The sequence below is a fragment of the Leuciscus leuciscus genome (genome assembly GCF_965113295.1).
Source record: "Leuciscus leuciscus genome assembly, chromosome: 25".
NCBI classification, from domain to species: Eukaryota; Metazoa; Chordata; class Actinopteri; order Cypriniformes; family Leuciscidae; genus Leuciscus; species Leuciscus leuciscus.
The window spans coordinates 1,979,606-2,121,094 of NC_138724.1; the positions used below are offsets into that span (position 1 = coordinate 1,979,606).

The 141,489-nt window shown below is 41.2% G+C and overlaps 2 protein-coding genes and 1 long non-coding RNA gene across 4 annotated transcripts; 2 read left to right on the forward strand and 1 right to left on the reverse strand.

Annotated features, from left to right (window-relative positions):
• The first annotated feature begins 41,949 nt into the window (after window positions 1-41,949).
• cd44b (CD44 molecule (IN blood group) b) lies at window positions 41,950-57,308 on the forward strand. Its single transcript, XM_082159712.1, has 8 exons — window positions 41,950-42,137; window positions 45,936-46,104; window positions 46,193-46,329; window positions 46,411-46,494; window positions 47,092-47,367; window positions 47,518-47,571; window positions 54,521-54,599; window positions 55,184-57,308. The coding sequence occupies exons 1-8, from the start codon at window positions 42,071-42,073 to the stop codon at window positions 55,290-55,292; spliced, it is 975 nt and encodes a 324-aa protein (XP_082015838.1). The 5' UTR covers window positions 41,950-42,070; the 3' UTR covers window positions 55,293-57,308.
• Window positions 57,309-57,867: 559 nt separating this feature from the next.
• LOC309490627 lies at window positions 57,868-66,158 on the forward strand. The gene is made up of 2 exons (XR_014202783.1): window positions 57,868-58,349; window positions 58,426-66,158. It is a non-coding gene; the product is annotated as an uncharacterized lncRNA (long non-coding RNA).
• Window positions 64,513-116,698, reverse strand: slc1a2b (solute carrier family 1 member 2b). Of its 2 annotated transcripts, none has more exons than XM_082159670.1 (11): window positions 116,493-116,698; window positions 84,537-84,676; window positions 83,596-83,748; window positions 80,566-80,816; window positions 80,053-80,203; window positions 79,834-79,960; window positions 79,503-79,736; window positions 79,165-79,359; window positions 74,503-74,637; window positions 73,778-74,012; window positions 64,513-68,011 (listed from the first exon to the last, which is right to left on the reverse strand). In XM_082159670.1, the coding sequence occupies exons 2-11, from the start codon at window positions 84,664-84,666 to the stop codon at window positions 67,937-67,939; spliced, it is 1,686 nt and encodes a 561-aa protein (XP_082015796.1). In that variant the 5' UTR covers window positions 84,667-84,676; window positions 116,493-116,698; the 3' UTR covers window positions 64,513-67,936. The 2 variants fall into 2 exon arrangements, with proteins under 2 accessions (XP_082015796.1, XP_082015797.1); XM_082159671.1 differs by having other exon boundaries at window positions 73,824-74,012; window positions 116,493-116,690.
• Window positions 116,699-141,489: the final 24,791 nt, after the last annotated feature.

The following is a 141,489-nucleotide window of genomic DNA, read 5'->3' on the forward strand; positions in this document are numbered from 1 at the left end:
GATGTTTGATAACTGACCTTACTTTACTTTGATAGAATTTGAAATGCTGGATTATGTAGATATAAATACTTTCAAGATCAATTGGATCAAACAGTGTGTTGGTGATCTTGATTCGATTTGGGTTTTTATTCCTCATAATATCTTTATGAATGTGTGTGGTCTTGATTTTCTGAATGTCATGAGCAAGCTCTCTTGGCCTAGAAACTGCTTTGACAAACTTTTTCTCCTCACAGAATGAAAATTTGGAATAACAAATGAATTACAATAAAAGGCAGGAGTTTTTTTGGGGAGAAATGTTTGGATTATGGTTTAAATTGAGTGATCCGTTTGATTCAACACCAAAAAATTATTCTAAAGATTTGTTTTTATGTCTAAGCTCAATCTTCCTATAATATATATATACAGTATACACTGAATGTGAAAGCAATTATTTGTTGCTAAGATAAAAGTATTGACAGTTTTGTAAATATTTTGTTTTTCTAATCTTCGGAGCTTCTGAATTTAGTGCCCGTTCTTTGTAATGTTGTTTTCAAGAGCGAAAGAGTGAAAGTGAGTGAGAGTAAGAGTGTGAGTGAGTGTAAGTGAGTGAGAGAGAGTGAGTGAGTGAGTGAGTGTGAGAGAGAGAGAGTGAGTTTGAGTGTGAGTGAGAGAGTGAAAGTGAGTGTGAGAGTGAGAGTGTGAGTGAGTGTGAGAGAGTGTGAGTGAGTGAGTGAGTGAGTGTGAGAGAGTGAAAGTGATTGAGTGAGAGAGTGTGAGTGAGAGAGAGAGAGAGTGAGTGTGAGAGAGAATGAGTGTGAGTGAGTGAGTGTGAGAGAGTGAAAGTGAGTGTGTGAGAGAGTGAGTTTGAGTGTGAGTGAGAGAGTGAAAGTGAGTGAGAGTGTGTGTGTGTGAGTGAGTGAGTGAGTGAGTGTGAGAGAGTGAAAGTGATTGAGTAAGAGAGAGAGTGAGTGTGAGAGAGAATGAGTGTGAGTGAGTGTGAGAGTGAGTGTGAGAGTGAGTGAGTGTGAGAGAGTGTGAGTATGAGAGTGAGTGTGTGTGAGAGTGAGTGAGTGAGAGAGTGAGTGTGAGTATGAGAGTGAGAGTGAGTGTGTTTGAGAGTGAGTGTGAGAGAGAGTGAGTGTGTGTGAGAGAGTGAGAGTGAGTGTGTGTGAGAGAGTGAGAGTGGTTTAAGAACAGGGCCTGTATGTATAAAACTTCTCAGAAAGGCTCTTAAGAATAGTCCTAAGCTTTGTCTTAAGTGTAAAAAAATTCTTAGAAAAAGTAGGACTTTTCTAAGAGTAGGAGACTTTTATAAAGAAGATAAAAGCAACTTTCAGTAAAGTATAAGACTGATTCTTAAGTGCTGTAAACAAAGGACTACAATGATGTCAACTCAAAATGGCCGCCCTCAACCTCTGAATCAGCCAATAGTGAGCCTGCAAGGGTGAGGTCACTGCATTTATTTAAAAAAGTAAAATAAAAAATAAAAAGTGCTACAGAATAATTTTCTGTTGATATAGTTGTAACAATCAGCCTTATCGGTAGAGTTACATGAGCTAAAAATGGGGTCAGATTAAACTGTGTGAGTTTTTTCAAGTGTTTTAAAAGATGAGACGACAACAGAAATAAAGTGAATAAATGAAGTGTATTTACAATTTCTACCAGGACTTAAAACAACACAATACAACAAAGAAGCCTTAGGCTGTTAAAAGCATAGTCTATTGGTTCCATACCCTAAAACAGTCCTTAAGAGTCCTTGCGTGCTGTAAGTCCCAATGTGTAAGTGTCCACCGGTGTATATACAATCCAACTGTAGTGATAATCCAATGAAAGTGATGTGGTTTGCTGGAATGGTAAGTCCTTAAATCAACTCCTCAATCCAGAATTGGTCCTCTTGACAGAGACCCTGTTTGTTTGCCATGCTCCTTCTTTTATGCTGGCTATTTCCTGTTTCCTGTCATGTGATTGCTCACATGACAGGCAGATCCATAATCATTTAAAGACATACACACATAAAACAGATAAGAGGAATAAAATGGACTAAAATGACTAAGACAACATGTAAACCTATTAAAACTCTAATATACATAAAATCATTATAATATACAGAGTGGTTAAAACATGTGTCATGTGTGACAGTGTCACATAGTCCCCCCCCCCCCCAGCCTACGGCTCCCCGGGGAAGGTACTAGTCCCTTGAAGGTACTGTCAGCCATTGTCCATGTAGTGGGTATCCTCTTGAATGTGTGTCCTAAAATGTCTTTGTAATAAATTAGATAAAACTAGGCCCTCCCACATAGGCACTAGTCTGCCGGAGGAATCTATGGGAACACCAGAGAGAGGTGGAATCCGATACCAGCCTGGGTGTCCTTGGGTCGGTGACGCCATTCCTCCCAGGGTCCTGAAATACCCAGCTTTCCTGGCATGCCTCTCACCCCGGCAATTCCTTCTATCCGGCTTAAGGGTCTCTTTCGGTGATGATGAACGGTGATGTTGATGGTGAAGTGGTTTCTTGTTAGGATTGATGACTGCACACTCCTTGGTCTCCACACCACACAACTTGCAATCGGCGACAAATCTCCAGACGTCGCTGCGGATCGTGGGCCACCAGGCAACTTCCAAGATCTGCAGGAGGCTCTTTAGCCGTCCATGATGTTTCTCCTCTGTCTTTAGATGGAAGTGCTGTATCGTCTGCTGGATCAGGGGCTTGGGAACGACGAGCTGGATTTTCATGTTGTCGTCCCCCTTCTGGATCCGCCGATACATCAAGCCCTGGTGTTCCCGCAGTTCGACCCGGTTGGTTGGTTGAGTGGTGGGAGAGATGGTAAGTCCCTGGAGAGTGTCATCAGCACCCTGTGCGCTGGCGAGTTGCTCTCTGGAGAAGGGAAGGATGGAGATTATGGGGTCGAAGTCTGGCCCAGCTGGTATTGTGGCACAGAATTCTCCATCAGTTGCTCTGTTGAGGGGTCGTGAAGTGGTTGAGGTGGTGGGATTGTTGGCCGAAGGAAAGCCAGGGGTTGACGTGGGAGAAACCGGGCTGGTCGTCGCAGTGGGAGAGAAGATAATGGCTTCTGGATCCTTCCTTTGCTCCAGTTGTTTCGCCCATTTCTTGTCTCTCCTCTTGAAACACTCGATGACCTCTCTCTCCAGTGTTCCCACGGCATCCTTTATAGATTCCTCCATTTTACACAATTTTAAATCCACAGCCTCTCTAAAATACACTTCACGATTAAGATTACTTTCAACAGAGTCTTTAAAATTCTTCTCCAATTTTAAAACAATGTTTTTAAGAGCAATCACCTCAGCCCGAAGCTGTACACACTCACAATGATGTAAAAACTGTTCATCATTAAAACCAGCTGATGTATTAAAAGAAGCAGCACTATCTTGACTAGTCATCATCTTAAAACACTCTTCTCAACACAGCGTTAAAAATCTTTAAACGTCCCCGTACGGGCCACCATATGTAACAATCAGCCTTATCGGTAGAGTTACATGAGCTAAAAATGGGGTCAGATTAAACTGTGTGAGTTTTTTCAAGTGTTTTAAAAGATGAGACGACAACAGAAATAAAGTGAATAAATGAAGTGTATTTACAATTTCTACCAGGACTTAAAACAACACAATACAACAAAGAAGCCTTAGGCTGTTAAAAGCATAGTCTATTGGTTCCATACCCTAAAACAGTCCTTAAGAGTCCTTGCGTGCTGTAAGTCCCAATGTGTAAGTGTCCACCGGTGTATATACAATCCAACTGTAGTGATAATCCAATGAAAGTGATGTGGTTTGCTGGAATGGTAAGTCCTTAAATCAACTCCTCAATCCAGAATTGGTCCTCTTGACAGAGACCCTGTTTGTTTGCCATGCTCCTTCTTTTATGCTGGCTATTTCCTGTTTCCTGTCATGTGATTGCTCACATGACAGGCAGATCCATAATCATTTAAAGACATACACACATAAAACAGATAAGAGGAATAAAATGGACTAAAATGACTAAGACAACATGTAAACCTATTAAAACTCTAATATACATAAAATCATTATAATATACAGAGTGGTTAAAACATGTGTCATGTGTGACAGTGTCACAAGTATGTCTCCTCATTTACAGTGTGAGTGATGATGCAATCATGAGTTCCTTCAGCGGCTCCAACAACTCCAGGGAAATGTGCAATCCTCATAAAAGTGACTTGCTTTTGCCGGTTTGAAGATCAGTTGGAAAGTCAATGAACTGCCATTATATTATTGTCAAATAAAAACCTTCACTAAGTTAAGTTTTTGTTCTTCCTTCATATTTTGAAATGTGAAAAAAAAAAAATATATATATATATATATATTTTATTTTTTTCACATTTTGGTGAACTTAGGTCATTTGATGAACTTAGGATAACCACTAAGGTCATTAAAAGCAAAAAACAAAACAAAAGCCTTTGCACTTTCATGACTTTGGGCCTCTACTATGTTTGGTGTGGTCAGGTCCACAATAGGGCTGTGTCAGACCCTGCGTACTGTGGACTGAAGGGCCGAGTCTTCACCGGTGCACTGCTGCTGGTTTCCAGTCACCAAACATGTCATTATTACTTTTCATCACTGCAGTCAGAGCACTAATGTGTTGAGTGAGATGAGTTATTACATTGTATTCGATCAAGCCTGTATCGTTTATTTAACTGCCTGCAATATACCATAAAATACATAACATCATAAACATGTAGGCTACATAACTCCAATACATTATATGTTCGTTGGAAAGTTTGTGTCTCCTCCTCTATGATGCCATCTTGTTACTCCTAACTAGGTTAGGATATCTCTCCAGCACTCTTCAATAATTCAGCTGAGACCTAGTCTTAATGCTTAGGAACCTTTATGAATCACACTTATTCTTAAGTTTAGGAATACGAGTAAAATTACGTCATTCTTAGTATTTTGACACACTTGAGACAAAGATTTTACTCTGAGCAGCTTTATACATACGGCCCCATTTCTCGATTGGTGACAGCAGATGTACTGTAGGTGGTTAGTATTCCGGGGAATGGGAACGAGTGGGAGGAGCTGAGGAGTCTGGAGTGAAGGGATTGAATGGAAGCGTGAAAATATGAAAAAGTTAATAATTGTGTTTTATAAACAAAAGATTTTAGTTTGTCTAATATATATTTTCTGATTAACCCAGATAACATGTTAAGCTGTCACATGGTTACAGTGTTCCCCACCTATGGGGCATGTTGTCACATGTCACTTCCTTTCTTTCGCAGTAAAAAAAGAAAAAGTGAACACTGCATTTATGAAACAAGAACACATAATTACACTAGACATTTGTGAAATGAATGTGGAAATAAATAAATACTCCGAACCCCAAGTGCATTTAAATCGGTATACAGAAATTAATAAAGGCAAAACGTGTTCGGCTCTTCATGTAATGTGCAAGAACACTGCAAAATAAAGTGTCACCAAGTTTTGTGGAGAAATTCATATATAGCCAGTTTATATTTGTCTGTGTTCATTAACTGTATTCATTCTGAAGTGTGACACATGGCAGAAATCTGCAGGTTATTGAAACTTTGATGAACTGTGATGAATCTAAATAATACTGGAGACACAGTGTTACTCTCTGAGATGCATTTTATCAGCACCTTCTTCTGAATTAGCACTTATTTTTGTGTTACCATGGTGCAAATTGCAAAACTGAAACCACTGCAGCCACTTCTTGTTTTTTTTTCCAGTTCAGTGCGACTTTGTAAAAATACAGTTCTTCAGAATCCTTAGTAAGATGTTTGAGTTAGGGATAATCCTTTAAAGGGGTCGTGAACTGCATCAGCAACTTTTTAAGTGAAAAATGTCACTACAAAAAAAAGTGTAAAATCTGAAACACTTCAGATTGTGTCAGAAATATTGCACTCAGGAAAAAAATAGCAAGTAAACGAGTGATACCACTGTCAACAAAGTCTACAATTTAGAGACTAAAAGGTAAAATAGCCTTTATAATTTAAAGTAGCCTTTGTAATATAAGAGTCACTAGAGCAGAGGAAACATGCTTTAGACGGCTTGAACATGTTCTGCCATCAACTGGGTTCCTCTGGATCTACATGCGTCTCATGTTGTTGGTGAACACCAGCCTGTCCACAGCATCCGGCTCAAGTCATGCTAATATTCCCTGCGGTGCTGAAGCCCTCTCAGAGCCAGGGATGCACTGCTACCCTTTTGGAAATGTATTTCTGGTGTTTTCCACCAGTCAAGTGGATTTACATCACTGTCCACCTGAGATTCCTGCTCAGTGGTGTCCTCCTCGCCGGCTCCTGCTCAGTGGTGTCCTCCTCGCCGGCTCCTGCTCAGTGGTGTCCTCCTCGCCGGCTCCTGCTCAGTGGTGTCCTCCTCGCCGGCTCCTGCTCAGTGGTGTCCTCCTCCTCGCCGGCTCCTGCTCAGTGGTGTCCTCCTCACCAGCTCCTGCTCAGTGGTGTCCTCCTCGCCGGCTCCTGCTCAGTGGTGTCCTCCTCGCCGGCTCCTGCTCAGTGGTGTCCTCCTCGCCGGCTCCTGCTCAGTGGTGTCCTCCTCCTCGCCGGCTCCTGCTCAGTGGTGTCCTCCTCACCAGCTCCTGCTCAGTGGTGTCCTCTCAGTGTGTCCTCCTCGCCGGCTCCTGCTCAGTGTGTCCTCCTCACCGGCTCCTGCTCAGTGGCGTCCTCCTCACCGGCTCCTGCTCAGTGTGTCCTCCTCGCCGGCTCCTGCTCAGTGGTGTCCTCCTCACTGGCTCCTGCTCAGTGGTGTCCTCCTCCTCGCCGGCTCCTGCTCAGTGTGTCCTCCTCGCCGGCTCCTGCTCAGTGGTGTCCTCCTCCTCGCCGGCTCCTGCTCAGTGGTGTCCTCCTCCTCGCCGGCTCCTGCTCAGTGGTGTCCTCCTCGCCGGCTCCTGCTCAGTGGTGTCCTCCTCACCGGCTCCTGCTCAGTGGTGTCCTCCTCGCCGGCTCCTGCTCAGTGGTGTCCTCCTCGCCGGCTCCTGCTCAGTGGTGTCCTCCTCGCCGGCTCCTGCTCAGTGGTGTCCTCCTCGCCGGCTTGCTGTCTCAATAAACTGTCTTTCACTTGCACTTGGATCTTGGGACTCGTTATTGCGACCTTTTTCAATATCTTTTTTGTGATTTTGGTTTCTTTTGCTAACAGTGGGTTTTATTTTGTTGTTAATTCTGTTGTGGTTATTTTTCTGTTGATGTGGTTTTGATTTATTTTGCATAATGTATTTTTCTTACCCGCTGATTATCTGCCTTTGCTGCAGAGAGTGCCGTCAGGGGGCCTGAGTATTATAGCCACCATAACATTGTGTCTGTAAACTTTACTTTGGTCTTTTCCTTTTCATTATTTAGTGTAAGTTTCTTTTTTTGTGTGTGTGTTAATGTGCGTTTCTCTTTCTTTTCTTCTCCAGGAGCCAGTGAGGACTCAATGTGGAACAGGGGAGGCTAGCTGCTTCATTCGGTAGTGTGTGCTCCACCGTGTGCTGTGTGTGCTGACACAACTTCCTTATGGTCTGGGCACGTGGTGTTTGATTTGTTGTGACTTGAGGTGGGTTTGGACGACCTCCTGAGTTACAGCCGGCCTGCCTTGTTCCCACTAAGCCTGGCCCTGGAGAATTATTTGTCATGCTGGGAGATTTCTGAGAGCGTGAGAATTTTACTGGTGCTGGTGGTTTTATAATAAAGTGTATTTTTGTATAAGGCTTTGTTTTTTTTTAAGCACAATTCACACCCAGCGGTAATTCAGGACACCTCATGTTGTTTGAAGACGGTGAGTGCACGCTCTGCGGTTTCTCCTCCCCGGGATGAGGCACTCATGCTGCGATTTCCAGTTCCGAGGAATTGGTATCGTTAGTGTTTTTGTTTAAAAAATAAATAAATAAAAGAAAAAATATCAAAATAAGGCAGATGTTTATGAGTTTTCAATAAATAAATGAATAAGTCAGCTCATAACTCTGTTGAATAAAGAGGAGCTTATAAAAGGAGGTTTTATATAATGCTGTTGCTAAGTTAAATATTACTGGCCAGCCGAACATATATGAGAGTGAAAATATAAGGAAAACTCTATATCTCAGCCTCCTCGTCGGGGAGTGCCGTTTTTTCCCTATCTCCACACTGAGGTGTCGAGATCGTGGAATAAACCGGTTTCTGTTTATGTGTTTTATCCCTAAACTTCTACTATAGTAATGTTATGGGTATTAAGTATCATGGTATGACAGTGCCTCGGGTTAAAGAGACGCTTGCGAGCTATCTCTCTCCTGGGTCGGCGTCATCATAACCCCGACGTTACCCACCAGCCACCATAAATAATAGATAAATATTATTAGGCAGCACTGGTAGGTAAAGTATATAAGCATGGATGAATGTGAGGATGTAACAGCACTGACGCTATTCGAGAATTGCGTCGCGCAACAGATAAACTATACCGGGGAGGGACGGTTTCGAGAAATCGTTTCTCCTCGGTGTCCTCTGGGTGGCGACTCTCTGAGGAGGGTCGCAGCGCTGCCAGTTCGGTTGTTTCCTGCTGGTGGCCACGGAGTGTTATATTTATATATATATATATATTATAGGTGGGCATAGATTAATTTTTTTAATCTAGATTAATCTAGATTAATTTTGAAATTAATCTAGATTAATCTAGATTAAAATGGCTCATTTGAATTCTGCCGAAAGCATTCAGAATATGTGTGCTACCCAAATAATGACTATAAAAGTAAGTCTTTGAGAACGGGTTTCTCAAGCCAGGTGGCGCATTAGACCAGGGGCTCATCTCCTGTTTCCAAAATGCATCACAAACTGCTTGAGAAAGCTGTTCTACTCATAGACTGTAAAAGGTTACTACTGTACTGTTACCGTCCGTAGGCAACATTAGGTAGGCCTATGTTATTATCAACTACTATAGGCTATCAATTAGGGATGGGCGATATGGCCTAAAATCTATATTGTGATATACATTGCAGCCTCTTGCGATAACGATATACAGTATATTATAATAAAACCATTTCAGAACAGATTACACAGACCCATGCTAAACAACTGCTAAATGTATTTTTTTTAAAGGGTGTATGTAGTTTTGAGAACATATATTGAGCAAAACTGTATACAACATAATTTTGCAGATAAATAAAATGTAAGTACACTAGCTGCAGAGACTTAAGTAGGTCTAATGTTTATTATGGCTTGGAGCTTATGAAACCCCAAATTTAAAATTAGAATATTGTCTAACTGATGTCTTTTCAGTTAAAAAGAAACACAACAACGATTCTTAAAATCGAGATTATGGGCTACACCACTAAGATATATTGGAATGGGAATAATACGCGCGCGCTGGTATTCAGTGATATCATGTTTCGTTTTGAATTTGAGGTGGTAGAACGGATTAGTCGTGTGTTAACTTACCGAACTGTTACCCCACACACTCTGTATATAGTTTGCTGCTGCTCGTCTGACGGCTTAAACCCGAACCAAGTCCAAATAATGGATGTTGCACCGATCTTTTTCACCGTCTTTCACTTTCAGCCGTGTTTACTTAAGATGACGACGAATATGCGTTGCAGCCGGGTTTACCTCGCGGCCGCGGGTAGATTGCGTCATCATAGCTTGTGTAGTATAGAGCCATCTCCCAACCCAACTTGGAGAATAGATTAACGGCGATATTTTTTTTATCGCGCGATAAGAGTCTCGCGTTAACGCAGCACGTTAACGCCGATAACGGCCCACCACTAATATATATATATCGTTTTTCTGATGTAAAGAAAAATTAAGATAAAATGTCTTTTCTTCTGGACGCTCCGCTTTCAAAAAAACGAAGAAATAAACTCTTCAGCGGCGTTCCAAAGGTTCTTCCTCACCGATCTAACGTTCCTGAGACTGCTGGGCGGGAGCAGTCTCAGCATACTTAAGCTCCTCGCAGCATAGAGTGCGGCAAAACAAAGATTCGCCATTCAGGCTCATCCACAAACGATGGGGACCTGGGTGGCGGTCACAGTCTAGCCAGTTAGAGATATGCAAGATCTGAGGACTGTTTTATCTCTAAAATAGCTAAAACTGGAAGAAGCCCTGACTCCGAGGCTGCAGGCTTCTGAGGGTGGTCCCCTCCGGGTAGGGACGGTTTTGAGAAATCGTTTCTCCTCGGCACCCTCTGGGGTGCGACTCTCTGAGGAGGGTCGCAACGCTGGCTGTTCGGTTTTCCTGCCGGTTCGCCGTTTCAGGACACCGAGGTGTCAGCGTCCCCAAACGATCCTCCGAGGAGGGACGTAGAGCAGTCAGTTCGGTTTCCCTGCCGGTTCGCCGTTTCAGGGCGCTGAGGTGCCTGCTTTTTCCAACGATCCTCCGAGGAGGGTCGTAGGAACAAAGCTAGTTAGAGGTAGGCAAGATCTGAGGACTGTCGTTATCTCTAATAAAACTTAGACAAGAAGTCCTGACGCTGAGGCTATCAGGCTTCTGAAGGTTCCTCCGGGGCAGGGACGGTTTTGAGAAATCGTTTCTCCTCGGCACCCTCTGGGGTGCGACTCTCTGAGGAGGGTCGCAGCGCTGCCAGTTCGGTTGTTCCCTGCCGGTTCTCCGTTCAGGGCACCGAGGTGTCAGCGTCCCCATACGATCCTCCGAGGAGGGGCGTAGAATGGTCAGTTCGGTTGTTCTCTGCCGGTTCGCCGCTTTAGGGCACCAAAGTGACTGTTCAACCAAATCCAGAGGCCAGTCTCGAGAGACTGGTTCCCCTAGTAGAATTTCTGGCAGCGTGGAAACTACTGCCACATATTTCTCAGTGGGTCCTGCACACTTTAGAAAAGGGTTTCAGAATTCAGTTCGGTTCTCGTCCGCCCAGATTTCTAGAGGTCCTCCCCACAGTGGTGGACCCCGAGCAGGCTCTGGTTATGGAGCAGGAAGTACTGACACTTCTGCAAAAGGAGCTATAGAAGGGGTTTCTCCTCCCAGCAGACAGTCAGGGTTTTACAGCCGTTACTTCATTGTTCTGAAAGAGGATGAGGGGTTGCGTCCTATTCTAGACCTGCGTCAATTAAACGGCAGGTTTCAGAATCTCAAGTTCAAAGAATGCTTACGTTAAAATGATTGTGTCACAGATTCAGTCCGAGGACTGATTTGTCACAATAGACTTGAAGGACGCTTACTTATCTATCCATCCTCATCACAGGAGGTTCCTGAGGTTTGCTTTCGGGGGCGAAGCATACCAGTATTGGGTTCTTCCCTTCGGCCTAGGTTTATCACCCCGCATCTTTACAAAATGCGTGGATGCAGCTCTGGCTCCTCTGAGACTCCAGGGCATTCGCGTATTATACTTTATCGACGATTGGTTGATTTTAGCTCAGTCCGAGCAGTTGGCAGTTCGGCATCGAGATGTCGTTCTGTCTCACATAAAGAGGTTGGGGTTGTGGCTCAACGCCAAGAAGAGTGTGCTCCTCCCAGCTCAGAGGACCACTTTTCTGGGTGTTTTATGGGATTCGACAATAATGCGAGCACATCTGTCTCCTGCACGTATTTCTGCGATTCTCACAGCCGTAAAGGGGGTAAAACTAGGCCAGTCACTCACTGTGAAACAGTTTCAGAGACTGTTGGGGCTCATGGCAGCTGCGTCCAACGTAATCACTTTTGGCCTTTTGTACATGAGACCTTTGCAGTGGTGGCTCAGGATCAAGGGGTTTTCTCCGAGGGGAAATCCATTTCGCACGATCAAGGTCACGCGGCGATGCCTTCGTGCCTTGGTCATGTGGAAAAAACCTTGGTTCCTCGCCCAGGGCCCAGTGCTGGGGGCTTCTTGTCGACGCGTAACGCTTTCGACGGATGCTTCCCTCACGGGATGGGGGGCGGTCATGAGTGGCCGCTCGGCGAAAGGTCTTTTGCAGGACCATCAACGTTCTTGCCACATAAATCGGCTAGAAATGATGGCGGTATTTCGAGCTCTCAAATACTTCCTGCCAGACCTGAGAGGTCACCATGTGCTTGTCCTTCCGGACAACACACTGATGGTCTCGTATATCAGAGCAGATATCCTGTTGAGGCAGGGGCTGAGGCCCGGGGAATGGGGACTTCACCCCAAGGTGGTGGAGCTCCTTTAGGAGAACTTCGGTCAAAACTCAAGTCTACCTTTCGCATCGTTTATACAACGCATTGCCCATTTGGTTCTCCCTGATGCATCCAGCTCTGCTTGAACTGGATGCAACGTATTAGGTGTGGTTGAGGCTACACCTGTACGCATTTCCCGATATCTTTGCTCCCGGGAGTTACTCTCATCCGGAGTTATGGATACTATGGGCTCGGCCTCTGAGGGGGCCCAACTCATAGATTCAGGTCTCTCGACTGAGGTCGTGGAGACCATACTAGTCTAGAGCTCCCTCCACGAGAAGACTGAATATGCATTGAAATGGAAACTGTTCTCTGCCTGGTGCGGAGAATGCCTTCTGAATCTTGCTATCTGCCCTATGGTACAGTACTTGATTTCTGCAATGAATGTTTCTTTGCTGGGTTATCTCTGAGGAGAGATCCTTATTTCATCTTCTCCGTGGTACTTGAGGCTGAGGCCTGCACGTACTTGGATTTGCACCTGGTATGGTGATAGTCTTTCCTCACCCCTTGCCGGGTTGTATTCCTACCAGGGTTTCCGTTGTCCGGTAATTGCCGGACATTGGCCCGAAAAAAAATTAAATGTCCGACAAAATTAAATCTCTCCGGTCAAATTGTCCGATTAAAATTTGCCTAATAATCCCGCCCCCCTAACACAATCTGAATTTGAGAATACGCCTATAAATGTAGGCTATAAAGCAAAAATACACCGACCTTTGGCTATTTTATAAAGGAACAGGCTCTACCGTTTGAAAGTTATTAAACAACATCGCATGCTGCATTTCAAATAAAGCGCACGCCTAAAACGGCTGTAATATAGACCTAAACAACGAACGAATGAGTGAGACGTTTCAAATATGGCCAGGCCCAGGCAGACTAGCCTTAAAAGCTTTTTCCAGAGGCCAGACGCGACGGACGATGGTGAATCAGGAACGCCTGAAGCCTCAGATGTCCAGACAGCTCCACCACCACCGGAGAAAAAGCAGAATCGGATCAAAACGAAGCAGCGAAGTCGCCTTGCTGAGAACAAGGTTACGCGGCTTACGCGCATTGCAAGTTGGGCCGCGTTTCCATTACCCTTCAAATTGCGCTAATTGAAATTGCGAATTAAAAATATGCACAATGGAAACACGTAAATTTCGCAAAAACTCCCGTTTATCGCAAAAAAGTTTTTACGCTCGCATGAGGTGGTTTTTCGGGCAATTCGAAAAAGGAATATTTCGCAAAACTGCAATGGAAACAGTTTTTGCGCATTTACAGTCACCTGACGCGGTGTGTGTGAGGTCCATGTATAGCTACGCAAATAATAATAATTCTATATTATTTTATTATATTATAACATTTAATAGGCTATATTTAGAAGACGCTTTTATGCAAAAAAGGAACAAAGCTGAGTGTGGAGCGCGCACTGCATGGCACGGAGGCGCGGGCGCGAACACTTGCATTTTCCTATCAACAGTGGAAACAACTTAAAATACTCTATCATTTCTGGTCATACAGAAAATAATACATTATTCTCAACTACTTTTATTTGTGTAAACTCACAATAACAAGAAAACGTTGTGCTTTTGTAAAATAAAAAGAAAACAATCAGACGCACTTTCATGATCTCCATAAACTGGAGCGCGAGAACTGAAACAAAATATAGCCTATGTAGGCTAAAGCTTGAAATGTCCACTTTAAAACGAACAAATTCGAATCGAAAGCTAATACCTTCTGATTATGTAATCCGAAAAATGCATTTTTCCATATTAATTTGTGAATATTTTAAATGTTTAATAAAGGGGCAAAAAGTCATAAACAAAAATCAGAAAATTCGTCGATATTTACTTTTTTGCGCAGCAGTTGGTGTAGCCAGTTCAAATAAAAAATTTTGGTGTTCAACTTTGCGTTTTAAAAAGACAACCGTTCATTTTTCGTTTTTCAATTACGGGTTAAAAAAGGAAAAACGAATGGACACAAAAGTAGCCTACATGGATCGTTTGGACAGAATACGAGACAGTTCTTTATTAAATTCTTAAAAGGAACAATAATTAGCCTATACTGGATTCTAAATCTCAAAGAAATGCCACAATCAAAACCTCGGAGCAGAAATAAGAGCGAAACACCCAGAAGCTCCTTATATGTGTCGTTCGCAGTATATATGGGTCTTTCCCTGCCATTAATGCTTGGATAACACGCCACGTCTCCTTCCTTTAATAATAATAATAATGTCTAATGCGGTGGCTGTGATATTATATAAACCAACGTCCGTTGCCGTGATTTTTTAATGACTTATCTTGAGAGAAAAAAGGACGTTTTAGTCGCATAACATCGGTTAATGGAAACGCCGTCATTTCGCAATAGTTTTTTATAGATATTTAGATAATAGCGCAAAACATTTGCGCACATCTGTAGGCTAATGGAAACGCGGCTACAGGGAAGTTTTGATTTTAAGTCGGCAGCTGCACAATTCAGCACTGCAAAACAGCGTAAAAAGTAGCCTAAAATGACGCGATGTTATAGGCCTAGTCATTTGTTTGTTCCAGTTCATCTGACAAGGAGTCATTTCACGGTGGCCAATTTAAATGTTACCAGCTAAATGAGTGTATAATTAAGTTCGCTTGAATAAAAACAATAGGCTACTATTCAGATATTTTATGTGGGGAAGGGGGATTGGGTCGTTAAACTATGAATGTGAAACCATAGTAAAAACAATTGGCGTTGATTGACGCCAATCGGACGTTCATGTTTTTTTTCCGTCTATTTGAAAGTTATAAACATGTTGCATTCAATACGGCCTGATTATGTCATTTTTTAAGTTAAATAGCCTGCCCCCAGTTTTCCTCAACTTGACAAATTAAGAGGCGACATTTGACCGGCATATCATCAAAATGTCCGGAAAACGAAACCTCTGCCGGTCACTTTGACCGGCACCATTTTTTTCTAGCGGAAACTCTGATTCCTACTAAATTTGTGGGTCATTTGTGCTGCAGGCCTTCTGTCCTCCACCTTAATACAAGCCAGATCAGGAAGAACTTAATCTGTTTTGCCCTGTCCGGGCTCTTGGATGCTTATGTCCACAGAGCTGCCCTGTGGCATATATATAAGAGCAGTTATCTGTCTGCTTCAGGTTACCTAAGATAGGTTGCCCTGCATCTAAACAGATAATGAGCAAGTGAGTAGTTGAGGCTATCTCACTTGCTTATGAAGCGGCCGGACAGCCTTCACCTTTGGCTGTCCCGGCCCATTCTACCAGGAGTATGGCTGCCTCTAAGGCTTTATTATCAGGAGTTTCACTCTATGACATCTGTAATGCGGCAGGCTGGTCCTCACCGCTTACATTTGTTAGATTTATGACTTGGACCTAGGCTCCACTCCAGGGCCTAGGGTGCTTGTTTCCTAGTGTGCGCATGGTCTTCATACAGAACAGGCATTTGTCATATGGCGTCGTGGGTATAGGGTTCCCACCGCGTCTCGACGCAGCTCGAGTTCCCTTGAAAGGGAACGTCTCAGGTTACGTATGTAACCCTGGTTCCCTGAGAGGGAACGAGACGCTGCGTCGCCTTGCCATACTCCCTGCATGCCTGTGATCGACTTGCTTCGGCTTTCAGAAGCTGCTGCGGTCTGTCGCAGGGGTGCTTTATAGCTTCCTGGTCGATGACGTCACCCGCCTATGACGTCTCGTCTTTCCATTGGACTGATTATACACGTGCTTCACGACGCAATCACGCAGGGCGTTCCCACCGCGTCTCGACGCAGCGTCTCGTTCCCTCTCAGGGAACCAGGGTTACATACGTAACCTGAGACGTTTCCCCCATGAACAAGTTAAGTCGCCATGAAGGTACTTGAAGAAGGGGAGAGATCTCCTCTAACTTTGAGCGCTTGCTCTTTCTCCTGTGGCCAGTCTAGCTGTATTCTGGCAATTGCATGAGTGACCACCTCGAGTAACTCATGCGCCTTATCGCGGGAGGAGTGCTCAGAGGTGGTGTTCACCATTTAATTCCTCAGAATTAAATGCAGCCAAATATCAACCAGAAAAGTAAAAATGGTCTGGGTGAAAGGCTGAATATATTTATTTTCATATTAGAGCAGTTTCAACAAAGAATCATAAAATCATATTTATTTGAATTCTGTGACATGAGACTGTTAGCAGAAGGTCGGTTTAACTAGTCTGTCTGCTTCCTGACCTGGGCTAAGAATTTACGATTAGCATTAGCCAGCACTTTTAAATTTGCTTTGATGTCAGGTGCTCTGGCTCCCGGCAAACAAGTGACTATGGTGGTTGGTGTCTCTATTTTCACTTTCCGTGTAATAGAATCACCAATACCTAGGGCACTTTCAATAGGATTCTCAGTGGGTGCGTCACTGAGAGGGGAGAATCTGTTTAATGTAATCGGAATTGAACAGCTGTGTTTTGTCCTGCGACTATGCTGCCAAACAGTCGCTCAGTTGCCCTGCTGCAGGGGCTCCACAACTGGAACTGATCAATGTACGTGGCTCGCTAAGCTAGTCGCATCCAAAGCAGTATCTAAAGCCCTTGCACTCTTAGGGCGCTTTCACACTGGCAGTTTAGTGCGGACCGGGGCACGGTTCGCATGAAAAATCGCTAATGTGAACGCTGTCATCGGACCCGGGTGCGCACTAGAGTACCGAACCCGAGACTACCTGGAGGAGGTGGTCTGAGCTCGGTTGCTCCCGAACCGTGGTGCGGTTCGCGTTAATGTGCAAGCAACACGGACTCGGGTGCGCGCTTGTTCAGGAAGTATAGTATCCCGCGCATGCGTATCACTGTCGATATCATTGTTTCCTCACACACGACAACCATGAGTGGCAGGGGAACGTTGTGGGACACTGAAGAGGTGATGTCTCTCACTATGTTGTGCATAATAGCACCAAAAAACAGACAAATTACAGCTATGCTCAGTCGAGTTGTATTATCCATGCATTTTCCGTGTGCGTTTGCGATGACGTAAGATCACTGCAAACGCACCTGGGTACGATACAACTAATTGAGTGTGAAACCAGACCAACGCTGCGGGGGGCGCCGGGAACTAGCGCACTCGGGTTCGGACCGCAGCAAACGAACCCAGTGGAAAAACGCCCTTACTATCCTCGGTTAAAGTTTGGATGCGTGTCTCTAATTCTGAAATCTTCTCCATCAGCCTGACTATCTCCCTGCATTTATCACATGTGAAATCCTCACAGCTGACAGAGAAGGCTATACTATACATGTGGCACGCAGTGACCATGACCTATGGCTATGTGTGCCTGGACTACCTTGCTGACCAGCTTAACACTAGTGACTTAAAGGTATAGCAGAGGATGTTTTACTTCCTGGTGGGTAGTCTAAACTAGTGGTCCTCTTAATTGTCAATCATTCTGGTGAATCAATCAAACTTTTCAAAAAGTGGAGAGGGCGGGTCTTATCTAAAATTTGGAAAGATCCTCCGCTATACCTTTAAGGCTATGAATGCCTTGGCTTCCTTGCTGACCGGCTTAACACTAGTGACTTACTAGTCTATGTGTGCCTGGACTACCTTGCCGACCGGCTTAACACTAGTGACTTAAGGCCAGAGGTGGATAGTAACAAAGTACATTTACTTGAGTATTATACTTAAGTACACTTTGAATCAATGAAGTCATTCAATAAGGATCACAAAACCCTTATACTTTTGATTTATTTATTTTTTATAAATGTAAACCCATTAGGAGTGATAATGAATGAAAGGAGCGTGCTCTGACGCTGCAGCAACATGTTAGGCATAGTTAATGAAATCATTACCCTTGAAATAAAAGAACGTGCCATTATTTTTTTTAGCAGCTAAACATGTAATTCCTTTATATGTGAACGCTTATTTTACTTTAACCTTCTCATCCATATCTTAGACAGCATATACTAACAGAAATACAAACAATAGACCATTTTATGCTGCATAGACACAACTGCATAAAGCTCCAGCTTATGATTAGTAAATCACTCCACAAGACTATAAACATGATGCTTAGTTTAACTGTATTGATTGTTCTTTTAGTGTGACTCAGACACAACGAGCATCTGAATCAAACACACATTTAGCATCGCTAATGTATTGCTCTTGGAAATAAATGAATGCATCATTATACCGCTAAATATGGTTAATGCTGTTTAAAGCTCTGTTTTCATATCCGTACTATCCGCAACTGTTGACATGACACTAGTTTAAAACATTTTTAACATGAAGCCAGTTTAAAACTTAAGATTGCTCGACTTAGGAATTAATAACCGGAATAATCACACAATATGCACAGAGATATGGAATAAAAGATCATTCACTTATGTTAGATGTTGATTCCAGATGTGTTCTGAAAGTGCGCTGCAGACTGTTAAAAGCAACACTCATCACTCATTGGCCGCTGATGCAATAGCAACCAATCAGCTGTGCTATGTAGATAATTATACCAAATTGAGTTAAAGACCTATCAGCCTGCACCATCCCAGACTGCAACGCAACTTCTCCTTTTCCGAATTCGTTATTGCCTTTGGCATTTACAGAGAGGTTATTTGCCAAGCTTTTCCCGATCGCCGGTAAGAACTTGATTTATACATAGCAATGATGGCAGACTTTAACCAACGATATGGGGGCACATTATGTTATGAATATCACAGATCTTCCTCTGCAAAATCGGCCTCTTTCATCAAGCTAACTTAACACTAAAATGGACTTATCCACTACGGACACTGAACTGCTGATTTGTCATTTTGGCGGCCAAAGAACTCTGACCTGTGCAGTAGTAGCTCTCACAGACACTCTGCATCTTTCTGCTAAAGCGCTTGTCAGCAGATTTCCGGTCGATGTCCACTGTGCTGAACCTGTAAGCGCCACTTTTGATGCTAAAGGCCACCCTATTGCTGTTTTCAATGGCATTCCTCTCTGCAATAACAATAACAATCTGTCTGCTAGAGAAAGAAGTCAATAAAGGTAAAATAATCAGCTCTTTCATATCTCCTCCTTTTTCTCCCTTCCGCGTTAATTCCCTTGGTGTAGCTACTCACAAATATTCAGGGAAAAAGCAAAGTCCTCACCGCATTCTAACACGATATTGAGCGTTAACAAATGCATCCCATCAGAACCTTTCTCTCTCTACTACGCTTCAGTCGATAACGCCATTCAATTAATTACATTGGCAGGCCAAGGTGCTTGGCTCGCTAAGGCCGATATTACCGACGCGTTCAAAATTGTACCTATTAACCCATCGGATTGGCCCCGTTTCGGTGTGAAATGGGAATCCAAGTTCTATTTCGCCGTCAGGCTCACCTTTGGGTCTGAGAGTCGTCTGCATTTAATTGTATTTCCGAAGCTCTGTGTTGGATCCTGTTGAACGTCTGCAAGCTCCCATTCGTTTTGCATTTGCTTGATGATTTTTTTTTTTTATTGATCGCCTTTACGTCTCCTCAAACCTCTATTTTAGATGCGCTTAGACTTTTGGTGACGTAGGCGTTCCTCTTTCAAAAGAGAAAACATTAGGCCCTTCAAAATTCTTAAATCAGATCTTTCTGATCTTTTCTGGAATAATTTATCTCTTCACGTTCCGTCTCTAAACGAGACATGCTCTCTCTTCTCGGCCACCTTAATTTCGCTATGAGTATTATCCCCCAAGGTAGAGCATTTATTTCTTCATTTCAGCATTTATTAAGCCATACTGCTGTCCTAGATAAGGGGTGCCTGTCTGATCTCAGTTTCTGGAACAACCTGCTTCACAGCTGGAACAGCATATCTTTTTTCTATAATGACGTTCCCAAATCGTGCGTAGCTTTGGAGCACTTCGACTCGGCGCAGTAATATCATCACTCCTGAAAAATCCTCTCCCCCTCTCCCTCTCACTTCTGTCATTAGAACCAACGTGACTTTTTACTGCGCCGAGTCGAAGTGCTCCCAAGTGCTATTCCGCCATACATTATAGTTATCCTTTTTAGCTGCTTAGAAAAGCGCCACGTTTTATTTTGTGTCACCATACTTGGTCGTGTAACTACTCGTGTAACTGTGTTTAAATAGGGAAAACGTGTTTGGTCGCTTCTAACTTCATCTCTGTTTGGATCCTAATGAATGAACTGGGCTAAGCGCTATCAAAGTGTCGCCACGCGCTAGAGCGATTGAGTGCTCGCACTGAGACGAGAGAGGTATGGATCAACTCGTCTTAGTTAAGGGAATAACTTAGTTTAATTTGAAAAAATGGTGGAGTATCCCTTTAAGGCTTACAATTCTGCTTGGTCTTCAGTTATCATATTTCTTTTTTCCCCATTCTAGTCACAACAGTTTGTGTTGGATACACTTAGTCCACAACTTCCAATCTCGTAATTTGAAAATCTCAACTTTACGCAAACTGCTTGCAGGAATTCAATTTCATGCCAGATTTCACGATCCCTATTTTCCCATTTTTTTCTCCTCTCCCATCTATTCGTCTATTTAAAGGCTTAATTAAAGCCACGCATAAAGTTCCCGATCAATGCCTCCCCATAACAATGCCTATATTAGGAAGGCTGGTAAACTCCCTGCGTCATGCTCTATTCTCAGATTATATTAACGTTCTCCTGGAAGCCGTGTTTCTAGCAGCTTTCTTCGGCTTCATGCATCCAGGGGAAGCATTCTAAGACCGATTCCTTAGGCTCAGGCATAACTATCACAATATCTAGAATTAACAATAACTACTGCTAGTGATGCACCGAAATGAAAATTCTCGGCCGAAACCGAAAATTTAGGATGCACTTGGCCGAAAACCAAAACTGAAGCCGAAAATGGCTTAAAATATAAATTGCCTGAATTTAATGGATATGAAATGAAAAATCACAATATAATAATCAAACTTTTATTAACAGTTACATAAAACAAAATATTTTTAACAATAAATATAAATAATAATACCAAATAATATATTATTCTTCAAGTTTTATGTTCCATCAAATAAAATAGTTTTTTAAAAGTTGTGCAAAAAAAATCCACAATTTTGGAGATTTTTGCAGAACAAATGTTACATATTGCAACTTTGGTGTCCTCTCGTATAGGGCTGTCACTTTTGTGAAAAAATCCTGTTCGATTTTTGAGACATAAGTGTTCATTGAATCGTTAGTAAATTGCCTATATTTGGCGTTGATCCGTTTTCAACACCAAATATATGCAAATCCACGGACAACTAAACAGGCATTAAGACGAACGTAAAGAGGGCGCTTGAGACGCGCACAAGTCAGCAATGTGGACTGCCATAACATCAATGAAAAACATTACTGAAGGCTACATATTATGCATTATATTATGCAGAAATAGGCTGTGTGTGTGTTTGTTTTTTTTAAAGTTTTTTTTATATATATATTTTTTATTGCAGAACTTACACATAATTACAAGCTCAGGGAAGTGAAGCAAGGTTGTATCTCTTACAATGAACAAACAATGATACAAAGAGAAAATAAAAATAATAAATAATAATAAAAATACATAAATATCCTGGATTTGCATGAAGCACATTTTGTAATTATACATACAAAAAAAGAAAAAGAAAAGAAAAGCATAACAACAAGGTTAAGTCATATCTTTGAATAAATCATCATAATGCATCAAATTTTGCACTTTTTTGTTATTTATAAGTCTAAGGGATGAAATAAAAGAATTAAGGTCAGCAAGAAAAAGAGGGAAGCTCAAAGGAGACTTAAGCCATTTTTGCTTGTGGATGAAGAATTTTGCTTATAAGATAAGGAAATTAACCACATGTTCAAGGGACATCAGCTTTGGGTTTTCATAATAAAAGATAATCTCTTTAAGACTGAAGCTGTGGGTCACATTTGTAGGGCCAAAAACAAAAGCACTTAAATTAGCCCAAAATCTATTGGTTACATTACACTCACAAAATAAATGGGGGACCGTTTCCTCAACAAAACCACAAAAAGAGCAAGTCTCATCAATATCAGAATATTTAGAAATGGAAGAAATACACAAAATTTACAAGGCAAAAGCCAGGTCTTTCTCCAAATTACATTTGTTACAAGGGATCCCCAATAGAATTTACCCCTTGGAGTAACCTTTCTCTTCATTTGAAAAGTTGAGCGAATATGTCTGTTGTTGCATTTTCGATCTAAAAAATCTCTCGCCCAAGCGAAAAGCCGGATAAACACTATTACCTTTACTGAAGTTAAGGTGATTTTTAATTAGCTGAATTAAGCCTGCTGGGATAGCTTTTATCAAGGTATTATATTCCTTTGGTGGAACTGGAAAGTTATGGTTATTCAAAAATTGCTTGTAAGTTAGAATATGACCAGAATCATCAAAGACAGATATAATGCAATTAAAATTATTGTTAAACCATCTAGGGAAAAAGAGAGATTTATTTCTAACGGTTATATCCGCGTTATTCCAAAGGAGAACTTTGTGGGGGGAAAAGCTATGGACAAAACACAATTTCCACGAGAGAAGGCATTGCTGATGAAAGTTAGATAAGGAGATGGGTAACTTGCTAGGTAAAAAGTTACACTTTAATAGGAAAGACAGGCCACCGAGTTTGTTGAAGATATTATTAGGAATGAAAAACCATAACGACACTGGATTCACAAGGCATCTTTTCAGCCAGTTTACTTTAAAGGTGTTTATAGTATCAGCAAAATCTAAAAAGTCAAGGCCACCTTCACCTCTGGAATTAGAGAGTACTTCTTTTTTCAATTTGTGAGGCCTATTTTTCCAAATAAAATCCAAAAATATTTAGTTAATTTCCCTTATAGCTTTATCATTGATAAACAAAGAAAGAGCAGGGTATACAAAGCGAGAGAGCCCTTCCACCTTAGATAAAAGGACTCTACCGTATAATGAAAGATCTCTCTGAAGCCAGATGTTAAAGACGTTTTTAGTTTTTGTCATTTTATCAGAAAAGTTTAAAAGATGTCTGGTAACTGGATTTTTAGTGATATGGATACCTAGATATTTTACACAGTTTTTAACTGGGATCCCCTCCAATGATGTCTCATCTATATCATGAATTGAGATAATTTCACATTTCGAAATGTTAAGTTTTAGACCCGAAGCACAAGAAAATTGTTCCACCAATTCCAGAGCATTAGGAAACTGTTTTTTATCCTCCAAGAATAGTGTGGTGTCGTCAGCTAACTGTGCAATTTTAAACTCTCGATCAAATATAGAGATTCCTGTCAAACTTTCATTTTGGTTAATCCTTAGACAAAGTAGTTCAGTGGCTAAAAGAAATAAAAAAGCCCTGTCGGACTCCACAATGAATGTCAAACCTTCGACGTATCAAAGTTAACGATCACTGAGCTGTTAATATCTCTATAAAACATGGTTACAGTATCAATAAATGATTTACCGAATCCAAATAACTCTAGAGTGCGAAAAAGAAATTTGTGTTCTAAGGAATCAAAAGCTTTTTGAAAGTCAAGGAAAAGTATGAGACCGTCTGAGTGAATTAAATTAGAGTAATCTAGCACATCTAATGATAACCTTATATTATTAGATATGTGACGGCCTTTCATGAAGCCCGACTGAGATTCTGAAATAATGTTATTTAGACCAGTACGTAATCTTTTAGCATAAACAGAGGCTAACATTTTATAATCTAATGTTAAAAGAGTAATAGGCCGCCAATTGTCAATTAATAAAGGGTCCTTGCTTGACTTGGGTATAAGGGATATAACTCCCTGTTTCATTGTAGAGGTCATCTCTCCCTGACTGATGCATTCCTTATACATATGAAATAAAGGCAATTTAATAAACTCCCAAAAGTGAAGATAGAATTCTACTGAAAGCCCATCAATACCAGGGGATTTACCTATTTTCATTGAGTGCAGAGCTTGATTAATTTCCTCTATTGACAAATCAGCGTCACAAATTCGACTAAACTCACGATCAATAATTGGTATACGGTGTTTAATTGTATTAATACATTTTTCACAGCTGTCATAGTTAAATTCAGATGTATAAAGATTGCTGTAAAATTTGCTAAAACATTCTGATATTTCTTTAGGGTCTTTAGAGGTAACTCCATCGATGTTAAGCGCTGAAAGAGCTTTCCTCTGACCGTTTCTTTTTTCCAGGGCAAAAAAATTGTTAGAATTCTTTCTGCTCGAGATCTAATATATGCACCTTTGGCCATCTCTAAATAAGCTCTGTCGAATTCCAGATTTAATTTTTTTATTTCCATATCTTCTTCTTCTGTAATATTATCTTTAGCTAGTAAAACATTAAGTCTATTAACCAACTCTGAATCGGTTTTATGTTTAATATTTTTAAGTTCCTTACTTCTTTTAACTGCAATATATCTAGCTTTATATTTAAAGAACTCCCAGTTTTTTTTTATAATCTCTGGTTGATCCGGTAAATAATTCTTTGGTAAGATTGATGATACTATTGTTAAATTGTTTGTCTTGTAACAAGGTATTATTAAGTTTCCAATAGCCCCTCATTCTCGGGTTATCATTGATGTCACTCAATTTTATTGCAACTAATTTATGATCTGATAAGGGGGCAGTGATGTGAGAAACATCTTTTACATATTTAAGGATAGAAGATGAAATTAGAAAAAAGTAAATCCTAGATCTAAGAGATAAACTTCTATTGGACCAGGTAAAATCTTTTGTAGAAGGATTAAAGAACCGCCATGCATCGGTAAGAGAGAGATCGGAGCACAGGGAAAAAATTAGATCATTATTCATCCTGCTATCAAATCTAGGGGGGGGGGGGGGGGGGGGGGGGGGGTATCTATCCAGGTGATCGTCCATACATTCATTAAAATCTCCCCCCAAATTAAAATAAACATTATTATATTTTTTGTGTAACTTTTTAAGCTTGTCCACTAGATGAGAGAACATTACTCTATTGGATGCACGAGAGTTGTGTCCATATACACAACAAGCTATAAAGGTGGCGTTATCTTGTTTAATTACAGCACAAACCCATCTGCCTTCATCAGAACATACAGTTTCTAATACAGTCCCTTTAAATCTATGTAACATTATAGAAGTCCCAGCCGAGTGGCTGCTGCCATGGCTAAAGAAAATTGAGTTTCCCCATTTCGTTCTCCAAAATGTAACATCTGCTTCCCCTGAATGAATTTCTTGAAGAAAGATAAGATCAGCTGCACTTCTTTTACAAAACAAAAAAATTGCTTTTCTTTTCAGATTGTCCCGCAAACCTCTAACATTTAAAGTTACAACCGACAAGGAGTTAAACGAATACTCCATAACAAGAACCCCTAAACAAAATGAGAAAACACAACAAAAAAATTACTTTCTTTAGACTTGGCTACCAGAATGTAAAGGGAGAGGTGGATAATAACCAAAGCACATGTTATCGAGGTGATAAACAAATAAGGAGATTAATAGTAAAGGTAACAATAATTAAAGAAGAACAAAAATAGTTCCTATTTGTGCACAATTTAAAAGTTTTTGCAGAGTTTATATTGTTAGTCGTCAAGTTTCATCTTTTAGATTTTTGCATGAGAAAAGTAACAAGTGCAAGCAACAGCTTGGCTTACACGACATCAGCATAGAAGATTTGTTTCCCATCAATCAAAGCAAATGAGTTGCGAAAGGTTGCCTTCTTGCCCTCCTCCCTTGCCTTCTTCACAAGAGGCCACAGCTTATCCCGCGCTGCTCTATCTTCAGGAGACAGCGGCTCCGAGAGATGCAGTTTATTGTCAGTTAGAAACTTGCAACCTTTAGCAGCACTCCAAATGATGTCACGAATGCGGCGCTGTGAGAAGAGAATTATGATCGATCTGGTCTTTCCATCCGTCTGCTTCGGACCCAGACGATGAACGACATCGACACTGTCCTGTAGCCCGTCTCAGACTCCAGGAGCAATCTTCCCTAAGATGTTGAGGACCACACTTCGGACATCCTCATCCTCAACTTTAGAAACCATCGCCAACTGTAACTCCTGTACACTTGCTTTCAGTGATTTGTTTTCCTTTCTCAGAGCGTGGACCTCAGATTCCATATGATCAAGAGCCTCTTTATGCACACCAACATCCAAAATAAGCTGTTGTACCGTCGCTGTTAGACTTTTGACTTGTTTGGAAGTTGCCTCAGTGGTAGTTTCAATCGCCGAAATCTTCTGGAACGTTTTGTCTAATTTAGAATCAAGCTCACGAATAGCCGTCAAGACATTCTCATTCCCGTTTCCACTAACGTTAGATTCTACGCGTTTAGTTTTTTTAGCAGCTGGCCTCTGAGGAGTATCCGAGAGGGATGTGACAACTACCTCATTGTCGAAATTTGGACATGTGTCAAACCACTGTGATTCGGTATCTTAAGTTTAAATCCAGCACTACTCGAGGCTGATGCTGAATTCTCAAATTGATCAGTTGAGCCAGATGCGTCGGAAGACATGGTGTCAAGCCAAACTTGTTTAACTTTCTTCTTGCCTCTTTTTCCCATGCATAAAGATGTCAAATCAGAATCATATAACTTTTTCACGTATTGTTTTCACGTTATCACCAGTCCGATTAATAGGTTATATCACCACTTCACCTTTATTTCCCTGAAGAGCAAAGAAACACTACCACCTACACCACCGCCATCTTGGCCCTCCCGTGTGTGTGTGTGTGTGTGTGTCAGAGCCTGCAGTTGCTGTGTGACGCGCGTTCGCTGCGGGCGTATAGTGACGAGCTGGACGCGCTCTGAGAGAAGGCCGTTAAAATCGATTCCCTATTTTCGTTTTCGAAACTTGTGTTGGTTGATCTGATCGATTGTGCAATAAGTGACAGCCCTCTGACATGCTTAATCTTTGATAGGCAGACGCGTGATAACAGCTCGACCGTGAGTGAAACCTAAGCGCTTGCGCACGGATGGGCGGGTGACATTCATTTTCGGTTTACGTTTTCGGCTGTTTTTTTTTTATTTCGGCCCGAAACCGATAATGCCATTTTCGGCTGAACATTTTCGGCGGCAGCAATTTCGGTGCACCCCTAACTACTGCCCCTTTATTTCTATGGTACGCTTTCTCAAAGCACGTCCTTGCACCCCTAATCACTCTGCCCTATTCATACTCCCCTTTGGTTCTCCCAAAATTCTCCCGATTCTTCTCATTCAGAATCGGTGCTGCTACAACAGCATCGTCGTCAATCAAGCTCCTGTGCAGATGGTCTTCATCAGAAGACTATATAAGATGCAATGCTCAAACCGTCAGGAATGCTCAGCAAGCTCATGCAAGTAATTTCAAAGGTACATTCTTAATTCAAACTACTGGTGGGGTTTCATACGCTTTAATTCCCAATTCTACCGAACTCAGGGCCTAAGCAACCCTTCTAACTCCACGGGTTAAGGGTCCTCACGCGCGGTCTTCATGCACCCCAGTCTAACGTGACTCTCTATACTGAACCTCAGAACTAAACCACATTATACATTACTCACATCCTCTTTTGCTAACACTAAAGATAACTTTGTTACTTAACAAGCGTCAGGTAAGTTTACAGCATATCATAAACCCCTTATACTAAATCTCCTGCGGTAAGTATACTATCTATACAAACTTCTGGTTGTGGCGGCACTTTCCCATACTTATTTTATTTCGGAGCCTAGGCAGCTTATCAAGGCTAACTCGCGCACCCACACCATCTTCTCCACACCAAGGGCTTACGTGGCTCCCTTTTCATGACCTATGTGGCTTCTCGCACACTAGCCTATCAGGGGCTCTTTCACAGCCAACTTGGCCTTTCTCTTACCTCGGCAGTATACACGGCCTACGCGGCTTTTTGTGCTCCCACCTAACGTTGGCAGTCTTTCATGGCCTACGCGTCTTTCTGTCTTTTACAGCCTACGTGGCATTACTCGCAACTCTTTAGGCCAGTAGTTCCCAAAGTGGGTGCCGTGACAACTGGCTAGGGGTGCCACAGAATCTCAGTATTTTTCCAATTTAAACAACCTAAAATAACTATTGTACCATATAATAAAACTAACATATGAGCATGTCCAAATGAAAATAAATAAGCAAAAAAACACTGATATATTTCACACAGATTTAAAGTTTCAATATTTATTTGCCGCCAATTGGACTGTTCTCAGGAGAGAATCGCCCTGCCCGCTCCGCTCAATTCCGCCCCTTTGTATTGGTGCCCGCTCAATTTTATATTTTATGCAGAGATTGACAGGATAGGGCAAAGATGGATACATTTATTTGTTTAAACAAAAGTTTAAACAAAAGAAAAGCAGAAATGTCACAGCCCAGAAGACCGACGGACCGACGGACATCAACTTGGAACCACCACCATCCCAAAAAAAATCAGGCAGTTCTAGGGTTCGGTGTCGTTTTTTTTTTTTTCGATACCGGTGCCAAATTGATACTTTTAAAATGGTACCGGTGAAAAAAAGAGAGCTTCAAAACGATGGTGAATGATATTAAAAAACAGTTTTTTTTTGTTGAAAAAATTAAATACAAATTTTTTTAATTGAATATATTAAAATTAAGTATATATATATATATATATTATATATATGTGTGTGTGTGTGTGTGTGTGTGTGTGTGTGTGTGTGTGTGTGTGTGTGTGTGTGTGTGTGTGTGTGTGTGTGAGAGTGTGTGTGTGTGTGTGTGTGTGTGAGAGAGTGTGAGAGTGTGTGAGAGAGAGTGTGTGTGAGAGTGTACATGTACACACAGTGGGGAGAACAAGTATTTGATACACTGCCGATTTTGCCGGTTTTCCCACTTACAAAGCATGTAGAAGTCTGTAATGTTTATCATAGGTACTCTTCAACTGTGAGAGACGGAATCTAAAACAAAAATCCAGAAAATCACATTGCATGATTTTTAAATAATTTATTTGCATTTTATTGCATGACATAAGTATTTGACACATCAGAAAAGCAGAACTTAATATTTGGTACAATTTGGTTTTATTAACCTTTTCTTTAGCAGGGGGTGCTGATTCCAGCACAACAGTCGTTGACCGCAAGAAGAGTGCGGATGAGCGTTTGGAAGCGTGTGTTGGAGTAACACGCTTATAGGACTTAACATTTTGTGTTTTGTTTATTTATTTTTCAACAATAAATATGGCTGAGCATCTCATTCTTACAAGTCAAGACGGATCAGCATCACCACAAAGGTACAAGAGCATCCTCAACAAAAACAACGAAGGATGTTTTACCAGCACACAACTGTTAAATAAATCGTATTCATACATTCTCTTGCCTCCTGAGTCTTTCTGGTATAGAAATAGGTAATTATCCTCATTTCAGCAGTTCTAACATATAACAAACTATAAACAGCACTATGTAAGTAGTGTAAGTCCTCATTCTGAATTCATACAGTGTGATAGCGTTGTGTTATAAATCTACATTTGTTAATCACTGATAATAATCACTGATGCTCATATCTCATGTTCATGTGTAGACATGGGGAAAGAAACGACTCTCGTTCCTCAGAACTACAGAAATAGAAATAGCTTGTCATCATGACGTGCATTTATTAATGGTCATTTTAACATTTACTGTTGTACATTTACTGCTACTGCTAACAGGGAGCTGTCAGCTGTGTTCTCTGGTACTAGTTCTGCATACATTAGTTCCAGTGAGTCAGTCCCTGTGTTAGTTCCTGTGTGTCAGTTACGGTGTGTTAGTTACAGTGTGTTAGTTACAGTGTGTTACTTACGGTGTGTTAGTTACGGTGTGTTAGTTACGGTGTGTCAGTTACGGTGTGTTAGTTACAGTGTGTTAGTTACAGTGTGTTAGTTACGGTGTGTTAGTTCCTGTGTGTTAGTTACGGTGTGTTAGTTCCTGTGTGTTACTTACGGTGTGTTAGTTACGGTGTGTTAGTTCCTGTGTGTTAGTTACGGTGTGTTAGTTCCTGTGTGTTACTTACGGTGTGTTATTACGGTGTGTTAGTTCCTGTGTGTTAGTTACAGTGTGTTAGTTACAGTGTGTTACTTACGGTGTGTTAGTTACGGTGTGTTAGTTACGGTGTGTCAGTTACGGTGTGTTAGTTACAGTGTGTTAGTTACGGTGTGTTAGTTACAGTGTGTTAGTTACGGTGTGTTAGTTACGGTGTGTTAGTTACGGTGTGTTAGTTCCTGTGTGTTACTTACGGTGTGTTAGTTACGGTGTGTTAGTTCCTGTGTGTTAGTTACAGTGTGTTAGTTACGGTGTGTTAGTTCCTGTGTGTTAGTTACGGTGTGTCAGTTACGGTGTGTTAGTTACAGTGTGCTAGTTACGGTGTGTTAGTTCCTGTGTGTTACTTACGGTGTGTTAGTTACGGTGTGTTAGTTCCTGTGTGTTAGTTACGGTGTGTTAGTTCCTGTGTGTTACTTACGGTGTGTTATTACGGTGTGTTAGTTCCTGTGTGTTAGTTACAGTGTGTTAGTTACGGTGTGTTAGTTCCTGTGTGTTAGTTACAGTGTGTTAGTTACGGTGTGTTAGTTCCTGTGTGTTAGTTCCTGTGTGTTACTTACGGTGTGTTAGTTCCTGTGTGTTAGTTACAGTGTGTTAGTTACGGTGTGTTAGTTACAGTGTGTTAGTTCCTGTGTGTTAGTTCCTGTGTGTTACTTACGGTGTGTTAGTTACGGTGTGTTAGTTCCTGTGTGTTAGTTACAGTGTGTTAGTTACGGTGTGTTAGTTCCTGTGTGTTAGTTCCTGTGTGTTACTTACGGTGTGTTAGTTCCTGTGTGTTACTTACGGTGTGTTATTACGGTGTGTTAGTTCCTGTGTGTTAGTTCCTGTGTGTTAGTTACAGTGTGTTAGTTACGGTGTGTTAGTTACGGTGTGTTAGTTCCTGTGTGTTAGTTCCTGTGTGTTACTTACGGTGTGTTAGTTACGGTGTGTTAGTTCCTGTGTGTTAGTTACAGTGTGTTAGTTACGGTGTGTTAGTTCCTGTGTGTTAGTTACGGTGTGTTAGTTCCTGTGTGTTACTTACGGTGTGTTAGTTACGGTGTGTTAGTTCCTGTGTGTTAGTTACAGTGTGTTAGTTACGGTGTGTTAGTTCCTGTGTGTTAGTTACGGTGTGTTAGTTCCTGTGTGTTAGTTCCTGTGTGTTACTTACGGTGTGTTAGTTACGGTGTGTTAGTTCCTGTGTGTTACTTACGGTGTGTTAGTTCCTGTGTGTTAGTTACAGTGTGTTAGTTACGGTGTGTTAGTTACGGTGTGTTAGTTCCTGTGTGTTAGTTACGGTGTGTTAGTTACGGTGTGTTAGTTACAGTGTGTTAGTTACGGTGTGTTAGTTCCTGTGTGTTAGTTACAGTGTGTTAGTTACAGTGTGTTAGTTACGGTGTGTTAGTTCCTGTGTGTTAGTTACGGTGTGTTAGTTACAGTGTGTTAGTTACGGTGTGTTAGTTCCTGTGTGTTAGTTACAGTGTGTTAGTTACAGTGTGTTAGTTACGGTGTGTTAGTTCCTGTGTGTTACTTACGGTGTGTTAGTTATGGTGTGTTAGTTCCTGTGTGTCAGTTACGGTGTGTTAGTTACAGTGTGTTATTTACGGTGTGTTAGTTCCTGTGTGTTACTTACGGTGTGTTAGTTACGGTGTGTTAGTTCCTGTGTGTTCCTAGCTCTATCGTTTGGTCTGTTTCAACCCTCTGTTCAGTTCAGTTCTCTGTCTGGTGTCTTTAGTGTTTAAAGGCCCCCTGAAATCAAAATTTTAGTGTTTTAGCTTTTAGTATGAATATGTTAGGCTTAAGGTTATGAATAAGCTGGTGTGTTCAAAAACAATGACAAAATTCGCATTTAGGAGATAAGCATTCAAACCTTATATCACAGATTTTTATGACTTCAGCTTCTCATCACATCTTCTGTCCAATCAAATACTCTCTAGAACACATGTGTCAAACACAAGGCCGTATCCGGCCCGCCCTGTCATTTCATGTGGCCCGCGCGAGCTCAAAAGGCATATGATTGTCTTAAAATAAAGTGTTTTACAGCGTACATTGACCAAAAACTACATCCCCACAATGCATGTCAATTCTGTGACCCGCGAAATGACGTCATCTTGCCGCTAGATAGCAGTGTTTTCATATCGGCGACGCGTTTAACTAGTGGTGGAGTTGAGAAAGAGCTAAATAACCCCAAAATGTCCAAAAAGAGAAAAATTGATGCAGAGGGAAGGCAATTTAAAGAACGATGGGAAAGTGAACACATGTTTGTACTTCAAGGAGAAAAACCGGTATGTCTTCTGTGTGGCGAGGCAGTGTCGGTAATGAAGGAATACAATTTACGTTGGCATTTTGACACCAAACACGGAGCGAAGTATGCTAACTCTAGTCTCCAAGAAAAACATCAAATTGTCCAAGAATTGAAAGGCAGACTGCAGTCGCAGCAAAATATGTTCACAAAAGCCACAGCAAAAAATTATGCAGCCGTGAAAGCTAGCTTTATTGTGGCTGAAGAAATCGCCCGCGCTTCCAAGTGTTTTTCAGAGGGAGCATTTTTAAAGAGGAGCATGCTAAAGGTATGTGAGCAGGTGTGCCCCGACCAGATACAGACTTTTAAAAATGTCAGTTTGTCAAGAAACACCATCGCAGACCGAGTTAAGGAACTGGCAGGCAATCTGACAACACAGCTGGCCGAAGAGACACGCAGTTACCAGACTTTTTCATTAGCTGTTGATGAAAGTACAGACAACACGGATACAGCGCAACTATCCATTTTTATAAGAGGCGTGAAAGCAGACTTCACTATCAGTGAGGAGCTCTTGGATGTAGCTGCAATGCATGGGACGACGAAGTGGAAGGACATTTTTGATGCGATGGAGAGGTCCGTAAGTAAAACTAAATTACCTTGGGAAAAGTTGGTGGGGCTAACTACCAATCGCGCACCTGCAATGTGTGGAGAAAAAGCAGGCTTGGTTGGACTAGTGAAGGAGAAAATGCAAAAAAGTAACTGCCACACACCTCTGATAACTTATCATTGCATTATCCACCAAGAAGCTCTGTGTGGAAAGGTTCTGGAACTGGATGATATAATGATGATGATGATGATGCATATTATTTGTAATGCGCTTTTCTCCAACCCAAAGCGCTACACAGTATAGTAAACATAATATAAGATACAATAATAAAAACAGAAAAATCTGACAAAGAAAAACACTTCAAAGAAAATAAGCATTTTTAAAAAGAAGGGTCTTTAGAGACCTCTTAAAGCAGTCCAGAGTTGGGGAATTTTTAATCGCAAAAGGAAGTTTATTCCACAACCGTGGGGTGGTAACCGTAAAGGAGCGTCCACCCATCGACTTTAATTTGAATGTGGGCTGCTGAAGAGTAGAAGAGTCAGACGAGCGGAGAGAACGATTTGGAATGTAAGGAGCAACTAGATCACAAAGGTATTCCGGTGCTATCCCATGAATGGCTTTATATGTTAAAATCAAGATTTTAAAATCGATACGTGCCGTTACTGGAAGCCAATGGAGTTCATAAAGAACAGGGGAAATATGCTGCTGTACAGTTGTATGTGTTAATACACATGAGACGGAGTTTTGGATATACTGTAATTTCTTAATATGTTTATCAGGGAGACCAGAGTAGGCTATAGTGCATTACAGTAATCCAGTCTCGACGTGATAAATGCATGGATAAGCTTTTCCGCATCTGGCAGGGATATAAAAGGCCGAATTCTGGCAATATTTTTTAGATGAAAAAAAGCTGATTTGGAAACCAATTTGATATGGGCATCAAAAGACAAATGTGAATCAAAAATAACACCTAAATTTCGCACCTGTGATGCTGGGGCCAGTAAATCAGAATCAGTGATCAGATTTTGATAGTTAAACTTGTGCAAGGCTGTCGGCATACCAACAATTAGAAATTCTGTTTTTGATTCATTTCGTTTAAGATAATTGGCATGCATCCATAACTTTATTTCTTCCATACATGCACTCAGAGCTGTGATTGCAAGATTAGGATCCGGGAGTGTATTAACATAGATCTGTGTGTCATCAGCGTAACAATGAAACCCCAGACCGTATTTTCTAATAATGTCACCAAGTGGGAGCATATAAATGCAGAACAAAGTCGGCCCTAGCACTGACCCCTGCGGGACACCCTGTTGAACTAATGTGGCCTCAGATTTATTTTTCCCCATGCAAACATACTGAGAACGATCTGCTAAATAGGACTCAAACCATTTGAACACAACACCAGAGATGCCTAACAACACACGCAACCTGTTAAGAAGGAGGATGTGACATATAGTGTCAAAAGCTGCGCTAATGTCTAGCAGGACTAGAATGCTGCAAGCACCAGTGTCAGCGGAAACAAGTAGGTCGTTGGTGACCCTTACAAGTGCAGTCTCAGTGCTGTGTCCAGATCTGAAACCAGACTGAAACGGTTCCAATAAGTTGTTATTGGACAGATATTGCTGTAACTGACCAACAACAACTCGTTCGAGAACCTTTGCCACAAAGGGCAGGTTCGCAATAGGCCTGTAGTTAGCTAAATTTTGAGCATCACAGCCAGTTTTTTTTAGAACAGGTGTGATAGCAGCCACCTTAAGGGCCGGAGGAACCTGGCCAGTGGCTAGGGAGTTGTTAATAATTACAGTGATGAAAGGGCAGACATGTGGTAAACACTTTTTTAGAACCTCAGTAGGCAAGGGGTCAAGAAAGCACGTGGATGAACTCATAGTCATGATCAATTTAAAAACATTGTCTACATTGACAGTAGCAAAGTTCAAAAGGGCAGTAGAAGGTGAGTTTTTTAAGTAAGACTCACTAGTCAGCAAAGGAGAGTCAAAGGAGATGGAGCAATAAATACTCTGAACTTTCTCTGTAAAATATTTGTTAAAATTATTACACATCTCATCAGAAGGACAGACAGTTTTCTTTTGAGATTTGAGAAGGCTATCAATTGTCTTAAATAACGTCCTAGGATTAGCAGCACCTTTATTGATAACATGAGAGTAATATGCCTCTCTGCTAGACTTCAAAGCAAGATGATACTGCAGCTGGTGTTGTTCAAACATTAATTTGTGTACGGTGAGGCCTGATTTTTTATACAACCCCTATATTTATAATGACCACAGTCGTGAAAACAGTGAACTTCATTCGAGCGCGTGGCCTGAATCACCGCCAGTTCCAGCTGTTTTTAAAGGAGGTGGGCTCGGAGCATGGAGATGTGCCGTACCATACAGAAGTAAGGTGGCTGAGTAGGAGCGCGGTCCTCAAACGATTTTTTGAGCTGAGGGAAGAAATTGCGCTTTTCATGCAAAGTAAAGGAAAACCCTTGCATGAACTGTCTGATCCAAACTGGCTGTGTGACTTTGCTATGTTGTGTGACCTAGCGGAGCATCTCGCCCAACTGAATCAGAGGCTGCAGGGACGCAAATAAGTCATCACGCAGATGTCCGACATGATCACAGCTTTCCAGCGTAAACTGCACATGTGGAAGTCCCAGCTGGAACAGGATAATCTTGCCCACTTTCCTGTCTGTCAGAGCATCTCCGCCTCAGTCTCTGGTGCTTTTTCATGCGCTCGGTTGGCTACCAAAGTGAACCGGTTAATTAATGAATTTGATCGGCGCTTCTCTGACTTTAAAACACAGCACCCAGGCTTTGCCATCTTTGCCAATCCTTTCGCCGCTGACGTTGACAGTGCACCCCATCTCCTTCAGATGGAGTTAATAGAACTTCAAAGCAATAGTGGCCTGAGAGCAAAGTTCCAGGATGTTGCAATCGAGGACTTTTACCACCTACTGCCCCCTGCTTTGATGCCACAGCTCCGGCTTCATGCTGCCCGTGTTCTGTCCATGTTTGGGAGCACCTACCTGTGCGAACAGATGTTTTCAATAATGAATCTAAACAAGACCAAGCACAGATCACGCATCAACGATGACAACCTCCATGCTGTTTTACGGATTGCTACAGCACAAGACCTAAAGCCAGACATTGACGGACTGACCAGAGGAAAACGGTGTCAGACATCCAGCCAGAAAACAAATAGGTAAGCATTTTTATAAACCTGAATTGCAAATATATAAACAAATATGTCAACCGAATAAGTACAGTGTAATATGTGTGAAATGTAATGGTTGAGCTTGAATTTTGTTTGTGTTTGTTATTTTCAGAACATGAAATGGATGAGGATGGTGTGGAATATGGTGTAGGTAGGCTATAGGGTGATAAATGATCTTTGGTGTGTTGAGGTCAAGAAGCATCCCCTCATCAACTTCACTCAGAACTTGACCAATATAGTTGTGAACATACTATTTTGTGTATGAAGCAATGTATTCAGTGTGTTTACAGGTGTATGTGTCCATGCAGCAAAATGTTTACTGTAAACAAAACCACATCGCATTAGTTGGATTGGACATGCCATCTGCAAGGCTGTTTGTAGCCTTTTGTTTTTGTAAAATGCCACATCTGTCACACATGTTCTTAGCATCTCACACTTACTGTATGTGTTAGACCATAGTTCTGCCCCTCTCAACTGTGACAAAGTTTTGAACAAAGTTGATTTAATAACTTTTGTGTTTAATGATATTTGTCATTGTTATTCACTTGAAAAGTATAATATTTGAATGATGGAGTAATGCAGGTTTCTTAACCTGATAAATTAAAGGGATTTATGTTATAATAACACAGAGAAATGTGCTTGCATATATTTTACATTTATGGGAATGCATTTGCTGTATTTGTACACTTGAATAAATAATTATCAAATAATTTTATAATAATAGTTTGTTACATTTATATAGCACTTTTCTAGGTACTTAAAGCGCTTTACATTGAAGGGGGAATCACCTCAACCACCACTAATGTGCAGCATCCATTTGGATGACAAACGCAGAGAGAGTTATTTAAAGGGATAGTTCACCCAAAAATGAAAATTCTGTGATCATTTACTCTCCCTCAAGTTGTTCCAAACCTGTATGACTTTCTTTCTTCTGCTATACACAAAAGAAGATATTTTAAAGAAGGTTGGTAATTAAACAGTTGCTGGTCCCCATTGACTTCCATAGTATATATTTTTTCCTACTATGGAAGTCAGTGGGGTCCATCAGACATTTGGTTACCGACTTTCTTCAAAATATCTTCTTTTGTGTTCAGCAGAAGAAAGAAAGTCATACAGGTTTGGAACAACTTGAGGGAGAGTAAATGATCACATAATTTTCATTTTTGGGTGAACTATCCCCACCATTGCTACATTTACACAGTTTTATAGTTACAACTGGCCCTTTGAGGCCAACCATAATGCTGATGTGGCCCAGGGTGAAAATGAGTTTGACACCCCTGCTCTAGAATGTAAAGTGCCCCGCCCCCAATGCTATAAATCCACCTAGCCAAAGCGACCGATGACACGTCACGGAGCAATATGGGTTTTTGCCAGGGTCGATATTGTCCATGCCAACTCGAGGCACGGATGTACCTAACACACATACACTCACCTAAAGGATTGTTAGGAACACCTGTTCAATTTCTCATTAATGCAATTATCTAATCAACCAATCACATGGCAGTTGCTTCAATGCATTTAGGGGTGTGGTCCTGGTCAAGACAATCTCCTGAACTCCAAACTGAATGTCAGAATGGGAAAGAAAGGTGATTTAAGCAATTTTGAGCGTGGCATGGTTGTTGGTGCCAGACGGGCCGGTCTGAGTATTTCACAATCTGCTCAGTTACTGGGATTTTCACGCACAACCATTTCTAGGGTTTACAAAGAATGGTGTGAAAAGGGAAAAACATCCAGTATGCGGCAGTCCTGTGGGCGAAAATGCCTTGTTGATGCTAGAGGTCAGAGGAGAATGGGCCGACTGATTCAAGCTGATAGAAGAGCAACTTTGACTGAAATAACCACTCATTACAACCGAGGTATGCAGCAAAGCATTTGTGAAGCCACAACACGCACAACCTTGAGGCGGATACCACTCCGGGTACCACTCATCTCCACTACAAATAGGAAAAAGAGGCTAAAATTGGTATCACGTATCACCAAAATTGGACAGTTGAAGACTGGAAAAATGTTGCCTGGTCTGATGAGTCTCGATTTCTGTTGAGACATTCAGATGGTAGAGTCAGAATTTGGCGTAAATAGAATGAGAACATGGATCCATCATGCCTTGTTACCACTGTGCAGGCTGGTGGTGGTGGTGTAATGGTGTGGGGGATGTTTTCTTGGCACACTTTAGGCCCCTTAGTGCCAATTGGGCATCGTTTAAATGCCACGGCCTACCTGAGCATTGTTTCTGACCATGTCCATCCCCTTATGACCACCATGTACCCATCCTCTGATGGCTACTTCCAGCAAGGCAAGGCAAGGCAAGGCAAGGCAAGGCAAGGCAAGTTTATTTATATAGCACATTTCATACACAATGGCAATTCAAAGTGCTTTACATAGAAGAAATTAAAATAATGAAAAGAAATAAGAATAATTAAAACAGTTTAGAAAAATAAAATAAAATACAGTACTTAAAAATAAAGAATATTATTATAAATCTTTCCTTCAAAGGAATCCCTTAAGACTTAAATCTTTCAACTTTCTTTTAACCTTCAATCTTCTTACGACTTCCATCTATCAACTTTCCTTTAACTTTCTTTTCTCCCTCATTTACTCACACGTTCTTTTTACTTTCTTTAGCACTGCGTTCACATTCTTTCTCAGACGAAAACTTTAAGCAGGATAATGCACCATGTCACAAAGCTCGAATCATTTCAAATTGGTTTCTTGAACATGACAATGAGTTCACTGTACTAAAATGGCCCCCACAGTCACCAGATCTCAACCCAATAGAGCATCTTTGGGATGTGGTGGAACGGGAGCTTCGTGCCCTGGATGTGCATCCCACAAATCTCCATCAACTGCAAGATGCTATCCTATCAATATGGGCCAACATTTCTAAAGAATGCTTTCAGCACCTTGTTGAATCAATGCCACGTAGAATTAAGGCAGTTCTGAAGGCGAAAGGGGGTCAAACACAGTATTAGTATGGTGTTCCTGATAATCCTTTAGGTGAGTGTAAATAAAACATCTCCAGTTAACTAGAAGGGCATTCGTTCGTTTGGCAAATCGAGCGTTCTAGCGCTGAAATGTGTTGTTTTTTAACTCAAGCTGAGCGCTCGTAGCCGCTGCGATCGGTGGTGCGGATACAGTGTTCACTCGTGGCTCACACAGTCTTCACACGGACGCCCACTTTAATCTATCGCCGTCGCAGACTTTCTATTCGTTCCGGTGAAATCACAAAACAAAATGCAAACAAATGTGTCCCTGATTGATATACAACCACTGATTAACATATTCGGTTTTGATGAGGAAAAAAAAACTATACGAGTGTGCGGATTAGAACCTGATCAGAACCCTATTGGCTATTTGAAAAGGGGGAGGGGCCATTCAATATGTCCCACCTTAGCTTCCTGTTTTAGAGGAAATTACGTCAACGAATCATACACAGCTGCGCGTTCCAAGGCACTTCAGCGGGCCTTTAAAGGAACCGTATGTAAGATTGTGGCCAAAACTGGTACTGCAATCACTTTCAAATGACTGTAGAGCGGTGTATCCCCTCCCCCTGACTCCAGGATGCCAGATAGGCTGCAGGATCCAGCAGGAATGTCGGCTGCTACAAGGAGCTTCCAATGGCAAGTGACGAGTCCTACACAGTAAGGTTTTTTTTCGGACTTTGTCATGACGTATTTCGGATTCATAACGAGGTCTTTTAGGTTTCATAACGTTAGACATGTTTTATCCGACACGTTTGTAGTTGCAGCTGTGGTAACTCAGACCTGGCAACCCGGATGCCGAAACACTACTGACTTCGTGATTGGTAGATAGGTGGAAGGTGGAGCTTCAGGCCAAAACACAAGATGACAACATCAACATCAGTTGAGCGCTGCAACTTCACTTTTAAATGACAATATCCTGGCCGGACTACTGTTGTCAGTGATATAAGTATTTGAAATGAACATGATTTATTAATGTCTAGTGACATATCAGGGCCATTTTATGATTAATTGAAATATATTTCTTACATACGGTTCCTTTAAGGTTGGTTCTGTTAGTTCTACAGTGTCCATCTCTTTTGTTTTTCATTTGTTTAATAAAGTCTGATTGCTGCACACAGATCCTCCACTTTACAGGAACCCGTGACAAGAACATTCTCAGATCTTCAGTTAACAGGGAACGTTCTGTCAAGGTTCTCTCAAAGTTATGAACAAACGTTCCTCCAGTAACTTTAACAGAACGTTTGTTCAAAGTTATCTGGTCTTTAATAATGTTTTCAAAACGTTATACATTATACGTCATTCATGGAATGTTTTTGTCTATTTTATTTGAGATGTTGCTACTTGTTTCAGAACACTCAGAAGTAACATTTCAATAATGTTTGACGAATGATCAAATGAAATGTTCCCATAACGTGCATAAACCCCAAAAAAGTTTGAAAAATGTTTAAAAAATAATAATATTTTAATGGGACATTTTGAACGTTCAGAAAACATTCAGAAATAACGTTTTCATAACTTAATGGGAATGTTAGCAAACATTTCTAGAAAATATTTTGGTTAGCTTTTTTTAAAATCAAAACTTCAATTCACATTAGTCAATGCAATTTGAACAAACATGAACAAGTGTAATTTTATTAATTAACTGAGAAAAACAAACTAAAAGTCCATGAAAATGAAATTGTGACAGTCACATGTTCTCCTTTTGTCTTTCCCGCCACTCGTTTCTTATCCTCAGTTACCGTCATTATGAGTTCTGTGTTTCAGCTGCGTTTAATTATCATATCTTTTGTGTATCATATTTGTTGTGTTTGCTTCATAAGTTGTACCCTCACAGTCACTCTTGGCTCATCGTCTATATGTCAGAGGTTGTGTTTTGTTTTCCTGCCAGTTTGGAATATTAAAGCCTTTTGACTCTTATCTTCATCTCAGTTGTGTTTCCTGAAACCTTGTGTGACATGAACTTTTAAACTTTTTTTTTTAAGTCTTCATAAATGCTGTAATAATATACTGCTCATTGTTAGTTAGCTAATGCATGAACATATAGGGGACATTTTAACAAATTCGAATTAAATTAAAGTGCTTCATACAATAATTATAAGTAGAAATATCTTTAGTGAATCTGATTTTGTATGAACATTTGTTTTTGTTTATAGCTCTCGTCACCATAGCAACGGTAGTAATCATAGCAGTATGAACAGCAGCAGCTCTGCACAGGAAGTGAGAGGAGAGAAGTTGTGAAGATGCAACAGGTTATGATGAGGCCTTGTTTACTCAGTGTCATAACAACCCGACTGACAACACAACAGTAGTAACGTCAATGAAGCGTTTGTCCAGTACTCTAAACTCTACATGTACTGTTTTTCATGAGATATGAGATTGTGAGAAGCCTGGAAACATATATCAGTTGTATGATGTATCTGATAATTATTTAATGTACTTGACGTGGGTAATGACTGCTAGGATTTGATGTGCTGTAATATAAATAAAAGAAAATTCACTGTAATACATTGAAGAGTTAATGTTTTACTGCAATGAGAATTTGGGAGCAATGCATTGGATGAAAATAACGTCACAATGCAGCAAATCTTAGTCATCACTACACAGGCGTCATTTTGTAGACTGAACAGACCTGGATATGTTCTTTTTTGTGAGATTGATGGTATAATTTTGTAAGCAGCTGACACATGTAGTTCTCGGAAACTTTGACATTCAACTTTCCAAAATTAGTTTTTCCAACTCCAGTCTGACTGTTCCTCTCTAGAGTTAGATTTTGGTGCACTGCTTATTTCACGTGACGGTCCACATACAGTACATGTGATCTGTGACGAGAGAAAGCCGTAGCATATAGTGGATGAAGGATGAATCAGGAATCATGGCCGTCAGTGATGTATAGATAAACAGGTGATTTAGAGGAGAAGGATGAATCAGGAATCATGATTCATAAACAGGTTCCCTCTTCTTCTAAACACACTGAAAGTGAGAAAGAGACAGAGAGCGGTAGAGGAAGGCGTAGAAGGGAGTGTTCAAATGTGCACCACCCTTTCCTCTCTCTCTATTAGTTCTGCCACTGAAATCTCACCTCACAATACCCCAAACGTACAGCAAGCTCTATACCAGCTCTATTATACAGCAACCAGCCTTCCCTTACAGATTCCCTCGCCGGCGATCAGGATGTGGATGGTGCTGCTCGGACTCTTGTCAGGATTACTGGCCTCATCCAGATCACAGTCTACCACAGGTGAGAAAACTCGTCAGACGGATCATGTCTCTGTATATTGACTATGAATGGAGCAGTGCTGTCTGAATGCAGAGCAACACTGAAGAGAACAGGATATGCTGGGAGCTGCAAACTTCAAGAGCAAACCAGCGGCGAGCCAGAAGAGTTTAGGTCAAATAGAAAGATAGGCTAAATAAATGAGAGAGAAATATAATGGTCTAGAATGTTGGTTCCAGATTATTCCTCACATGAAGCCTTTGAGCATCACTTTTTGTGTTGTACCGCATATGCAGGAAGCGAAACCTCACACCCCTCCCTGAAAAAAAACTGTTTTCGCAAGACTCGGCGGTTACTGTGGTAACAGTTTGTTCAAAAGTATGTCACAACTTTGACAGTTGTTGGATGGATAAATCTGTGCTTTGCTGCTGCGCTGTATTGTTTTATATCATTTATGTCTTTTTCACACCTTAAAGCACCTCTTTTTTGTGGCTGAACTGTTGAAATACCAATAAATACCTAAATGGAGAACCAAATAAAGCTAGTCAATCCCACAGTCACTCCGTTTTACTTTGATCTCTCTCACTTTGTGTGGGTGTTTTGAGGTGTTTTGTGTAAAAGCTCAGCATGATAGATGTCAAAGTAAGACGTGTGTGTGTGTGTTTGTGTTGAGGGAAGGCTGAGAAACTCTTTGTTGGTTGGAGAGACATGCTACTGGGCAGCTGTAAATTTCAGCATTTCAAAAGAAAACCAGTGAGAGTCAGAGGAGTTTCAACAGTATCAAAAGTGAATGAAAACGACTGTCCAGATTTTTCCCGATGTAAATATCCTCTTGTTAACACAATGTAGAATCCTGTTGTAGTCCTTACGTCACCCCTCACGTCACTTAACTTGCTTTAGAGTCTTATACTTTCCTGAAATCCTACTCCTACAAAAGTCTTACTTTTTACAAAGAATTTTTGACACTCCAGTCAAAGTTTAAGACTATTCATAAGAGTATTTCTGAGAAGTTTTATACAAATGGACCGTGTTATTTTTTGTCTTTGAAACCTATACTTTTGCAATATAATCCCTGTTTTTTTTGTTTTTTTTGGCAAATCAACAAAAGTTGTGCAGGAAGATTCTTTGGAGGTCATGGGTTAATCAAAATATTTAAAAAGCCCAGCAGCTGATTATTATGCTGAAAATAATTCTGAATGACTGAACCGTATAAAATTTGGTACATTTATTTGCTAAAGTCATTCTTCCACAATTAACCATATTTTGAATTATGCCTAAAAGGTACTTTCGAAGAATTATATAAAATACATTTTCTATCCAAAGTGACTTTCAGTGCATTTAAGGTATACATTTAGCATTTTCTGACCCTCTCGACCAAGTCAGTGTCAATTCAGAGTTGTGGGAGGAGGGAACAATGGTTACAATAGTTACCGAGACGTTCCCTTTCTGTTGGTCAGTGTCAACGTTGTGTTGAAAACCACCACTAGGGGTCCCTATACTAAAGCCACAACTACTGAGCTGCATTATGGGCTCTAGTACTGCGTTCCAGTCCAAAATTGTCATGCCCTTCACTCACTAACTTCCCTCCATCTCGTTCACTCGGATGTACGTCATTGCTTACGTTGCACGAGTGCCCAATACTGGCGGAAACTGCAATGGGCTGAATTGGAACGTCCAAGCCCTTGATCACTTGGAATCAGCTATGGAGTTGATTTATTTATTTATTTTATTTTTTTTTCCTTTAAGAATTTGTTTAATGCAGCATCCAAAGGTTTATAGGTGTGTTTGGGTTGTTTTAAATAAAAAAAAATAGAATCAATATATCATAGAGTTGTTTGTTGTGGAGTTGATTAGATGAGATATGTGGTGACGTCACAATCGTACTGCATTGTGGGACATATAGGTGCCTGAAGTGTACATATGAAGTAGACTCGCTCCCTCGGTCAAAATCGAGGGAACGAGGGTCTGTCCATATAAACTTCTCTCATCCATTTCACGAAGTGGAACGCACTTCAAAATGGCGGCAGGGATTCCCCCAAGGGGAAGTGCTTAGGGGAGTTTGCAAGTGCGTGTCTAAAAGTGGACTGGAACGCAGCCTAAGAGTGCAGCTGCTGGCAAGTACAAGTGCAACCTTCCAGCACACAGGAAGCGTAACCTCCAGTCTATTAATTTTAGGAAACTTACCATTGCAATGGAAAAAAGGTCACTTCAGCTTTCTTGTTAATTCATTTAGAGTCTAATTACAGCTGAGCTCACCTTTTTGTTAACGCTGGAAAGTGTTCACCTTCTCTACAGAGAATGGAACACTACGGAGACCACATCCTACCTAAAGGGGAGGTTATTATGTGGAAAATACATCCTATGGACTTACCAATGGAAAGTAATACTTAGGGAATAGTCTCTGTGGAGTGCCCCACAGGCGTTGTGGAACAAGGCTTTCCACGCCGGGAGACCTTGTGTCCATTGATGTTCATGGTGCAAAAAGTGCTGAAGCACTTACATTGTTCTGGGGGTCCACTGTGGAAGAGGTCGTTGACGGTCGAGGAAGCTGGGGCTCGTCGTGGCTCGTCACGCCTACCTGATCCTGAGAGCGGATCTGGTGCAACAGAACATGAGGAGGCTAAGCGTCTGTGTCCATACAGGCTCTGTTGCCAGTGTTCGATGCCTGGCCGTTGTGACAACAAGGGCCATGAGTACAGTCAAGTCAAGTCAAGTCAAGTTTATTTGTATAGCGCTTTTCACAATACAGATTGTATCAAAGCAGCTTCACAGTATTAAATTAAAATAATACAACAAAGTTTGTTTCAAGAGGAATTTATACAGTGTGTGTGTGTGACCCAGGGAAAGAAGAAATTGCTCTTTTTCTGACATTGTGGTAGCCATCTGCCTGTGGGCGTCTGGCCATAGTAAATAAATGCTCTTTTTCAGTCCCTCCAGCGGGAGAAAGGCTTGTCCCCAATCCTGGGGCGATCAGATCAGGTCAGGTCTTTATACGTATGGGTGCTCCATGTGACGTCATAGGACCAGCGTCAGCCAGTTGGATTGGTGTGATTTCACACGTGCTTCAGACACCGGGTTCTCCACATCGCGTCAACATCTGACGGGGGAGGAGAGTTGATGTCAGGTTTCTCAACAAGAAGTCCTTCCCCCTGATACACCTGTGCATCTTTGCTCATCGCTCCTCTGGAAGCTTCCTCACTCCTCGTTCCTCGCAGTGCAATTAGAGAATAGAGATGTCCTTTAAGATGGCTTTGTGTGATTGGTTTCTGGGCCACAGGCTGGATCCCCCCCTACATCTTTGCATTTCGTATGTTTATTTCCTGGTTTGATCTGTTCCCATGGTTATACACTATGGTCAACTCAGTGTCTTGTTTAGTTCCTCATTATTCTGTGCAATTATCACCCTGTGTTTAATGTGTGTCATGTGTTGGTTTTTGTTTTAACATTTAAACTGTTGTGCCTTATTTGTTTTTCTGGAATGTCTTCATCTTGTATTGTTGGAATAAATCAGCCTGTGATTAGATCCATGACTCGATTACTCCATGCACCGTAACATCTAGACTTGAACAGATAAATGTGAAGTGTTATTAATTGGTCCCAAAGCTCTTGACCATTCACTAGGTCTCAGTGTTGTCAGCTCCATTCCCTCTTTAGATTGATTCAAGCTCAAATCTGCTCTAAACCTCTGGCCTCTCTTAGCGTTTCCTTTCTCTACCGTTGTCTGTTATTCTTTTCAGAAATTCTTGTAGAATCTAGATTCTCTAGAATGGCACTATGTAAATATAATTCGTTTATTTCTGTAATTTCTACTCTGTCTTTCAGCAGTGCGTGCACGGAGCTGCAGCTATGTTGGAGTGTTTCACGTAGAGGGGAGAGAACGCTATAGTCTGACGTTCGAGATGGCCAAGAGCTTGTGTGAGGAATTATCGTCTTCATTAGCCAGTATGAAGCAGGTGGAGGAAGCCTATAAAGCAGGACTCCAGACATGCAGGTCAGACATCACCTGAGTTCTTCCATTCAACTGAACATCACCTAATGACTTCCATCAAACTAAATACAGACATGCATTTTCTCTGCAGGTATGGCTGGGTAAACAGCACAGAGCTGGTGATTCTCCGTCACAAGGCAAATGATCTCTGCGCTGGCAACCAAACAGGAATCATAAAGATTAATGATGACGGAAATAAATATGACGCTTTCTGTTACGATGCTAAAGGTTAGATTTGTGCAACATGGTGTATGTTTTGGTCAATGCATGATCAACTATCTTTTTAACAAAACATTATATTTTAAACAGATTTGTCAGTGAAGAACTGTACAGCTAAGATTACCCCTGAGAGTTCAAAGACAGCAGATGCCAACCCCGTCACAGCATTTACAGGTATCAGCACAGCTTATGAAAGCCTTCAAATTTATCCATTTAGAACGAAGACCCTTTTATCTGAAAGATCTCACAGTGTAATATCCTGTTAACTGTTTTTAGCTTTTCCCCCCATCACATGTTTTGTAAATCATCATAAGTTAGGTATTATTAGTCAGCTTTAACACTATTTTGTTAGTTGACATGTAGTTACAAAGTTACTTATAGTTAGTAGAATCCATTGAAATAAAAGTGTTACAGTTGTTTTGTTCGGCATCATTTTAATAAAGTGATATTCACTCAGCATATTCAAAAAAATCTTAACATTGATAAAAGCACAATATCAAAGTAAATATTTGATTTGTTTGTGAGGTTGTGTATTGTTTATTGTGCACTGGAGGGTGCTGTTCCGCTTCTTAAAATGTGCTGAATGATCAGTCGAGCAACAAGATCACAGCACATCTCATATCTCTGCAGTTAATTACACTAGTTGTCTTATTTAATGTTTATAAATATCTGTAAGATTACTTACTGACAGCAGGTTGAAAATTTGTCAAAAAAGGACCAATCAATGTTTGGTGTGCATATACAAAGTTCTGCATAATTGTCATTTCACAGAAGCCACAACACGCCAACACAATACTGGAGCGGAAGAGAATGAAACTTCAACATCTGAGGCTTTGGGAGATACATCAGTGTCTACTCCAGTTCACTGGACACAGACCAATGACACGCCGAGCCCAGCGGAACACGACGAGACCGACCAGACTCATGATACAGACCACACAGAGAACACAGAGGAGTCCACAACCGTACAACCTAATGCAGACGCCACAGGGACGGCAATGGGTGAGAGAACGTCCACTCGTGAAACAACAACAGCTCATAAAAAAGGTAATATTTCATTATTAAAATGGTTCTTCTATGGCATCACTGTGAAACCTCTCTTTTTGAACCTTTTTATAAGAATAGTTACAGTATATGATTTCTGACTGATCTCATTTGAACTGTGCTGTATGTGCGCTCCTGTCTTCGTTACTCCAGGACACGACAGCCCAAATGACAGTTCCTCAGGATCAGATGCGACCAGATCATCAGGTTAGAAAGCCTCTTTATAATATTAATCATGCCCAAATCATTTGTATTTGTTTTGAGACTGCTATTACCATTTACATTGCCCTGCAGAATTTAGCACCAATGCCAATTTGCAAGCAGTTCTGAAGGCCCGGGTCAGCTTGTCTCAGTGTGCTCAGTTAGAGAGTTAGAGCTGAGCTCAGCAGGACTGGAGCTGAAGCTGATCTACGGTGGAGAGAGCTCAACACGCTACAACTGAGGAAAACACATGCAAATACAAAAACACCCGCAAATTAAGAAAACATCTTCATCAGATTCACAACAACATGTGTGCTCCAAATACTCACAACACAACCAGATACAGAAACACGATCCAAAAGTTCACAACACAACCAGATACAGAAACACGTTGCAAATAGCACAGACCACAACGGAAATGTTTCCAGGGGAACCAAATAAGTGACAAACCCGGCTGGGATACACTTATAGCTCAAAGTCTACTTTTTTAAAAACTTTTTTAAACTTTTACCAAACAAACAGAGATGACATGTTTATGACACATAACTCAGCCGTCTGCCCTGCTCACTCCACAGTGCCCACTACAGGGCTCAGCCGTCTGCCCTGCTCACTCCACAGTGCCCACTACAGGGCTCAGCCGTCTGCCCTGCTCACTCCACAGTGCCCACTACAGGGCTCAGTCGTCTGCCCTGCTCACTCCACAGTGCCCACTACAGGGCTCAGCCGTCTGCCCTGCTCACTCCACAGTGCCCACTACAGGGCTCAGCCGTCTGCCCTGCTCACTTCACAGTGCCCACTACAGGGCTCAGCCGTCTGCCCTGCTCACTCCACAGTGCCCACTACAGGGCTCAGGCATCTGCCCTGCTCACTCCACAGTGCCCACTACAGGGCTCAGCCGTCTGCCCTGCTCACTCCACAGTGCCCACTACAGGGCTCAGGCGTCTGCCCTGCTCACTCCACAGTGCCCACTACAGGGCTCAGCCGTCTGCCCTGCTCACTCCACAGTGCCCACTACAGGGCTCAGCCGTCTGCCCTGCTCACTCCACAGTGCCCACTACTGCCCTGCTCACTCCACAGTGCCCACTACAGGGCTCAGGCGTCTGCCCTGCTCACTCCACAGTGCCCACTACAGGGCTCAGGCGTCTGCCCTGCTCACTCCACAGTGCCCACTACAGGGCTCAGCCGTCTGACCTGCTCACTCCACAGTGCCCACTACAGGGCTCAGGCGTCTGCCCTGCTCACTCCACAGTGCCCACTACAGGGCTCAGGTGACTCCACAGTGCCCACTACAGGGCTCAGGATCTGCCCTGCTCACTCCACAGTGCCCACTACAGGGCTCAGGCATCTGCCCTGCTCACTCCACAGTGCCCACTACAGGGCTCAGCCATCTGCCCTGCTCACTCCACAGTGCCCACTACAGGGCTCAGCCGTCTGCCCTGCTCACTCCACAGTGCCCACTACAGGGCTCAGGCGTCTGCCCTGCTCACACCACAGTGCCCACTACAGGGCTCAGCCGTCTGCCCTGCTCACTCCACAGTGCCCACTACAGGGCTCAGGCGTCTGCCCTGCTCACTCCACAGTGCCCACTACAGGGCTCAGCCGTCTGCCCTGCTCACTCCACAGTGCCCACTACAGGGCTCAGCCGTCTGCCCTGCTCACTCCACAGTGCCCACTACAGGGCTCAGGCGTCTGCCCTGCTCACTCCACAGTGCCCACTACAGGGCTCAGCCGTCTGCCCTGCTCACTCCACAGTGCCCACTACAGGGCTCAGGCGTCTGCCCTGCTCACTCCACAGTGCCCACTACAGGGTTCAGCCGTCTGCCCTGCTCACTCCACAGTGCCCACTACAGGGCTCAGCCGTCTGCCCTGCTCACTCCACAGTGCCCACTACAGGGCTCAGGCGTCTGCCCTGCTCACTCCACAGTGCCCACTACAGGGCTCAGGCGTCTGCCCTGCTCACTCCACAGTGCCCACTACAGGGCTCAGGCGTCTGCCCTGCTCACTCCACAGTGCCCACTACAGGGCTCAGGATCTGCCCTGCTCACTCCACAGTGCCCACTACAGGGCTCAGGCATCTGCCCTGCTCACTCCACAGTGCCCACTACAGGGCTCAGCCGTCTGCCCTGCTCACTCCACAGTGCCCACTACAGGGCTCAGCCGTCTGCCCTGCTCACTCCACAGTGCCCACTACAGGGCTCAGCCGTCTGCCCTGCTCACACCACAGTGCCCACTACAGGGCTCAGCCGTCTGCCCTGCTCACTCCACAGTGCCCACTACAGGGCTCAGGCGTCTGCCCTGCTCACTCCACAGTGCCCACTACAGGGCTCAGGATCTGCCCTGCTCACTCCACAGTGCCCACTACAGGGCTCAGGCATCTGCCCTGCTCACTCCACAGTGCCCACTACAGGGCTCAGCCGTCTGCCCTGCTCACTCCACAGTGCCCACTACAGGGCTCAGCCGTCTGCCCTGCTCACTCCACAGTGCCCACTACAGGGCTCAGCCGTCTGCCCTGCTCACTCCACAGTGCCCACTACAGGGCTCAGCCGTCTGCCCTGCTCACTCCACAGTGCCCACTACAGGGCTCAGCCGTCTGCCCTGCTCACTCCACAGTGCCCACTACAGGGCTCAGCCGTCTGCCCTGCTCACTCCACAGTGCCCACTACAGGGCTCAGCCGTCTGCCCTGCTCACTTCACAGTGCCCACTACAGGGCTCAGCCGTCTGCCCTGCTCACTCCACAGTGCCCACTACAGGGCTCAGGCATCTGCCCTGCTCACTCCACAGTGCCCACTACAGGGCTCAGCCGTCTGCCCTGCTCACTCCACAGTGCCCACTACAGGGCTCAGGCGTCTGCCCTGCTCACTCCACAGTGCCCACTACAGGGCTCAGCCGTCTGCCCTGCTCACTCCACAGTGCCCACTACAGGGCTCAGCCGTCTGCCCTGCTCACTCCACAGTGCCCACTACTGCCCTGCTCACTCCACAGTGCCCACTACAGGGCTCAGGCGTCTGCCCTGCTCACTCCACAGTGCCCACTACAGGGCTCAGGCGTCTGCCCTGCTCACTCCACAGTGCCCACTACAGGGCTCAGCCGTCTGACCTGCTCACTCCACAGTGCCCACTACAGGGCTCAGGCGTCTGCCCTGCTCACTCCACAGTGCCCACTACAGGGCTCAGGTGACTCCACAGTGCCCACTACAGGGCTCAGGATCTGCCCTGCTCACTCCACAGTGCCCACTACAGGGCTCAGCCATCTGCCCTGCTCACTCCACAGTGCCCACTACAGGGCTCAGCCGTCTGCCCTGCTCACTCCACAGTGCCCACTACAGGGCTCAGGCGTCTGCCCTGCTCACACCACAGTGCCCACTACAGGGCTCAGCCGTCTGCCCTGCTCACTCCACAGTGCCCACTACAGGGCTCAGGCGTCTGCCCTGCTCACTCCACAGTGCCCACTACAGGGCTCAGCCGTCTGCCCTGCTCACTCCACAGTGCCCACTACAGGGCTCAGCCGTCTGCCCTGCTCACTCCACAGTGCCCACTACAGGGCTCAGGCGTCTGCCCTGCTCACTCCACAGTGCCCACTACAGGGCTCAGCCGTCTGCCCTGCTCACTCCACAGTGCCCACTACAGGGTTCAGCCGTCTGCCCTGCTCACTCCACAGTGCCCACTACAGGGCTCAGCCGTCTGCCCTGCTCACTCCACAGTGCCCACTACAGGGCTCAGGCATCTGCCCTGCTCACTCCACAGTGCCCACTACAGGGCTCAGGCGTCTGCCCTGCTCACTCCACAGTGCCCACTACAGGGCTCAGGCGTCTGCCCTGCTCACTCCACAGTGCCCACTACAGGGCTCAGGATCTGCCCTGCTCACTCCACAGTGCCCACTACAGGGCTCAGGCATCTGCCCTGCTCACTCCACAGTGCCCACTACAGGGCTCAGCCGTCTGCCCTGCTCACTCCACAGTGCCCACTACAGGGCTCAGCCGTCTGCCCTGCTCACTCCACAGTGCCCACTACAGGGCTCAGCCGTCTGCCCTGCTCACACCACAGTGCCCACTACAGGGCTCAGCCGTCTGCCCTGCTCACTCCACAGTGCCCACTACAGGGCTCAGGCGTCTGCCCTGCTCACTCCACAGTGCCCACTACAGGGCTCAGGATCTGCCCTGCTCACTCCACAGTGCCCACTACAGGGCTCAGGCATCTGCCCTGCTCACTCCACAGTGCCCACTACAGGGCTCAGCCGTCTGCCCTGCTCACTCCACAGTGCCCACTACAGGGCTCAGCCGTCTGCCCTGCTCACTCCACAGTGCCCACTACAGGGCTCAGCCGTCTGCCCTGCTCACTCCACAGTGCCCACTACAGGGCTCAGGCGTCTGCCCTGCTCACTCCACAGTGCCCACTACAGGGCTCAGGCGTCTGCCCTGCTCACTCCACAGTGCCCACTACAGGGCTCAGGCGTCTGCCCTGCTCACTCCACAGTGCCCTCTACAGGGCTCAGGCGTCTGCCCTGCTCACGCCACAGTGCCCACTACAGGGCTCAGCCGTCTCCCCTGCTCACTCCACAGTGCCCACTACAGGGCTCAGCCGTCTGCCCTGCTCACTCCACAGTGCCCACTACAGGGCTCAGGCGTCTGCCCTGCTCACTCCACAGTGCCCACTACAGGGCTCAGCCGTCTGCCCTGCTCACTCCACAGTGCCCACAACAGGGCTCAGGCGTCTGCCCTGCTCACTCCACAGTGCCCACTACAGGGCTCAGCCGTCTGCCCTGCTCACTCCACAGTGCCCACTACAGGGCTCAGCCGTCTGCCCTGCTCACTCCACAGTGCCCACTACAGGGCTCAGGCGTCTGCCCTGCTCACTCCACAGTGCCCACTACAGGGCTCAGCCGTCTGCCCTGCTCACTCCACAGTGCCCACTACAGGGCTCAGCCGTCTGCCCTGCTCACTCCACAGTGCCCACTACAGGGCTCAGGCGTCTGCCCTGCTCACTCCACAGTGCCCACTACAGGGCTCAGCCGTCTGCCCTGCTCACTCCACAGTGCCCACTACAGGGCTCAGGTGTCTGCCCTGCTCACTCCACAGTGCCCTCTACAGGGCTCAGCCGTCTGCCCTGCTCACTCCACAGTGCCCACTACAGGGCTCAGCCGTCTGCCCTGCTCACTCCACAGTGCCCACTACAGGGTTCAGCCGTCTGCCCTGCTCACTCCACAGTGCCCACTACAGGGCTCAGGCGTCTGCCCTGCTCACTCCACAGTGCCCACTACAGGGCTCAGCCGTCTGCCCTGCTCACTCCACAGTGCCCACTACAGGGCTCAGCCGTCTGCCCTGCTCACTCCACAGTGCCCACTACAGGGCTCAGCCGTCTGCCCTGCTCACTCCACAGTGCCCACTACAGGGCTCAGGCGTCTGCCCTGCTCACTCCACAGTGCCCACTACAGGGCTCAGGCGTCTGCCCTGCTCACTCCACAGTGCCCACTACAGGGCTCAGGCGTCTGCCCTGCTCACTCCACAGTGAAGGGAGCAGAGCATAGGAACGCTCACGAGCAATAAACACGTCCCAGCCGGGTTCGTCACTTATTGGGTTGCCTGGAAACATTTCCATTGTGGTCAGTGCTATTTGCAGCGAGTTTCTGTATTAGGTTGTGTAGTGAACTTTTGGATCGAGTTTCTGCATCTGGTTGAGTTATGAGTATTTGGAGCTCACATGTTGTTGTGAATCTGATGAAGAGGTTTTCTTAATTTACGGGTGTTTTTGTATTTGTATGTGTTATCTTCAGTTGCAGCGTGTTGAGCTCTCTCAGCCACCGTAGATCTCCATCCCTACAGGATGGGGAAAGTGAATGGTTGTGGTATTTTCTTTTCTTTTGTCTTAATACTACACATTTTTAACAGTTTTGTCTGAATTACATAAAATATAATTTCAACCACCACTGAAACACTCTATATTATCGTCATGAGCAGGTTTAGTAATGCATGCAAAACCAAAGGCCTTGACAGAAATCGGAACACATTCCTAGTCAAGGAGAGTCTCATAATTGTGGGATTTTATCCCTATGAATACATTTGCAATACGGTGCCTTGAATTTCCCCCCATCATTTTTATGACTGAGAACCAACCAAAGATCACCTTCTGGAATATATGATTTCCTTCCAGCAAACAATGTTCCAACACATCTCACTCTGACTTTGATTCATTGCTGACAGCAGACAAACAAGTTATTTCCAAGTTGTTTTCCTCACATATCTGAGGAGCCTCAAAAGGGAAAAGCATATATATATACAGTACTGTGCAAAAGTCTTAGACATGTTAATACCCCCCCCCCCCCAAAAAAATGGTTTTAAGTCAGTTATTTATATCTTTTGCTGTAGTGTGTCAGTAGGAAATATCAGTTTACATTTCCAAACATTCTTTTTGCCGTTAATTGTAATAATCCAGTGAGATTTGTGTATGCACAAGGAGTCTGACAACAGCCGGTATGATCTGATCTCACCATCATCGAGTCCGTCTGTGATTACATGAAGAAACAGAAGAAACTGAGACAGACTAAATCCAGAAGAACTGTGGGAACGTCTCCGAGACGCTTGAAGAACCCTTCCTGCAAAGCTCCCTGAAGAACTATGTGCAAGTGTACCTGGACAAAAGCCGCTTTAAACGCAAAGGGTCGTTACACCATATATTGATTTGAATTAGTTAATAGAAGTTAAATCATAAATAAATTCAATTTGTGATTTTATTTTTGAAAGCATTCTCACTTTACAGCATTTTAACACGAGTGCCAGTACTCTTCCCAGTCCTGTAGCTTTACAGGAAGGTTTCCTCAAGCGTCTCGGAGACGTTCCCGCAGTTCTTCTGGATTTAGTCTGGATCGCTCAAAGCTCCTGCCAGAGTCAATATGTCATGACCAAAATTATTTAAACAGTTTTTTTGAAATAACATGTAATTTGTTATAATCCTTTTACAGACTTGCTGATCATTTTACTCACGATTTTGGCAGTTCTCCTCATTCTGCTTATCTGTATCATTGTAGCAACCAGAAAAAGGTATGTCTTTTTTAATGGAGATATTACAAATGCATATATATTAAAATACATATCTGCCACACCTGTGGTTTTTGAACTATTTGTGTCACGTGTTTCTGGGAGTTTTGGCCACCGTGTGTAAGTGTGTACTTTGAGTGTGTGTTGAACATTTACGCGGTCATAAAACCTTAATAGCAACTGATTTGTCAACTTTGTCTTTAAGTCATACTGGTTAAGAAGCCATACTCGTGTACAGTGTGCACATTAACACTGAAATAATATCATTGTTGTCATCTTGGTGAAGATATGCTTTTTCCCTCTGGAACATCATGAACTGTGGAATACACTAAACCGCACGCTGATGTTGTATTAGGGTTAGTGTGGATATTTTCAGTCCTGGGACGTGTGCTCTCAAGTATAAATATATAAATAAGTGTCAAGAACTTGATTTGAAAGAAAGAAATAGAAAAATAAACCAGAAAATGTTTGGCTTTATAACTTTCAAACTATTGTATTTCTTAAAAACATAAATGACTGGCAGCTATTTTCATAAGTTAGCAGTGTTATTGTGTTTAACTGAATGTGCATATTGTATTTACCCACAGATGTTGTGGCAAGAAAAAGACTCTGATTATCACAAAGAGCAGCAGTAAAGACAACGGAGCATCAGCGGCATTCACTCAGGAGCCGGAGATGGTCACGCTCGTCAACTGAGGAGCCGAGAAAACACAGAAAACATTAGAAACATACGTGACCAGAGAAAGCCTGGGAATGAGGCCTTGAGACTGAGGTTTGAAATTAGTCAAGAGGAGGCGAAGGATTTAAGGATCAAATCTGAGGTGTGTGTGTGTGTGCGCGTGTGTGTATTCATTTTAGATTTCAGTATTAATCGATTTTTTATTTTACACTAGTATATTTGTGATGAAGTCATTTTCTTCAGTGGCTTTGCTTGGTATAATTACACTGGTGAAATCAGCACTGGTCCGATGAAGGACATTTCAGACATTTCAGTTTACATTCATCACTCGGTCTCCTGCTTTCTGCTCTTCCCTTCTGCAAACCCAAGATCAGCCAGAGTTAACATGACAATGACGGGACTCTGAACGACAGATATGGGCAAAATCTGATTTTTTTTCTGACAGAGAGAGAGAGAGAGAAGTCTTGTAAAGACCTCCAGGTGTGACGATCGTCTGACGCCTGTAGAGCTGGTCTCTCTGGCCCTCGAGGGCCGCTGTCCTGCAGAGTTCAGACCCAGCCCTGATCACACACTCCTGAACACACACTCCTGAACACACACTCCTGAACACACACTCCTGATCACACACTCCTGAACACACACTCCTGAACACACACTCCTGATCACACACTCCTGATCACACACTCCTGAACACACACTCCTGATCACACACTCCTGAACACACACTCCTGAACACACACTCCTGAACGAGCTGATCGAGGTCTTCAGGGTCACTAGAAAGACACAGGCAGGGGAGTGTGTTCAGGGCTGGAGCTAAACCCGTATCTGCCCGTCATTTCTCTGGAGTTGTATTTCTTGCACACAGCACTGGTGTGAAGAGGGTGATATATCTCAGACCACACACAATACAATTTCTGTTACCATCTCTGAACACAACCAGAAGTAGTGCAGGTCATCACTTAAACAGGCGTCTGCTGACAAATCCAGCAATGGTGTGAAAAAATAGATCCTAGCAGGGGATTTTGACACATATGACTTTTCAAATGAGCATGAAAGTCTTTAAAAACAGCAACTTTAGATTGTGGACTTTCATTATCAGGGTTAAGGAGCTCTTCTCTTAACCTCTGTAACTGAACTATCTGCCCTAGTGAAAAATAAATATACTAAAATGTAAAACTTAATTTAAATACCCTGCAATTGTGCTGTTGGTATCCTAAACTGGTATACTTAAAGTCTGCTAAATTGGAAGAACTAATTTTGTACTAAATGCACTTTATCCAGAAATAGTGCTGAGGTCCAACTAAAGATATACACTTTAAATATCTTTCATTTAAAGACAGAGATTATACTGACAGATTTGAGCTGTATGGGTATGTGTGGGTAGTTTGTAGTTGTGTGTGTGTGTGTTTCAGATTTTCATTGGATCCACAGCCTGTCAGTCTTCATTAAGGAAGATGACGTACCGGTTCACACTGTCGATCACATTACGCCGCCGCCTTCAGATACGAGTATCTCCTCCACGTCTCCAGCTTCTTGCTCACTTTGCTGGTGCTTGTTCACTTCTGCTGGTTGTTGCTGTTGTACATGGCTGTTGCTAGAGTCCCTCTATACTTCTATACTGTGTTTATTCTTTGATTGAAACGTTTGTCACATTGTGGCTGTAAAGTGTATTGTTGTCACCCTGCTCTATCTTCTTCAGTCCTGCTGTAGTGTGTGAGGCTGAGGAGGAGTGCTGAGTCAGTGGACTACACCCTGTACTTCTGTTATCTGGTTAGTCAGCGTAGTTTAGTTTAGTTTAGGCATCTTGACACTGAAGACTTTTCTTTTCTACATTTTTCTTTTGGTAGTTAGCTTAGCTGATTAAACCTAGTTAGCTTTGTTTTGTTTTATTTATTTATTTGATATGGCATCTCTCGAGCTCGCCTTCCCACCTTGTTTTTGTATTGTTATTTGTGTTATTTGTTCCTGTGTATATATTATTTTCTGTTCACCTTTTCAATTTTGGCACTGTAGAATAAACAATTTTGAGTGGAGTTTTGACTTGATCCTTTTCTTATATCGCCCTGACCTTGATATTGATTTAATTACACATCTTTATTTAATGTTATACTCCCTTTTTCTAGAAATCTAAGGGACGTAACAAATGTACAGATCCTTTTGAAATAGGAGACACTTCATTTGATCCTTTGAAACATTTTACCAGTTTGAATTTTTCTTTGTTATTTAAAACTTCGGATGACTTTGATTAATAATGTAATCATAACTACAACAATTCCAAATTTCAGTTCTACTTTCAACAGGGAGCAAAAGAAATGACAAAATTATAATTATATATTACAATGAATTATATTTTCTAATCTCATATGGTTATGCATTCACATCCTTAATATGTAACACTTTATAATAACGTTCAGTTGTAAGTCATTTATATTAGATTAGGGGACGCAGAAAGTGTTGTAAATGATTTATTCATGCGTTTACACATCATTGTGTTGAACACTGTTACTGGCCTGTTACAAATGATCTGTACGTGTATACAAGGCATTCACAACACTTTCTGCACCCTCTAACTGCTACATACATACATAAAAAAAAAAAAAAAAAATTTATTAAACATTTATGAAACGCATAGTCATGTTTTGTAAATGATTAGTTAATCATTACCTATTCAATTGTAAATTACTTATAACTGAATCTACAAAACATACAATAATGAACATATCACTTATTAATCACTTATGAACGCATAGTCATGTTTCGTAAATAATTAGTTAATCATTTACTAATCACTTGTAAATGACTTGTAACGGAATTTACAAAACATACATAAAATGTTAGTATATCACTTGGTGTAAACTATTCATCACTAGTAAATGTGTTACACATCATTCATAGATTACCACTTCAAGAATCAATAAGGCATAAGATCAACGAATCGTATCTACGAATGATGTGTAACACATTTATAAGTGATGAATAGTTTACACTGTAGATTAGGGGATGCAGAAAGTGTTGTAAATGATTTATTAATGCGTTTACACATCATCTATAACAGGTGTTGAACACTGTAGTGTGTAGTGTAGTGTGTAGTGTGTAGTGTAGTGTAGTGTGTAGTGTAGTGTGTAGTGTGTAGTGTAGTGTAGTGTGTAGTGTGTAGTGTAGTGTAGTGTGTAGTGTAGTGTGTAGTGTAGTGTGTAGTGTAGTGTGTAGTGTAGTGTAGTGTAGTGTAGTGTAGTGTAGTGTAGTGTAGTGTAGTGTGTAGTGTAGTGTGTACTGCAGTGTAAGTGCTGACTGGTGAGGGTATAGACAGATGTCTTCTGTAGTGTGTAGTGTAGTGTGTAGTGTAGTGTAGTGTGTACTGCAGTGTAAGTGCTGACTGGTGAGGGTATAGACAGATGTCTTCTCTGAAACACATGGAGTCTTTAACCACTGTGCACCTGATGTGAGCAAAACATACAAAAAACATGTAACAATTTATTAAACATTTATGAAACGCATAGTCATGTTTTGTAAATGATTAGTTAATCATTTACTAATCACTTGTAAATGACTTGTAACAGAATTTACAAAACATACATACAATGTTAGTATATCACTTGCTAATAGTTTATGAATGTTTTGTAAATGATTAGTTCATCATTAACTAACCACTTATAAATGACTTATAACTGAACGTTATTATAAAGTGTTACCTAATCGAATTTCCCCAAAACACTGCTTGCATACAGACAGCTGGCCTGTACTCACACTCAACACTGCAAGACCAGCTTCAACGGCTCCGGTTTGCTTGAGAACAGCATGAAAGTGCTGGTTCTCCAGCTACATCAGCACTATATCAGCACTAACCAGCATAAACCAGCCTGGACCAGCAGGGAATTCATGCTGCACATTTCAGTAGGAATGTGACTGACAAAGGACATTAATGTTCCACACAGGGCCCACAAAATCCAAAACCTAACTAGAAATATCTTCAAACAAACATTTCTTTATTTGCCAAAAATGGCAGACTGCAGGAATACAAAACTTCTTGCTTAAAGGTAGGGTAGCAATTTCGAAGCGGCTTGCAATAGCAAGCTTCCAATATCCTCAATGGTGGGCCAAGGGGTAAGCCTCAGGTGGAGTGTTCAGTTGCGGTGCAGTTATTTCTGGCTGAACCTGGCTGAGATGAAGGATGCTGACGAAGTTTGGTTTCCCTGCGACCCCATCTCCCAGGCCGGCCTCTTCGGCAACACTGTCGAAGACTTTACCCAGCAGTTCTCAGCAGAACAGAAGCAGACAGAGGTGACCCAGAGATGGAGGGAACCACTCTTACCCAGAAGGTGGTGAAAGCACTGCTCCTTCCCCCGGGAGGAGAATCTTTTGTTTCTGAAAGAGTTTGGACCAGCGGTACCCATTCTCAATAAAAGAGCAGCTTCCTCAATCTCTGGGTCACACGAGGCATGGAAGCAGAGGGCGTGACGTCTTCTCACGCATCTCCAGCCGAACCTGCGACGGTTCCATGGAGCCAGGTAAGAGTCACACCACACTCACTGCCTGTATTTCAGGGTCGCTACGCCTCCTGGGTTGGGCCTTGTTGCCCCTCCATGGGTACATCTGTAGATCTGCTACTTTCACAGAGTTTGGGGGCCTGGCTAGTGCTTCCAAACCCATCTCGTTGACTCATTCGGACAATCAGAGGCATCTTATTTACCTCGGTGGCAAGCAAGACACCCCTGTCCTGCATGCGAAGATTGTGGTCTTGCTGGCGAAGATGAAATCAGGGTTTTACAGTCTGTACTTCATCATGACCAAGAAAGGCGGTGGGTTACAACCAATTTTGGATCTGTGAATCTTGAACTGGGTCTTTCATAAGCTTCCGTTCAAGATGTTGATGCAGAAACGCATCCTCACGTGTGTTCGCCCCTAGGATTGGTGTGCAGCAATTGACCTGAAGCGATACTTTCATGTTTAGACAGTTTCCTCCCCTTCGGGCTGTCTATGTCTCCCCACGTCTTTATATAGGTTCGCAGATGGTGCCCTTGCCATGTGTAAGGAAGTGAGCATTTGTATTCTCAACTATCTCGACTACTGGATCATTCTGACTCACTCTTGAGATCTGTTGTGCAAGCACAGGGATCTGGTGCTCAAGCACCTCAGCTGTTTGGAGCTTCGGGTCAACTGGGAAAAGAGCAAGCTCTCCCCTGTGCAGAGTATCTCTTTTCTCAGCATAGAGTTGGATTCGGTCAACATGACGGCGCATCTCACAAATGTCCAGTCGGTGCTGAACTGCAACGGACATGCAGCTTCGGGCTCCTGGACAGGACCTCAACTGCAGTGGCATATCAATTGCCTTGAGTTGCTAGCAGTTCTCCTGGGCATGCGGCGGTTTCGACCGTTGCTGCAGGACAAGCATGTATTGGTCCGGACGGACAACACTGCGACAGTGGTGTACATCATCCACCAGTGCAGTTTATGCTCACATCGCATGTCGCAACTCACCCGCCATCTACTCCTCTGGAATCAGCAGCAGAAGAATCAGCGGGGAAATCGTGTGGCAGTGGGACGTTTCTACATCAATGAAAAGTGGTGTTCAGATGAAACAGCGTTTAAGAAGATGTGTTATCCTGATCTAGAAGCATTCTTCATTAACTGCAAACCCTTCTACTCACCGCAGGAGTTTTCTTCGTTCATTCTCGTAAATGTGTACATATTGCAGCACTGCAACAGCTGGCTGCTTAGATCACAGACACAGAGCAGACACACCGGACTTTCTTATTATTATTCTTGGTGACTTTATTCAAACAAACCTCACCCTCGAAAATACAGACAACAAATTACATGCCCTACCAGAGACAAAAATATTTGGGACCACTGCTACACCACAATAAAGGATGCATAACACTGTGCCCCTAGAGCAGCTTTAGGACTCTCTGACCACTTTCTGGTGCATCTTATACCGACCTACAGGCAGAAACTGAAATAAGGACTGTTAAAAGACGGACTAATGAAGCCAAGCGGGATTTGAAAGCTTGCTACAAGTTTTTGAAGCTGCTGCCACTGATTTGGTTGAGCTTACAGATTCTGTCACATCTCACATCAGTTTCTGTGTTGTTCTTACCACGACTACATAAAACAACAACAAACCATGGTTCTCAGTGAAACTCAGACAGCTTCGCCAGAAGATGCCTATAGGAATGGGAACAAAATCTTGTACAATCAGGCCAAAAACACACTGACAAAAGAGATAAGAGTGTCTGATAAGAGTATCTAAGAGGAGCTTTAGAGTGTCTAAAACGACCCTGCATCAGTGTGGAATGGCCTGAAAGACATGACAAACTACAAGACACCAACAACAACAACTGGCTGACGACCTGAATGATTTCCACTGCAGATCTGAAAATACCAGTCTCACACCCTACACCCACTCTGACAGTCTCTCTGCACAACAAACAACACCTCAAGTAACCTTCCTCTTCTGCACTTCAGATCAGTTCAGAGGATGTGCGTCAGGTCCTCAGGAAACCACCAGGCCCAGATGGTGCAGGAGAAAACCTGTGCAGTCCAGCTGATCTTCTCGCAAATCTTCAACAGATCACTGGAGCTGTGTGAAGTCCTTTCCGGCTTCAAGCGCTCCACCAGCTTTCTGACAGATAGGCAACAGCTAGTGAGAATGGGAGAATTCACATCCAACACCTGCACAATATGCACTGGCACCCCTCAGGTGTGTTATCTCCCGCTGCTCTTCTCCCCGTACATGAACGACTGCACTGCCACAGTCCCTTCTGTAAAACTTCTGAAGTTTGCAGATGGCACTGCCATCATCGGCCTCATACACAGTAGTGACGAGTCTGCATATAGACAGGAGGTTGAACAGATGGCTGCCTGGTGCAGTTATAACAACCTCGAGCTTGGCCACATAAGGGGAAGCTTTTAAATAATATTGACTTCTGAGACATATCTGAGTCATTTGTTTTAATTGCTTTCTCCTGTGTGCTGTATTTCACACTTATGTGTGTGTCCTTGACCTCTGTATCCATCCTCGCAAGACCTCTCTCGTGACCTTTAACAGGAAGCCTCTCGTCACCCTAACAGGAACTATACAGTGTTTTATTTACCATATAAGGAACCGGCTTTTCCGGTGTTCGAGAGATTTGAATCTCACTCAGAAAAAGGACCCGACTGATCGTGGATTACCTTGTTTTGCTGAGTGCATGCTGCCATCCGTTTGAGGAGTATATCTCTGGTGCTTAATTGCTGGATAACTCACCTGTAGGTTTTTAAACAGTCAGAAACTGTCCAGATACTGCTCACAGATTATCCATACTTGCAAGTGAGACTGATCTGAAATCTGTACATAGCGCACGCTGGACTGAATGACTTATCAGGAGGAACACCCCCCCACTCGCCATCATGAACAGCTCTGTGGAAGCAGTGGAGTCATTCAGGTTCCTGAGCACCACCATCTCTCACGACCTGAAGGTGGACAAGTATGTTTGCTCTTTTGCTAAAAAGGCCCAGCAGAGGTTGTGCTTCCTTCACCAGAGGAAGAAGTTCAACCTGCCACAGGAGCAGCTGATGCAGTTCTGTTCTGCTGTCACTGAGTCTGTACTAAGCTTATCTATAACTGTCTGGTCAGATCCAGAATCAGACATCAGAAGACTACAGACGGTTCGGACAGAACCCTTGCCCACCCTCCAAGAACTGTATACTTTTAGAGTCAAGTCAAGTCACCTTCATCTATATAGCGTGTAAGAATTGAGAAATTAGGAGATGCCGGACAGTCTGGTTGAAGAGCGACTAGACCCTGAGAGGACAAAGGACCTCTCTGGAAATTAACATTTGAACTCCCCCTTGTGCACTATTGAGACGAAAGTCTCACCTCAGAGTCATCCTAATCTACATCTCTTTCCCTCATCCCCCTCTCCTTCCCCCCCACGCGAAGATCACCAAAAACTCACCCAAGAATATATGGTTTAATGTGAATGATTAACATAGAGTATTATACATATTTAGTATCATTTGAAATGTCTCAGTGTGACTGGTACAAATGTCTCATTCCCAAATAAGTAAAACAAAAGGTAATAAGGTTTTTAAGAGTTTAGGGATAACTGGCACACAAGGAGAGGTTGGTATCTAGACAAATGTTCTCCCTACACCCAAAGGTGTCAACTCTGAATGCAAATTCAGATGTTTCCATGTGAAAGGTTCTGGCTATATAATGAAATGCAGCAGGGGATTCGGGGCCTTCTGTTACTCAGATGAGCCCATGATGTTGAAGGGCCTCAAAGAATTCAGCTTCATGTATTTTAATGTTGGGTTCACATCTCTTCTCTTTATTCCAGAGCATTTGATGTTTTGTATCGATTATCATCGATAATCGTAAAACCTGTATCGATTATCTTTGAATTGATTATGAAATTGGCGTGATACATTTACCTGACATAATAAACTGTTACATTTGATTATTAACTGACTTTGACATTATTTTCATTAAAGAGTTAAAAGGAATAGTCAAACATTCGCTCACATTTAATGATGCACAGATATCATTAAAACCTTTTCATTTATGGAGTCAGATGAAATAATGAGAGAATACATATTCAAATGTATTGCATTTAAACAAAAAATACTTTGCCTCGAGAAAAGGACAGTAACACGTAAAGACCTTCCGCGCTGGTCGCATGCCGGACTTTGGGCCGATCGAGCGCCAGCTTACAAGCGCTTTTTACAACACAGAGTGTTTCAAAGCAGCTTTACAGAGATAACAGGAAAATAATGCAACAAAGTTTGTTTCTAGAAGAATATAGTGTCAGTACAGCTTAAGTAAGTTCAGTGATGGTTCATTTTTAGATGCTCTGGAGAAAACCGTGATGTCATCGTCCAGCTCAGTTCAGTTCTTGTATAATGTTGTCAGTGCAGGCAGATCAATAATATTGTTGAATGATATTAAAGAGTGATGAAAAGGGCTCAGAAAATCAGTCTATTTATTTGACAATAACCTACTTCTTTTATTCCCTTCTACTCTGCATATGTGTGTGTATCATATCCACTTATCTTTATTCTTTATGTTTTATTCTACTATCTGTGTGTTGTTGTCTCCATGTAGTGGAAGCTTCTTTTGTTACCAAAACAAATTCCTTATGTGTGCAAACATACTTGACAATATTGCTCTTTCTGATTCTGACATTTAACCCAGCTGAATTACCTCCTCGACTTATCTGTCTGTATTCATACAACTGTCAGTCAATAAAAAAAAACTTTGATTAGTTATGAATCAACATTTATTAGTTATAATAACTGTATGTACACCAATGGTACAACACATATTGATATGCATGAACACAATTTTATTTCACAGCTATGACACAGGAAATCATTTATTTTACCACTTTCCTTTTTGACTATAGTTTCCCCTCCCTTTACATAAAAAACAAAAAACAAATCACATCACAAAAAGGATGAGAGAAAAGTGGAGCAGAACTGATGGGTTTTACATATAAGATCAATGTAAGAAAGGTAAACCATCTACTAATGATGGTTTCAGATGTACTCAATTAAGTAAGAATAATAAATCTGGGTTATTCTAGAAATAATGTTTCAAATGAAAATTGTGCCAGTAAATTTCTTTGTGTATCTGTGTGCGTGTACAAAATATATCAGAAAAGAAACATTGCAAAGTCAAGTGCAAGACAGAACAGACAGCATGAAACTGAGAAATGAAGTTTTACAGATACTGTGGATGACTTAATACAGAGTGCTTTATATCATCAAGATCATATCTCAGCATATCTTATCATATCTTTTTAAGATGTTACATATTTTTTGATGTACATATAACAGAATCATATATAAGACTATCACATAAAGACAATATTATTATTGTATACCATCTTCAAAAATATAGTTTGAATATTTTGAGATGCTATATATAATATACAAATATCCTTTTTTTGAGTCTGATGTTAGATTTAAAATGTAATCTCTTACATGAAAATGCAGGGACACATAAATTTAAGTAGGGAAAAACATTCCAAACATAGATCAGATATAATAATAGATATGAATTCGCTGAGAGAGCTAGTCTGAATTAAACTCAAGCAATGTCCTACGTTTCTATACATTTCACTATAGTATTTCATCTTATGCAGCACAAAGGGGGGTATATGTTTCTACAGTATTACAAAACACTTCAATTAAAACTGTCACATCAATTAAACACTATCTCAATATTTCTATGACTGAAAAATAAAATACCAATGTCACCATCAATCAGTGGCGTCGCTAGGTTTTCTCGGCCCCCAGTATAGGACGTTTCATTGGATCAATATCCCTCAGTAGGTTTGGGGTTTCTCAGTTTCCCCATGGTAGAATTCGTGGGGCCCCTCGAGGGGGAATGCTGAGGGCCCCCAATAGATCAGGGCCCCTCGAGGGGGAATGCTGAGGGCCCCCAATAGACCAGGGCCCCCTGTACTCAATCCCAGCGACGCCCCTGCCTTCAATATATACACAAAGTGCAGGGAGGCACTTTACAAGTCATGCTTTTTAAGAAACTGGTGCAAAAACACTAAATGTCCATGCATCTAACAGTGAGATAAAACACAACAGTGGCTCAACGCTCAATGACCAAACAATCTCAAGTGTCAAGATGTCTGCCTTTATAATGGGCAACACTCACAACATTTAAAATTCACATTATGATTCCACACACTATATAATGTGGCAAATGAACTTGTGTTCATATGGCATTTATTCTCTTGGCAAAGGTTATAACACTGGATCGTCAAAGAGCTGTTTAGTTCGCAAAGCATCTTAGTGAGATGTCATAAACTAATTAGAAATATATTAGGGGTAGAGTTCTATCAATATCTCTGTTTAGCTTTGTAAAAGACTCATATTAAATTATTTTTTTTATTTTTTTTAGCATCATCTGATAAATATCACACTCAGGGAAGACTGAAAGTGTGTCTGGATTTATCACTCACTTGAAATAAAATGTTGTTTTGTAGGAATCTCTGACTGGCGTAGTGAGGTATGTGGACGTGCTCTGCTGATTGGTCAGTCTGACAGAAAGTGGGGGAGAGATGGGCCTATCAGGGTGCAGCATGGCGGGGCTTAGAAACAGTCATTTGCAAAATGAGGGAAGGACACTGTCAGAGATGGATAAGAGGATGGTACATCCAGAGGTAGTGTTTATAACAGCTTAGTTATAAAATACTCCTTTTCATCACGATTAAACCCTTCTGTTGTAATACTACTTTCTTTTGAAGTTTTCTCAGTTGTTTTTCAAAGCTCAAAAACAAAATTGCTTAAAAATAGTTACAATAGCCTTGGCAATGTCTCTTTGAGGTAAGAACTTCAGCTCATTTAAAAGGGGCGTAAAAAAAGATAACTGTAATAAAAAGTGAAACGTCAGCAGTGAAAGACGAAGGCATTAGGTATTTAAAAATGTGTAAACCTACTTGGATTATAAAAAACAGGTAAAAAATTCTCTCCAGCATGCTAACTGGGCCTTCATACAAATCATCTCTGTCTGCATTAGGAATGTTTTAGTTTTTTTTCCCCTGACAATTTTTTTTTCCTGGACAAAATGATTATATTTATACTGTATATGCCTGAGTATATCTCTACATCTCATCAGTGGAAGGAAAAACAGCCGAAATATAGAATACAAATGGGATATTTTGAGAATCTGGGCAAAGGCGTGTAGATATTTTAGATGGGTTGTGCTTGACACATTAATCTAAAAAGAATTGTTAATAATGCCAAACCGGGTTTAGGATCCACATAGAAAAATAGCCATGTCATTTTAAAACATGCACTTCTGGAATTGATGCTTTTTCACACAGGTGCCATCATCTGTATGTTCACTGTATGACTGACACATGTTCAGGCCTGGTTTTGGTTGTACAACATAAATAGACAGTTTGTGCTTTAAAATGAACTAAACGAAAGGCGTGTATTGCATATTTCAGTGTATTTCATGATGCAAAGGGCTCTCGTACGACCTGAATGGTAAATATAATGGCAATGTGCCTGAAAGGTTTTTGTGCTATTGTGCCACAGACTCACCAACATACATACGAGCAACACCCTCTCATCCGTTTCCTTGACAGAACAGAGACAAAATCCCTCCCCTGTGAGCGATGCAGAGGAGGAGGGGCTCAGAATAAACACAGCTTGTGCTTTACGTTCCATCTGTGTGCTGTCCAATCCATCCCTACTTTTGTATCCTAGCAACACCATATTACCCTTTCGAGAAGTGGTTTAAGATCTGTTCGGACTGTTAGGAGCTATAGTGTTGTGCAAGGTGGTTCAGTTGAAGCAGAAGAGCAGGCTTCTGTCATATTCTCATAGAAACAGCAGTGGGTGATGATGGCTCTGCAAGAATCTTTGTTATCCCTCTAAAAACCCGAATTTTTTCCACCCCTTTTCCTCGAAATTCATAGGTTTGGAAGTTTATGTATATATCTATTAGCATCACAAATAATTTCCCTAACTGCCTCAGCTGCATGAGTGAGCTTTTGGCCTCACATTCTTGTGTTACATGAGAACATATGCATTGTTAAACATGTTAGAAAAGAATAGAAACCATAGGAATAAACTACAAAACCCATTTGTTCTATGTGCATGAATATAGGTTGGTTTTTCTCTCATTTTGGGTGCCGGGGTCTGTGTGCTTGCATTAATTGTTTTCCCGAGGTTCTTCCTCAACAAGCGTGCACTCCGCAGTTGAGCCATTTGTGGCTGCCAAGGTTACCTGAAACAGTTATCAACACATTTGAGTGCACATCCATGTGTATGTTCAACAATAAATGTAAATTCTCTTTGAAGCTTTGGAGCAAAGAATTCTGGGTCTTTTAGCAAAATTGTTAACATTCTTTCACAAGTTCTAACAAGTTTTCGACAAGATTTCCTTTCTTTCCTTTTCGATTAATATAGCCTGTGCAAATCTTAAAGTTGGATGGATTTTGACTAGCTGTCATTGTTTTCATAATTCAGTTATCTGAAAAAGATCCCAATAGTGTAACAACATTGTTCCTTTGTGTCCGTTACATTATTGTTATGGTGTGGACTCCACTATTGTTGCGTGATGCATCAACCTTCAGATAATACTAATTCTGGGTCCAATCTTCTACTCCGTTGTAAGTGAGAATACTATCTCAACTGATTTATCAGCACTATTCATTGATAGTCCCGGACACCAATATTTTGACGATTCAGAAAAGATGAATCACTGTCTGACCAAGTGAGATTTTGTTATTTATTTTATTTTAACTTTATTTTAACAGGGAACCAGACTGAGACCGAGATCTCTTTTTCAGCTGAGCCCTGTTATGGAGATAAAGGTTTTTCAGTGTAGTACTAAAGCACACCGTGAGTTGTTTGCTTTTGAGGTGTCTTCAGCATAACAACCGGATTCTTTTGAGTGACTTCTTTTGATAACATCTCAGGTTACGTATGTAACCTAGTTCCCTGAGGGGGTTGCGAGACATGGCATCATGGTGTTGATGCTTGGGGAACGCTTCTGCATGAGACTGTGTCTGAAGCACGTGCTTAAACATGCCAATATGATTGGCTGAATGTTTGGACGTCGTAATGTAACGTAGCGAGTCACCAAGTCCATAAATAGACGGCAGAAATGCACGTTGACAGATTCAATTTGTCTGAAGACACACAGGCATAACCGTGGTGTGGCAACATTGCGCAGATTCTAGATTACCTCTCAGGGAACCGGGTTACAATAGTAACCTGAGACATTGACATTCGTGTGGAACTCAACGCTATGTCATGCCATTGATGCTTAGGGAACTTCCATTCCAATGTCGCCATGCCTAAAGAAAAAGAGCCTGCCAACAAGGCTGTTTATAGGCATAGACTGGACTTGGGTCAACCCTGAAGGACTGGGGATCCTAGGGTTGAATCCATATCCAAACTGTAGAACCTGATGAAAGACTTTTCTGATACCAGCCTGCCACAGCACAAACATAATATAAAGGTGCACCCCTCACAGGGTGGAGGAAAGAAAGCCTGCAAAGTGACTGACTGAGGAGCCGCAGAAGGTACTTTTGTAATGTAGTACGGTCTGTGATGCAAAATAACTCTGACATCACCTTGTGCAAAGTCTAAACAGGAGAAGGCTACTGAAAGAGCCTGGAGGTCTCCTACTCCCTTGAGTGATGTTAATGTTAATAACAGAGCCACTTTTGAGAACGACTCCAAGGACTCAAATAGGGCTTCTGTTAAGGCTTCTTAAGATCAATGCTAGGATTGAGGATTGTCTCAGTGACCTCAGCCGAAACACCAGAATCTATGAGCTGGTACCAGACCCAAAGCTTCCAGATCTCAGGCCGGGGATGAAATATGGTCCCCTGAACTTGAGAGTGCAAACCACTATATATGAACATATAGGAGACTACTTGTGTGTTAGCTGTCCAGACCAACACATGTTAGCCATAGGGGCGGCAGTGGCTCAGTGGTTCATGTAGGGCAGGGATGGGCAACTTCGGTCCTGGAGGGCCACTGTCCTACAGAGTTTAGCCTCAACCCTAATCAAACACACCTGAACAAGCTAATCAAGGTCCTCAGGATTACTAGAAAATTACAGGCAGGTGATTTTTTCAGGGTTGGAGCTAAACTCTGTAGGACAGTGGCCCTCCAGGACCGAAGTTGCCTATCCCTGATGTAGTTTGTCTACAAACCGGAAGGTTGGTGGTTCAATCCCCGGTTCCACCTGACAAAGTGTTGAGGTGTCCATGAGCAAGACACCTAACCCCAGCTGCTCCCGACGAGATGGATGGCACCTTGCATGGCTGACACCGCCGTCAGTGAATGAATGGGTGAATGTGAGGCAATATGTAAAGCACTTTGGTGGCCATGGTTCTGTTGAAAGCGCTATATAAATGCAGTCCATTTACCATTTAGCCCCTCAGATGTAGAAGTATTTCCATGCTAGAAATACAGCCCTCATCTCCAGGTGATTATATGCCATATGAGATGGGGGCCTACCCAGAGACTGTAAACTGGGCAGCCATCCAAGACTGCACCCCAGCCTGTGAAAGAGCCATCTGTTGTGAGAGTCTTGCGATAGCAAAAAGGCCCACGAGTGGGAACCAAGGAAACTCCAGGGTCTTCCACAGAGAAATGCAATGAAGCATTTGCGCGTAACCCTTATGACTTGCAGAGGGCTGCCAGTAATAGTAACAGTCTGTTTCGGTCCCTGAAGCAATGAACTGCCAGGGACCGCCCGAACTAAGGGTGTACTCACACTAGGCGATCTGAACCATGCCCGAGCACGTTTGACCCCCAAAGTCTGGTTCGTTTGACTAATGTGATTGCTGTTTCGTGCCCTGGTACGCATGTAGTGTGAACGCTAACCGCGCCGGAGCACGGAACAGCTGTGCGCTACTGTCATCATTATGACAGCAAACATCTGCTATTACTACTTTGACAGTAGACTTTTCAATTAATTTAATGAAATCAATTATATTTAGGTTTATAACGGGTCTGGTTCACACCTTATTGACTTATCTTCTGATAATTGCACTCGTGCAGTACAATCAAGTGAAAATCGCTGCGCTGCATAACTTATAAATCTTTTAGGCAGTCTATTAGCAAAAGTGCTTTTCTTCCTGTTTTCTTCAAAACAAAAAGTTTCATTGTAAATGGCGTAAGCGTGCTCCGGCCATCACATTGCACTTAAGCGTGTTAAGTGCAATGTGAGTGCAGGCTAGCGGGGGAGTGGGGACAATCACTCCCGGGCACGGTACAAGACAACAAACACCTGGTATGAGTACACCCTAACTGAAGGGAGGATTGGCTTGTGAGTGAAGATGGCCCGCTGGACGCCTCCACTTCTCGAATCACCAGAAGTGGTGGGATAAGTGGAGACGCCCCCTGAGAGCCCAGAAGGAAATCAGAAACACAATGTCATGGTGTGCACAGATTACCCCCAGGAGGGGATGCTCTCAGGGACTTCTCAGTCACCAGAGAAATCGCTGCAATATATATATAATAATATAATATATATATATATAAAACCCATCTCATGCTCCACTTAACCAACTCAAACTGCGATCCCATGATCAAAGCCGCTGCTCAACCTCTGCACACATGGGTCCCGAACCACAGGGTGAAGATGTGTGACTCTTGAGAAGAGAGCCAGACAGGCTCGGATATTGAACCGTAACCTCACGTGTATATAAACAACACATATCACGTGAGTCGTAAGCTGTAAAATGAGGGGACACGGCATCACACACTTTCTATACTTTTGACTTGACATTTTACAGACTAACTCCTGGTCTAAAGATTTTCCAAACACACGATAAAATTTTTCATCAACCACAAGGCTTCTGAAGACAAAGAAGCCATCGGCACACGTTTCTAGTGTCTATTTATGGACTTGGTGATGCGCTACGCTACGTCATGACGTTCATCAGCCAATCAGATTGCCGTGTTTAGACACATGCTTCAGGCACTGGCTCAAGCAGAAGCGTTCCCATAGCATCAACTCCATGACGCATGATGCAACTTTATAGTCAAAGTTATCATTATGGTTATCATTCTTAGTGTCCTCTCTGTGCTCCATTCCTTTGACTTCCTTCTTCTTTTTGCCTCATTTTAGATATAACTTTTCAGTTTCACTCAGGAAATATAAATCCAGTGTTCAAGTAATTCAGAATTCTGTGCTCCAAGATTAAAGTCTCCGCATTTAACAATACAAACTGACACTTAAACCATTTGACTGCTTTACCTGTGTGAGAATATTCAATTACAAATACACAGACTATTCAATAATATTCAACAAAACACAGTCTTTCATTAAAATTCATAAATAAATAAACAAACACACAAACAAGGTACAACATTCGTACATGCATTTATGAGTGGTTATTTTGCAAAGCTTCTACAATGGATTGCATTTTTCAATAAACTGGGTTAGTGTTTGTTATTTTATAGATTTGTATCCAGAGCATGAAAGCACAACAGACAGCAGAATAAAAGGAGCAGATTTTCTGTCTATTAGACAACAGTTAATAACAGAATCCATGAACCAAATGTGTTTAAATCTCTGTAACATAAAATAAAGCTTAATAATGTTCACACCATGTCGTAATTACCGTAATTACGAGTTTCTGACTTGTAAAAAGCGTTGTAAAAACTCGTAATTACAACTTTTAAACTCTACAACTTTTCTAAGAGCTCCGACTTGTACCACATGACCACTGCAGATTCAATTTGGCATTGTTAGTGTTTCCATGGAAACGTAGCTCAGGGGAGAACGTCACAGGTTGTCATCTCGTGATTAAGGTAATAACGACATGCCGTGAAAGGAGCATGATCAAAACTAGAAAACGAAGATGTGTCTACTCTAGGGTTCTACCCTTTCATTCTTAATTCCCCTAAACGTTTGGTTAATCTCAGGCAATGGTTCATTGCTGATGTTCTCAAACTTGATCATCAGGGAATTTTATTTCAATTACAGGCTTAACTGAATAATCACTTTAAACTGAATCACTCAATAGAGCATTCATCAGAGCTGAATAAAGCCTTTTTTCCACCATCAGGCCGAAGGGTTCTTGTTGCCAAACCATGCCGTTTCATGCGGATCTGGGCCAGTTGCCATGGTTATGGTTTCTTTTAAAGATTATGATGTTTGTAACCTCGGTCACAAAAGAATTGGTGCTGGCATGATACTGTATGTAAACACTGGAGCGTGTGTGCTATAGAGGATGCTCACATCATGTAGAAAGGGAAAGGATCCTAGATTAGCTACTAGGGACAATTGTTGACACAATATTATATGACTAATATATATATATATATATATGATTGTTTTAATGAGCTAGCTAGCTCATGAAAAAGGCTTGTAGAATAATACTGAACTATACTAGAATTCCATTAACACGTCACTACAGGTGTAACACAGCATGGTTTGCTAACAGTTTGTAAATCGCACCATGCTCAATTGGAAATGTGTCTGGATTCATTCATCACCATTCTCAGCCTGCTGGTGGAAAAGATTATTTTAGTTTGTAGTTTATTATTATACACATGTATCTCAACTGAAAACACTTTTAAAGATAACTTAAATATTTACAATTCATTGAAGCATGGCATATCTATCTGAAGTATCACTTCAAGATGGCAAAGATGTATGTGCTATTACTGTAATTGTCATGATATAACTGTTTTTGATGTAAGGTAAAAAAAGAAGTTTATTTTAAAGAGTTTATGGTCAAAAATAATGATATAAATTTTTTTTTTATATAGATTCTGATGTACTTTGTTCACAACAAAGAATCCTATGTTGTAAAATGCAGAAAATATGCTCCAAGAAAAGAAGCAAATAAATATTAGCACAAACACAATTATACTATACATACCATATATGCACAGACACACATATATGTTTGTGGATATACATATATGCTAACATGCAAAAGATATCAGTAAAGAGATGTGCAGAGCATGCAGGCATGTGTTAAATAGATGTCTCTACGTCCATAAGCGTGACTTGTACCTTGCAATCATCTAATAAGACTGAATTTTGAGCAGCATAGACGCACTGGTTGGAGTTGTTTTCATGATGGTTTTTGAGGTCATCATAGTAGGATGGGGTCTTGGTCATCAACTCTATGTCATCAGTCTTCCCATGTTGGGCGTCCAGAGCGTCCAGCTCTGCCTTGGACAAGTGGTAGACGATGCCAGCACCATATGAGTCTCCAACCACATTAACTGAGGTACGGAAACGATCCCTGAGGAAAATAAAGAAAACACCAGACGAAAAGCTCCGCTCAGCAATCACAAAGAATTTCCTTAACAAGAGTAGGGTAAGCTTAAAAATGACACTAGCCGTGTTTCCATTACAGATTTGCGCAAAACTTTTGCAATATTTTCTAAATGTCTTTTATGAGTTTAATAAAGAACTCTGTCTCATCTTCTGTCCAAACATACCACGCCAGCAGGTGACCTGTAAATGCGCAAAAACTGTTTCCATTGCAGTTTTGTGAAATATTCCTTTTTCAAATTGCCTGAAAAACTACCTCATGCGAGCATAAACACTTTTTTGTGATATATGGTTATAGTTTTTGCAAAATTGACATGTTTCCATTGGGCGTATTTTAAATTTTCGATTTCAATTTGAAGGATAATGGAAACGTAGCTACTGACAGCTTCAGGAAATGCCTTCAGTAACATTAAAAAGTCCTAATCAGGATAAAATAAACCTAGATTAGGAATACTCACAGAAGCCAGTCAACAGCCACCAGCAGACTGATGTCTTGAGTGGGAAGGCCGACGGCTGTCAGGATAAGTAACATGGTGACCAGTCCAGCACTGGGGATACTCGCCGCTCCAACACTGGCAAGTGTTGCTGTAAGACTAAATTATGGGAATGCAAGCACTGATGTTTCATTCATACTTACATACAAAGCATTTAGTAGACATTCTTGTCCAGAGCAAGTAAAAAATCGGCAAAAGACATGACTGGTTATGTACAAAATATACGGCCCACTAGACAAAGGTGTTCTGAATTTAGCTTAACAGGTTATTGAGGCTGGGCAAGTAGCCAGACATTTCTCCAGTGCACATTTCTCCAATATGTAGTATAAGAGCCTTTTCTTTGTAGAATAAAATATGTGGTACATCAACTTTAGGAAGAACAAAAGTCAAAAGAAAATGAAGCTAAAATAGGCAAAGAAACTGTATTATGCATTATTTAAATGTAATATATATTTTGTCATTATGGAAATGGATTACTTAGATTTACTTTTCTTATATATTAATGATAAACAGCACAGGTCATTATGTCACTTTCAACATCGAAACTAGTACAGTTTAAAGTAAAACTTCCGGGTCATGGATATTACCCCGGTTCCATTAATAAGAGAACGAGGCACTACAGTAGTAGCCCATGTTTAGGGGAATCCCCAGGAATGACTAGTCCATATAGAATCACAACAGTTAAATGATAGATGCTCTTCTCAGCCCAGCACCATTCTAGTTTGTAGAATAAGCCTAGATTCTCATGGGGCAGATCAACTATTGTCATCAGAAGATAAATCCACTGCTCTCCCTCATATTAAGACTTTTGATAGACCCTCAATGCATTGTTGCATGCCAAACATCTGGAGGAGTGCATCCCTGACTATAGCCTGCCTTTCCTCACACATTATCAGAAGAGAGTCAGGGGAGCAGAAAGGAGCAGCAGCTTCAGGGCTAGAACTAGTCAAGCAGAGCCTGCGTCCAGACAGGGTGAGCATTCAGCCACAGACACCACAGACTTCAAGCTCCACAGACTTTTTGAATATGGGCTCACTGAGGAAACTCTTCAAGTCTATATCTGACAAGGAGAAAGATGAGGCTGTCGACATGGCCCAGCTTCACAGCAAACTTAGTATAACAAATGACAGGTGGAACACATTGCAAAATTCCTAAGGAAAGAAGGGGACAAAGTTGATGATCAAAGTGACTGCTACACCTCCATCCTGATCACCTCCAGTAAAATTTCCCCATCCGCCTTCATCTTCAAGTCATTCTTCCCCTACAGTCACCTGACACTGTACTTTGCCCTTAGACAATGTGCCAATCGCACAATGTTGGGTCATGTGAGTGTCACCTAAATGAAGGCAAGTACACCAACTGCATTGGATTTATTCCAATAACTCTAGCTAGTACACTCCCTTTGTAATGATCAGTTTCATTACCTGAAACATTACCTTCTGTTCCACATCAACATGCGACAACAAAAGAGACGGAAATAGCGGTGATCCTCACAGCATCAGAGGTAAAACCAGGTGATGTTCTTCTCCTATCATAGGTCCAATGTTGTTTAGTGTGCATGCAAATAATTTACCAAATGTCTTTCCTCTAGATGTTATTTGTCAAATGTATGCTGATGATGTTGTCTTGTATGTACATGCAAAAAGTCGACAACAGGCGGCACAGAAATTGACTGATACCATGAAGCAGGTTTCACAATGGCTTATCAAATCATGTTTACATCTTAATGTCAAGAAAACTGTTTGTATGTTTTTTTTACTAAAAGGCCAGATCATGATGTGAAAGCAGAAGTAATCATCCAGGGACAGAAATGTCAGACATCCAGACGTGTCAGGCGCTGTACTACTGAATCCTCTGAAAACAGAACTGACAAAGCAGAATCCGAAGGACAGCGAGGAGAAAGACAGATACGTCTAAAAAGTCTGACATGGTTCTCTGATTAGCCCATCCCAAAACGGGAGAATGTACAGCCAATTTAATATGAACATCCCCATAGGGACACACAGTGTTGAACTCATGACATTGTGGTCGTGAGCACTGCTCCTATGCTCCAATGGCATTATTGCATGGAGCATTAATGAGAAATTATTGTATGCAAAACTCACAGTTGAACTGTTGTCATCTGAAATGTGTAACACACTGTAACCTGAACATGCAAATCAGTCATGGAGTGACCGATCGTGTGAGCAGAATGTTGTAGCCAAAAGGGCTAAATCATTTGCAGCGATAGAAAACGGAGACATAATACAAGTTAATAGAGATTGCATTGTGAGTTTCCAGACTTGATACCAACTCCTTATGTGCAAACTCTTCAGAGAATACACTGCACAGAGTGAGAGAGAAGAAGAGACTGTCTGATCTCTGTCAAATGCCTCAAGCTCAACATCGAATCCCCAAAACTCTAGATCATGCAGCACCTTGTGAACCCCAGAATTAGAGCGATGGGTGATAGCAGATTGCCCTTCTTTCCTCGAAATGAACCTTGGGAGAAACACTTTCATTTTAAAAGTGCAGCCGGTTCAACAAGTCCATTCGAGCACAGTATGCAAATGCCAAACGACCAAACATTACACGCACTTACTGTACCTTGCATGTTCTTACTCGTGAGGACACAGAGATAAATACTTCCAAAAAGCCATCGTGTTCCAACAATCATTCCACACATTGTCAGTTGCTGAAACACAATGAATCCAATGACTCAAGGCAAATAAAGCATGGGCAGATAAACCATCTTCCTGAAGAAGGAATAAACCTTGCATTATATTCGCTTCATCTTCATCTTGGATTTAGCATAACAGAATATCAGACCCAAGAATGGAATACTTTTTCGCTGCTGTGGCTCAGAAGAGCCACACATTTTTTATTTTCATGGAGAAATTTTGCCTTCTTGCCGTCACCAGCCCCTTTGATGACGAGACCCTGAAGTCACTGTTCTTGATTGGGTGAATTACCATCACCCCGTAGACCTCCCAGACACCTCAGGGCTGAACTGGAGGGACAATATCATCCGGTGTCTAGAGTGTATTTACCCTCGGTCCAGACGAGCCTCAGGTCCTACAACCACCATCAGACCCTTAGCGGATAGATCCAGTGGCTCAGCCTCCCGCCTCAGATCGTCCTGCTCAGTCTCGGCCCATCGACCTGTCGGCTCCACCTTGGCTCCTCCAGACAGCTTACGGCTCCACCGGGTTCCCTCGTCCCACCGGCTCCCCCTTGGTCAGTCATCACTCCACCTCTGCCACGGTCCTTTGGTTAAACCTCAGTCGTCCATCACACCGCCATCGCCTCAGTTCTCGGGCAGTCTGGCTCCACCTCAGATGATCGTTCTGTGCCAGCGATGTCGCTCATATCCATCGGCTCTCCGTCTGCGCCCTGGGATCCATCGGCTCCGTTTCCGTCGGTCGTCACCCAGTTGACATCTGCCTCCACACCACTTTGGCTCCTCCCTCCTTCGTCTCCACCATGGGCTGTTATCTCTGGGTCTGTGCCGTCAGACGCCCTTCTTCATCGCTGCCAGGGTCTCGTCGTTTATATTTTGATCTCCTCCATATACCCACACACGCTCGTACTCTTAGATCCTCTTCTTCTATTCATTTTACTGTTCCCCGTGTCCGCCTTGTTACTATGGGGAGTAGAGCTTTCAGTTCCTCTGCTCCTCAGCTCTGGAACTTGCTTCCACCGGACCTCCGTAATATTGATTCCCTCTCACATTTTAAATCCAAACTTAAAACTCATTTGTTCAGAATAGCTTACTCCCTTTGACCACAACTGCATCTTCTTTTTTAATTGTATTGTATCTTATTGTTTTTACTTAAATATTGTTAATGTTGTTGATGATGATGTAAGGTGACTTTGAGTGTCAAGAAAGGCGCCTATAAATAAAATGTATAATAATAATAATATATTACACCATCCCCTCTTCATCTCCTGTCTTCCCTGTGTCATCGCCTCAGCCAACTCCAAAGCCCCCTCCATTCCTCCTTCACCTCTACTGCTACTATTGCTGTGTTGTGTAATATTGGTGTGGACTGTATGTTTGCTTTTTGCATGGTTAAGAATTGTACAGCACATTGGTGTTTAACTGTTGTTTTAAATAGTGCTTTATTAATGAATTGCCTTGCCTTGCCTTGCTTTGCTAATATTATTGATCTGACTGCACTGACACTAATGGATGAGAACTGATCTGAGCTGGATGATGACTTCACTCTCATTCTACAGAGCTGCTTCATAGCTGAATTGAACTAATTTTATAAGTAATTAGAACTTTACACAGTTATTATCGACACTGAACTGACCTAGACTATTTTGTTAGTAGGCTAGGTGTTTTTAACTTATTTATACTTTATTTAAGATTTGGTGCTACTGTATGCCTCAGCAGAGGACAAGAATAATTGATAGCTAATAAGAAAATCACTTTTTATTTGATATGTATAATGCAGTTTCTGGTAAGGGAAATGTTCAATTTGGGTGTTTTGGGGGGAACAACTTGGGAGGAACAAATGCATATTGTTGAACATTCACCTACAAAAAAACATTGAATAATTGTAACATTTAGTTGGTGCACAGTGCATGAATTATTAGGTGGATGTTGGTTCATAATATAATTACGAACCAACCTATTATTACCTGACAGTGACGATCTGACCAGGATCTAAATAAATTCCGTTCATCTGGGCAATAAAAATGGCAGCTACAGCCTCATAAAGGGCTGTTCCATCCATGTTAATTGTTGCTCCAACTGGAAGCACAAAACGTGTAACTCTCTTGTCAATACCAAGGTTTTCTTCAAGACAACGGAAAGTTACAGGCAGAGTGCCAGCACTAGAAGAAGAAAAGACAAAAATCATTCTTACTCTGATTATAAATTATGTTTGGATTATGTTGCACTATGGAGTGTGTATAGGTTTTTTCTTTTACAAATGTATGGCTGCATAGAATGTAGATCATGTAGTGTAACTTCATACCTAGAAGCTGTGCCCAGAGCCGTGATCCAGGCCTGGAAGATTCCCATGAAGAATGTGAAGGGGTTTTTCCTCACAATTGCAAAGTAGATGCATGGCAGGAATATGGCACCATGGATGATCAGACCAACAATAACCGTCACCATGTACATCCCCAGCTGCCTGGCCACCACCTCCAGATCTTTAATAGAGATGATCTTTCCACAGATCAAGCAGGCAATGCCAAAGGGTGAGTACCTACAGTATAAAGTCAGTCCATAATGTGAGTCCATCGGTATAAAACATAATCACTAGACTTCTTATTCAGCTAGAGGACATGAAAAGTCCAACTGACCACATAATCATGATGACAAGCTTCATCACAATCTCATTGAGAATGTTGAAGAACTCAATCATAAGCCTAGCTCTCTCTCCCATCTTGCCCATGCAAATTCCAAAGGCGATGAAGAATCCAATTAGACCTGGAACATATTGAAAGACAAAGATGAAAAAAGATAAATAAATGAAAGGGTAAGGATTTATCTAAAGATATTTGAGAGAATGATTGCCCTACCCAGCACATTCATTCCACTCTTGAACTCTAGAGTTTTCTTGTCTATGATAATGGGCGATGGCTTGGTGGCATTAGAGAGAAAGTCAGACAGGGTGCTGTTGGGGTCAACGGGGTCAGGCTGAACTTCTACCTTCTTCACAACGGTCTGGATCTGTGCATTTAAACATCACCTCAATCAATTCACCATTTTGTAGCAAGTTCCTGTCCCACTTAAAGTTCCTGTTCCTGTCCCACTGTATTAAATGCTTAACCATTAAGCATTTAATACAGTCTGCTTAGTGTGCTGACACAGTACATATAGCTGTTGGTGTTGGTGTTTAAGTGTTCAGTCTGTCAACAGTGTAATTACATGCAGGTATTTACTAGTGCTGTATTTACGTAAGAAACTAATGAATTATATTTTCACAGTGAATGTCCAAATGAATGTGGAAACTTTGCGGATGCTGCATCCATTATTTTACTTCCCCCAGCCATATATACATAACACGTATGCTGTATCAACTGGCGTCGTACCTGCTGGAAGCAAGCCTGAACCAAGTTCTCAGGAAAGAGGTTTCTGATAAGGTCAAAAAAGGCATCCAGACTGGAAACCTCATCATTCTTAGCTCCTTCTCCGAGATTCTCCTTGAGTTTTGGATTTCCAGGGTGGATGAGGAGCACCAGGATCACGCCCAGCACAGCAGCAATGATAGTAGTGGTCATGTAATAGATCATGGCTCTGGAACCCAGACGACCACTTGACTTCGCATCCAGACCAGCCAGACCTTGGTAGGGGAAATGTCATGTCATTGTTTCATATTCACCAGCTCAAATGTCTTGATATATAGCTTTTATCACTCTAGTCTAGCTCAATCTGCTTTAATGCATTGGCCATGAAAGCAGCCATAGAGTAAAAATCTTTAAACATCCCTTTTATGACAATCAGCACACATCTTATTTATTTTGTCTGTGCACAAGAATCTTGTGAATGTGATTGCTGTGTAAATCCACTTCTAAAATAAAGCTAAAATTATACATTTACTGGCTCGTAACTTTGTTAATTTATATGATAAATAATACATATAAAGATATAAAAGATTGGATGACCCGTAATTTTCTTTTATTAAATCCAGACAAGACAGAGGTAATACTTATCGGTTCAAAAAACCGCCCACAAAACCTCGCACAATACAACTTTAACATCATAGGATGTCCTGTTACTTTATCCTCTACAGTAAAAGACCTGGGTGTCATACTCGATTGTAACCTGTCTTTTGAAAATCATATTTCATATGTTACAAAAACAGCATTTTTCCACCTTAGAAACATTGCTAAGCTACGTAATATGCTATCAGTTTCTGATGCAGAAAAGTTAGTTCATGCATTCATGACCTCGAGACTGGATTACTGTAATGCTTTACTAGCTGGTTGTCCTGCATCCTCAATAAACAAGCTACAGTTAGTCCAAAATGCCGCCGCTAGAGTTCTTACTAGATCAAGAAAATATGATCATATAACACCGATTTTATCATCACTGCATTGGTTACCTATAAAGTTCCGTATTAATTACAAGGTATTGCTACTGACCTATAAAGCCCTAAACGGCTTAGCTCCAGTCTATTTAACGGATCTTTTATCACCCTATAATCCATCGCACTCTTTAAGATCACTAAATTCAAGGCTTTTGGTCATACCTAGGATATCCAGAACCACCAAAGGAGGGAGAGCATTCTCACATTTGGCTCCAAAACTCTGGAATAGTCTTCCTGATACTGTTCGTTGCTCAGACTCGCTCTCCCAGTTTAAAACTAGATTAAAGTCGCATCTCTTCAGCCAGGCATTCATATAATCCTACAGTTCAAACTACAATCCGGCCTCTAGCTCATAAATGCCAGAGGAGAACTGGCCCCCGACTGAGCCTGGGTTCTCCCAAGGTTTTTTTTTCTCCATTAGGTCACCTGATGGAGTTTTAGGACACCATTAGGTCACTTGATGAAGTTTTTCGGTTCCTTGCCACTGTTGCCTTTGGCTTGCTCAGTTGGGGATATTTTGGGGATATTTAATTTAATTTTATCAATCAATAAATTCCTCTTGAAACAAACGTTGTTGTATTATTTTAATTTAATACTGTGAAGCTGCTTTGATACAATCTGTATTGTGAAAAGCGCTATACAAATAAACTTGACTTGACTTGACTTGACATATGCTATAACAAAAATATAACTATATCTCATCATAAAGCAGTTTAAATAGCAATAATGACAGTCTGACCCTTGCTATCCACAAAGACGTGCAAAAGCTCCACTAAACGAAATCATGACCCTTTTCTATACTTTTGTGTTAAACCTCAGTGAATTGGCATGAGGAAAAATTTAAGTTTAGAGAAGTTTAATTATATAAAAAGTTTTATATAAAACGTACCGGTATATTATTATATTATATACAAAAATTATATTAAAATATATGAAAGAACTTTTGTGAATGTCTGTTGGACACTGTTGTCTGTTAATGGTAAAAACAGAGGGCATGAAAAATGAGTTATCAAACCAAATGTTCAACATATTTAAACAGTCCGATATAGGGCACATGTGCACAAAACATAATGACTGAAAAAATACCCTTCTCTTTCTGAGAAAAGGGGATTCAAACCCATGATCTTCGCTTTGCTAGCGCCATGCTTTACTGACTGAACTACAGGAATATATATAATCATGAAGAGAGCAAGCGTTTGAGACAGATTGCAATACAGACTTCAGGAGGAGGCGTTCGTGACGGGAGCTCAGTTGAGTCTCATTTAGTGCAAACACAGGAATTAAACATCAGATTTATTCCCATTTTGTGAAGACATATTAATGTTGCCAAGTGTAAAATGGAATGTGCAAATCGGATAGTAATAAATAATCAAATGACTGAGGTGCATGAAGTGACCAGCTGTAAATAACACCGTAGAGAATGCTTTGACTGAAGAGTAAATACAGTACACAATGCAGATGAAGCAAAAGCAAACATCATTTATGAGAACAGTGCAACTTAATAAGACAGAGCACAGTTTTTCTCACATTACTCTGCATCAGCAGATTTTGGCTTTATTAAATCAAAGATATGACCATATTTTCAAAAGGCCTAAGGGTTAAGGATTATTGATCTCTCTCCCTCTGTTTGTTAGTGTAATATAACACACACAGGCATTATTTATCAGTAGAATGTGTTGTACAGTATGTGGACAGCCGACAGCTTGTTCACGAGTTCACACTTACATATAATTTGAAGGGTAAAGTTTAATGCGTATTTGGCGTGCTGTCCGGAGGGAGGGCTCCGAGCTCGGAGTTCGGCCCGAACCCAGAGTACTCCCCCCGTATGTAAGTGTTTAGGACTAGAAGGGTGGAGAAGGGGTGGTGGAGGGATGCTGCAAAACTGTCAATGGAATGAGGTGAGACTGCTGAGTATATATACACCTCTTACCATTGATTGCTGAGTGCTCTCCACTTGTGTTAATTATCTGAACGTGCTCCTCCCGAACCTTGTTAATAAAACATCATTTAAAAGAGGAGGTTTGTGTGTTACCTGTGATTAAGCTGGAGATGATTAAGGGAAGGATGAGCATTTTCAGCATCCTCATTAGAATATCTCCAGGGAAGGCAATGACCATGACAATGTTGTCATCGATCGGAGAAGCGACGCGCAGCAGCATACCGAAAACAGCTCCCAAAATCACACCTGGGATGGGGGAAAGAGAAGCTCTTCTTTTGGATCATTTGGACAAAGTATTCCTGAACATATGTGATTCCAAACAAATGATCTCACCACCAAGTTAAGGTCCTCTGAAACCAAAGGCAGATGTTACATAAATGTGAAAAAATTGCAATAATGCAAGACTGATCATGTGTAGTGGGCTGAATTAGACAAAAATAAAAATAAATTCAGGTCTGGGTAGTCATATGTACCATATGTTTTCAGATATTGTGTTGTGGAACTATGCTGTATGTGGCGTCATTATCCAGATATGTGTGTAGTGAAGGCTCTGGGAGAAGTGCAGTCTTCTGCCGTTCAGCTCTACATGTACCTAACACTCTTATCAGCACTAATGCTGAGGCAGATTATTTTCTGGCTTTATAATCCTGCAAAGAAGTTTGTTTGTTACGTCCTGAAACACACTCATATCGCACATGTATCACACCTGCCCACGCCGGATTTCTTCACAGAGACACTAACTGCTATACACACTCTCTAGAGCTCATCGCATATTCACCTGTTCAAATATATACTGTGTTCAACAAGGCATCAGTCGCAGTAAATTAAAGCATCTTTTCTCTGCAGAAAAATTCATTCCCCACAATTTATTTCACTTTATTTGAGGTTTAAAACAAATAGCAGGATTTACAGTCAGCTGTTTCCCGTGGTGTTCTGAGCCTCTCCTGTGCAGATATTCAGTATAGCTCTATGTGTAATGATGCTACGAGTACTGTGAAACCGTTCATCACTGTCAAATGTTGAAGAACACTCACCCAGGACAGTCAGTGTGAGCAGCAAGTTCTTGCGCAGCTTCTGGCATATTGTGACAAATTTGGACCTCGGCCTCGCCTCAATGGGCTCCAGGTGGCTCTCGTGCATTCGGACCTCCACGTGCTTCGGCATGTTTCCAGAACTGCAGACAAAAACAGACAAAAGAGTAAATAGGTGGAGTCATGGCATGAGCATGTGAAGGGCCAGCTGGCATTTACATAAAAATCATACAAATAACAACAAAACATCTAGGTTAATGAGGTAACCCTGGTTCCCTTTTAGTCGGTCACAATCGACGTTACGTCAGAACGACTGATGAATTGGGATCCCGAGTCGTCAGTCGTTCTGATGTAACGTTGAACGTGACTGACAAAAAGGGAACAAGGGTTGCTTGCGTAACCGAGACGTTCCCTTTGTGGGAACGAGACGCTGCGTAATGATGCATGGGGAACACATCAGTGGTCACGTTGTCCTACAGAATCACGCCAGTTCATTGGCTGATGGATGACGCCCATAAGGAGCCTTACTAGCCCATACTTGGCACCACTGCATTAGATTTGTCTGCAAAGGACACAAGCCCAAGAAGCTACACAGCGTCTTGTTCCCACTCAGGGAATCAGGTTTTCCCTTCCATTTTGTTGGAACTCCACGCTGCAAGATGACGCAATGGGAATGATATGCAGTCACGCCATGCAAACAGTAGCTCAGCCCATGTGGCAAATATAGTAGCAACACCAATAGCTATTCATAAAATGTAGACCTGTCAAACGATAAGAACTTGTGATCCAGGAGTCAAACTTCCATTCACTTTCAGCCCGAATGCCCAGGGGTGAACACTGCCCCCGCACTACAAAATGCACCAACTCTATTAGGCAAAGCCAAATCTTAAAGCAGGAACTACATACACCTTAAGTGTCAAAGAACATCTGAACAAAATTCAGTATGGAACCAACAGGATCTTCAATCATTCGTCAATCGCTTGGTAGCCCTCCGTGTCAAGCCTCGGCATCCACTGCTGTGCCTCTTGAAATGAGCTTGACAGGCTTTCAAGACCGTCATAGTGTGCAAGGCTGAAGCCACAGAACTGCCACTCAAAAGTGGAATTATTTCACTTCAGCGTGAGTTGTAGGACAACCGGCTGAGACAAACTGTGCAGTGCAGAAAGAAAAATCTTTCTTTCCAACACAATGGCACCATGTGTGTACTTATAAGGAGGCTCTGACAGCTCCTTATGAGCGATGTTTTAGCGCCATCAGCCAATCAACTGACACGATTCTATAGCACTGATGTGTTGCCATGGCATCATCACCCTGTGTTCGGGTTCCTACAAATAGGAACTATATTTATACAGTTTTTGTTCAGCAAATCAAGTGATGTATGATGAACATTAGAGGACACGTTTAGTACAGGTTATTAGAATAAAATCATAATCAGGCCTAAATACTGCAGTTCTGCTTCGTCTTATTAGTCAGTGTACATCCACAGTTTATGTCAGATATCAGCACTGTTTAACATGACCGCTCTTAAAATCCTGTTTAATCCAAATATTGGTTTACTTTGAAAAAATAAAAATAAAATTAGGTCTGAATATATGGTGTGAAAATAAGCAATGCACATGTACACCCTGCAAACGCATTAGCACTGCTCCCTCTCACAGACGTGACACTCTGGTGTTCATGTTGGCTGATCATGTGTGATCTTGTGTAATTACACATTTTTAATTGGATGCGTGTTTAGAGAAACTGGCAGAATGGCACATGTGTCTGTCTTAATGAGGCAATGCTGGGTTCCCTACGGGTAGATCTCGTCGCCAGCTTCAAGGAACAGATGGAGATCAGGAAGTTTTGCTATTTTTGATGTCTAAGTGAAAATTTATCATCCAAACGTTCTACCTTTTTCAAGTTTGGTGTGTTGTTAACTATATATGATTCCTGTTCTGTTAAATGGCTTTGGTTATTCCAGTCATTTCAGACATTTTGTCCCCAATATGTAGGGTTTACCTGAACCACACACACACACACACACACACACACACACACACACACACACACACACACACACACACACACACACACACACACACACACACACACCTTTTAGTCATTCTAGCCCATATGACACAGATGGATTGCATGAGTTTGTTTGACTCACATATTAAATGTTTGCTTTGCTGCACACAAACATGTCGGTGTTGGTCTTCATTGTTAAAAGACTTAAGACTCACACTTATGGATTCACGTTTAACACACTGAGCAAGGATTATATTCAAGGATAGCATTGGGCAACTGGAACTCTGTGGTAATAAGGCATATTCAGACGAGTTCTACCAATGCTCTACTAATGCCGTGTCCTGACTGACTGCGTCAGTGCCAGATCTGTGAGCTGCTTCATTCACGATGGCAAAACACAGCAGAAGGTGATCCAGTCAGCCAAGGAAGTGAGCTACAAACATGTCCAAGTTCCCATTGTCAAGGATTCCAGTCGTCCTAGACCTAACAGGGTTGTCTCTCGCTCTCTGCCAAGCAGTATTTAGGCCAGGGGTCCATAAACTACAGCCCTCTGAAACGCTGTAACCGGCCCACGAAACCATGCCTGTCACAAGGCAAGCTGCAATTCGATCACACTTACAAGACTGCTAAACACAAATCAGCTTTCATGCTCTGCCAGAGATTGACACGCTCATATAGGATTTATATAATCACAAACTTTCAGTGTTTTCAAACAACGTTCAAAATACAAAGACAGAGGGCCCTATCTTGCACCCAGCGCAATAGACTTTGTACACCAACGCATGTATCATTCCTATTTTTCTCCCGACGCACAGAGAACTTTTCCCTCCACAGACGCACGTCGGTAAATTAGGGAATGAACTTGCGCTCCCGGGGGCGGTTCAGCGGAAAGAGGAGGCGTGTTCCGGCGCAAACATTCCCTGGTGCTATTTTGCAGTTTCAGAAAACAATTCCGCCACTGACCAGGAGAAACCTAGTCTAAAGTCAGTGGCGCGTTGCGCATGTTATTCAGATGCTATTTTAAGAGCGCTTGCTTGGCCATAATGTAGCGTGTGCACAACACACACACACTTTGCTTCTCTCATCTACACAGAAGCAGTAGTTTTCATTTTTACAAACCATACATAATTACACAGAAAAATATTCCACATGAGGGAAATCATTGTTGTGTCCATGAAGATGTGAAAAAATAGGCATAAATCTAGCTTACACATTTACCCAAATTATCATACGCCTGTTTAACCGAAGCTAATTTGGGTGTGTTTCTCCATCCCCAATGTCACTTCTCTGTGTTTTACGGCCCTGACGAGAACGTCGGTCTCCTCGGCTGTGAACCGCTCCTGGCGTGCGTCTGGCAAACCCGCCGTTATAATAGCAATCCGCCATGGAACAAGCGCGCCTGCTCTTAAAGGGAATGTGAGATGTCGCTCTGATTGGTTTATTGCACGTTACGCCCAAACCACACCTATGAATAATGAAGCTACTTCAGACCAACCCATTTTAGAAAATAGGGCCCATAGTAACAAAGGATGTTTATAGTTCGTAAAAAACACACTGATATCTAGCATGTGAGGAGTAGGTTGTATTGAGAGCGCACGACGAAGGAGTAGAGAACCAAAACAGTCTTTATTATAATCCACAAACTAAAACAAAGGAGAATAATGTAACATAAACGAGACCGGACAAAGGAACACATGAAACCGAGAGCTTAAATACACTGTGGATAACTGACTAAAACAGAACAGGCTAACTAATTAAGAACTATGGAAACTAACTAGAAGGCAAAACAGGAACAAAACACAGACAAAACGAAACCAAAACAGATTAAACTTGACATTAACATGTCTAATAATTGAGAAAATAACCTTTCCAATATAAATGGACAATAGTTATTCTTCTCCAGAAGTGGAATCTATGTGTCTCTCACTCCCTGACTGAGGAGCAATGTAAACAAACATGGCTGCATTATCATTTACCCACGATATAACATGACCATTATAAAAGTATTTCATCAGAGCTTGCATACGCTTGATGGGTCGCCACGAATACAGGAATGTTAAGCGTTGGCAGAACTCACAGCGGCTGCTCAGACATTTTGACATGCACACCAGTCAGGGCGCAGAGATCGCATGCATGCAATGGCAAAGTATGTTGCTGAGAAATGCAGATGCAATAAAGTTGCCAATATAAAATTGTGTTCTGTGAATTGTAAAATCAATCCATGTAACAATAGCAGAAGAATAACTGAAACAGAACAGAGTGATCTGCCCTTGACAGCAAAAATTATGGGGACTCAGATCTAAGCAATCATTCAAAGTATGACGGATAACAGAATAGAGATGATAAAAGTGAGATTCAGCAACGTTCATTTTAAATAATCAGGTTACTAAAACATTCAGTTTTCCCCTTTGACACTCTGCAAATTGCATGTTTATGTTTATTCTTTTATATATAGTGTGAGTTCTTTTACTTGGATTATGCACTGCTCGATCTGCCCTTGTTCAAAACAAATCTCTGTAAAACCACCATCCCCTTATCATCTCATTTAGATTTAACAGTGTGTTGTGCATTATGTAAAACTTAAAAAAAACACATTAAAATCATTATGATTAAGATCCTCGACATATGATAATTTACCATTTACCATAATTTACCATTACATATAATTCTACATTTAAATTTACCATAACAGTGACTGGCCAATCAAATCTCAATATTCCAAGGAGCTGCACACAAGGCCACGCATGACGCTGACGGCTCTTCACTTTCGGCTGTTTCTATCCAGTTATTTAGAACAGAACGGATGCGTACTTTACATGTGAGTGTGAGAGACATTTAAAAAAACAGAGGATGTGTCTCATTCAGAAATTATCACCCTATTCCCTTCAAAGTCTTTGCCATAAACAATACAAACAATAACACAATAAAAACACTTCAAAATGACTGAGTGTGAGACAACAGGCAAATCCCCATATCATTTAAACATGCGCAGTGATGCAGATGCGGGACAGAGGTAAGAACAACAGCAGGGTCAGATCTGTCAAGTCTAGTCACTGTGAACGTAAACTAAACTCTGGCGAATGCACCTTTAGGGTCACCCTCATATACATAATATTGCAAACAACCAAGTGACCAAAAATATATATGAAAGTAAAATTCATTAACAAATGTAATGCTGGATGAATAAGTAGAAAAGCGGAAGAAAAATTAACTAGCGTTAAATATATTCGATTTCTTTGTCGCTCTCAGAAGTGAACACCTTCATGCTGTCTTAACCACTGAAATATAGCACATATATTTGCGTAAAATAACCAAAAGTAATATATTTAATAGAGTAAAACATCATCTAGTTTAGTTGTTCTCAACGTTGGCGTTGACAGCAAGATTTTGGAAACGCTCAGGTGTTCATGGAGGGCGTTCACGAGTTTACACCAAAGATCCAGGCCAGACAAGATTAAACATGTGATTACTTGCAAAATAATTGCCAACAACATTCTAAAATCTGCCAGTTTAATGCGACATGTAAGCCATGTATCATTTCTTTTGCAACGACTCTATTATTTGTCCAGTCATAGACCAGCGCTCAAGCACTGACTAGAATCAGCATTCACATGCTCAAGAATGTGTTTCGCGCTGACAACAATCCAGCGCTGGCTAGAATCACGCAGTGGAGGAATGCAAAGTTGACAAGCCATTAAAGAAGTATTGACTTAAGAACCACTTATATATTTTCAAATATTTTCAATAAATCATGTTCCTATTCACTCCGGCGACGAATTTTAAAATTAATTAAACTAAATTCTATTTAAAAGGTAAAACTTACATTTTTAGGCATTAACTAGTGCCTAATGGCAAAATGTTTTCTTTGTTCACCAAGTGATTTACAGGTCAGGCATTATTGTTAACTCGCAAGACTGTAAGGAGAAAATGACAATTTGATGGATAATTTAAATATATTCTGTAATCACATTTTGGTAATGTATTAATTCCGCCGTCACATCTGAGCACGAAACGCTGCTTGGATAGTTTCAAGATAGTTCAAAATAATGAATAATACAATAATAATTTAATTGTTCATATGTGTTTATTCTTGTTAGAAGATTATAGGTAATGGACTTGGACTTGCATGCCTCAGGCGCACTACGGCTGAAACTAACGTCTCTGCAACCCGCAGTAAAGACATTAGCAGAAAGACATCAAGCACAGGGCTCACACTAATTTTCAAATCAATTTTGAAAGTTCGAATTCGGTTTATCAGTTTAAAATAATTAAATAATGGGTCATGTGTTGTTGAAATAGATGCGTCTTCAGCCGTTTCTTGAAAATGGCTAAAGACTAAGACAGGTCATTCTACCAGCTTGGAACAATCAGGGTAAAGGTCAGTGAAAGTAATTTTGTGCCTCTCTGGGATGGCACCACAAGGTCGCATGCTTCTGGATGGCACGTAGGTCTGAAGTGATGAGTTCAGGTATAGGGGTGCAGAGCCAGTGGTTGTTCTGTAGGCAAACATCAGTGCCTTGAATTTGATGCTTGCGGCTTCTAGCAACCAGTGCAATTTTATGAGGAGAGGTGTGACGTGTACTTTTAAATGGGAACTCGCACTGGGTCCAAAGACACTTTGGGGTACGAGTACCCACTCTGCCATGCTGAAGGAATAACTGCCTAAATGGCTATGACAAGCACAAAGAAAGGCTCAACGCCGGACATAGATACCGGAGACCAATTCCTCACTCCGGTCAAACATGGAACTGTCAGTGACTATTCCCTAAGGCCACAACCTAAGCTCCAAGCCGTATGCAAGGAATAACCTCCTTACCGGGCCGGGCATCACAGCGGTCTTGATTTCACTGTCTAGATGGGCTCCAGAGAGCAGAGGCCTGAGAGAAGGCCAACCAAGCTCAAACCTAAAGACAGCACATCACAGCGACTGCAGAAAGAGCTGACACACTTGATATACTGCTTAGCTGGAGCTCAGATGAGTAGAGGCCTCAGCCGAACAGCACTCTAGAATAAGAGGCCAACCATACTTCTCCTTAAAGACAGTCATCACAGTGGCCAAAAGAAGGTCGATACCTTTAATGTCACTGTCTAGCCGAAGCCCAATTGAGAAGAGGCCCAAGAACTGCTCTCCAGTGAGAGAGGAGGCCAAACACACTCAACCTAAGAAACAGCAATTACAGCGGCCCGCAGAGAGCCGACACGCTTGTTGTCGTTGTCCAGCCGCGGCTCAGGTGAGCGGAGGCCCAACAGAGTTACTCTCTAGAAGGAGAGTGAACGCTCAACCTCAACCTAAGAGACAGCCATCACAGCGGCTCACAGAAAGCAGACACACTTGATGTGCTGCTTCAAAAGCACCTCCCAAACCCCCCACTCAAGCTCTTAGAGGGAGGGGAGGGGCCAGAAAGGATGGGGGGAGGAACTGAGAATTTTTTTTCCCCAGGTTTAAGCTGGTAGGCCTTCAACACTGCCACTGAGTGAAACGCCCCACCGGCCTGACCCGCAGCTGCATACGCCTGAACTTTGATGTTACTCGTCATGGCTTTGACTGCAGGGTTGGAGTCTTTAACATCGATATTTCCCCCGATTGAAAGACAGGTGTATAATCAATGAGAGGCATTGATGCATATCCGCGCTTTCGCATCCCCTCCACATTCGCATAATTCACGTGATGAAAGAGATGAATGCGAGCCGAATATGTTTTTTCCAGGACCTCTCCGGCTTGCTGTGAATCTGCGGCTTCTCGCGTTTCCAAGCAAGATCTAATCTCTCAGACACGAGGGCCATTACCTCTAACAGTTCATTGTATGCAGGGCGGACAGGTTGAGAGGGCTCCATTACTATACTTTTTCCCTCAACAGCCTCATCCTGCTCCTCCTGGCTCGAAGCTATCAGATGATTCATCCGCATCCAGCAGATCGCTCGCGTCGGTAGCAGAGATCTCAGTCTCCACTGGGCCTCAGTTGCAGCACGTCCCAGGCCATCGGGAGCAGACGCCTGTCCGAATTCCCTTAAGAACAGGGACAGGTGCAGACTGAGCTTTTTCACTGGCAAACTCTCACTACCCCCTCGAGAACAGAACGCTCATGATCCTCACCGGGACAAATAACGCACGTGTAGAGTGTGTTCTCCAGCGTCAGATAACACGGACACGGGGGAAAACACTTCCTGAAACACTTGTCAGAGGATGCCATTCTATTTCGCCTTCACACGCTTCAAAACAAACGTTCTCCTGAAGACAAAAAAGCTGATGACGTGTACTCTATAGGTGACTCACGGTCGCGCTAGAGTGATGTCACGGCTGTCGCAGGCTAATGTCACTGTATAGGTGACTCACGGTCGCGCTAGAGTGATGTCACGGCTGTCGCAGGCTAATGTCACTGTATAGGTGACTCACGGTCGCGCTAGAGTGATGTCACGGCTGTCGCAGGCTAATGTCACTGTATAGGTGACTCACGGTCGCGCTAGAGTGATGTCACGGCTGTCGCAGGCTAATGTCACTGTATAGGTGACTCACGGTCGCGCTAGAGTGATGTCACGGCTGTCGCAGGCTAATGTCACTGTATAGGTGACTCACGGTCGCGCTAGAGTGATGTCACGGCTGTCGCAGGCTAATGTCACTGTATAGGTGACTCACGGTCGCGCTAGAGTGATGTCACGGCTGTCGCAGGCTAATGTCACTGTATAGGTGACTCACGGTCGCGCTAGAGTGATGTCACGGCTGTCGCAGGCTAATGTCACTGTCATGTTTGTACATGTGCTTCAGACAAAATGTCTTTAAACTCAGTGCCAGTTCCTGTTCGAAAGGGAATCCCTTGAGTTAAAATTCCTCACCCGGCATCATAGGTGAAGTGCAGTGTGTGTGGCTGAGGTAAACCCTAAGTTATGGGGTTAGGGGACAAATCCTTGTTCGTGTGGGGAAATTTTTTGGTCCCCATGAGGAAAACAGCTCATAAATCATACTAATGTTCTGTGATGGGTAGGTTTAGGGGTAGGGTTAGTATAGGGGGATGGAATATATAGTTTGTACAGTATAGAAATCATTATGTATATGGTAAGTCCCCATAAAACATGAAAACACAACATGTGTGTGTGTGTGTGTGTGTGTGTGTTTGTGTGTGTGGGTATGTGTGTTTGATGTGTCTCAATGCCATGCCAAAGGAGGCCAGTGAAAGGTAACAGAGAATTCACTCTTTTTTCTCTCTAACTTGGCCAGGACCATGTGAAGTTTCCCGGCTACCCATCTGAGGGCTTTTGTCCTTCCCCAAAGTGTCAGTGCCCCCTTCTTCCTCCCTTTGGGTTTAATCTGGCATGGAGAGGGATGCGGGAGGATGCCAGCCCCATTCAGCCGCTGATGTCATGCATATGCCCACCGTGGGAGAGCAGCGGATGGACTCGGAGGGGGGCAGGACCCATTCTCCTCTCGCTCAATCCGCTCTCTATCGGGATGAATCACTCTTTCAGGAATGGCAGCCCACTGTGAGGCACAATTGATGGCGATTATCCCAATTTTATGCTACTGTCCAGAGTGAAGAGATTCTCTCTCTGACTCTTTCTTTCTGAGTCTCTCTCTGACAGCTATTACAACCTTTTGACCCTTCTTGAATTAAACACACACACACACACACACACACACACACACACACACACACACACACACACACACACACACACACACACACACACACACACACACACACACACACACACACACACACACACACACACACAGCTCTCCACAACAGCTTGTTACATAATAAATCAATAAAGCTGGAGTAAAAGATAGATGAAAAGCAACTAAACATCTGAAATAAAGATGTTGATGAAATAAACAATCAAATCATTAATCAAATGACATGTTCAATACACAAGTTCATTGGACTAGAATATCTTCAGCCAATGCAGAACCGATCGATAATATCAGTGCTGATATAGTGTCACACTTAGTTTGTTTTCAGTTAAAAGACTCTTGGTAGTTCTTGTTGCTCACTCGCTTAAAAATAAAAGTTCTTCATTGGCATCGATGGTTCCATGAAGAACCATTAACATCCATAGAATCTTTCCTTTGCACAAAAGCATCTTTAGATTTTCATTTTATGTTCTTCACACTAAGAAAAAATTGTTCTTTTAAGAACTGATCACTGAAAGTTTCTTTGGTGAACCAGAAAGTGTTCATCTACGGCATCCCTGTGAAAAACCCTTTTGTAACCTGTATGTTTAAGAGTGCAGTGAATATTTTTAGCCCTTAATGTCTTGCAGCACTTTCTTTTTCTTTTCTCGAGTGAGACAGAATGACACAAACTACATTTACAGGAATGTTCACAAGATACCCCAGTATTATAGATACCGTTCCAGAATCTGTGTGATGCTGTGAATTTAGCTGTGAAGGATAAATCTCTCTTGCATATGTTATTTCATGAAGAAAGTTACTGACACACTCATGTTATTTTGAGAAGTAATTGCTTATGCACAATTATCAAAAGGTCTTATAGCTTAAAACTTATATAAGCCGACCCACAACACCGTTTTATTAAACAATTAGGCTGAAAACATCATGAAGAGAAATTTTACTTTTTTGCTTTAAGTAAAAATCTGACATTTAAACATTTAAATTATTTAAAACATCCCAAATGTTGTGACTAAAATCATTATACACAATCAATCACAATTAAGGTTTTCTTTTCATAGTAAACTGTGGTTGAGATATACAACAGAAAATACCACATGAATCTTAATCATATCATAGTGTCATAACCAGGCGGTATGGGTCAGAGTCACGACACACACACACACACACACACACACACACACACACACACACACACACACACACACACACACACACACACACACACAGTCTGGGGTCAAGACTCGGGGCAACAGTGAGTGTCCAGACAGAGGTCAGATCTGTGCTGGAGGACACACACACAAGGACACACACGTGCATCCCATTAGGTCAAAACAAAGAGAAAGGGGAAAAAAGCATTTCGAGTTTAAATAACTGAATCACACAAACTCGCACAATGCAATTTAACACCAAACTATCTGATTCGGTCCACTGTCCTGCAGAGTTTAGCTCCAGCCCTGAACACACTCGTCTGCCTGAAGACCTCCATCAGCTCGTTCAGGTGTGTGTGTGATCAGGTGTGTGTGTTCAGGAGTGTGTGATCAGGGCTGGATCTGAACTCTCGAGGGCCAGACGTGAGAAGCCCTGCTCTACAGGAATCTTCTGGATCGGCAATGTCGCGAGTCCTAAATAATGCAGCTGAGCTACAGGAAAACGTACTGGAAAAGTCAGTAGCATTGCTTATTTTAGTAACTCTTCGTCACTGTGCATAAATATTATAATCTGATTAAAATATAGAATTTTTAGAGCAAAATTAATGTAAAGAAAATCATGATAATACTTCAAAATATACAAACAATTTATATTTAAAAGTTTTGAAATTATAATTATTACTGCATGCATATTAATTGTAAAAAGCAGTCAAATATAGTATAAAATGTATAGTGTAAACCTATGAAAAGTAGCAATTTTCACAACTACCAGTGCATACTTTTCTCCATGTTCTGTGCAGAAGAGGAATAAACGGAGCATGTCATGGTGTTATTGAGCCCTGCACCTCCGTGATGCTGGGACTGACCCATATGTGCACTCCATCAGTGTGCATGGACGCACTCGTATTGTGTGCGGAGCTGGTTCAGGCTGTAATGAGCGAGTGATTAGGGATTCGGGGCTGCGCACAGGTTTCAGACGCGAGCTGTAATGATGTGCTCAGATCATTCTGGTTGAAGGGTTAGCAGGCCTTCATTCATCTATAGTGAGCACACAGAGGGGCCCTCAGGGGCCGAGGGCCGCCACAGTCTCTCTCTCTCTTTCACATGCCTCCTCTTTCTCATTCTCTCTCTTTCACATGCCTCCTCTTTCTCAATCTCACTTATTTTCTTTCATTCTATACTTTATGTTGTCTAGATTCCTTCTCACGTAACTACTGTGCGCCGGTTTGTGTGCCAAGTGTTTTGTCAGATTCCACAAAGCTTTTCCACAGGAATATTTTCAACACAATGTTTATAGAGATCATTTGTACCGTACTGCAGAGTGCCACCGAAACTAATTCCCTCGCTTCTTTGTATTTATAAACTGGATATGTTTTAATGGAAGTCTAGCATGCACTATTAAGACACAGGTTAACACGAGACTGCTTTGGTAGAATTCTGTGTAAAGTTATGTCTGATCTCTTGTCATAATCGGCTTAAAAAGTAAACATGGCTACTTTTGCTTGGCACATTTTCTGAGTGAAGAAACCATAAAGAGATGTGACACGGCTATCCATAAAACACTGTTTACATGAAGCCACAGGAATTACACCAAACCACAAGTGTATCCCACAACTACACAGATCAATCAATCAATCAATCAATCAATCAATCAATCAATCAAAATTTTTAACTGAAGAATGCACAGTGTTTTAAAGTGGACCTATTCTGCTTTTCATCATGTTCATCTTTCTTTAGTGTGTATTGCTGCTGTTTGATCATGGAAAAGCTCTGCAAATCTCCAAAGTCCCTCCAGCGGGAGTTCTTCTCTATATCAGTGTCAGTGTTTCTGAACTCCTGAAACGCCTCCACTGTAGTCTTGAGTTTCTTCCGGGAACGAACACGTCACAATATTCCTCATTTAAATAATTCATGCGCAGAATAAAGGGGCGGGGCCTGGTTGAGTTAGTTAGTAGTGTGTTAAACTGGCGGTTATGGTGAGGGGCGGGGCATTCCCAAACACACCAATCACAACACACTGCTCCCAGTGTAAGGCTGTTCACTGTGAACATGTTTCCTGTAATCGCTCTGTGATGTCATCCTCTCATCTCATACAACGGCATAAATCAATATAATGTGATTATAATGTGTTTATGGCAGTACCGTAGCTCACGTAACCTTCTGATTATGTTAAAGTCCCCCTGTGGTGAAAATCCAGCTTTTAATGCTGTTTTGTGGTGTTTTTAAAATGCGTTAAGACAAACCTTGTGTACATTCATAAGTCGACACCATTGCTGAGTATTTTCACAATTCACTTTTTTGAGCTTCAAACCGTTGGTTGCAATTCACTGCCATTATCAAGCTTGGAAGAGCCAGGGTATTTTTTTTATATAACTCAGATTGTATTCATCTGAAAGAAGAATGTCATATACACTTAGGATGACTTGAGGGAGAGTAAATCATGGGCTAATTTTCATTTTAAAGTGAACTACTCCTTTTAAAAAAAAAATTTCAAGGAAAAAACATTGAAATATATAATTTTGGTGATCAAAGATGGGTTTTAAGGGATACAAATATTGACTTCAGGGGGACTTTAATGAAATAATGCTCATAATCAGAGTAAAATATGAGGTGTACTGCGATGTTAATCACATCAAACATGTGCGTATAAACTTTACTCACATTTCTTCCACTCTGATCAGTGTGTGTGTGTGTACTAGAGCTACACGTGGATGATGGTTCAAACATTAGTGAAGATGATGTACAATCAGCCGATCAGTAACGTAAAGACAGGGTAATCGGGTCTCGTTTCACCCGGAATGAGTTTATTTTGCACATTACACCACTTATTGCACAGCTAATACCAAATACATAAATATGTGGCCTTGAAATTTTGATTTAAGGTTCAATTATTTTACAATATTAACTATACTGTATATAAAGCTTCCACTTAGAAAAAAAACATACTCCATTGTAAAGTACAAAAGAATTCAAGCAACAAGATGAACAGCGATAATATTACAATAATATTAAAAATGAAGTCCTAAGAGGTCATTTTCACAAGAAACACCTGAGATTGCAGGATGGCGGCAGTTACGTCTATAACAACAGAGAGTGACTCTATGGAGAGATGTGATAGTGAAGCATGTATAGTAATTCAGTCTCTTAACCTGCTTTGAAAAGAGCAATACAAATAAACCTGACGTGATGTGATTTGACTTCATACAAGAGACTGTTTCAGTTACCTGGATTATCAGTCTGGTATACAGTGTTTCCATAGACAACGGTCAATATTGCCAAATTTCTAATTGTTGAATGCATTGGTTGACCAATCCGAATAAATTATTCCAAAATAAATTATTTATCGGTGCACATCATTATTGTTTTAATAATCTTGAATCAGGATAACTCCCCCTCCCCCTCTTGCAGCATCTCTTCTCTTCTCTGATGACGAGGGCGGGGCAACCTGTCACTCACATGAGATCAGCCAATAGCAAACCACAACCATCCAACCATCCAATCAATTCCCTACGGACACAATCAAGCCATTTGTTCTTGTTCCAGAAGCGTTTCACTCGGATATACGGCACAATAGAGAATAAAAGACCAGCGCAACTCCCCTTTCATGCCGACTTTAAGTCTTAACATTGATTAATATTAGCATTACTGGTGAAGATGTAAAGGCATCCAGTGCAGCTCTGTTGAGCTCAGCCATCATTAAACACACTCTGTTATCTGACTGTAGAGAAGAGCAGCATTTGATCATCTCAGTCCGAACCCCAGAGGAGCTCATTAAACCCCCTGCATCTCGTCCCCCACACCGACAGAGAGACGCTTCACTCCTGCATCCACACACACACCAGACCATCACATCCACAACCAGCAGAATCAAACGCTCAGCAAAACAAAGAGACTGTGAAGCAAACAACAGGACAGAAGATAGATGGTCCTAATTTCTCACAGCCCAATTAAAACACCCTCCATTCAAGGCAATCCGTTCATTAGCTGGCCATCTTGGGAACGCACTCGGGAAGATACTTTCAGTCATGCCACTACACTTCCTATCTAATTGAAATGGGAATACCAAAATCTAGAATATTTATATTTCATGTTTGTCGGGCAGGACTTACTTCCCCATATTAGGTGTTACAGTTTCTCCCATTCGTTGTAATTGCAGAGTCTCAGCTATATAATGAGTACAGCTGTGACAGGAAAATTATCTCCTCATGCACGTTTGTACTGGCATCATTCATGCGCATGTTCATAGTAGCATCCTCTGCGTGGACAAATGAAAGCACAGTCACATTCCCACAAGGAAATATGATAAATACTTTTTTGGAGGGTTCTGTATGTGTTTCATTTTATTCATTCGTTCTTTGCTGTAAATAGATTGTTGTCCCTGTCTGATCATGAATACAAACTGTGCCTGGTTGCACTATTGATTTAAAATGAGTGTTTTTATATGCATGCTAACAGTGGACTGCACTGACGGTAGGACAGTGTGTATCCATCACAAATTCACAAAAATACTGAAATAAAAAACTATACAAGTATACCCAAGTATAAACATTGTCATTATATTTTAGCAAAATGTAGGATAATATTAGATTTGTAACATTAACACACAGAGACAGATGCAACAAAAGTTCCTTGTGTTTATACACTACTTGTGGAAAAGAGGATTTATATATGAAGGCTTTTGGCATTTATATTGTTCGTTAAAAAATCCCATGCTTATTCTGGTTAGTGTTTGAGCAGAAAATGTTGAGAAAACAACCCTAAAATAAACCTAAAAATCAAACAATCTGTAGGATTCTGATTTAATCGTGCGATTCACTTTATTATTTTTTTTGGCTGAAGGGATTTCTCAGGTTTCTGTATACTCTATTTGATATACTTATATAAAAAGTATATTCAGTTTACTTTTACCAAGCTCTTCACACACTTGTTTTCTCCAACAACAGTTAATCTCTCTATCAAAACACACCAAAACCACCAAAACCCTTCATATTCATTTTTCTTCAATTCAATTCGCGATTCACAGTTTCAATTCAATTCCAAACAACAGCAAATTCACCACAAAACAAGATGATTCCATAAATAATTTGATAATAATGACAATAATGATTTAATACTCTCTCAGTTCATGTTTCCTTGTCTTTTATTTTGTAATTTGTCAGCCATGTTTCCAGTTGTTGTCATGTGCTTCCATTGTTTCATGTTTTGATTGGTTCCTTGGGGTCTGGTTCTCATTGGTTTATGGTCTTGTCATGTGGTATTTAGTTGTGTTTTTTCATTGGTTCATTGTGTTGATTACTTTCAGGTGTGTCTTATGTCATTAGTCCTTGTATATTTAGCCCTCATATCTAGCTTTGTTAAATGTAACTTGCTGTTTGTGAATCTTTGTTTCATGGTTTATTATGGTTAAGTTTGGTCAAGTCACTGTCGGGTTCAGTTCTATTCAGGTGTACTTTAATAAACTGCACATGATGGGTTCTCAAGCTCGCCTTCAGTGGATTTATCGTCACAACTGTGTTTTAAGCATAGGATTAGTTTATCTAATGTCTCTCAGGAAAGACAAAGAATGACAAAAGACTGTTTACTGCAACAAGAGTAAATCTATTTCAGCATATTATTGTTCCTAAAAACATCATTAGTAACCTAATCCAAAGTAGCATAATCTGAATTCTTTCTAGAGTTACTATTATTTGACCAACAAAATACATCATGTATTTGATGGGTAAAATGCCACTGTTATTGTAGAGAAAATAATATGGTAATAATATTTCTATTAGCGTTGATTTCAGTTGTAGTGTGGTAATATTTGAGCGGTGATGTGAGAACACCTGAGAGACTTCCACCAGAACACATGGACATCCATTTCTTCTCCACCTCCACCTCCACCTCATTTCATTTAAAGCATTTTAATTCAACAAGGTAAAAAACGGGAAACAAGTTGTAAAAATTACTGAACAAATGCCTAAAACATATAGACTGATGATAAAAAACATACAGTGGGTGTCATTCATGAATCTTCCATGAACCCTTCCCAAAACTCTCCGGCAGATTCACAAACAAGCTCATATATGTTATAGTTAATCATGTGTATGCAAATTAACTCCAATCATATGTATATAGGGTGATATTTTCACATTTAACTAATTGGTCAACTATTTATTTTTGTTATTACATATCATTAAAGTAAATAGGGTCCAACTTTATATTAAATGTCTTTAACTATGTTCTAACATTTAAATCAATCAACTGATACAATGCACTTATTGTGTACATACTGTACATGTTTTTACACTGTACTTTTATTTTAAAAATACCTGCATGTAATTACATCTGTAATTAATTACTGAATTGAATGTCATTCTATATATCTATAATGACACGGTTAACCCCTTAAACCCACACATACAGTAAACCTGTGCTAATATTACCCGTCTACTCCTCAATAACAGCACAGGTGTTTACAGGACAACATCAGCACAATAAACCTATATTCTATCTATTGTTTTACACAGTTCATAGTAGTTAAAGGATTAGTTCACCTCAAAATGAAAATCTCCTGATAATTTACTCACCCCAATGCCGTCCAAGATGTTCATGTCTTTCTTTCTTCAGTGGAAAATAAATAAAAACATTTTGAGGAAAACATTTCAGGATTTTTCTCCACACAATGGATTTCAATGGTAACCAAATTGTTGAAGTGCAAATCAATGCAGTTTCAAAGGGTTCTGGAGTGCTTCAAAGGGCTCTGCATGATCCCAGCTGAGGAATAGGGTCTTATCTAGTGAAACGATCGGTCATTTTCTAAAATAAAATAAAAATGTATATACTTTTTAATCTCAATTGTTCGACTTGTGCTGGTATGTGACGTGACAGGCATTATGTAATCACGTTGGAAAGGTCACGTTGGAAAGGTCACGCTTGATTTGGACTTCAACCATCTGGTTACTGTTGAAGTCCATTGTGTGGAGAAAAATCCTGAAATGTTTTCCTCAAAAAACTTAATTGCTTTTCCACTGAAGAAAGAAAGACATGAACATCTTTGATGGCATTGGGGTGAGTAAATTATCAGGACATTTTTATTTTGAGGTGAACTAATCCTTTAAAGACACCTTATATAAAGTCTGACTGTCTGTATTGTTATCAAAATGCAGTGCCATCAGTCTGCCAACACAAACCAACCAACCAACCAACCAACCCACTTCCTACTAGCATTTAAAAAGATACAAGCACTCATGAATCTGAAAGTGATAATGTGAAATATCGCCCACAGACATTCACTAACTCACTAACAAATGAGTTCATACAGCTCTTCTGGTGCAATTTCTTCTCTTATTTCTCTACTTGCATCTCGACTGCCGGATAAAGGTAATGCAAAAATAATAATAAAAAAATAATATGAAGATTTGATATTCCCCCTGTGAGATAGACAGTTTATATAGTAAACTGAAGCGTGTTTCAGGCGTCACTGCTGTCCACACGTGTGCTGATGCATGGTGCATGATGTCTGATGCATAACCTGAAGCCAGATTGGAAATGTCCAAGTATCGTACCAGAAGCTCAAAGTTATCGTATTTGGAAGAAAATTATCATAGTTAATTTTTAAGCCTACAACTGACCAAAATTGACCAACAACTTTTTGACACAACATGAAAATGACTTTTGACACTTTTGACATCCAGCGTTTGGATGAAGAGTTGGCATGGTTAAAATATATTCATAAGTAAACATAATATCAAAATGTACTATTCTATTTTTTTTACAGAATGCTGCAGTGTTTATTATAAGTGATTTATCTGTGCACATTGTTTTTTTTTAGTAATGTGCACTGGTAATCTTTCATCAGAATCGTTAACCTCCCCTCCTCCAAACGCTGTCCGTTCTCTTCATGACGTACTAAAGATCATCCACAACTGACTGCAAATGCCATTCAGATCCGCCTCCATTTAGTTATCAACGCCCAACTTCCTACCATCCAATCAATTCCCTCCAGATGAAATCAAGCCCCGCCCTACATTCTTCACATTCCAGAAGCCGTTTCACTCGGATATACGTCATCAAAGGGAAGAAAAAAAGAGCACAACTTCCCTTTCATGCTGACCTTAAGGATCTTAGTTGAAAGTAAAAAGGTTGAATACAAGTATGCTTTTGCATGAATGTTGAAATAATCGTTGCTTATCAGTTTTAGATGGATTACAATTCTTTTATTGCAGTTACAGACATTTTATTTGACACACTCTAACTAATTTCTCAGATGTTTTTAATAAAGATTATCTGTAATTGTAGTATCAATTATCGGCCCCTAAACATGATGTGGAACGACAGGGTGTCTGCAGGGTTTAGTCAGTCAAATTTTTATGACCATTTTGATTTAAATTTATGACCTACACGAATTACGAAAAATAACTTCCTTTCAAAAGTTTTTTTTTTAATTGACTTTCATTAAAAGTAACAAGTTTCATTATTTAAAGGTTCCATTTTCTTAACAGAGTAACAAACTGAAGGCTCCCTTTTCCTAAGTATCAATAACACAGGAACAACACTTAACAATTATCATGATAATATATCAGTCAATATCGATAATTATCACGATAAATGTCAAATCTTTATTTCTTTCAAGTTTAAAGGCAGATTTTTGCTCCTAACTGAAAGTTGTAGAAACCAGAGCGTTAATTGTGGTTTTAAACTACTCTTTATTGTCAGAACATATCATGCCAAACATGTGAACATTTCACAAATCTGAGGTAGAACATTCAAACATTTGTCATTTGTCCTTAACAAAATAAATATCTTTATTGGAAAATTAATTTCTTAGTTTCTGCATGTGCTAATGGGGGATATTGTTTCAAGTCTTGAAACAGGTTTGTGTTGCCTGACTTTGATGGCACGTATCTTCATGAAATGTATGAAAAACAGTAGTAGCCTAAATACATTAAATACTGTAATTATATTCCATTAGTCCTTTAATACATTGTCTACATTAATAATATAATACAATTCAATATGTATATCCCACATTTCACGGTGCAGTTAATATTACTAGGCTAACGTTACAGTAAATCCATGGTAAATGATGGGAATTTGTAGACGGAAAAGCCTTCTGACTGTATCGTTGCACACAGTGTTTCTCCTGTTGGTCAGCGCTGTTTCATCTGCCTTTAAACTGGTTTAAATCACTGAGAGATGTGTGTTCTTCGCTGAATTCAAGCGCTTCTCACTGGATCTCGTGACCGAGGCCGATCAGAGTAAACGCGCTGCGCTGCCGTTTGGACTTTGAGCCGAGCGGATAAATGGTCTGTGTGGCGCGCGGTTTTCGTTCCGCTTTTGGTGCATAAACATTATCGAACTCTTTATATCGTTTTATCGAGAAAAAAATTATATCGCGATAATAATATCGTTATCGTTTAATGGCCAGCCATAATTTCAGTTAAACTAAGCAGTGACTCAACGACATATACAGTAATAAGCTGAGGAGATTCTTGCGGGTTTCTGTGAAAGTCCTTCCGACAAGTCTGTTTGCTGCACTGCCGCATGGACCTGGAACGCTGTGATACCACCCAGATTCCTCAGACAGAACTACAACAGGCGAAACGAATGAATACCGCCGCCAGGACATTTTTTTGGGGAAAAGGCGATGGTAGAACCAATGAATGAACGAGCATATCAATTTAAGACGTGGCTAAATGTAATTTATGACCTTGTATGGAAAATCCGGACGTTTTTATGACTTTTTATGGCCTAAAATTCGTATTATTAAATTTAAGACGTTTTATGACTTTTTATGACTCCGCGGAAACCCTGGAACGATAGCAACTGTGACTGTGACGGATCCCTATATATGTCAGTCAGACGCTTCTAGATGAAGAAGTGATCAGTCTTTGGCTGTAGATGCCAAAACATTTGCTTCATGAACCAAGGTTGGAAACTGTAGTACATACTGAAGCCTGGTTAGCTGAGATGACATGATGTGGCCAGTTTTAAACACACTCTGAAGCCAAAGATTTGTAAAGGTTTCAAAGCACCCCTCATTAAATGTTGTTTATGTAGAATTACAAACTTTGTGCACAAAGTATGAAGACTTAAAACATTACAGACTAAAACATTGCAGTTTTGATCACGTCTCTCTATATTTATGAAGACTTTGTGCTTTCAAGTATAGTGTTCATTTTGTTAAAGAAAACTATGACGAAAAGATAAGACTAAGATGAGACGAAGAGACGATCAGTATCTTTAAACACTTACTGTGACTATATCAACATGCAATCTTGTGGACAAAAAAAGATGTCTAAATTGCAGAAACGCAATGCTAGTCAAAAGAACCTTCTTTGTTTGTTTAGAATCCACAAGTATAGATTTATACACTGAATTTGCAACATTATGCTTAAAGGGATATTTCACCGCTGGAAAGATAATGTGTATTTAAATTGGGTCATTTATACAGTAGAAATGTGAAATTATTTTAGAAGTTGGTGCCTTCTAGAAAATGTATGTATGGCTCATGTGGATGAAAGACAACAACTCCCAGAATGCACTTGCTTCGCTGCCCTACGAGGCCACTCCCAAGCCACGCCTCCCGGTTACAGAGGGCAGTCTCGGAAGAAATGATACAACTAGGCGACTAGTATACTCGAAACTGAAAAGACGGTGTTTTATCGTGAGCTCCCCCTATGGGCGGGTTGAACACATGCGGAACAAGCTCCTCCTACTGGCTGTAGTCTCTCGCCTCTGGACAGAAAAGCCTCCATGACGCTAAATGACGATTTTTGAGTCATCTGAGGTTTTTTTCCAGACACAGAATACAGAAATCTCTGGTCTCAGGGGGACATGAGGGGACATGAGGGAGGGAAGCACGGTCACTCCAAAATACTGCCGGGTTTCTACTGATACAAAGCTTAAGGCTAATCGGTGAGGTATCCCTTTAACACTAAAGGTGGAAGGTGGAACATGAGAGTCTGCCAAATGCATAAATGTAAATGTGATAGATAGATAGATAGATAGATAGATAGACAGATAGATAGACGGATAGATAGTAGGGATGGGGCGATATGGCCTAAAAGAAAATCCGATTTACGATTTAAATAATAAAAAAATGTCCCTACTTAAAATCAATCTTAAGATGACAAACAAATTATTTATTTTGTTTTGATTTTCCCTTCTGGGATTTGATCTGGATTTTCCCCTTGGGGTTAAAGTGCAATCAGAAACAACAAGCCAGAAAGACAAGATGGCAGGCCCTGCCTTTGTAAACAGTGAAAATGTAACATTACATAAAATGGGTGGATTGGGATTTGGGGGGGGGATGCAAAAAAATTGCATCACTGTAAGTATTGTGATTGTCAAAACATTTGATAACTAGACAGAATTGTATTAAGTGTAGTGACGACACATGGTACAATGACTGGTATGCTTCTGTTTTTATTATAGCTTGACAAAAATTTCACAATTTCAATTCAATTCAATGTGATTTGAGTCTGGCCTTGATTCAATATCGATGCCTTTGGATAAATATTAGGTACAGTGGATACATTAATGTGTTATGTTAATTGTTCTCCAAAAAAACCTCTCACCTAATGCTGTAAACATACAGAGCCCTGTCAGCTAATATTATTATTAAAGGTTAAAACTAACATCTCAAATTAAATATAATGCTTTTTTATAATTACAGCGTTATAATATTTTAATGATATAGGTAAAAAATATAATAAATATGTAATATAGTTATCGTATTGAGCAAAATACTCCTCTCTATAGCAATTTTTTAAGTCCAACTAACGTGCTCTGGTCATTAAATGTCTTTCCTGAGGTAATTGTAACTTGACGTGACATGACGTGACGTATTGTTCTCCAGCTGTTTTATGGACCTCTTTCCACAGTTGAAAACACTGATCGATCGGTTTTATTACATTTCGGTAAGTTGAACTGTATCTTTCAAATGACCTATTGATCATTGGTGTTTATTTACCATTAACTAGTAGTAAAGAGTAACAGATGATCGGTTCACGTGCCGCTTCAACTCTGTCAGAGATCTGTCACGTCACATTTACAAGCGCCAAAACGGTGTTTATTGTTTGAATTTCGTAATTAAATTGACAAAATCTGAGCGCTAAGAACTGATTTCATATCGATAGTAACTTTCTCTGTCTTGTCTGTCGGTGTCAGTGTCCTCTTTGCTTCGCGGTTTTTGAATGGATGTTCTCACGGCGTGAGAGCCGTGTGTGTGAAAGTGTCGATTGCGTGATTCTCACGGTGAGTTCGTAAAAGTTGGCGGCCCTGCGGATTCAGTGTGTAAATGTTTCTGGCGGGTGTGCTTGTGCTGCTGCGGTCTTGTTCATTTGCGATGTTGTTTGTGTATCTCTATGGCAAACGCTCAAACGTTCAGAACTACGGGAGCCCAGAGAGAGCGTCGGCGGATGTTAAAGATAAAACCGATTTTCATTCGAACAAATTGACGTAAACTACACTTTCGAGTTAATCGATAAAATCGATTTATCGCCCAGCCCTAATAGATAGATAGATAGATGTAAAAGATGTATAGATAGATGATAGATAGATAGAGAGATAGATAGATAGATGATAGATAGATATATAGATATATAGATGATAGATGGATAGATAGATAGATCGATGATATATATATATATATATATATATAGATAGATAGATAGATAGATAGATAGATAGATGATAGATAGACAGATTATCATCACTGCATTGGTTACCTATAAAGTTCTGTATTAATTATAAGATATTGCTACTGACTTATAAAGCCCTAAACGGCTTAGCTCCAGTCTATTTAACGGATCTTCTATCACCCTATAATCCATCGCGCTCTTTGAGATCACTAAATTCAAGGCTTTTGGTCATACCTAGGATATCCAGAACCACCAAAGGAGGGAGAGCATTTTCACATTTGGCTCCAAAACTCTGGAATAGTCTTCCTGATACTGTTCGTTGCTCAGACTCGCTCTCCCAGTTTAAAACTAGATTAAAGTCGCATCTCTTCAGCCAGGCATTCATATAATCCTACAGTTCAAACTACAATCCGGCCTCTAGCTCATAAATGCCAGAGGAGAACTGGCCCCCGACTGAGCCTGGGTTCTCCCAAGGTTTTTTATCTCCATTAGGTCACCTGATGGAGTTTTAGGACACCATTAGGTCACTTGATGGAGTTTTTCGGTTCCTTGCCACTGTTGCCTTTGGCTTGCTCAGTTGGGGATATTTTGGGGATATTTAATTTAATTTTATCAATCAATAAATTCCTCTTGAAACAAACTTTGTTGTATTATTTTAATTTAATACTGTGAAGCTGCTTTGATACAATCTGTATTGTGAAAAGCGCTACACAAATAACTGACTTGACTTGACTTGACAGATGATAGATAGATAGATAGATAGATGATAGATAGATGATAGAGAGATAAACGGCTAGATAGATAGATAGATGGATAGATGGATAAATGGATAGATAGATGATAGAGATGGATGGATGGATGGATGGATGGATGGATGGATGGATGGATGGAAAGAAAGAAAGAAAGAAGGAAAGAAAGAAAGATAGATAGATGATAGTTAGATATATAGATGGATAGATAGATATATAGATAGATAGAAAGAAAGATAGATAGATGATAGATAGATAGATAGATAGAAAGAAAGATAGATAGATAGATGATAGATATATAGAAAGAAAGATAGATATATGATAGATAGATAGATAGATAGATAGATAGATGATAGATAGATAGAAAGATAGATAGATCGATCAATCGATAGATAGAGAGATGGATAGATGGATAGATAGATAGATAGATAGATAGATAGATAGATGATAGATAGATGGAGAGATGGATAGATGATAGATAGATAGAGATAGATGGAGAGATGGATAGATGATAGATAGATAGATAGATAGATAGATAGATAGATAGATAGATAGATAGATAGATAGATAGATAGATGGATAGAGAGATAGATAGATGATAGATAGATAGAGAGATGGATAGATGATAGAGAGATCGAGGATAGATAGATAGATAGATAGATAGATAGATCGTTATATATATATATATAGATAGATAGATGGATGGATAGATAGATAGATAGATGATAGATAGAGAGGTGGATAGATGATAGATAGATAGATAGATAGATAGAGAGATGATAGATAGATAGATAGATAGATAGATAGATGGATAGATGATAGATAGATAGAGAGATAGAGAGATGATAGATAGATAGATAGATAGATAGATAGATAGATGGATAGAGAGATGGATAGATGATAGATAGATAGAGAGATAGATGATAGATAGATAGATGGATAGATAGATAGATAGATAGATGGATGGATGGATAGATAGATGGATAGATAGAGAGATAGATGATAGATAGATGATAGATAGATGATAGATAGATGGATGGATGGATGGATAGATAGATAGATAGATAGATAGATGATAGATAGATAGAGAGATGGATAGATGATAGAGAGATCGAGGATAGATAGATAGATAGATAGATAGATAGATAGTTAGATATATATATATAGATAGATAGATGGATGGATAGATAGATAGATAGATGATAGATAGAGAGGTGGATAGATGATAGATAGATAGATAGAGAGATGATAGATAGATAGATAGATAGATAGATAGATAGATAGATGGATAGATAGATAGATAGAGAGATAGAGAGATGATAGATAGATAGATAGATAGATAGATAGATGGATAGAGAGATGGATAGATGATAGATAGATAGAGAGATAGATGATAGATAGATAGATGGATAGATAGATAGATAGATGGATGGATGGATAGATAGATGGATAGATAGAGAGATAGATGATAGATAGATGATAGATAGATGATAGATAGATAGATGGATGGATGGATGGATGGATAGATAGATAGATAGATAGATAGATAGATAGATAGATAGATAGATAGATAGATAGATAGATAGATAGATGGATAGAGAGATAGATAGATGATAGATAGTCTCGCATAGCCAGACCTTCAGACTGACGGCAGAAGGTCTGGACTCTATCGCAGCATTTCTTGGCCAAGGACCGCCCAAGAGGACGTTTGACTGACATGTAACACAACCAATCACAGTTTGTTTTGTACCGCGTCATATTTAGGGGCGTGACAATATATTGTTGATGTCCCTACAATAACAGACCGGCGTGCATCTAATAAATTATTCATTCAAGAACCTTGTGCAAGTTTACTGCATCAATGGAGCCGCGAACTTCACATACTTTTGAAAATACAGCGTTTAGTTGATCGTGGTAAGCACTCATTGTCTCAGTTGTAAAAACAACGGCTTTCTTCTTCCACGAGGGGTTTTGGCGTCATGACATTTGTTTCCCGGCGGACCGAAAATAAACGCGACACTCGCGCCCCCTGCAAATCCGATAAAATTCAACCAATCAGATGACGACTTCGACATTCCTGAAGTGTTTCCAGTTAAGCGTACCATATGCATCAGACGTTTAGCCAACGTTCCGTGGGCGTGACGTCTGAGGCTGAGACTAGATGATAGATGATAGAGAGATAGAGAGATAGAGAGATGATAGATAGACAGGGATGCACATAAGTGGTGCGCAGGTGCGCTACCCAATTAAACAATGCGTACCAGATGAATTGCCGCAACCCTCATTTGCGTACCTAAGATTTGGGGATAGATAGGTGCGCAATCTGTGGTGTTGGATAGGCCTCAGAACTAGAGATGCGCGGATGGGCTATTTCATCCGCAACCGCATCGCAAAACTCATCATCCGTCCGCCATCCATCCGCACCAACGTTTTTGACCAATTTTCAAAACCGCACCCGCCCGCCATCCGCTGATTGGGCAATGCAAGGCGCTGCTGACGACATTCGCGAGACTAGAAAACTCTCTTACCTCAGAATATCAGCAGTGAACTCCGTCTCCGATCGGCGCACATGGACAAAAATAAATAAATTATTTAAATAAATAAATAGCCTAAATTAAACGACCTTCGGCAAACCTGACCGTACAATATTTTCATTGTAGCCTAATAGAAAACGCATTTTGGCACATCATTTAGGATTTTTCGTTGGTGCGCCATCAGCTAGCCTATGCCTACAAAAGACAGATGAAATTTAATATTAATAATTGATCCATGTCGGTATACACAGCCTAATATTTTACACTTAGGCTATAATAAAAAAAATAGCCTAAACAATCAAGATAGCCTATTTACTTTTTTTATTTATTAAAACCACGAAATTAGTTAATGAAACATGGATTAAAATTAAGATACAATTAATACAAAACGAAATTCGCTTTAAAGAAAGGCTTTGTGCTTTCTGCTTGAGGTCTCTGTGAAAGTTTGAAAGTCTTTTAGTGCCGCGGCGCTTTCAGAGTGAACGCGTCCGTAATGGAGAACTGTCACTCACGTAAGATTGTTTTTTCCTCATAAATGACAAAATACTTTAAAAAAAAAGTCAAACCATCAATTTAAAAAGTATATATATAAAAAAAGGATGGATTTATAGCGTTTTGGGGGGAAAAATGGATGGATGACCTTCTATTGCCTTTGTTTTTAATTCTCCTTTTTTGAGTTTGTTTTATTTTTTGGATGTAGGTATAGTCAGATAACAATATTTAACAATATATTATGCATCCCTCTAATTTGTTCCTCCCGTGAGGTGGGTTAAGGAAAAAATGCATTTGAAAATGTGAGGACCAAGCAACAACCCCAGGTTCTCCCCTGAGAACAAGACCAAAAATGTTATGTGCACCCCTGTAGATAGATAGATGGATAGAGAGATAGATAGATGGATAGATGATAGAGAGATAGAGAGATGATAGATAGATGGATAGAGAGATGGATAGATGATAGATAGATAGAGAGATAGATGATAGATAGATAGATGGATGGATAGATAGAGAGATAGATGATAGATCGATGATAGATAGATAGATGGATGGATGGATGGATGATAGATAGATGATAGATAGATAGATAGATAGATAGATAGATAGATGGATAGAGAGATAGATAGATGATAGATGATAGATAGATAGATAGAAAGATAGATGATAGATAGATAGATAGATCGAGAGATCGAGAGATAGATAGATAGATAGATGGATAGATAGATAGATAGATAGATAGATAGATAGATAGATAGATAGATAGATAGATAGATAGATAGATAGAGAAATGGATAGATAGATAGATAGATAGATAGATAGATAGATAGATAGATGATAGAGAGATAGATAGATAGATAGATAGATAGATAGATAGATAGATAGATAGATGGATAGAGAGATAGATAGATGATAGATGATAGATGATAGATAGATAGATAGAAAGATAGATGATAGATAGATAGGTAGATAGATAGATCGAGAGATAGATCGAGAGATAGATAGATAGATGGATAGATAGATAGATAGATAGATACATAGATAGAGAAATGGATAGATAGATAGATAGATAGATAGATAGATAGATAGATAGATAGATAGATAGATAGATAGATAGATAGATAGAAAGATAGATGATAGAGAGATAGATAGATAGATAGATAGATCGAGAGATAGATAGATAGATAGATAGATCGAGAGATAGATAGATAGAGAGATGGATAGATAGATAGATAGATAGATAGATAGATAGAGAGATAGAGAGATGGATAGATAGATAGATGGATAGATAGATAGATAGATAGAGAGATAGATAGATAGATAGAGAAATAGATAGAGAGATAGAGAGATAGATAGATAGAGAAATGGATAGATAGATATAGAGATAGAGATAGACGGATAGATAGAGAGATAGAGAAATGGATAGATAGATAGATAGATAGAGAGATAGAGAGATAGATAGATAGATAGAGAAATGGATAGAGAGATAGAGAGATAGAGATAGACGGATAGGTAGAGAGATGATAGATAGATATATAGATGATAGATGGATAGATAGAGTGATAGATAGAGAGACAGATCTTAATTAACCAGTGCTTGTGTTCTGCCAAGTTCCTCCACAAAAGCTCTCTGTGTGAGTGTTTCATTGAGTCTCGGATCAAGCCAAGAGCGCCGGGATAATGGAGGCGTTTAGAGGCTCTGTCCCTGTTCACAGGCTCCCTGAGCTGGGAAAATGTTAGTGCAGCGTTCAGGAGGGGCTTTTAATTGTTTTCCCATCTCTCTTTTTTTCGCCGGCTTTCAAAAGCCTCAGAGCTGACAAACAGGCAATGAAGGGGATTGTGTTGTGCTCTGTTGGCCCCAGCCGGAGGTAAACACACAGCGGCCTGTGTTCCCGGAGCTCGGGAAGGACAGAGACGGAAGCTGATGGAGATGGGCATAGGGTGCCATTGTGGGAGCTGGCATTGTGTGCGGCGCTGGGATTCTCATGCGTGTCCCTTCAGAGAAGCAGAGGGTGATAAAGCTCTCTCGGATCCAGTGAGTAACGGCTCTGCGCTCCCACACATTTACTTATTTACATTCACAAGAGTGAAATTAATGGCCCGCGATCTCCGACAGTGCACACAAAGACACTCACAAAGCCAGAGACTTGAGTGGAAGCCGAGGGTTCGTGCATCTGAGGCTGGGATGGGGAAAACAAAAACACACTCGGAAGAGGACGTGTGTGATATATGGATCCTAATGCTAATGTTTCTTTGATAATCGCTCGCACAATGAACACACAGAATCTCACACGCACTGATTCACACTGTTCTGGCCGTGTGTGTGTGTGTGTGTGTGTGTGTGTTGAAGAACGTGTGGCAGACTGTACACAGAAGCCTTCTTCTCCAAACCTGAGAGATGATCGTGAGAGTGAGTTCATTCAGGATGATAAACCACACAAGTCAACAATCCCATCGATCACACTGGCCCGGGACTCATAGCCGGATCGCCAACAATTCACAATCACAGGTATCATGTGACGTGAAGCACAAATTCAAAAATTATTCAAAGATTGTTATTCAAAGCTGTATCCAACTCAGTGAAGGAAATCTTAAAATACTGTTCATGCCAGAATAACGGCCACATGCATTGATCCCGGATGGGACATGTCTAATTTAGCTGATAATTAGCCCATATTTGATCAACCTTACACAGAACCAGCGGTTTGGGCAAAATCAAATAAAAACCTTAAAAATACACACTCTTAAAAATAAAGGTTCTTTATGGGCATCGATGGTTTAGTGAGGAACCTTTAACATCCACGGAATCAAAAGCTTAGAAATGGGATCTTTAGGTACTTTAGACGTTCTTCAGACTAAGAACACTGAGAGGTTTTATGGGGAACCAGACCCCGTTCTCAAGGCATCGCTGGGACAAAACCCTTGTGGAGGAGTGCACTGAATATCAAAGACGGAGACTCCAGCTCTGAGCTCATTCAGAGCGATGGGAAATCCGGTGTGGGAATGATCCGAACACTTCAGATCGGACAGCTAAAGGAGCAGGAGCAGCATCTTCACCCGTTCTCATGACCACATGTGTTTGAAGTCCACATTTGGGGGAGGAGGAGGGAAGAAAGGGGTGATGAAGAGCGCACGGAGAAAGGAGTTGGATGGCACTTTGGCAGCGCCGGCATTTTCCCAGGAGGATTACTCACGCCGAAAAACACACACATTTATTTGTCGCTCAGCCTTTCTTCCCCTCATCTTTTCACTTCTAACACTCCTTAAGCTGTTTTAAATTTCTCTCTCACACCATTTATCCACTATTTTTCGGCATCCTGCTTTTCAGTTTAATTAGCCTAATTTCTTCGTCCTCTGTGAGCCGACAGACGCACAGTGACGGGAATGTCTTCAGACGCTGATCGTATCCAGAAACACAACCCTACCCCAGTTACTCGATCTCCTCCTCATTCAGTTCTCCTCAGTAAACGCAGAACCATGAACTGAACGGTTCCTCCACGCTGAACACAGATGTACCTGATGAGTCTTCACAGCATGCTCTATTTCCCCAGGATGCACTTTACATTGATTTCGACTCGACACACCAACCCCCCGTGCTCATTTCAGCCCATCACACCTGCCTTCACGCTGACCTCTGACCCCCAGCACCGATGTGACACGAGTGGGGGAGGAAATCAGGCACACAACGCTTCATAATCCATCGTGTTGCCAAATCAAAGTATGACACAACCTGCAGACATGAAGCTAAAATAAAGGTACTTTCAGAAATCGTTTTATTCTGTCGGTGTAGCTGATAGGTTAGGGTAAAAATAACATGAATCACTGGAGGTACAGCATAAACACATTATGCATCTACACACACACACTCACACACACTCACACACACACACTGAATGGAGGACTTGTACCGAACGTTTTGCCACTCTGGAGCCTTTTGATCTCCACCAGAATGAACATAATGGATTATTTGCATGAAGGCTCCCTCACACTTCTCTTAAAATCACACATTAGTCAAGCGGTCCTAGTCAGAAATAAATACAGCAGGATTTAAAAACCAACACTGAATGACCCCAGATCCTGCTGGATAACCTGACATTTCTGTTTCTTATTATTATTATTACTATTAAGTTAATAGTTACAGGAGTTTTGCAGAGAATGCAGATATCTTCAGTAAAATGCACATTTGACAACAGTTGAATGTACGTGAGCACAATTAATGATGACACTCTCGTTTAGTTAAACATTTAGTTGCTGATTTTTTTTAACACTATAGCCTATTAGGTGTCTTTAACTACTTCAAAGAATTAAGTTAAATGTATTTATTGTGTTGATGTTGTACAGTAAACACTTGTGCTGTTATTGAGGAGGATACAGGTTAGATTAGCACAGGTATGTGTGGGTTTAAGGGGTTAACAGTGTCATTATAGATGTAATTACGCGCAGGTATTTTCATATACAAGTACAATTTTAAATACATGTGTGTCCACGACAAGTGTATCGTAGCAAATTATAAATTTTAATGTTATTTAATTGTAGTTAAATTCACTTCATCCAGAGAGAAAGAAAGAAAGAAAGAAAGAAAGAAAGAAAGAAAGAAAGAAAGAAAGAAAGAAAGAAAGAAAGAAAGAAAGAAAGATGCAACGACATATTTCATCAGACTGAGCGCATTAATACATGTTAATGCAAGTATGAATCTATGAATGACATATTTACAGCTACCACTGTGGATCACACACACACTCACACACACACCGCCTGAACAGCTCTCACTCACCTGTCGACCTGGAAGACTCAGGAACGGGTGAATGTCGCTGTTTTCTTCACTCTTTGCTCGGTTTCTCTCATGCGCTTTGGTGAGGATGTGACGCGTCGGGAGCGCGTTCTGCGTTGTGCGTTGTGTGTTGTGTGGATAATCCGGTGCTCCGAGCACATCTACAGTCACACTGAAGGAAGACTACCTCAGTGAGAACACAGGCTGTGTGTGTACACACTCCTCCTGCCCCGCCTCGCACCAGCCTCCTCCTGTCTTCACACTCTTCAGGGATTCCGCTCACATTCGTCAGGAAAGCTCATTCCTTCAGAACTGACATGTATTACTGACAGCAGTAAGTGTGGAGTCAGGAATGTAGAGTGCGAGATTAAAGAATGGAAAGAGAGCAGAAAGGAAAGCGAGGGAAGAAGGTAAATCTGTGAATTTCTACAATCTCATCCACGCTTTCCTGCGATCTGTCCTGGATCCAGGTCAGGAGTGGAGCGGCTTTTTTTTCTTCGATAAATTGGCATATTTATACGAATTAAATCGTACATTGTCGCCAACAATTGGCCTCTTCCTTAGTTAATGAATTCAACGAGAGTTTAGGGTAAATAAATCCTAACGTGGATCAGTGGCACTGCTACAATTACGCAAATTTATGCAAATGTAAACATAACACACGCTTACACTTTCTAAATCTAACACATTATGCAAACTAAATTAAAATCATTAAACAACTGTCAGTTCAACCATTTCAGCTGAACCTTAAAGGTAGCAAAGGCAAAACATAATAATAATACATGTAAGTAAAAAAAAAAAAAAAAAAAAAAAAAAGTGTCACTTCTCTGAAATTAAGACTGCAGTTTTCAGAATGACACACATTGGTAAGTTCAGTGCTTTAAGAGGTTTGACATGCAGTGTCCAGCTGAATCAGCAGCACGATTATGCTCTGAGTTAGAGGCAGTCGACTCTATCTGCATATTGCATTTGTTTTGAATAATTGTGTTCATATGTGGCATGAGCAAAAACATATAAATCATCCATCCTCCATTCACTTTCAGACAGCATTGCTCTTTGGCATTGTTGGAGGTTATGAGGTCTCTTTATTGCTGCGGGATAAAGCTTTACTATAAGAAAAGAGGATAGTAATGATAACTTTAAGCTTAGAGATTATATTAAGCACTCCCACTTCAAATCTCCCATATATGAACATATAAAAAATAGTTTACATTTGTTTTGGATATTCTTCAGTATTTTCTGGCTTATTGCTCATTTGTTGTGTGTGTGTGAGAGAGAGAGGGAGGAGGGAGGAGGGAGGAGGGGGAAGGGGGGCTTCAGGGCTCTTTCCTCATATATTGCTCATTGACAGCAGTGTATGAAGAGCTCATTCCTCGAGCCTCCGAGCGCCGACATGACAAGAGATTGATGTGTTAAAGATGCATTAAAGCCCAATAAAGCTATAATGGTCCCCCAGGGGCAAGGGCTGGAACTGTCAATAAATCACACCTTAAAATAAATAAATAAATAAAAATAGAAAGATTTCTATAATTAATTATGAATAATCACACCTAATCTTAAAATTTGTAATCCAAAATATATTTTCACATCAAATCTCCAAATTAATGTGGAAACAACATAAAGACATGTTTGTTTAATGGCATCTTTTTAAAGGATTGCCCTGAGAAAGGCCAGTATCACTGATACTAATACATCAATACTGATGTGTTTGTCTTTTAATTGTAATGAACTTCACATAACAATTCACATAAACCCATTATAATATGTCTAAGGCTATTTTCAGACTGCAGGCTAATCTGATTTTTCTTTTTCAGGCAGACTTGTCCGCTCTATTAATTGCAAGTGATGAAATAAGATTTGGGTGTCCAGAAATAATCACGCTATCTGCATGGGTTGCTTTGGTAACGACGCCATTACGCGTGTATGTGACGAGGCTTTTAAAACAGATGCAGGAAAAATGGAGGTGCATCATCTCGTTCTCTGTCGATTTCCGGTGCAAAACTCCTCCGTCACACATGTAAAACTCAGTGAATACAATATATGTATATACAGTGGGTACGGAAAGTATTCAGACCCCCTTAAATTTTTCACTCTTTGTTATATTGCAGCCATTTGCTAAAATCATTTAAGTTCTTTTTTTTTCCTCATTATTGTACACACAGCAGAAGAATTGACAGAAAAACACAGAATTGTTGACATTTTTGCACATTTATTAGAAAAGAAAAACTGAAATATCACATGGTCCTAAGTATTCAGACCCTTTGCTGTGACACCAAAGAGTATCCGGTTGTTAAGTCGTGACGTAACCATATTGCTTCCAGGTCCAAAGTCCGCGTCCGCTAGTGTTTTTACCTATACTGTCTATGGTTTTTACAATGCCGCAGTGCTGTGTTCCGTGTTGTTTGAACAGATCTGAGTTTAAAAAAACAAGTGACATTCAGTTGTCATTTTACCGATTTCCCTGTGACGACAAAGAGAAGAGGAAATGGCTGCAGTTGATAAGGTAAGTTACAAATCTTAAATGAATTAAGAAATTTTGGCGCCAGTTGGTGCTAACGTTAAAGTGAAAGTGAAAGTGAAAGTGACACGTGACGGCCAAGTATGGTAACCCATACTTGGAATTTGACCTCTGCATTTAACCCATCCAAGTTAATGCACACACATTAGGAGCAGAGTAGTGAGTAGTTAACACACAGACACTGCAAACGTGGATACACACACCCAGAGCAGCGGGCAGCCTTTGTGTGGCGCCCGGGGAGCGATTAGGGGTTAGGTGCCTTGCTCAAGGGCACCTCAGTCATTTCCCACCGGCTCTGGAATCGAACCAGCAACCTTTGGGTTACCAGTTCAACTCCCTAACCACTAGGCCATGACTGCCCCAGTCACTGGCGCCAAAGCAAAAGCAGTGCTATGAGAAAAAGGCTTATGTAGTCTATGGGTTTTATGTGTTGTTTGTTGTTATAAACCCAAATCTTGCATCATGTTAGAGTTGTCAGACATTGTTCTGTGCAGCCTAGTTAAGATGAAACTAGCTAGCTAAGATTAGCTTTGGCAATAGTCAAAGATAAGCTGAAGCACGAAGATGTGTGTACGTAGCAAGAAAAAACCCATTAGACCAGTTTAAGTATGATAATCTGCTAACGTTTCTAATTTCTATAATACATCTAGGACATTATTAATATAACTCCGATTGTATTCGTCTGAAAGAAGAATGTCATGTACACTTAGAAACGTACAACTTACGCTTCAGAGTGAGTAAATCATGGGGTAATTTTCTTTTCTTTTTTTTTGTGAACTATTATTCCTTTAACTGTAAGTTATTGTACATACATTCGTTTCTGCAAATTTGCTTGAAGAAATCAGATTTAAAAGTAAAAAACAGGTAAATGGGTGTAACGTTAATGAGAAATGTTAGCATATTATCATACTTTAACTGGTTTAATGTTTTTTCTTGCTATAATAATTGAGTATTGTTGGAGGGAGTCTGAGATATAAGATCAGAATCATGATTAATGGCCAGGTATGTTTACATATTTGACTCTGATCTTTGCTCTCAGTATACATACACAGAACAAGCATAATCTAACAGGACAACAAGCTAAATAAAAACAGACACAAACTACAGTGTACAGTACACACATGCACACACTTGAAACAAAACATTTGTAGACAGCAATTATTGCCAATGACTGCTTTAATGTTATTGTAGTGTGTTCACATGACAAATAATTAAAGTAATATTAAAATTTATTTTGTTTATAATTTTTACAGACGTGAAAACTTCACCCCAAACTGCAACTCTAGGGTGTGCAGCTGGCATTTCCCCAATGGAAAAGCTGCTGGGCCATCGCGATTTGCTTGGAATGAGCGGAAGACTTTCCAATTCCCTGAGCACCTCAGCCATCTCCCTAAACGGAAGAAACAAACGGTCCCAAGCAGTGGTGAGGATGAGGGAACGGATGCTGACATGGTAACTGCAGAGACCCCATGTACTTCAAAAAGTCTTGTGGCACTTGAGGTGGAGAATGACATGCTGAGGAAAGAGAATGACCAATTGAAAAAACATTTGGAGAAACAGAAGCAAACTTTTTCCTTTAGTCAAATTTCTTCCAGCCCTGACAGAGTTCAATATTTTACTGGATTGCCTGATGCTGCCACTGTCCTGTTTTTGGAAGCACTTCTTTCTAAATTTGAGTTACAATATCATTCTGATTGGACTGTCCAAATTATGCCCCTAGTTGATCAATTGCTCCTGACCTTAATGAAGCTTAGACTAAATTGCGGCCACGTAGACCTTGCAACAAGGTTTAATTGTAGCACAGCCACAGTAACCAACATCTTCACCACCATCATTAGTGCCCTGTATGATGTTTTGTATGTCGGTTTGCTTGAGAACAACATCCCCTCAACAGCCAAGAATCAAACATCACTGCCATACTGCTTCCAGCCCTTCCCCAACTGTAGGATCGTGCTCGATTGCACAGAGGTTGCCGTCTCTAACACAGAGAGACTTGATGCACAGTGTAATTTGTACAGCCAGTACAAAGGACGAACCACTCTTAAGGCTTTAATCGGTGTTGCGCCTAACGGAGTTATTACTTTTGCCAGTGACCTGTACGGTGGGAGTGCCTCAGACAAGGCAATAACATCTGACTGTGGACTTCTCCAACATTTAAATCCTGGTGATATGATAATGGCAGACAAGGGCTTCACAATTCGGGACATTTTGCCAGAAGGAGTTTCCCTGAACATCCCGTCTTTTCTCGTCAATGGACAGTTTACGCAGGAGGAAGTGAATAATAACAGACTCATCTCAAAAGCTAGGATACATGTGGAGCGTTCAATTCAGCGACTGAAATTGTTTCATATTTTGGACCACATTCCGTACCAGTTCAAACAAAATATTAACAAAATTCTTAAAGTGTGTGCGTGTCTTACAAATTTACAAACACCCATTCTCCGTGAAATTGGATGAGTTAAAGGTATTGAGCTTAAAGGGCTAGTGCACCCAAAAATAAAAATTAGCCCATGATTTACTCACCCCGAAGCCATCGTCATTACGTTGTGCGTCAAGTTCAAGGGTTACTCTTTTAGCATAAGCTTATAAAGCTTAGAAGAGCCAGGACATTTTTTAATATAACTCTGATTGTATTCATCTGAAAGAAGAATGTCATATACACCTAGGGTGGCTTGAGGGAGAGTAAATCATGGGCTAATTTTCATTTTTGGGTGAACTATCCCTTTAACTGTTGTACATTCGTTTCTGCATATTTGCTTGCAGAAATCAGATAAAAAAATTCAAAATACAGGTTAATGGGTGTAATACATATGTCTGTATATAAATAACTATATATAGTTTTATTTGGTTACTCTATATTTTAAGGTGTCAGTGTTACAGTATAATTATATATTGAAGTACTGAGTAATATTAGGGTAGGATTGGTTGAGGGTTAGTTACATGTATTTATGCTTAATGTACTGTTATTGCTATGGTAAGTACATGTAAAAAGGACACTGTAAAATAAAATGTTACATTTAAAAGTTCTGTGTGTAGCATGAAGGTCCTACAAACGTGTATAATAAATAAATTCCTTGCTTGTGTGAAATGCAAAATTCTCATTTATTTTCAAATTGAACAGTACTTACAACTGTGAGAGAATGTATGGTAGGAAAACATCTTTATAAAATATTTCCAGAATGTTAATGTTAACAGCCCATGTTGGGTCTTTGAGCACTGGCAGAAGGACAAGGTCAAGAGGAGTCCACACAAGCAGGTGACCGCTGTTAGCTCCGGTCAGGTGCAGGTTTCCCTGGATCTGATGCCAGTAGTTGTGAGTTTGTTTTAGTGTCAGGGAACCAACTGCTTCATCAGACTCCAGGAAAAAGTCCCTATTCTCTGCAGCCTGCAGGATAGTCTTGGTTCTGGCTGACCACGGACACTTGACTTCAATCACGCAGTTTCCGGACACCGTCCCATCCGGAGATCCACCAAGCAGGCCGGTATCAGATAGGAACAGTCCCCTCTCTTGTATAACAACACCAGTGCGCTCAGTGTATTCCTGCTTCGCCCTTGGCTCATGGAGGATTCCCCAATCACATGCCTTGGAGGGAGGGGACAAATACCACTTAGTCTTAATAAGTGTATTCATAGACACAGATGCCTTCATTGTAAATATTCACTATACTACAACTTACTTTAGATCCTTCTTTGAGGTTGTACTGGCCAAGCAGGGTTTTGAATAAGGAAGGCGGGTAAGACTTCCGCTTGACTGCTGCCAAGACCAAACCAAAATTACTTGCGGTTATCCTTTTCTTGCGATATGCAAACCTGTTAAAAGAAACCAGCCACAAGAGAGACCATTGTTGCGCAACAATTGGCATTACAGTTTCATGTAAAAAACATCTGACATGACATTTTGCAGTGCATTTTCTAAAGCAACTAACATTCTTTAAGAGCAGGGGTGTCAAACTCAGTTCCTGGTGTGCCAAAGCCCTTCAGAGTTAAGCTTCAACACTAATAATCCAGCTAATCAAGGTGTTCAGGATTGTCTTAAGAGTAATGACAGCAGAATGTCATCAGGGCTAACTTATTTATGCTTGTGTTGTCTTTTTCCACGTGTTAAAGTTTCAGAGTCTTTTGCTCTCAGAACCACCAGAATTTTGTTTTTATTAATAAGCTTTCTTACCATAATGCGTTCTTAGCCTGGCCAACTGTTGCTTCCTCAATCTGCTGCTTCTCCTGATCATTGACAGCAAGCATTGACAGCACATATAGAGCCTTGTCCTCAGCTTGGACAAAACCTGGGCTGGTCACCAGCCCATCAAATGTCTTGATTGGGAGAGTCTAGATTTAAAGTTAGGCACAAGTTGTGAAGTCAGTGAGGTGTCCACATACTTAGCCACATTGTGTTTACAAAATACATTTGAAATGAAAGCAATGGTTTACATACATACATACATGTGTGTAGTTTACCACATTTTTCATGAGCCTAAATTATGTAATGTTAGTTTTTAACTATAATAAACAGTTTGAATCAAGAAATGATTAAACATAACATTGTACAAAATTATGTGTTGGATGACAACATCCTAGCTGAATTGTCATTGATTTAATGTAGTGTTATTGTAATGTTTCTACTAATTTTAAGGGAACATGAAAGTACAAAAGTAAAAAAAAAAAATACCTGAGGCGTCTCTGGACTCAAAATCCACCCCATCCCTGTAAAACGCCCAAGTTGCAATAAGGACACCCGAGCCCATTCTTTGTCCTCCTGGGTGACGGGTCTTTTGATGCCAGCTGAAATAATGGTATAAAACTGGTTATAAAAATGAATAGTAGTATTTAAGATCGTTTCAAGTGATGATGATTTCTCAATTTAACAGCCTTTTATTATGATCATTCATTTATAGCACAAAATCTAAGCTTTAAAAAAAAAAAAAAAAAAAACACAGTGTACATCTCAGCCTCACTGTCTTGCAACTATATTTCAATGTGGTGATAAAGCGCCTCACGGTCATGATTTTTAGCTGAATTACAACACACTGTGAGTGTATGTTAGAAGAGTTTCATAAATATGATTAATCTTATTAGCAATAGCTTTAAACCACATTACGTATTTAAGAAAATAATTCAAACCAGGCAACATCAACAAACTTATTACAAACCTCGTGTTGTGGTTGGTGTCATCTCAGACACTCTCTTGGATGCAATTTCGTCCCCCTTCGGAGTGTTGGCCTTCTTCCACACACATTCCACGTCGGTGCGGGACACATTTTTCTCAACCCAAATCAACAAAGCTGCCATATGATGGCACTTGTCTCTGCCGATTGGGCACTCGCATGTGCTGTACTTGACTGCTTGGCCCTCAACGTGAACCTGTATTGAAAACAATTTAACCCTCACCCTAACACTTCTAAAACACATTGCCGCCAGCACTATGTTTATCCTTATACTTCTGTAGCCATCCCGGGGCTGTCAGATCATACTAACGTTACTAAATTGACTAGCCTAAGTTCACTAACTTAACCCTCTAAAACCTGGCAGTCACATATTTTGCCATTTCATCTTCATTTACATCCACAGTTATAGCAGTCCTGAACATGTTTTCTTTTGAAATACCGCATCCAGAACATGGAATATCAAATTATGTCAACTAGCTAGCTAGCTTACAGCTAACTCACCTCAACCTCGTAAATCTTCTTTTTCATCGATGCCTGGACTCTACCCTTAATTATGCCACCTGAGTGATGAGCTACACTAACCACTCTGTTGGAGATAAAAGAATTTAAACCCTTTTTGACCGCCAAGGGTGCCTCACTAAAGAAGGACGTAATCGTAAATAAATTTACAGGCTCCGCCATTGTTATTTTCTGGACGAGCGGAGCGCTTGGACCCGGAAAAGGCTAAACGTCACGCGTGACGTCAGACTTAACAATCGGATAGAAGCCCAAGAGGCGAAACTCAATAGAACGCTCCATAGCAACAGTTGCCGCCATGACGTGACGGCGCGGCCGCCATTATGGACTGAAAACTGAAGGAAAACGCAGAAAAATAATGGGAGTCAATGGCACTGAACCAACTTAACATAACAAAAACTTAACATAACTTAATTTTTTCTGGCCGTCATATCTGAATATAAAAACAATTTAAAATACATTAATGAGGATGACCGACGTTAAATGACAGAAAATGTTACGTTTATGTGTTGGTTATGCATGGCCTAATTACCCTTAGGAAAATAGTATTTTGGGACAAAATATTACTATAAAAGGACTATAAGACTACTATAGAAATACTATAGCGGCTCGTATTCCTATAAGATTACTATAATATTTTGTCCCAAAATACTATAAGATTCCTATAGTACTTTTTCGTAAGGGTATGTCCCCCACCGAATCGGCTTCATTAGCCTACCACTTACGGTTTGCAAAGATACAATTATAAAATTACTGCAAACCTTTATTCTATCAATATTTATGTTCTATTATGCATTTTCCTTGTTATGTGAATAACAGAAATTCATGAAATAATATATATGCAGACACACAGTAATAAGATATTTATTCAAATGTTGATTTTGAAATTAGTGAACATCACCATATATATGATTTGGAAAAATAAATAAATAAATAAATAAAATTATAAATGAACATTTCTAAAGACAGTTAATCTTTTACATAGAATATCACAAAAATATTAACAACTTGTTTTTTCAACATCTTCAGTGAAAGTGCACACAGTGAACGTTTCAATGGCAAGAATAAAAACAATCTATGAATGTCCTATTACAGGCGGAACGGTAGGCTACAAAAAAGATGTGCAATCTAGCAAGTGCACACATGAACTATAAACAGTACTAAAATGGAAGTGGTGCCATTAGATCTCAGTAATTAATCAGACACGACCATCTATTGTGTGTGCATTTGTGTATGAGATGTTTTTTTGTATTTTTTTCTTTTTGTGAGAGAAGAGGCATTGATTTTGCCATTGACTGGCGCTAACGATTTCAGCAGCTTTCAGTCCATAATGGCGGACGCGCCTCCGCAGCGCCATCTACAGACTGTTACCCATAACACAACAGAGTTTCGCCTCTTGGGCTTCTATACTCTTTGGTGACACTCATATATTTAACCCATGTGCTGTCCATTTCTTCTGATCATCCTTGAGATGGTTCTACACCTTCATTTGAGTCCAGCTGTGCTTGATTATACTGATTGGACTTGATTAGGAACGCCACACACCTGTCTATATAAGACCTTACAGCTCACAGTGCATGTTAGAGCAAATGAGAATCATGAGGTTAGGGGTGGGCGATATGGCAAAAATATCATATCACAATTTTTTTCAGGAAAATCACGATTCACGATTTTATCACGATTCACGATTTTATCACGATTCTTTTTTATGTTGGTTTTACTATTTTGTGACTGAGCATTACAGCCAAACTAATGTCCATATTTTAAAAACAAAGCCTTAGGTAACAAAATATAAATAAATAAAAAGAATGGCAGACGGGGGCAAAGATAAAAATATTTGTCATTATTTTCTTTGTTATTAAATATTAAGATCAAAGATACACATTACACACACAACTTAATATACAAATTAAATAAACAGTGCTTTATGTTTTCAGCTACAGTAGGTGTATTTAACAGTAGCATTGAAGAAAGTAATTAAATGAACAAATATGAAAATAAAACAAAACATAGACTTCACTGTATAAATTATACATTGATACTTATTAAAGCTACAATTAAAGTTATCAGTCAAGAGCAGTGAGTGATTTTCTCTTTGCATTTTGTTGTTTTATTAACATTAAAGGGATAGTTCTCCTAAAAATTCAAATTGTTATAATTTACCCTCTCAAGTTGTTTTAAACTCGAATAAGTTTCTTTCTTCTGTTGAAAATAAAAGTTATTTGGAAGAATGTGGGTAACCAAACAGTTGATGTACCCCAGTGACTTCCATAGTATATGTTTCTCCTGTGGAAGTCAATGGGGACCAGCTACTGTTTGGACAGCCACATTCTTCAAAATATTAATATTAGAAAAATATTAGAAAATATTAGAAGGAAATTAATACAGGTTTGGAACAACATTAGAGTGCATTAATAATGAGATAATTTTTATTTTTGGGTGAACTATCCCTTTAAGGACAAGCGGCAGCGTGTTTACTATTACTACTGTCTCTTTAAGCCTGGTTTATACTCGACGCGTCCGCAGGAGCGCGAAGGTGTGCGCGGCAAAAATGACGTCATTGCGGTGTGGGCGGTCATGCGCGTTGGGTTCGCAAGACCCAATTTCGCCTGGCGGTGTGCACGACATTTTTTGTAACAACACGCGCGGCGCCGCATCCGAAGATGAACGACTTCGAGCCGAATCTGGCCGAGCTCGAACTTCTCACCGGCACCCAGTTTGCACGTCTAAATAAGTTGCTTACATTAAAACGTTTTGCATACAATAGCATAAAAAGTATTTTTAATGAACATAAAGGTCCATGTTTAATAAAAATGTTCACGAGACTTAAAGGTACAATATGCAAGAATTTTTTGCCGCTAGAGGGCGCTACATTCCAAACAACAACAACGGCGTAGCTTGATGACGATGTGAAGGAGCGTGGAATGATGGGAACTGTCATTTTAAACTCCACCATGGATGTAAATCAGTCAGACGGGAATCGAAAAATCATGTTCATGGATGAGGTTAAGTTATATTTTTATAATGACATGCTTTTTGTGGCGAGGGGGGCATGGTTCAGCGATGGGAGAGAGAAGAGACGAGCAAGTAGGTCAAGTGCAAATGACGAACACCTGTGTCTTATTGCAGTTATCCGTGTGGAGAGACCGCTTATAAGCCGCGCGCTGGAACGAGAGAGAGACTGGAGAGAAAATTGGACGCAGAGGAAGAAAACCGGTGGATCCGAGCTCTCATTTTTGAACTGTTTTGTGCCATCGCGGTTGCCACAGTGAATGCGCGTTGTGCGCGGCTTTTGTTTGTTTTGCTTTATTTTAATAAAGTACCAGTTTAATAGAGTCCCAGTCACACCGACCCCTGTCTTCTTCCTTCCTGACTCTTGAACCTCATCACACTTCATTAAAATGAATTAACCGCAAGAAAAGTAAGGTTTAATACTAAATTGGTTATCATAGATGTTACACATGTCGAATTCATTGTTGTGATAACTCTGCGCAGTTTTACGTGTTCTAAACAATTGTTGTAAAAGTACATTCGAACATACCCACATCATTTGCCAAAATACTGATTAATCTTTATGTATAACACATGCTATATTTATTTACATGGCCATAAACACCAGACGTGATAAAAAATGTCAATAAACTAAACACAAATCTAAAGCAATAATACTTCTCTTACATAAACATAACTATTACAGAATGCTACATTTGGAAAAAATAAAATTAAGCATGCTTTGTCGACAGAACCAGCTGCAATCGGTAAATAATAATTGTGTTCCATAACGACTGCAAGAAACAAGCTAACGTTTGTTGCTTGATAGACGCTACAACTACAACTTCCGCATTTGTCCAGGACTCCACGCAGTACGAGCGGAAACCGAGGGTAACGCGGATTTGACGCAATTGACTGGCGACTCCCAGCTCCCCCCTGCTCTAACGCCCCGTTTCCTTGGTTAAAATCGCAATTTTCTCACGATTTAAAAATAGATGGAAACATTTGGGATATTGTAAGTAATCAACTTAACAAAATATATAACACTGGCCTTGAGATTATGGGATATTTTAATGCAAAATTCTTACATATTGTACCTTTAATGAAATGTTTAGTGAAATTAGAAAATATGTAACAGATCGTTAATTTAGTTATGTTGTATACACATTCTCATATCCATATATTTAGTTTTATTGTCACAAGTCAAAATCTCAGGGTTTACTGGGTTTTACACGATTCTTTTTGTAGTGTGGTATTGGTGGTGGTGTACTAAAATAAACATTGTCACTTGTGTATAGCTTCTTCTTCTAACCGCTGATTCCTGATGGTTTAGAGGACTATTACTCGAGTCGCCCCCTATCGTTTCAAAGAATAGAACAACGGCGAGCCCGTCAAGTATAAACGCCTCGTCCGTTTGGGGAGGTGCGCGCGCAGTCTGTGGAGACTCGCGCTGCGGAACCAGGCGAAAGTATAAACAAGGCTTTAAGAGTTGCACGCGACGCGTCTGATATACACGCATTTGACAAGCAGATTTTCTCTCAATTTTCTCAAGTTTGCTTTCACTTTAGACATAACCGACTTTGTTTATGTAAACCTTGTGTGTATTTGACGGAATTAGCACAATAAGACTCGAAAGATAACTTAGTCCAGTATCCAGGCGCTGGTAGACAGGCTTTTAGTGCATGTGAGCTTCACATGTACGTGCTGAGAAACGCACACGTTAGAACAGCCCATCAGCACGCGAATTAAATGTTTAACCGACAAGGCATTAAAGCACATAAAATTATGAACTTTTGTGAAATGCAGTGTCCCGTTCCGCTGCGTTAACATTTGATCTGAATATACGTCGCGTTGTTCAGTATGTTGGGACAGAGGCGCCAGAACAGCAACTGATAGAATCCACGATACTACGATATTTCTTCAAAAGCAGATCGTGGAAACATTTTAATCGTCCACGATCAAAAATCGTCATATCACACACCCCTACATGAGGTCAAAGGAACTGCCTGAAGAGCTCAGAGACAGAATTGTGGCAAGGCACAGATCTGGCCAAGGTTACAAAAAAATGTCCTAAGAGCACAGTGGCCTCCATAATCCTTAAATGGAAGACGTTTGGGACGACCAGAACCCTTCCTAGAGCTGGCCGTCCGGCCAAACTGAGCTATCGGGGGAGAAGAGCCTTGGTGAGAGAGGTAAAGAAGAACCCAAAGATCACTGTGGCTGAGCTCCAGAGATGCAGTCGGGAGATGGGAGAAAGTTGTAGTAAGTCAACCATCACTGCAACCATCCACCAGTCGGGGCTTTATGGCAGAGTGGCCCGACGGAAGCCTCTCCTCAGTGCAAGACACATGAAAGCACACCTGAAGGACTCCAAGATGGTGATAAATAAGATTCTCTGGTCTGATGAGACCAAGATAGAATTTTTTGGCCTTAATTCTAAGCAGTATGTGTGGAGAAAACCAGGCACTGCTCATCACCTGTCCAATACAGTATCAACAGTGAAGCATGGTGGTGGCAGCATCATGCTGTGGGGGTGTTTTTCAGCTGCAGGGACAGGACGACTGGTTGCAATCGAGGGAAAGATGAATGCGGCCAAGTACAGGGATATCCTGGACGAAAACCTTCTCCAGAGTGCTCTGGACCTCAGACTGGGCCGAAGGTTCACCTTCCAACAAGACAATGACCCTAAGCACACAGCTAAAATAACGAAGGAGTGGCTTCACAACAACTCCGTGACTGTTCTTGAATGGCCCAGGCTGAGGAGGGACAGGCTGAACTGATGGGACTGAAAACTTAACAAGGAAAACCTGAGAGTGATTAATCACTAAGGAAACAAACAAGGGATCTGCAGAGACTAGGGCCGTTTCTCAATACCAAGTACGCAAACTTCAGCCAACACGATTTGCCAGATATACACAAGACGAATTATCTCATGTTTAACCACTAGACTAGAGACATCAGAGCCAGCGGCAAACGTCAGCAGGACTAGCCGAGGAAAGGCTGATCTCGACGGGTACATGAGCGCTGAGCGCCCGCTGATCGCCTGGATCTCACAACTGAAGTCAAGTCACCTTCCTTTATACAGCGCTTTAACAATATAGATTGTTTCAATGCAGCTTTACAGTGATAATAAGAAATTACAGTAACAGAGATTGTTTAGGCTTTACAGCAGCTCTAGAATAAAGTTATTGTCCAGATAAAGTTAGTTTTGATTGATTCACTTCCGTTGCAAAGATCATTAGTTATTAACTTAGGGGCCGCTTACACGACACCGTTCCAACAGAAAACCCTCAACGCGATCTGGCCCCTCATCTGCACAACAACAGTGTTTGGTGCTCGAGAACACAAACCTTGGTGCAGGTGTTGAATAAAATTTTTTAAAAGGCGCTATCTTTATAAATACACCACAGATTTAAGCTTTACACAACTACATTCTCTCCTGAAAAACTCTTAAAAATACATTTCGTGACACAATAACAGCTGGTTGGTGTGAGATGCATTCTGGGATACCTGGCTGTCTCAAGTCCGCACAAGTCACCTCTCTATGCATCCTCGATAAAAGAGGCAGATCAAGAACACTTTCGGGGATTTGAACTGGACTTGGCTAGATGTGAACTTTGAATTGGAACAGTACTTGGGCAGCGACTGATGACGTTTCACAAGTACACAAGAACACAAGAACACAAGTACACAAGAACACAAGTACAGACAAGAACGCATATTGAGAAATGGCCAAAGGCAAATAGGGAAGGGGAAGCACTGCAACTAAGTGAACAGAAAATACACTTCAAAATAAGAGTCCATAAATACAACAAATGACCACGAGACAGGGATCTGTCACATTTTGGTTTTGTTTCATGTTCTTGTTTCATGTCTGTCATGTGATCCCCTGTTCTAGTCATGTGATCCTGCCATGTGTTCTGTGTTGTCATGTTGTCATTGGTTCATTGTTTCATTGTTCACAGGTGTCCATTGTCTAGTCATTAGTCTTGTGTATTTACAATGTGTATTTACAAACAATATGCTTTCTCAATGAAATGACTTTGTGTCAGTTTATATACAGTATTTCTATTTTTATATATTACATTTCATATATTGCTTCAACACTGTAACATATCTTCTAGTTTAAAAGATCTCAAATAAGTCTCTGATGTCCCCAGAGTGTGTATGTGAAGTTTTAGCTCAAAATACCCCACAGATATTTTTTTTTACAGCATGTTAAAATTGCCACTTTTGGGGTGTGAGCAAAAACGCGCTGTTTGTGTGTGTATCCCTTTAAATGCAAATGAGCTGCTGCTCCTGGCGCCCTTTCAAGAAGAGTGACAACTTTTTAGCAAAGCCTGCTTTGTACTGACCCTCTTTCATAAAGTAGTCTGTTGTAAAATGATTCGCGCAAACATAAACGCATTTAGGTAGATTGGGGGGCGCATTCCCTTCAAAAACAAAAGTAATCCACTGTGTCTTCAGCGGCTCAGATGTCGGGAGTACATGAAGACTGCTATGTTCATTCTTAAATCCAACAACAACACACCTCAATCGCTTAGGAGACATTCTTGTCTACAGCAGCTCCGGCGGCGAAACAATGGCGGACTGTGTCCAGCTTACTCAGGGCGGGTCTATGCTAATACAGCAGTGTCAATCAACAGTCGTGGGAGGGGCCTGTGCAAAGTGATGTCACTTTTCCCAGAATCTGCGAACGGCTTGTTCTGAGACACTGCTTCTGATTTATGGGGATTGAAATTTTTTTTTTTTATCATTAGGGTGGTTGTGTACACACACTGCAAACACACATTTATGTTCAAACACCATAAAAAAGTGAATTTTGCATAAAATATCCCCTTTAAACACAATTTTGATATTACAAAGGGAAAGGATGTTACGCACAAACTGTTTGCCACTACACACTCTGATTAAGCACTTTAAGTACCATATGTAAAGACGCTTATATCTGTTCTGCCAGACTTCTGTCGAGTGGACAGTTTGAGTTTGCTTTTGTAAAGCTATAAAGGCTAAGCACTTTAAACCTCACATTGTTGCATTTACAGTATTACTAAGCACGCTCATTGGAGAAGCATTGTGGCTGGTGGGAATACCCATAATCCTTTGCACTTGAATAATTTAACCCTTTCACGTATAGAGGTCACTACAGTGTACAGCTATTCAAAAAGCCATTTTCTTGTGTATGCATGGGTTTTGATGGCATAGTTGTACATCACTACTGTGGACCCTAGTGGATCATCCTGTTCACTGCCACCCAGTGGCAAGCCTTTGAATGTGGACTTTTGCTTCTCTAAACCAAGAAACAAGAAATGCCTAGTTGCTCCAGAATATCCATTCATTCCTTCTATCCAAAGAGACTTTTGCAGGTAAAAAAAATAAAAAAACTTTTGTTGCATCAAGTAACATCTAAAGAGTCAAATTCATTGTTAAATCTTCCAAGTATTGATTTTAGATTTGGAGGAAATTCTGATTATCATGCATCACTAGCTTTATTTCAGCTACAATTCATTATATTACTGTGACTGTAGTTCTTGAAAATACTTCTCTCTGAAAGTTTTTGGCAGTAAATAAATATATTTCAGTTATTAGAATGTAATTTGCAGTTACATCATAAAGTAATCTGATTATGTAATTATGTGTTTCTCCAAGGTTTCATTTCTCTGCCAGGAAGCCACTTCCCTTCCCTGTATCCTTTAACTGTTTTGGACGATCCCTGGAAGTGTGTACTCTTCACCATCACATGTCACGTATCCACAAGCTCCAACATCATCTGCAACACAGAAAAAGACTCATCTGACATATCTGGTTTGTTTACCTGCCTGTCCCGCTTCTGCCACACTGCAAAAATAAACCTGTTATACTCACCATCTTGCTGTCGTCGTCTCTGGTATTTCCTGACAGTGTGTTACTTTACTCGTTACATCAAAATGTAATTTTATAAAAATGCGCGTTACTTTACTCATTAAGGGGGAAACCAAATACAAGTCTTCCATCAGATATACCCCTGTGCAGATACCCAAGGTCAGAAGCAAGACCAAGGGCAGCAACAAAGCAAAGAAGATGAAGAACTTCTGGCTCCAATGATCGAAGTTTCGGGACCGGAGGGCCCAACTATGGTTTACAGGCCATGGACAGTGAATGACATGAAGGAAGCGATGGCTCATCTGCCGAGCCCTGAGGACTCAGGAGACAATTTCTCCTCTGAACTGATCGTGTGCTGCCAAGAATGGACACGGCAAAGATTGACAATTGCTGCCAGAAAGGGAAGAGTCAGTCCAGGACTATTATGTTCGACTGCATGAGACATTCAACAAACACAGCGGGCTGGATGAACCCTCTGATAGAGGGCCGCAACTGGACACTTGGGAATGTCACCTGCGAAGCTGTTTTCTGAATGGATTGAGGCCTGAAATTACCCAAGCAGTGAAGGACAGTTACATCGAGTGGAAGAATGGCAGAATAGCCACAGTTTTAACTCATGCACTGCATGCCGAAGAACAACAGACATCAAAGAAGGAGAAGACCAAAGCCAAGTCAGAGAGAGACCTGCAGCTGGCCCTATTGCGGGTGGTAACGAAACAGGCAGACCAGCCCTCTAACCCTCAGCAACACATGGGAGGGCAGAGGGGAGCGGGATGTGGAAGAGGACAATTTAATCGAGGAAGTGGTAATTTCAGTGGAAAGGAATGCTGGATTTGTGGGGACAACACTCACATAGGCAGACAATGCTCTAAGTGCAGATGGTGCAAGCAAGATTGACACTGGGCTTATCAATGTCAGAATTAAAAGGCTTCCGCTAACACCACCGAAGTGACCCGAACAGCCAACTGGGAAGAAGAGGGAGAGCAGGAGGGAGGGGTTCGGGCGAACAGCCAGCTGCCAGATAACAGGGAAGTGAAAACTGCAACACACACACATACACTGATAACTTTGCTCTTTGCAATGAAAACTCAGCTTGCTTTCCCACTGCTGACTCTATAAGTAATGTTTCTTCGAATGACTGTTTAATGATGTACAATAGTTTGGGGTTTTTACGTATGCTGAGATACCCACTGGTAGTGGAGGGTACATGGGTCTCCTTTATGGTTGACAGTGGGGCGGGTCGATCCACATTGCGACCATGTGATCTGCCGTGCAAACCATTATTGTCTGAAGCCACATTGATAACTCGTTTACTGTCCCTTTGCAATGTGAAACTGAGACGGGCCATTGCCTACAACATGCTTTTCTTTTTTCACCAACATGCCCTACACCTCTTATGGGTCGAGATTTGATGTGTATGTTAAATGTAACACTATTGCAGACTCGTCTGGTATTAAAGTGAATGAGGAGCAGGTATGTTGTCCTCTAATTAAGTCCAGAGAGCCCCGATGGGCATATGAGTGGCATATTGAAATTATAGATTGGGCTCAAACAATGTGTGAACTGGCAAAAGATCGAACCATGTCAGGTGACACAGAGATTATGATACCAGCTGACCTGCACTGCACATCACATGTGTGGAGGAACGAGAAAAAGAATTTGAGAAGGACTGGTTCAAACTAGCAGGGGGAGAAAAGTTGAAACTTAGTCAAATATTTAAGTGATATGTGTGCTATATCAGTTTGCTTAACAAAGACACAATTGCCATTTTATCTAGTGCAGTCTGTTCCACATTTATCTCTGTCTAAATCCTTGAATCAATCATGGGCCTCAGTGGGCCTGTTTGTGAAGAACTGTGTTGAATCAACAGTCAGCCGTCCAGGCCTCAATTCTATGAAACCCCTAGTCAAACCTGTTTTCCAGCTTGCTACAAGAGATGAAACAGTGGATGGATGAGGCTGTGGAGTAGAGGTCTTCACAGTGAACCCGAGACCCGTCGACCCGGGACCCGTAAGGGTTCGGGTCTATATTTTAAATGATCAGCCGGGTCGGGTCCGAATCTATTACTTCGGGTCCCGGTTCTGTTTAACATTGTGTGTAATACCCGTGCGATCGGAGTCATCAGATCAGACTCGGAGAAAACCCGGTCGTGATTAGACACTGCTTGTGTTTTTTTGTAACTTGCAACTTGTAAAATTAGGACACTCAAAATAAATTGCGTTAAAAATAATATTTTAGGTTGATCCAGCTAGCGCGCATGTGCAGTCTCAAGCGCGTGTCATGTTTCTATGGCAACCAGTTAACAGAGCTTCAGTGAGCGACCACTAAACCGCGCTTTAGATTTTACCAAATAAATTAACAACCGTCTTGTTTAATCTTAAAGTTTTAGTGGTCAGATTAGGACTCGATGCAGAGCAGAGAGCACGGAGATGATAGCAAATAAATAACGTCAGCGGCCATGGCACTGAACAAGCAATCGTTATTATAGTTCAAAAGGGCAAACAGTCAAAGTTATAATGCGAGTTAACTCGAGTCAGAATGTAAGTTACATGTGCAAAGTCGCATTTGTCATCCGTCACCGTGACATCAAGTGGACTTTTGAAGCTGAAATAATGAGTGGATTAAGCTTGGACTTGGAATAACGAGAGGAATAACATGAATAACTTTCTTGTCGGAGGATTGTAATGCATGATCACAGCCAGTCAGGTAACGTTACAAGGAAGGGAGAGGAGACTACTACGCTACCACAGCTCCTTAAATTAAGACAAAAAGTTGTATTTTTCGCAACAGGTTTATTGACTTGTAAGCAGTTTATGGTGGAATATGTGACAATCGGGTCCAGTCGGGTCTGTGTCTTCCCGGCGGTTTCGGGTCCAGCTTTGAAATAATAGACGGGTCCGGTTAGGCATTTCTCGGATCTGCACGGGTCCGGGTCCAGCTTTTGAAATAATAGACGGGTCCGGGTCGGTTCGTTGTAGCACATTATGGGTCTCTTTCGGGTTCGGGCACAAATTTTTGGACCCGTGAAGACCTCTACTGTGGAGAAAGGGGGTATGAATCCTGTGGTACAGAAAGCCATGCTGAAATGTCAGGGAAACAAAGCCTGCACTCTGGCACTGTTACAGAAAAAGGAACTGAACGTAAACAAGCTTGAACGCTTGGTTAAAATAGCGAAGAACACCATTGGGAGAAAGGAACTTTTGCCACTTGAGTCACTGTATGAACAATCGGTTCTGAGAGAAGCACATACAATTTTGGCAGATCCATTGCATGTTCTGCATACAGAGTCTGAATTATGAACCTTCTGGAAGACGATACAGATTTCCTATGTGTAGGTATAACCGTTTTAATAAGTCTTTTATTCCTTTTTCAATTAAAATGTTAAATGATGAATGAGTATTTTTTAAGGGTGTGTATAGGAATTATTACTATTACTATTATTTTTTTATTTTTATTTTTTTATGTGTATTGTAGAATTTGCTGTTTATGTTTTGAATGATTGTGTCAATGTAAACACCTTGAGTCCAACACAAATTTTCCCTTTATAAACAATAAAGTGTATTTCATTCATTCCTTCATTCATTCATTTAAACACTGGATGCTGGCTGTGTTTGCAGCTGTCTCGTACCTGAAGAGCGGCCCCTCTGACAACTCTATCGCCATTATGTTAAGCCCGCCCACCGACTCTATTCACGATTTGATTGGCCTGACTAGAGTTTGTTTTTTCCAGCTTGAAAGTCAATGGAGAGTTGCTAGACTACCCTGGCTGCAAAATCAATGTTGCTGCCGCTAGGGTGCGTCTAGATTTCTAGGCTAGGCACTACCACCACTGAGAGTGAATCATATGCAAGGTGATGTGTGTGTTTGTTCAGAGAAATCCAAAATGACAGTAGGGTGGTCCGAATGTACCCTGGTAATCCAGAGTTCTCGCGAGAGCACAAGTTGAATTTGCTCAGCGAGTTACTCTGGTGTTGAGTAATGATGCTCATTAAATATGCCCCTCTATCTGAGCTGCACCAATCACATCGGGTTATCTGATATAGGCGGGCCAGAGGCGAGATGACTACTGCGCTGCGACTTCGAAGTCATTAGTAAACATTGCAAGATGGCTATGGATGAACACCATTTGTTTGAAAGACTTTTTCTCTAAAAGAGGAACAGAAGACAGCGCTCAAATCGTTCCTTTGAAAGAAGGGCGTTTTTGCTGTTTTGCCGACCGGATACGGTAAGAGTCTATTTTACCAGTTAGCTCGCTGGTAGCTAAGCGATAACTTTTTGTGATTGGTCGTAGTGTTATCCAATTGCGTGCAGTCAGATTTTCAAATGCATGCTTGGTGCAACCCCTCGAGCTGGACGAGTTTCATTAGTCGACGCCAGACCATTAATCTTTTAGATTTAGGTCTGGATTTCCAGGCTAGTCCGAATGCAGGGTAAGAATTGATCTTGAGAATGTCACAACGATGACCTGTTCTTCAACATACGGTAACAAACTTGTGTATTTTGAATGCCCATTCAACAGATCAAATTACACTTTCCCAGCAGCGGTATGTGTGTGCGGTGACAGAGCATACCATTATCTCCCACAACAGGGGTGGGCAGGGTGCTGTTACCCAGCACTAATAAATGTGGACACCTCTGTGTATTTGCCAAGAGACACTGAACATTCCAGGGGTAGAGTAAAACGAAAGCCAGACAAATATGATGGGTATGTTTTATCTGATCCTTGGACAACGCCTGGGGCAAATGTGGGCTGGTCAATTTTTTAGGTGGAGGTACAGCTGCAGCACTTAACAAAATCAATGGGTTAGCTTGGACTGTTTTAGCAGTATGCTTTGACCATGATTAATGACGAAATGAAACAAAAGAGGGATGCTGTCATTCAGGTTGGTCCCGGACATGCTTACAGCCGATAAGGGCAGGGTACACAAGATGTTGGGAACTTCGTGTTGTTTTTACATTCCTGATTACAGTAATAATGTGACCAATATCACTGCCCATATGAGGATGGCCATAAAAGAGCCTCAACGTGCTGATAATTCATGGTTTGAATGGTTCACTAATTTGTGGGGAGGACGGGGTTACTGGATATGTCACACCCTCTTGCCAGTAATAGTGATAGGAGTTTTTATGTTGCTGTAATGTGTAATTCAATGTTTTTTATCTTTAGTGGAGAGGCTGGTGAAAAACACAGTCTCATACCAAATGATTAAAATGTCTGATTATGAGGATCAATAGAAAGATGTAAACCCAAAACCACAGAAATTTGACGACGACACGACCAGTGGAAGTTCCAGTGAAATGTATTGAGTTAAGAGATTAGTTTTTTCCTATTCTGAACATCTATACTATTTCTGGTTTATATGTGGTGACTGAGGGTCTGACCTAGTGTCAAGAGTGCAATAACAGTGTTTATTCATTCAGCCCAACTTCAGATAAATCTTTACTTGTTGGATTATACTACAGGGACTATCCCTCACAATGACATGAACAATTATGCCAGTAGCTTTTCTAAGGATGTTGATTTGAGGGATTTTATTTTACTTTTATTTTACTTTTAACTATGTGTATTTTTATAGCTTGCTGAATCAACCAGAGATGCATATGTCTTGAAGATATGTTTCGAAACCGAAAGGATTAACATGTCTGATGTAATATGTATGGAAGAATGTATTATACTTGTGGGTGATTAAGATAATAATCAAAAGGGGGGAATTGTTATGGAAATAGTTTTTTATTCATTATTTTATTCATATTAATGATCTTTCCCTATAATAAATCATGTGCTTTCCTAATAAGGCAGAGAAAGGTTCAGTTGGCTAAGAGCCTGGGCTATGGCCCTATGTTATCTATGTTATGAGTAGCAGAGATATAAAGAAACATGTTCTGATATCAAATACATGCAAACTTGTATGAAGTTCTCTGTCTGCTGGTCGAACAGGAACAAATTCAATTGCATTTTCAATAATTGAAGCTGTATTATATTTTCTGTATATATTATATAGTTTTCACGTGATTTTATATATCATTTTATTTATTGGTTTGTTACACACAATATTACTGTTTTATTACTGTATTATGTTTAATTCAGTATCTCTTCAGTTAAAAACAAAAACTCATATTGTCCACTCAAGTAGACATCTGAAAATCTCTTTAAAAAATATGTGTTAAAAATGTTCATGCCATAAAAACATAAAAACAAAAAACAAATCTTGACTGAGGTTGTCATAATTTATGCCTGAAAGGGTTAATTTTGTGTTTTTGGTCAAAACATGGGGAATCATTTTTAAAGGGTGATGTTTCAGGTAACATTGGATTAATATCCATCAGAGGGTCATCAGGACGCTGGAGCCTATCCCAGCCTATAACCAATACAGGTTTTTAAAAATGGAAGCATAAATATCAGAAATAGAAAAAACAAAACAACATATTTCGTTTGATTATTTGTTGCACTGTTGTACTAGTGCTTCTGCAGTCACCAGTTTCAGTGTCTGGAATAACTGTGGTCCACCACAAGATGGCGTTAAGGTGACAAATTGCAATGTATTAAGGGTTGGATTTGTTTGCCTGGCATCATGAATGAAAGCCTCAAGGCTTCGTATGGTTTCATCTGCACATCCCTAGCTTTAACTTCTGCTTTTAACCACATTCAATATGTAATGCTGTCATCCATCATAATACAATTATGATACATCATAATACACATAATACAAGTGTAATTTCACCAAGTACAACATGTTCCTGGATGGATCAACATCTTTGTCAGATTTGAAAAAAAAAAAATCATATTTGAGGGACAAGTTCACAGTTTATGTCAAGTTTAGGCTTACAACCAGGGTGAGGTGCTTCCACATCAGTGTTATTCACCTATCATTTCCCTCAGATTTCAGGGAGAAGTTATGGGATAGGATTACATTTTTGGACAGGAACTTTGTTCCAGGATCAACAAAATATGTGGATCCAGGAACATTTCTTACTTGGCAAAATCACGGTGACTGGCGACATGTTATGAGAATTACTGTTTATTCCAATTAAATACACATGCATTGACAATTCCAAAAGTGAAATGAGTCCTAAAGCCACAATACAAATATCATTTAGTGTCTTTGTTGCCAGAATGCATCTGATATCGTAATTTTTGTTGTTGTTTCTGTGACAAAAACACAGATTTTCCAATCTTTTACCCCTTCCAAGTTGTACATCTCTTGCTAAGAGAGATAAGACCACTGCCTGAATGCTTGATGCTGTCAGATCGGTGTATTGGAAATAGGTCATTCCACTATATATAAATACCATTCTGTACATTAAAAAAAGTTAATTTGAAATTAGTAATGCCATTGTGTGCATAGTCTACTACAAGAATCAATTGTGCTTTAAAACTGTTCAGAGCCAATGAGGAACTCACTGATAAGGAGTATGGAGGACTTTTACCCTGAAGAGATTGACGACCCTGAGATGAGTGTATCAGCCAAGCAAAGCGGATCAGCCAGGAACAGGTGTGTTACCAGTTACCGGTGGTGTCCAACGATTGATCATGTCAGAGCAATCACATCTGCGCTCTGTTGCTTTGGACTTCTGTTGCAGATCGAGGGAGTGGCAGACACCCAGGGGTAAAGAAATGGGGTATGTAGTATACGCACTACACAAAACAATTCTTTGAAAATCGAAATATTATAATCAATCTTAAAATAATATAAAAATAATGTTTGTTAAAAATATAATGTTTGTTTAGCATTTTAAATGAGTACATTTTAGAAGTATAAAGTGATATCAACTGCCCACCCTCGACATACTTTAAAAGAGCCGTTGCTCTGTGACAGTGATGATGTCAGAAACTGTGGTGTGAGTAAATGACCTCATCCAGATGTATTTGAATAATTCCAGAAGCATTGACTTGTGATGGAGAGGGTTGATTACAACCAGTCATGTGGAACAATTAAGAATGTTTTTGTTT

Excerpts from the sequence above, each read along its gene's own strand:
- slc1a2b (XM_082159670.1), bottom strand. The coding sequence starts at position 84,666 with ATGCCGAAGCACGTGGAGGTCCGAATGCACGAGAGCCACCTGGAGCCC. Across the intron at positions 80,204-80,565 it reads TTCAGGCTTGCTTCCAGCAG|ATCCAGACCGTTGTGAAGAA; the intron begins GTACGACGCCAG and ends TTAAATGCACAG. Across the intron at positions 79,360-79,502 it reads GCTCTGGGCACAGCTTCTAG|TGCTGGCACTCTGCCTGTAA; the intron begins GTATGAAGTTAC and ends TTCTTCTTCTAG.
- cd44b (XM_082159712.1), top strand. The coding sequence starts at position 42,071 with ATGTGGATGGTGCTGCTCGGACTCTTGTCAGGATTACTGGCCTCATCC. Across the intron at positions 46,105-46,192 it reads GCAGGACTCCAGACATGCAG|GTATGGCTGGGTAAACAGCA; the intron begins GTCAGACATCAC and ends TTTTCTCTGCAG. Across the intron at positions 47,572-54,520 it reads AGATGCGACCAGATCATCAG|ACTTGCTGATCATTTTACTC; the intron begins GTTAGAAAGCCT and ends ATCCTTTTACAG.